Source organism: Streptopelia decaocto, assembly GCF_964273445.1.
Source record: "Streptopelia decaocto genome assembly, chromosome: 13".
Lineage (NCBI taxonomy): Eukaryota > Metazoa > Chordata > Aves > Columbiformes > Columbidae > Streptopelia > Streptopelia decaocto.
In genome coordinates this window covers 16,089,389-16,206,905 of record NC_138668.1, presented here as the reverse complement: position 1 = coordinate 16,206,905, position 117,517 = coordinate 16,089,389, and the positions used below count along the sequence as shown (strand labels likewise).

The 117,517-nt window shown below is 44.4% G+C and overlaps 3 protein-coding genes across 8 annotated transcripts; all 3 read left to right on the top strand.

Moving 5' to 3' along the window:
• Positions 1–14,257: 14,257 nt before the first annotated feature.
• ZC3H7A (zinc finger CCCH-type containing 7A) lies at positions 14,258–47,619 on the top strand. 4 transcript variants are annotated; one of them, XM_082064231.1, is made up of 24 exons: positions 15,173–15,325; positions 20,319–20,398; positions 22,293–22,396; positions 23,428–23,467; positions 24,296–24,493; positions 24,994–25,152; positions 27,326–27,406; positions 27,493–27,534; positions 28,335–28,365; positions 28,874–29,154; positions 30,072–30,279; positions 31,212–31,276; positions 32,543–32,735; positions 34,449–34,610; positions 35,999–36,195; positions 36,412–36,509; positions 37,532–37,713; positions 40,514–40,590; positions 41,137–41,270; positions 42,565–42,670; positions 43,161–43,269; positions 45,157–45,290; positions 45,640–45,803; positions 46,679–47,619. In XM_082064231.1, exons 3-24 carry the CDS (start codon positions 22,329–22,331, stop codon positions 46,866–46,868), a joined length of 2,919 nt encoding a protein of 972 aa, XP_081920357.1. In that variant the 5' UTR covers positions 15,173–15,325; positions 20,319–20,398; positions 22,293–22,328; the 3' UTR covers positions 46,869–47,619. The 4 variants fall into 4 exon arrangements, 3 of the variants coding, with proteins under 3 accessions (XP_081920357.1, XP_081920358.1, XP_081920356.1); XM_082064232.1 differs by lacking the exon at positions 20,319–20,398 and having other exon boundaries at positions 15,176–15,325; positions 30,075–30,279; XM_082064230.1 differs by lacking the exon at positions 20,319–20,398 and having other exon boundaries at positions 15,176–15,325.
• A 1,336-nt stretch (positions 47,620–48,955) lies between these two features.
• TXNDC11 (thioredoxin domain containing 11) lies at positions 48,956–81,812 on the top strand. Of its 3 annotated transcripts, none has more exons than XM_082065028.1 (13): positions 48,956–49,179; positions 52,734–52,808; positions 53,082–53,298; positions 54,154–54,251; positions 56,096–56,225; positions 64,147–64,240; positions 66,267–66,379; positions 67,547–67,747; positions 71,723–72,506; positions 75,834–75,979; positions 76,777–76,886; positions 78,002–78,082; positions 80,859–81,812. In XM_082065028.1, exons 1-13 carry the CDS (start codon positions 49,034–49,036, stop codon positions 81,484–81,486), a joined length of 2,823 nt encoding a protein of 940 aa, XP_081921154.1. In that variant the 5' UTR covers positions 48,956–49,033; the 3' UTR covers positions 81,487–81,812. The 3 variants fall into 3 exon arrangements, with proteins under 3 accessions (XP_081921154.1, XP_081921155.1, XP_081921156.1); XM_082065030.1 differs by lacking the exon at positions 48,956–49,179 and adding an exon at positions 50,232–50,285; XM_082065029.1 differs by lacking the exon at positions 52,734–52,808.
• Positions 81,813–89,220: 7,408 nt separating this feature from the next.
• On the top strand, positions 89,221–104,958 carry LOC309445707 (E3 ubiquitin-protein ligase RBBP6-like; the record flags this gene model as incomplete). The annotated part of the gene is made up of 13 exons (XM_082064711.1): positions 89,221–89,392; positions 91,771–91,870; positions 93,891–93,927; positions 95,180–95,268; positions 95,379–95,475; positions 96,279–96,418; positions 97,107–97,285; positions 97,949–98,052; positions 98,481–98,785; positions 99,778–99,854; positions 99,934–100,012; positions 100,673–102,445; positions 104,715–104,958. The coding sequence occupies 13 exons, from the start codon at positions 89,221–89,223 to the stop codon at positions 104,956–104,958; spliced, it is 3,396 nt and encodes a 1,131-aa protein (XP_081920837.1).
• Between the last annotated feature and the right edge of the window lie 12,559 nt (positions 104,959–117,517).

Here is a 117,517-nt window from a genome sequence, read left to right as displayed (position 1 = left end):
CAGTAAAATTCAAAGAGAACATCTATTGAAATTGTGTGTGTGTGGGGAAAAGCTGACAAATACTTCTGCTGAGGGGGCGTTAGTTGTCCAGTTCATTGCCATGGCATATGGCTGAGAAAATATACTAGTAACAGACTGGAAATTAATATGGACTACAGTGATTTATTTTTTATGAAATTTAAAGTTCCCTTTCAAGTTTTAAATAAAAACGGAGGTGGCAGAGCAAACCTGCATGCTTGCTTTTTGCAGTGTTGCTTTTCTTTTACCCGAAGCACGTGGTAGCTGCTCTAAGTCGGATGTGACAAATGGCACTTTCCTTCTTACTGATGAATCCTTTCTTTCCGTCAACGGGAGCTGTGCAGGGCCGGGGAAAAGCATTTGCTTTTGGAATATACTTTCTCAAACAAGATTGCATGTGCTCCGTGGTTGCTTTAACTAAGTTGTTTTTGAATCTGAGGAACAGAGTGATAGAATTGAGACACACAGTGGTACTGAGGAACATTCTCACAGGATGAAAATACGATGGGCAAACTTGTTAAGTTGGTTGTGAAAGCCTCGTTTCTCAGCACCTGTGGTGCTGTACATACAGGAAGATGATAAGAGTGTATGAACCCAAAATGTTACGATGGTGATGGAAAGTGATCAAATGGCCTAAAATATGACTAACCGAAGGGCAAGTTCTCCACTTCCCTGTGAGCAGGTGAACGCAGGGCTTTGGAGAGCCACCGAACAGGGTATTTACTGCTGACTGAACAGCTGCAAAACTATGTATTTTTCTAGTAACAGAAGAAGCTGGTTCCATTAACACGTTTATTTAGTAAGAGCAGTTATTTTTACTGAAAAATGAAAAAGCATTGACCACCTACCTTGGTCAAATTTATATCTTTTCTGCATTTAGCTCTTACGAAGATCTGTAGTAATGATGATGAGTATAGAAATACTAGAGTCTGTAGGTATCTAAGCCAAGATTAGGATCCTTCTGCATTAAGCATGAGATAATTACACTATATGACATATATGCTGCCCCACTGAATAAACGAAACAATAAAGAATGGTGAAGGAAATCGTTAGAGATGGGAATGGGAGCAGGTGACGTGGCGGCTGCGGCAGAGCCAGGAAAGCACGCCTTGGGTGTCCTGCAGCGCAGCCCAGGCCCCGAACCGGGCTCTTCTGGGGCGCTGACTCCTGCCGGAAAACAAGGAAAGCAAACACATGCCTCACTGCGAAGGTATCAGAATAATGAGAACTGAAGAGCCACTTCCCAGCTGTAAGTCAACTGACTGTATTTACTTGACTGCCACACTTGGCAAATGTCCCCAGGTTACCACACGTTTTCTTAAACGTTGGATCGAGAGACAGGTTTCTGCCTGGAGCACATCCCTTACAAGTGTTTGTTCCTTCGGACACAATCAACTTCTTTAGCATCATTGTCTTCATTAAAAAACCCCAGCCTTATGTATTCAAATATTTGTTCGGAAACATTCAGTGCCTTTGTTCCATTTTCAGAGGTTCGGCTGCCTTCTTCTCTTTCAGGTGTTTCCATCTTCTCTTGATTCCTTTTCCCCACCAACGTGTCCCATTCACCAATGTTTTCTTCAGCCTGTGTTGCTGGGGATGTTGTTCTAAAAAGGACAAGAGTTACAAAGCAGAGTCTGAAGAGACAAGCTCCATGTGGGACATCGGAACACATTCTGTTAAGCCATTTTATAGTATTTTCCAACGTGCTTGGTATTATCTCAAATCTATTTCTAGCATGCAGAACAAAATCTAACCTTGATTTAAGACTATACCAGCCTCCAGTAGAACTTGTAACGTCTTTGGTAATAGTAAGGCTATGAGTAGCATAATATGCTCTGAATTTTGGGAACCACGTTGGTAGCGTTGTCCTCTAGATGCCCTTTGCCAGCTACATTATTTTGTCCATTCTGCAAAAATATCGAGCTAGCCCGTAACAGCCAGCTGTGTGCTGGAAACGTTGTTATTACATAGATGTTCTGGAAACTGGTTTACAGTTATAATGTATGCAGGAGAACTAAATTACTCTTATGGTTTTCCTTTTTCTTCTGTCTCTTTATTTTTTCTGTTCCAGATTCTACCCTCTGCTCCATAATGCTAACAGCTACAAGCACAACGTCCGTCCTCTGCACACAGTCGCCCAGGCAAGTAACAACATGGCAAATATGTTCTCGGAGTACCACGTATATACTGACGCAACTGTCCATTTTTATGATATGGAAATGCATCATCTGTCTTTAAGCAAAGCCACAGACTGGAAGATTATGGGGAAGGCCTCTATAAATAATTTCTGGCTTGCTTAGCTCTGAAGTTTCAACACGCATCTCTGCCTTCCAGAAGTTTTCTTACGCTCGGTAAGTCAAGTCCTACATTTCAGCATTTCCACCCCAAAAAACCCCCAGATCCTGCTGCTTGTGGAACCTAGGGATATTTTAATTTTAATGTCTGCAGAAGAAGAGGCTTAGCAATGCAACTCTTGCATTTTTGTAAAACAAAATGTGAAATTTCTAGCGTATCTCTGGAAGGATGCTGGACTTGCTTTCTTTTCTGGAGGTTACACCAACCTGGCTTGTGGAAAGGGCTGAGGTAACGACCCGGATGGTGGGACAGAGTGACCTCTCAGCAAGCTTGTGGGTGATACCAAATTGGGGGGAGCGGCTGATTCACTGGAGGGCAGGGCTGCTGCTCAGATGGACCTGGTCAGACTGGAAAAATGAGCTGCTGGGGACTTGATGGCGCTGAGCAAAGGCAGAGGCGAAGCGCCGCGTGTGGGCTGGCGGAACCCTGGGCAGCAGGACAGGCTGGGACTGGCCGAGTAGAGCAGCTTTGCAGAAAAGGAGCTCGGGGTCCTGCCGGACACGCTGAACGTGAGACAACAACGTGCCCTTGCAGCAGCTGTGTCCAGCTGCACTGTGGGCTGAGTGTAACGGGCGGGTTTGCAGAAGAGTGATTCTTCCCTGCAACAAGACTGGGGAAGGGACTTGAACACAAGCCCTATGGGGAGAGGCTGAGGGAGCTGGGCTTGTTTAGGCTGGAGAAGAGGAGGCTTAGAGCTGAGCTCAGCACTCTCTAGAACTACCTGAAGGGCAGTTCTAGCCAGGGGGGGATTGGGCTCTTCTCCCAGGCATCAGCAATAGGACAAGGGGCCATGGGCTTCAACTCTGCCAGGGGAAATTGAGGCTGGAGATTAGAAAGCAATTCTGTGCAGAGAGTGGTCAGGCATTGGAATGGCTGCCCAGGGAGGTGCTGGACTCACCGGCCCTGGAGGTTTTTGAACTGAGACTGGACATGGCACTTAGTGCCATGATCTAGTGAATGGACTGGAGTTGGACCAAGGGCTGGACTGGATGATCTCTGAGGGCTTTTCCAACCCAGTCCATTCTGTGTGATTCTGTGATTCTCCTCTATTTGACAATTGTGAGACTATACCTGGAGCTCTGTCTCATTTTAAAAAGGCCAACGGCATACTGAAGTGAGGCTGGTGAAGGCACCAAATTGATCGGGGGGTGCAGCTCATGACAGGCAGATGAAGCTGAGAGAGCTGCATGTGTTCAGGTTTAAAGGAGATGATGGCAAGGGGAGGTCATACTGTCACGATGTCTATCACTTCCTCACGGAAACGTGTAGAAAAGGTGGAGCCAGATTCTTCCCAGAGGTGCACAAGTGTCAACAGGGGAAATTCAATATACAGAACTATTTATTATTATTATTTTTAATTTAAACAAAGGCTCATCAAGTAACTAAATAGGTTGCCCAGAGAGTCTCTATGGAAACTTCATCCTTAAAGGTAATTCATGACTCAACTGGGCATGGCCCAAAGCGACCTGCTCTAATGGGACCTGCCTTAAGCCGAGAGCTGGACGGCAGTCGCAGGAGCCCCTCACCACAGATGTGATCCCGCGATGCTGTGATGTGACAGCAGCTCCAGGCCAGCAGCCCCACCCTGCAGGGAAAGAGACTCCAGTTCCACTCTTCTCTTTGCCTGAAGGTTTCCATGAAGCTCTGCCCCGCAGGCAGGGAGGGCAGTAGGTCTGATCTGCTGCAATAAAAAATTCATCAATAGTTTTTTGCACAGGGCAAATCATCTGTACTGAACTCACAGCGAGCTGAGACTTTGTTTGCCTGATTTGATCATCTGGACAGCTTTGTCGCAAACAGAAGCTGTACCCTTTTCATAAAGAAGTACTTTCCTACCATTTTAACTCACAGTTCTGAAATTCCATTTCTATGCCTTTGTACTTGTTGGCCGTTCCTGAACCTTCTTCCAGCTCTGTTTTTCCTGAGATGGGAGGGAAGCTGCAGGATTGTGTGCAGTGTTCAAGGTGAAGATAGAACATGGATTTATGGAGACTGTGCAGACTACACTCTGCTAAGAGGGAAGAGACAGAAATGCACATATTATGATTTTGTGTAACTTCTCTTAGCATGTCTACTGGCTCTTTGTTGTCTCTAGATGTTTTAAATTGCTTTTAAAAAACGCAGATTCTTCTCAGCCTGTTTATTTGTTCACCTCTTGTTTGGTTCTTCATCCTGCCAACGGTGCAATGCCCTGCTGGTCTGGCCTGCTTGTATGACAGTTTGCTTTCCCCACCTTCCCGTTCGTCATGTCTGCTTCCCCAGCTGGGAAGAGTTCTATGGCAACTGGACACAAGGCAGAGGATAATACCCCCACGTTATGTGTCCATCAAATGAAAGGTAGGTAGAATGAAGCCCTTACCTGTTCCGGGCTAATCAGCACAGGAGCTAACTATCTTCAGACAGCTGAAACGCCATCCAGACTGCTTTGGGAACTGGGAAGCTGCTGAGTGTATTGTTGAGAGACAAAGAAACCCTGGAAGTACCGGGGGGGTGGGGAACGCTGGGATTAGCTAGAGAATGTATGAGTAGGAGAGAAGCGAATACCAGAAATCTGGCATCATGTGGGATCAGAAAGGAGCTGAAGAACTGAGCATGTGCCACTTGTCAAGCAGGCTCTGGGTATCTTTCCTGTTGGATTGTGTCCCACCTTTGCTCTTTGCCATTGCAGTGTGGTGGGGACGAGGAGTAACCGAACCAGAGAACTGTCAGCACTCACAGCACCATTTGCTATACCTGAAGGAAACCAGATACTTCCAAATCAGCCAGAGGATGTAACAGTCGTTTGCTGAGGAGGATGCAGAGTGTAAGTGCTCAACACACAGGTCAGTGTTCCGTAAAGTGTTTGTTGCTGTTCAGCCCCTAGCTGCTGGTGGCACTTCCAGTGAGAAGCCAGGACTCTCATCTCCAGGGAAGGTAAGAGTTTACATGCATTCGCAGATCTGGGACATCATGGCAAACACATTATTAAGTTTTCTATGTGGGCATATTTTCCACTGCATTTGGAAGGCAACAAATGTCACGGTACTATATAATATAAACAATTTAGAACAATTTATATATCCTGTAATTATAAAGACTGAAGCTTATGCTTCTCTGCAATATCAGTTACTAGCTTAGGAATACTTTTTCCTGAAACAAAAGAGTTTATGGTTCTATAGGCTTCAAAGTGATCAATGACAGACAAGAGAAGACATGTTCAGGACACTTAGGAGCACAAGACACCTGATCCAAATACATCGATTGCTTCCTTGGTTTAAAATAAAATCCTAATGGTGATACTGTGTTTACTGAATTTCATAGAGAGCCAGCTAGAAAAACTCTTGCCTACAGGTCCTGTAACTAATAAAGTTAATACCACCCTAAACACATAGAGGGGCTGTATGCTTTAAAACAACATGTATGAAGAATCTTGTTCCTATGTATAAAGGAGGAAAAGTTTTAACTGCATATGAGATGCCACCATAAAATTAAGATATCAAATGCCAGAAACTGCCCCATTGGTACTAACACTGGTGGAACTGTCATTCTCTTTGTATTTACTATACAGAATTATTAATACGCTGTGTGTAACAGGCCTTGCTAATGGCATCAGGATGTGCAAGACAGCAAGAAAAGATGGGAGCAAGGAGTTAGTCATAATAAAGCTTTAAAAATAACAGTTTTCTCTTCAGCTGTTAGAGGTGTGAATCTTGCTAGATGGATTTAAATTCTTTAAAGTACTTAACCTAAACTAAATAGAGCATCACCTCCCAGGTGAGCTCAAGAACCACCAGTCAAAAGGGGACTGGTAACAAAGTTGTTCGTTCCTCTGGGGCCTCCCGTGGTAACTTCCTACTTCCAAATTTGTGTTGTAGCCTTTGCTGATCACCCTTTCCAAGTTTGCAGAAATAAACACACCTATTCCCAAATAGCCATTTTACAATGACGCTCAGACTCTTTCAGATGGCAGCACTAAATACAGTTTTCCATTTTTATGGTGTAAAACTTGGCACATTCTAATGGTGTCTCAGTATTTTCACTTAATTTTGTCCAGCTTTGTTTTGTGACTATGGCACCCCAAAAAAATGGGAATAATGTGGTGCTGCGTACAAAAATTTATGCCAACCACATTGAGGTTATCTTTTAAAACAGCTTATGAATACTTGACATTCTTATTTCATAGAGCAAAACAGTACTGCATGCACAGAGTATTCTGAATTTTATGTGTGGTCTGCACGTACGATCTGCGTGCTTGAACGTAACGGTGATTTGATATTGCTGTGAGAGTCCTAACCTTTCCATTTCCTAATTCTGTTTGGAATTCTTTAATCCCATGTTAATGTTTTAATGTTGCTCTAGTTATTTCCTCTCTCAGAAAGAAGAAAAGATAAACCCTTATTAGTTTATGCACCATGTAATCCTAGGAAGGATTTGCCAGGAACAGATAATCTTTGCTTGTTTCCAAGTCTTATTTAGAATGGAGGGTCAAGGGGAGGCATACCCAAACTTAATTACACAAGCAACTCTAATTAATATTTATTCTGTAAAATACTATGCTGACTTTTTGTTTAAATTTGTTCTTTCCAATAGCCACCAAAGAAATCACCACCATAGTATTTAAAACCAAAAGTCAATACTGTACATCACTCTTTCAAACGTATGGATGTCCAAGGATAAGTGTGTGTTGAGATGCTGCTAAGAGTTCATTTGCTTCACTTCCAATCAAGTAGCATTTTTCATTAGTTAATTTCTGTTAAAGCACAAATATTTTGCCTATGGATGTGTGCATGCATGTCTTGCACATGCATGCAGTGAAGTAGAATTAAAATGTGAAGCGTAGTAGTTAATTCTCTGTCATGACTTCATCCCTGATCCCAGGGAAGGGACTGCATCTTCCTTTGGGCAGAAAGGAAGCACTGAATAATACAAGCACAAAACGACCACTTTCTTTCAGATAAAGAAAGATTTTGTACCGTAGCACATATATTGCATCCCCTGTCCAGTTTTCTGCAATCTGCATAATTACCTGATTGCCCCACAACTGGAAGGACTGGAATTAGGTGGGTCCTTTTATGATCATTATGACTGCAAGTGGAAGGAAGAGGAGGAGCTGCAGCAGTCCTCATTTTACCTGAAATACTGGATTTAGGAACCCACGTGAGAACACGAAGCAGCACAACCCCTTAGAGAAGGGCCGCCATCCAAACAAGAGTAACTGCTTACTGGTACGCTACTGCTTTCATTTTCCTTTAGTCTTGATTTTTGTTTTGATCTCTGCCCATCATCATTTCTTCTTTGTCTTCATTATTTATGCGTCATTCATTCAAAGAGTTGAAGGTCAGATCATCTCATCTGACTTGTATCCCATAGGCCCTGAAATTTCTAGTACCAGCCCAAGCAATTTACCTTTGAGCAAGGTATATTTTCTACGTGCTTAAAGCATATAATTAAGTTTGGAGTCACACGACTTTAGAGGATAAGGAACTTCCTGTTCTGATAACAGGGGAACATCTTGTAAGGGGCCTGTGGCTGGAAAAATGTTGAATCAAGAGTAGGCACCAGAAGTAGAGATGGGACAGCCTAGTTAGGGGAGGGTTTATTTAACACCGTAAGATGGGACTAGGTACATTTGAAGAGGGTCATAAAATTGAATAAAGATGACCTTTTCAGCAAGAAAAAAGGTAGTTTATTCATTAAAATCTTTGTTAATAATTTGGGAGAGCCTTTGAGAAAGGGAAGGAATAGCAGTAATTTCAATACTAAAATGTTTCAACTAACAGCTAGAGAAACTTTCGTCTTCAGAAAATATAAATAAAGTATCAAACAATATTTACTACAGATTAGGTTCCATCCCAAGTTAAACCAGTACATTCCTGCTGTCTCTAAAAGGTAACAAAGAAAACTGTATCTGAGATTCAGCACTTTACAGAAGAAATTAGATTTTAATGTGAACAAATTGTCATTGCAACAGCTGCATAGGTTTAAAAACTGAAAGCTCAGTTTTACAGGTTTAAATAAAGAGACCCAGGATAACTGAAGCTCTATACAAAGTCAGTGGCAAGGTGGAAGAGCCTAACTGCTTGTCTTATTTTCTGTGCTTTAAAGTGTGCTAGTGCGGCTTATCCTACCAACAATAATAATGCTGTAGTTTTAAAGAAAGGCTGCCATGCCCAAACCATATGTACACGGAAAAGCCTCAGAAGGCAGGCAACATTTCCTTTTAAAATAGCTTCTAACAATGACTTAGCATAATTATACGTGCTCCAGACCGAGGTTTGGAAGAATGTTCACTCTCCTGTCAATTTGAAACTCCTTTTGTATAGAGGCAATGGGTGGGGTGCCACGTTTTAGAGTACCGCATTCGAGTTAAAAACCGAACCATTGTAGGTTTGTTTTGGTTCTTACAGCACACACGCTGAAAACTGAGATTTTGTGGAAGCACAAATGGTTAGAAACACAAAAACGGCTTTACAAAACAGATTAAAAGAGCATGAAATACATGAAAAGTTGATTAGCACAAATGTACAAGAAGCAGCAGGACTCTGCCTGTTGGAGCAACTTCTCTGTTAATGGCCATGCAACGTAGTTGCAATTGCGATTGCTTCCTAAAATCATCTCTCCATTACTTCCTGTATCCGATATCCTGCCTTGTAACACCCATGTGGACCGAGATTGTTGTGAAAGGTCTTGCTGCTCCATCAGTGCTATTATTTGTCACGGCCGCTGTAAACCACCCACTGGTCTGGATTCTCTGCCACACTTCAGCGTTAGAACTCTGTGAAACGAAGTTTATTGTGTTAGTCCACCCCCATGGAACTCTGACCACTTCTGAAACTGCATGTGTTTATAGGAGTAATTCATATAGACCCAGATGCTTACAATACAGCTCACAGCAGAAGTCACGTCAGCACTACTCAATGAGGCAGCAGTAGCACCATAGTTTGCAGTTGCTTCTCCAAATTCTGGAGCAGTACACATAATAGCGAATGCCAGCACCTCCAGATACGAAGAAATGCACTAACCTTATTTTTCCAGATATAAATTAATGCAGAATAATTCCCCATGGAATCACTAACTTCCAATGACTGTGTTGTTTATATAGCAGCTTTAGTGGCAAATCAACTAAATCCCTGAGATTTTATAATTTTAAAGTTATACCGGCTTCAATACCAAGACGCTGTATGGAGTGATGCAATGTATGGTTCTTTAAAGAAAATACTTTCTTAGGGTGTCTATGGCAGCATTCACAGAATCATAGAATGGTTGGGTTGGAAGGGACCTTAAAGCTCATGTGGTTCTAAGTTCCTGCCATGGGCAGGGACACCTTCCACAGCCCAGGCTGCTCAGAGCCCATCCAAAGTATTCTTGTGCTTTTCTGCTCCACTTCCATGATTTCCTTAAATACTAATCCTTCTAGTATGACAAACAACAATATTCCTGATCTACACATTGCCACAATATTCCTGTACCCATTTAATTCTTAAGCAGCAGCAGCATTACTTATCAGTAATGTCTGCAGTTACAAAACAAAAATAAAGGATATACTTATTTATCCTTTTTGTATTTTAAGACAGTTTGTTGCTCAAGAAAAGTCAAGAATTGAAATGAAGATTGCCAGGAAGGACTAAAGGATTAATGATATGTGCAGATTTTACCTGGAAAAGCAAGGGGGCTAGAAGGGCTGGGAAGACCCCTATCTCTCCTGCCCTCTGAAAAAGTTGTATTTTGGATCCTGTATTTCAGAAGTGATTGTAAAGAAAATGGAAAAACCTCTCATGTGTTTGATGCTCAGCAACAAGCAGAAATAAGCTGGATCAAATGCATTGGCTAACTTAATTCTCCTTTGTTTTTCTGTCAGAAGTATTCTCTTTGAAAGAATCAGTCCAGTCTGGCCATGCCGCACCTAAAGTTGTATTTAAATTCAGTCAGAGTTTTTCAGTGTGTATGTAAAATTGTTAGTTTTGTAATATGGCTTTTTTCAGTATGTTTTAGGAGACATTCAAACGATTTTGTTTTTTCACTATGTTCTCCAACGTGAAGTAGAAAGATATGAATCAAAAAGCAAACACTACTGTTAAGGACTTGAAACTCCAGTTCCTTGGAATGTGTCAGAAGTAAACCTGACGAATTCTTTAAGTGTGTTTTGATAGTCAGTCGGCCTGAAAATTCTTTGCTGCTTTAGTACTTCTAAACCTGAGTTTTGGATGCCTGCTTGACCTTTAGCGTAAGGCTGACAGTTAAGATCAGCTGATGAATAACTGCTTATACAGTTTGCAGGAATTAACGTTTGGTCTAGAACCCTGCATTGCAATGGCTGGTTCTTGTGGGAATGGCAGGAGCTTCCTCCATGGTTTAAGATTTCCTAAGAGCCAATAGATCATTTGGGACTTTCTGTTTTAGCCACATGGATATGGTTAAGCAAGGCAGAGAGGCGCAACATTTACCCATTTTGACCTAAGCTGGCAGGGAAGCAGCCACAGTGCCAATATGTTAACAGCGTTCAGGATATGAGAGATACAGTTTAGAGGCTTTGAAGATATTTAACCTACTTAGCTCACCTCTGAAAAGGATAATCCAATTGGCAGCTTAAAGAGGTTTATAAGCAACTACTGACTCTTTTTGTTGAAATTGTGAAGAGAATTTGAGTGACTCCTACCTAGTGACAGAAAAAGAAACATAGACCAGCGACACTCGAGCTTGTGATTAGGATATCTGACTGCAAAAAGAGAAAATCTGGCTCCTGGTAAGAGCAATCCCATTGGCAAAGTGCATGTCCATGTTAGCATTCTAGTTTGGCTCAGAAGTGAGCCAAATTGATTGTCCACATGTACTGTGCTTTGGTTCATTTGATAGAGTTGTCTCAGCCCTGGATTCCTTTGGGGTACAACGAGACGGGAAGGTGTGCTCCAACCACTACATTCCACACGTGTTCAGACTAAAGCTATTCCAAAATAAACCCCTTGAAATGTGCATTGGTGCTGAGCGTTTGACATCCACACAACTTTTGCTCTACAAATGGGCTTCTGTCTTTTGGACCAGTCTGCTTGCTAAGTACATGCAAAGACAGCAGAGTCAGCATGCACCTTGCTCAGTAACTTCCCTGGTCTCTCTTGGACAAGTCCAACTAAATGTATGCTCCTAGAATTCACACTAATTTGGCTTTACATTAAGAGATTGAGAACTTCCAGATCTTGGCAAAGCTAAAAAAAAAAAAGACTTGTTTTTTGCTATTCTGGCAGGGAACCCTTCCTGGGTAGAGAGATATTCTTCCGTTCTGCCTGCGTTATTTACTAAAATAACCTGAGTTAGATTATAAACCACTGTTTCCCTCTCCCTCATCTTCTTTATGAGCAGATTTAAACCTCATATATAACCTGTAATAGAAAAGAAATCAACTCGCTTTACCCATATCCCATCTTTTCAGTTACATGAGAATTCTCTAGTATTTAATATCTGCATTAGTTAAGCTCTATAAATACAAAACCAAGCAAATAAGGACAGGACTAGAGGAGAAAAATCAAGATATTGAAGATAACAAAAACGTGTAGATCTAAAGTACAGCTACAACAAGCAGTACATGTTGAATAAAACACTTCCCAAGATTCACGCTAACAGTGGATGCACTGACCTTCTCTGTCTTCCAAAGGAAGTAACCAGACACACTTTACGTTGTTAAATTAACCAGTGCAGCCACAGTTACAGAAAAGAAAACAATAAAATTAAGACCTGATGTAAGCTGAAGCTCATGAGAATGGGTTAGCTAGTTACAAGAGAGATGCAAATACTGTATTAGTGAATAGGTCAGAAAATAGGTATAATTTTCCTCAGCTTCATCTCCAATGCCTGTTTATAACATACAAATGAGTAACACAAGAGTATAGAGAAAATGGAATAGAATAAAATAAGGCCATTCAGAGGCCTTAAGCTAATTTTCAGGATGGTGATTGGCATTAACAAATTTGAACTAGCCCTGCTTATACATGTATTTTCTGTGTATTAAAATATTGCACTGAAATAACTTGAGTTTTAATTCACTGAGTTCCTTCTAATTTTGAACCTTTCGACCTAAAATAATTGTTACCTTTCTAATTTTTGTTGGAGTCGGGTCAGACATAAACTTGTAGCGACCCCCTGGGATTCAGCTCCTCCGAACCGCGGACCCGGCCAGGCCGGCAGCCCAGGAAGCGCCGCTGGGACTTTTGCCCTCTGCTGGTCTATGGGATTGTGACTTTGCTGCTGTGGAAGCCAAGATCATCTTCCCTTTAGTAAAATAATCCACAAGTTACAGCGGGGCATTACAGAATGACTGCTTACTAGCTTTTAATTTTTGCTGCGGATTACAATTAAGACATTGAAATATAACAAAGATACTCTCTATTGTAGACTAATACTGAATTTTTATGTAAAGGATATAACTGATAGATTTCTACTGATAGATTTCTACTCCTTTGAAAAAAACCCAGGGGCGTTTCACTGGCTTGAACAGTTTCCAACAGTGTTTTAGCAAGCAAGAAATCCTGAATTAATTTAAAAAACGTTAAGTAGTTTCCTAAGGAAACTAAAAATGTTCATAGCTAACATCAGACTCGTATCATAACAGTTTAACTCGCCCTGTAGCTGTTCTCCAAATGCTCTGCTGCCCCCTGAGACAACAGACATCCCTTCCCTGCTGGGGCATCGCTACCTGCAAAAAGGAGATGAGCTATATCTGAATCATGGCCGTTGGAGAACCGAGTCAAAACACAACTTTGCAACCTGCCATCTGTGTAGGACGATATTGTGATGCTGCTTAGCTCAAGTCTAAGGTTAATTAAATAATAACACAGAGACGTTTAAGAAACTTCTCTTCCACTCATCTAAAACTATCATTCACATTTACGTAACTCTCCTGATCACTGAGCACATAATAAATATGGATTCCACAGCAATTTACTTTATAACATTTGAATTACAAAAACCAGACTGGTTCTGTTTTGTTTCCTCTCTGAATTTTTTTTCAGAGTTCAAGAGAAGTCCCTTTGCTTGTTTTGCTTTATAAGCTTTTTGTGGAAAAAGTTTAAAAAGCCGGCCATGTTTTTGAGAAACCTAGCAATATAAATGCCTTAATATCCATTTTTCTCTAAGTGCCAACTCTTCCTTAGCTCAAACTATCACTTAAACAAGGGAATTCACACGGGATTTTTAAAAATAAACCACTTGACCATAAATCTTAAGATATTATCATAACAACAAGGAACACATCTACTTGTAAGGCAATAGAAATGATGGAATATGTATTTTCTTCTGTCTTAATAAGCACTATTTAAAAAAAATCTACAATTGCATGTTTTGCAGGCTGTAGCTTGTCCCAATCAGAAAACAGACACAAACGCAACAAGACACAGTGAACCGGTGGCAGAGCAACAAGGATGTATTTGGGTGGTTTTGGAATGCAGGACTCAGTTTAAGCCCTTCCTTGAATAACAGAACACAGGTGAATGCAGATTCGCTTCACCAGGTCAGGGAATCTTCCACCAGCATAACTTGATAAACTGCTAGTCGAGTGTATTCCTTTCAGGATCAATTAATGGTAGTATAATTTATATATTACATTTGTAAAAATCTGGAAGGCTTTTCTTTATACAGTTCAAGCGTATAAGCTCCATCAAATGTTTTTATCACATTAATTGTGGGAATATCTGTACAAGACTGGTCAGCTGCACCACTGACATTGCCATCGCTAATGCTACCGGAAAAAACGAAATAGTATTATTAGAACACTATTTATGCCCAGTGTCAGGAAGGAAAAAGCCCAACCCCCCGCATTTAAAGCACATTCCGGGTCCGCGCAACCAGCAGCGCCCCGGGCAGGGCGTGCGGGACCCGGCTCAGCGTTCCTGCTCGGCCACGGCTGCTGCTGGAAAATAACCACAAAACAACGTCCTCCAGCCTCCAGCTTGCTCGCATTTTATTATCCGCCTGAAGAGTTTTCATAAACGCACTTCGCGAGTTCCAACATAAAGAGTGACAAGCTGCAACAAGCTCCCGGGTTCACAAACGCTCATCCCAGCCGAGCGGCGGGGACACCCCGGCTGAGGCGGGGCCCGGGGGGGGGGCCGCACTCCCGGGCTGCCGCTCCCAGGAGCGGGCGCGCTTCCGCCGCCCGGCTCCGCGCTCGTGTCACCGACCCTCGAGGTAACGCCCACTTACTGCCGCCCCTCCCGGTCCCGGCGGGGCTGAGGCCGCCAGCGCGCCCGGGGCTCCGTCCCGGGGCTCCGTCCGTCCCGCCGCCTCAGCCCCTCGTCCCCTCACCGGCGGCTGCCGCGCGGGGCGCACGCGCACCGGACTGGCGGGAGGCCCCGCGGCCGCTCAGAGCATGCGCAGTGCCCCCCGCGCCGGAGCGGACGGGGAGGGTGACGTCACTGGGCGCGAAGCCTCCCATGGGGCGCCGCGAGCAGGTTGCTCACGTCAGGCCGCTTCCGGGAGAGCCGATGGGAGGGTTGAAGGCCCGCGGCGCCGGGCAGCCCGGAGCGGCGTCCTGGGCGGCGGCAGCTGGCGGGCGCACCCGTGTCTGTCTGTTCACCCGTTCGTGTGCCGCCGCTCACACGGGGCGCCGGAAAGGCCTGGAGCGGGCTCTGCAGCCGGCTGAAAGGAAAAAAGGGGGCGGGCCGAGGCACTCAGCCAATCAGCAGCAAAGAGTTTCAGAGCCGACACCAATCAGAAGTGCCGCTTTCCAAAACAGGGGTGACGAGCCAAAACAGGAAGCCCGCACTGCCAGCGCTCCGGCCAATCGAGGCAGGCCGCCTGTAGGCTGTCCCGCGGCCTCCCGGCAGCAGGGGGCGCGCTCGCTGGGCGGGCGGCAGCGGCGGCGGTGCCGAGGGCGGAACGGGGGAGGCGCTGCCGTTGTCGCCGCCGTTGTCGCCGCCGCTGTCGCCTGCCCGGCTCGCTGGCTCCGCCTTCCGCGGCGCTGCGCTCCCGCGGGCCCGAGGGGCAGGTAGGGGTTGCGCGGCGGGGGGGAGGGGAGGAGCCCCGCGCCGATCTCCCGCGCTCGGCGGGGCGGTCCCGGCTGAGGAAGGGCCGCTCCCGGTCCGGCCCGAGCCGCTCCCGCCCCTCCCCGGCCGAGGGGGGGCCGCACCGTCCCGCCGCCGCGGGGCCGGCCGTCTCGCTCCCCCGGGAGCGCGGGGCGGCGCTCGCGCTGCCTGTGCCTCCCGACGCGGGGGGCGGCGGGCGCGGCTGGTTCGGGCCGCTGTCGGTTCCGCTGGAGAGGCCGGGCGGGTGCCCCCGGATGAGGCTTCTGCCGGCGATCGGGAGCCGGTTGGCGCGAACAAAGGCGGCGGCGGGCGGGCCCGGAGCGGGGCTGGCGGCGGCCCCGGGGCCCGCTCAGCCCGCCGGCTGGCAGCCGCCTCTCCCCGGGAAAACGGGCGCTCCCGGGGCTCGCCTGTTGCTCCGTGACCGGAGCAAAGCCGGCGCTTGACAGAAGCGGCGAGCGGGGCCGTGTGCGGGCCCGTCCCGTCCCGTCCCGCGCCGCACGGTGGGTTGTGCTCTCGTTCGTCCGCCTGAAGGAACCAGCAGCCCGTTTGCCGCTTGTTGAATGTGCCGAGCCGCTGCTCCCGGCTGGGCAGCGCTGTCGGTGTTTGGTTACAGAAGAGTCATCGCTGTGTTACAGGAAGTGAAAACGAAAAAAAACCCCAGAGGCTGTCAGTTGTTATCAAACTCGATTACCAGAGCTTATCTTGGTGCTGATTCTGTTGATAAACCTGGGCTTATTGACAAGATGCTCTCTCTTCAGCTTGTATTTCACATCTGTTCTTTCCTAAAGTGTCTTGGAGAACAATAAGGCAAAGTCTTCCAGCCCCACTCCTTAATTTCCTGGGGAAATGAAGTGACTTTACAAAGCATCTTTGTTCTCTCCTTTTTCTTTCATGGATTAAAAAAAAAGTAGGAAAGCTACAAAAATAGAAAACAAGCTCTGAACAATGTCTTATTTTGTGGGTAGGGAATGAGTGTGGGGAGATGGAGCTAAATACTTAAATAAAAAATGTGGAATGAGTAGATGTTGAACTGTTGCTGTAAGTTCCATTTCATTTGTTTTGTTTAGATATTTCATTTTGACAACAGTTAAGTTTGTTTCTCTTTACAGAAATAAAAACTGAAACTGAGTTATGTCTGTGTTATTAAGTGGCTTTTTGAGCTGACGTAACAGAATTGTGTGATTATAACCAGAAGTGTTAGATTAAGCAGAGGAATTAATTCAAAACTATTGACATGTGTGCCATGCATGCTGCATGTTTGAAATGTCTTACATAATTGCCCAGTGATGCATGAGCACGACTATTGAATCTTTCATGCTTTTGCTATCTGAGGAAGATAACTCTAAAAAGGCTTTATATTAAATTTTCTATTTTCCTTTCCTGATCTTGGTGCCACTCCAAGGCTGTTGAGCAGTTTACAATCTCTGTAAGCCATGCTTTAATTTGCACTGCAGTTTGTTATCTGTAATTATTCATTTAAACTGTCGGATGGTTAGGATGGGCAATAAAATTGCTTTGGGAAGTCTGCTTTGGGTCAGGCTTGTTCTGTTGGGCAGGTGCTCGGTGTCCAGTTTGTTTCTTGGCTGGGTTGGACCTGGGGCAACGGGACGGTTTGTGGGTGACATCCCTGGGGCGCGATCAGGGCACTTCCCCACCTCACATGTCTCTGCTTCCTCGTGCCCCTGGGGTGGGAGTTACACGGGTGCAGCTTTTTGGATGCAGGTACCTGAACATGTTGCACTTGCTGCTGCTGGTAGTGCGGGAGGCAGCACCAGAGAGGCGCTTCCGCTGCTTATAGGAGAAAGGGGTTTACACTGGCTGCCTTTTAACCATGTATTCACTCCTGCTGTTCTGTTTCAGGCTTCCCATTCTCTTTGCATTATTCTCTTTATTCTGGGACCCAGTGTGTAACTTCTCTCTTCTACACTTTTCCTATATGGAAACATTGGTGGACTGTTCACGTTTTGATTTTTTACGCAGACTTTTGGTTTCACAGCTTCTGATTGCTTTGAGAAGGTTTTGAAATATGATGGTCTAGATGATGATGGGTTAATTTTTGACTGAGTTGATTTAGTATTTTGAGTTTGTTACCCTCTCTCCTGCCTGTGTCATGAAGAGGGGGGTGGTAGGATCCAAAGGAAGGTCTCTTAGCTCAGTGTGATTTTCACTAGATGTGCATCCCAGTCAAGATTCGTAATTCAGCTGAAGCACTGAGACTGGTAGAGATCTATCAGCAGCAATCATGATAACATTTTCAATGTGCTTTGTACTGTACAAAGATCTAATTTGAGATTCCTGTAACCCAGTAATTGCATTAATAGTGAAGTCAGCGGTGCATGACAGGAGGACGTGCTTCTGTGCTTTAAAAGAACACGTCTATACACCACACTTAGTTTCTAAGTTCTAGCTGTGTGGAGAGGGCCGTGCAGTCAGGACCACTGACTTCCCGTTGTTGTCAGCAGTTAGGCCTGAAGGCGCAGAGAATGCTAATTAAAAGCATTTATTATAGCTGGAACCGTTAATGTCAATAACGAACAGTAACAGTGAGCTGAAGGTCATAATTCCCATTGGTAGTATTAATAGTTCTGCTCCCCAGGTAACGTTCTGCATTTTTCTTCTATTCTCCCTGCTCCTGTAAAGGAGCTGTCTGCACCAGCGTGTGCAGCAGGAGGGGGTAGTCCTGCCCGGTTCCTTCCCCTTCACCACTCAGTTTTCAACTGGGGGAACTCATGTGCATGACAAACTGTACATACTTGCTCCCTGGATTCGCAGTTTAGAAATAGAAAGGCTAGACTGTCCAAAGCAGTGTGACTTTCCTGCTGTATTCCTTCCACAGAAAACCTCAGTTGTCTGCGTTCTTGTGTGAGTTGGGTGACTTGCATTCCAGAGATCAGTTTTGCAGCATAGTCTAGCAGTCGTTTTCAAAGCCCTCGTGCCTGAAGAATTATCCCAGGCACATCCTAAATACTGTGAAGGTCCTTTAAAACTTCTCTTGAATGCCTCAGAAGTACCAAAATGTAGAAAACAGACTTTTCTGGAAGAAATGCAAATAACCAGTAAGAGGCATAAGTGGCTTTGTGTAAGAGAGAAGTGCAGGTGTTCCTGGGTGCCAGAAACGCAAACTTGTTTTCCTCCGCGTCTCCTGTTTGTGTGACCGGCCCAGCGTCTGTCAGAGAAGGTGACATTGGCTACTGGCAGTGTACTTTCTGCCACTTGGCTTCGGCTTTTGTGAAGCGTGATGGGTTGAAGCCTGTGATAAGGATAAACCAGTATAAATTGTTCTTTAACTTGTTTGGGTTTAGGCAGCTTTTTTTTTTCAGTTTTACTAGATTTAGTAGATTGAGCTCCAGTTGCTCATGTAGCAGTAGTTGTATTATAGAAATATAACATCTAATGCAACAGGCAGTTCTGCCTATGACCTTAATTACCGAGACATTGTTTGTTTTCCCAGATCCCGTACTATTTTTATTCCTTTCCTTTCGCTTGTCTCTTTCAGTGAATTGTACAGAGTAAAGCAACACTATAGGCTTTGCTTTTCTAGTAGAAGTTAAAAGCAACATTTAAACTTTTAAAACATATGTAAATATGTGTATTACGAAATCACAGAGTGGTTTGGGTTGGAAGGGACCTTAAAGCTCATCCGATCCCACCTCTGCCATGGGCAGGGACACCTTCCTTAATCCCTTAATCCACCCTTTTTCAGTTAAATGTATATATTTGTTTCAATTAAAATATATGTCCCAGCAGATAGAGGAGAAAAGCTGTTGCTAAATAGGTGGGGTTTTAAAAACTTTTAAAAGCAGATGTATGACATTACAAGCCAAGATTGTTCTTTGCCTTGCGTAAGTCTAACGTGTTTCTGATTGCTTGAGAGCATCTGAGAGTAATTTGGATGGGAGACGTGCTGGTAGAGGTGCTCTCTGAAACAATTTTCAGTCCTCTGCAGAATCATCAAATATTTGGCCAACGTGACTGTCAAAGTATGTTAAGGAAAGATAATTTTCGCCTGAACATCTTATTGATGCAGATGAGTAAGTAGGAAAAAAATAGAAGACTGCTTTGAATCATAAATGACACCACTCACATATGTTCAGCACTTGCTAGATATTCTTTTATCTGTGCTGCCAATTTGTAGCATTTCCATTTATTGTTATAGAGAAACTGGATCTGCACACCTTCAGGTTTCAATATATCTTTTATTCTTTAATATTTACACCAGAGGTGATAAATAGATGCAATTGTTACTGTGCTGGACTTTCTTCATCTCTTTGCAAGTTGTTGGTGTGGAGTATTGAGGTTGAAAAGGAGCAGAGTAAAGCTGATCTTAATACTTGCCCAGATCCTGACACATGCAAGACTCTTGCTTTGTTGGCAAGGTGGTACGTTGTCAGTTGTTAATTCAGGGGACTAAAATATGTTTTACGTAACATTTATTTTTATGGGAAAGCATATGCTGATGTTGCTGCTTTCTTTGGTTAGGATGAGCATTTCTTACTCTCACTAGCCCTCATTTGAGTTATAAAAGCTAACCTCCTGGCGTTTCTATTTAGATTTATTCATAGGGATGCTGTTGTTACTCACTTTATCTTATACTAAAAGTCTTTCATAGATACGCCAAAAGCACAGTTTGTATTACTAACTGGTGGAAGAAAAGATGGTGCTTAAAATAACATGAAAAACAACTGCAAAAAGTGTTCATGGCTATTTCCTCTCTGGAGAGTAGATTGAGCGCTATTTATATACCTAAACAAGCAATATCTGAACAGTCCAGGTCACTGAACTATTGTCGCGGTCCATGATATTTATCTACAGACCGGTTCTTATTTCTCTTGCTTTCGGAGCTTGCTGCTATGGGCGGTTGCGGTAGGAAGTGGGGAGAAACGGGCCCTTGGAGCGAGCCCAGCAGTTTGCTTAGTGACCTTAAGAAAACGACGCAGTTTCTTATGCTCATTTTAGGCGTGTGTCACACTAGGGCTGACTCTGAATGGCTTGGAACCGTGCAGACTTCATAGGTTTGCTCAAGACGCTTTGGCAAGGTTTGTAAACATTATTAGAGCCGAAAGCTCATCGGATTGTTTCATTATTCCAAGTAATTTGGAGAGAGCATCTTCTCCGGCTGCTTTCTGTTTTCTGTTGCTATTTTCTTGAGTTTGATGGGGGTTATTTAGTTTATTTTGCTCTGTTTTCATTTTTCCACTGGCTGTTTTAACCTTAGTTTCAAGACTAACAGAGATGTACTGCACACAGTGCCTTTTTTTTTTGTTTTTAAGCTATAAATTCCTACAAAAAGTCACTTTCTTCACAAAAATATGTATTTCTTCAAGAGACTTTCTTTAATTTCAGTATTTTCAGAGTACAACTTTGTCCTACTGATTTCTTTTTGTCAAAAATAAGTTGTGTTCGTAAGTTGCGTATGCAGCTGTGAAACCATACGTTAAATAGCCTTATCTTGAAGGTTATACAGATCATTTTATCCTATTTGACTTATTTGTAAATCCAGTAAATGAAAGACACGAAGGAAAAAAATCACTGATTCGGGCTACTTACATTGGATTTAAACATCAAGTTGGCGATGTGGAATTGCATTAAAGTAATTCAGTATTTCTAATGAAGTAGCTAGTCTTTGCTACTGGTAAAGTGGCCAAGATTCCCACCTTGGTCAACTGGTAGATATTATTAAAGCAGTAATATTTTGCTTCTAAGTACCCCGTAGCTGTTGAGTGATGATGAGGGACTCTAGAATTAGACTTAATGGTAGTTTTCTAATCAGTTTGGATACTATTAATAAATATACCTGGGTCTTGAGTTTATTCCTGCTTCAACAAACAACCACAAGCAGTCCAAGGCTGTGGAAGGGCAGTGGGGACCCTTGGCTGGGTTTAGCAGTGATGCATGAGAGCTGAGCTTGTGGTAGAAACAATTTGCAAATATAATAGGCTCAAGCAGGATCTCTCGGCAAACCATATTTTAATAACGATTTTGCAAGACCAGGTGTTCTACCTAAAGGCAGACACACCTAATAGGGCAAACCCCCTGCTTATATCCCCCCAAATCCTGGCTGCAGTTTCCCTCCCCTGTTCCCCATTGGTTGGTGCTTCAGGGTTCACAGACCACCCTGACGCACACAATACCCTGCCCCTTATCAATCTGTTTAAGATATGGATTCCTGGTGCTTTGGCTACGCTTCCCCCTAAATTAACTGGTAAATACAGGTATCAGTATGTATACAGGTAGCAGTACATATTCCGGGAAGAGACTGTGTTTTACATTAAGGATTCACAGTCTGATGTCTCTGAGTCCTTCCCCCTAAATTAACTTGTAAATACAGGTATCAGTATGTATACAGGTATCAGTACATATTCCAGGAAGAGACTGCGTTTTACATTAAGGATTCACAGTCCGACGTGTCTCGGTCCTTCCCCCCTGCTGGGGTCAGGCGCCAGGTCCTCAGTTATATAAAAACAACAGTTCTTCCTTAAACATTCCTTACAGTTTGGATTCTATTAATAAATGTACCGGGGTCTCGAGTTTATTCCTGCTTCAACAAAGAAACACAAGCAGTCCAAGGCTGTGGAAGGGCAGTGGGGACCCTTGGCTGGGTTTAGCAGTGATGCGTGAGAGCTGAGCTCATGGCTCCGTTTAGTTTCACAACCAAGGGTCTGCGTGGTGTGGAGTCAGCAGGAAACCAAAGGGAAAGGAGAAATTGGTAAGAAGGTTTTCTGTAGGTGGGCGCTGACAGCGGGGGTGTTTCCTGACCCAGGGCTTTAACCTGGGGCGCGTGGGCCCTGCGGTGTTTGTCTGGAGTTCCTTCAGCTGAGGAGCAGGATGATGTTTGTGTGATGGAATTAGTGTCGGTGTGAGATTGGATCCTTCCGGGCCAAACGCAACCTGCCGTGCACTAACAGCCCTTTATCTCTCTTCCTTTTTGAGGAGTGGCATATCCGAAAAGTGGATGTTCAGGATAACATGTCCAATGTGTCGGAAGAGAGAAGCGCTAGACAACAGAACATTAAGAAAGGACTCCAGTTTATAGAGTATGTATATGAGCTGGACAGCCCTGGGAAAGCCCTCGGGTAGAGCCCCAGCGGAGGAAGGACACGTGTTTCTCCTCAGAGTGTTTGCTAACGTGAACACGGAGATGGAGAACAGTCCTAAAGAAAATACAGACCCCCTCTTTGTTCTTAAACCGAGCAGATGGAGGGTGGGAGGGTATTCCTTTCTGCCTTTGAGAAAAATCAGCAGTGAGTTTTTTTGGGTGAGTGGAAAATGTCAGTACCCTGAAAATTCACCTGATGGACAGCTACACCTAAGAGTAGCTTGCTACTCAAGGGCTGGGTTTGCTTAGCACCGTGTGTTTCAACTCACTGGAGCTAAAATTTAACCTAATGAAACATCATCTTATGAATAGTAGTTAATTTTCATTTGCATCAATGCCAAATGCTTCTCTAGAAGATCCTGGCTAGCTTAAAATCATTGTGAAATTTCACACTGGTTCAAAAAACGGCCCTTTTAAAAGCTATTTAGAAACAGATTCTCAGATAACCCATACGGGAAGGGAAAGGGTTCCTATTTTTCTTCCTGAATAGTTAAAAGTAAATAGCTTTGTTCTGTGCTAGAGAAAATTCCTGTAGTATCATTGGTATGACTTAATTAAAAAGGATGTTTTCTTTTGGCAGATAATTTGTCATTATATAATGCTTACAAGAAGATTGCAGTTCTCTTTATGTGTAATCTGTTTCTGCACAGTGGAGGAGAGGAAAGAAATAGGTTTTAAACAAAGTTGAGGTTTTAAGCTCAAAGCATTCAAATCCTTAATGCATTTTGAGCAGAATTGAGCCTGGCTATGTAACTGGAAGTGAAAATGAGTCATTAGTAGTAAGAAAACGGAGTTGTTTAATCCAGACTAATCTCCAGCACTTCTGCCTTGTTCGGTGCAGGCAATGAACAACATCTAGAGATGTGCCTGTTGCAGCGAGGCTGGGTTTAGTTAGAACCAGTGTTCTCCAACGTGATCATCTTTTAAGCAATGTGAATAATACATAAATGTTGTAATTTCTTTTTCTAGATCTACTTTGCCCTATCCAGGGACGCAAGAACAATATGAGGTAATTAAATTACTTTTGCATTTCCAGACGGGTTTTTAACATGGGCCCGTCTTATTATATTTATTCTTTTCCTTTAAATCAACATTTCCATGGTGGTGTAGTATGAACGGTAATTTCCAATGGCTCAATGTTGGAACTGGGGACTACTTACATTGTGATACAGGTATTTGGGTGCCTGGAATTCACTCATTAGCAGCCCAGATTAGCTCTTTCTCCGATGTTTGGCATGAATTTGGAGCATTCATTGGATAAACCTGTGTGCTGTTCTGAGTAAAGCTGAGAGTGGCACAGCAAAAGTGAGACAGAAGGACCTCAGTCACATCAATCTTCATAACATTTTGTTTCTCTGCACGTTATTATTGTGCATAATTTTTGACTTATATTTTCAGACTCATCTTTTGAGCATTTTTATCCAATGGTAGGTGGTTTCATTGAATTTGAGATGATATTAGATAACAATGCAATCATTCACATTTAGATTAAAAAAGTATCTTATGCTCTGCAAAACCAGCCTTTGTGCACTGCTGCCTTACCCATTGCTGGGGCTGCTGCTTGCTAAAAGAATGTAGGGAAATGTAGATGTCTTTTTAACTTACATAAAGTAATTATTTGATCAGTAGTTTACCCTCTCTTTTATTTACATATTGCGGTGTTGAATGTTAGAGATCGTCTTGGGAAAATGCCAGAAGAAAAATATCAATACAGACGAAAGTTTTGCATTTCATTTTGATCCTGTGAAGTTACAAGTATAAGTTTTATATTTCAAAGGTATTTGGAAGATAAACAACTAATGCTGCTGTTGATGAATGTTTCTTTTCTTTGTTGCAGTTATTTATACGGGAGCTCGTTAGAAATCTTTTTAATGAAGGGAACGATGTATATCGAGAAGGCGATTGGAGAGGATCACTGAGTCACTATACAGAAGCTATAAACATAGCTGATTATGCTAATTCTGAAGAAATCCATGTTTCTGATGATATTTTAGAGAAGTTGCACGTGAACAGGATAGCGTGTTTTTCTAACCTGGTAAGCTGCTCTTCAGACTGGGATTTCTCAGTGCACTAACGCAGTGTGGAGACACCAAAAGGTTCCTAGTGAGCAAAAAGCTCTTTGCGTTGGTTTGAGAATTGGCGTTTCAAATCATCCATTTACTGTGCTCTTTAATATCTTATTTTTACAAGTATAATCATTGCAATATTTTGTTATTAATACAAGAATATTATCATTTAAGAAGTCATATTAGGCTTGGAAGTTGAGGGAACAGTATTTTTATCCATTTATACTGTTGAGTGCTGCTTTCTCTGTGGAATAAGAGCTAAATTATCTTCAAAACTGTTATTGGATTTCCCATAACTGGTGGCCCTGCTGCTTTTTAGTTGCATGAGCCGGTGACTTAGCAACACTCATAGTGCAGTGGCCTTGGGGAATGTTTTATAATGTTTCAACACCTTCATCTAATACAGTTTAAATTTGGTATTTGAATGCTAATAGTTCTGATTAGTGCCTTTTTTTCTTTTTTCTCATAGGGATTGCATGAAAAAGTTCTGGAAGACTGTGAGATAGCATTGAGATTGAACGAAAACAATTTCAGAGCTCTCTATCGGAAAGCAAAAGCTTTGAATGAACTGAGAAGTTATAAAAAGGCTTATGATGCTGTAGCAAAATGTTCTCTTGCTGTGCCACAGGTAGGTAAATTCTATATTGATGATGATTTTTAAAGATTTAATACAGAATACCTATATTTACACCAAGACCATTTAAGGTTTTTTGATAGGTTTGGAATTTTTAATGCAGAAAAGTATTTTTTTGATTCCTCCATGAATTATTTTGTGTTGTGGAAGTGAAGGCTGATAGGGATTTCAGGCCCCAAGCTCAGTTTGTTGTGCCAACTTTCAGCAAAAGAAACAGTGAACTCGCAGTGGGGGTCGAGTGCCATAAACCTTGGTAATACAAACTAAACCCACCAGTTGTGGTTTGAAATTCTCTACAGTTGTGGGGTTTTGTTTTGATTTTTTTTTTTTTAAGAACGCATCAGATGCAATCCTGCAGCATTTTCAATGTAGTGTCACCCCAAATTAATCTAATTTGGCTCCCTGAGACACTTCATAATGCCAACTAAAATGCCTCACCTCCATCCCTGGGAAACTGATGGAACGACTTCTCCTTGGTGCCATCTCAAGGCATATCAGGGATAAGAGGGTCTTGTATCTGGGCAGGAACAACCCCAGGTTCCAGTGTAAGTTGGGAAATGACCTGTTGGAGAGCAGTGTAGGGGAAAGGGACCTGGGGGTCCTGGGGACAGCAGGGTGACCATGAGCCAGCACTGGGCCCTTGTGGCCAGGAAGCCAATGGTACCTGGGGTGGGTTAGAAGGGGGTGGTCAGTAGGTCAGAGAGGTTCTCCTGCCCCTCTACTCTGCCCTGGGGAGACCACACCTGGAATCTTGTGTCCAGTTGTGGCCCCTCAGTTCCAGCAGCACAGGGAACTGCTGGAGAGAGTCCAGCGCAGCCACCAAGATGCTGCAGGGAGTGGAGCATCTCCCGTGTGAGGAAAGGCTGAGGGAGCTGGGGCTCTGGAGCTGGACAAGAGGACACTGAGGGGGGACTCATTCCTGGGGATCAATATGGAAAGGGGGAGTGTCAGGAGGATGGAGCCAGGCTCTTCTGGTCACAACCAGTGACAGGACAAGGGGCAATGGGTACAGACTGGAACACAGGAGGTTCCACTTAAATATGAGAAGAGACTTCTTCCCGGTGAGGGTGGCAGAGCCTGGCCCAGGCTGCCCAGGGGGGTTGTGGAGTCTCCTTCTGTGCAGACATTGCAACCCGCCTGGACACCTTCCTGTGTAACCTCATCTGGGTGTTCCTGCTCCATGGGGGGATTGCACTGGATGAGCTTTCCAGGGCCCTTCCAACCCCTGACACTCTGGGGTTCTGAGAGGATGATTAGGAGATTGAGACATGCATTCCTGATTGGAACTAAAATGCTGATGGAAACTTTATATGCTTTGCTAGAACAGAACTGGTCACAGGACAGAACAGTGAGCTGCATTTTTTTCACCTTTCTACATCAAAACGATGGTGAAATGGCTGGACAGCTCTGGAGCTCTTCATATAGAGAAGGTTTCAGTTGTGTTTCCAAAGACGCAGCAGTTTATCTGAATGTGTAACTGTGGACTTTGGATCCTCACTTTGAACCTCCAGATCTTAATGTTTTCGCTTCAGGTTTATATGCCTTTACATAAGTTCTATGAATGCTTTTTTAGCTGTAGGACCCATTCTGAAAATGAAATCTTCAAATAATTTAAATGGATAGTTAGTGTAACTATAGGACAGAGTGAAATACAAGCAGGTTTTTAACTCTGCTTTCTAGTTGTGTGGTGCTAAAATACAGAGTTCTCGTTAAATATTCAGCAGTGTTATGTAGAAGCTGACATGATGGGAACCAGAAATGTGGCCTTCAATTTGTGTCAAAACAAACTGATCCCATCGCCTCAAAAACCAAGCGCCTTCCCCAAATCAACAGGCAAAAATACCCACCCCAACCAAAACCAACCGACCAAACCCACTAAAACCAACCAAGCCAAACCAACCAACCAACCCAAACCAACACCGCACCACTTCTCTGAACTTCTCTAGTGTTGGAAAACTCTTTACATCATTTTAAATTCAAATGGGTGGAACAGAAGGACGCTGTCTGTTTTCTGAATATTTAAATATTCCACATATTGCATAAATTTTGCTTGAGGGTAGCTGTATTTTTCAGTGTTAGCTTACAGCCCCATCAGAATAGACTGAGATGTGAACAGATGTCTTGGCTAGAAGACAATACATGTAAATTATGAATTTTTGTCTTTTAGGATGAAAGTGTGATTAAGCTTACCCAGGAACTAGCTCAAAAACTAGGGTTAAAAATAAGGAAAGCATATGTAAGAGCAAAGGTAAGATTTTATTTTAACGTTTTACACCGAGGTTTCCCCCTCTTGATATCAATTTGGTACTTAATGAACGTATGTTTTCATTGCAGCCACCCTCCGCAAATGCAGTTTCTAGCGATGTGTCAGCTCAGGTACAGTTTTACATGTTCCAAGCGCAATCTGAACTTAAACTAAAGGGAATAATTGTTTCATAATTTGATGACATTGAAGTGTAAGTTGTGCAAGTGACATTTGATAGAAGGTGCTGTTATTTGGGGTGTCAGGGTGCTGTTATCTTTGTGTTCCGTTTTGCTGTGTATTTATGGCAGACTGGGACCTAAGATTATCACTCAAGTTATCTTTGTAGAATAAACGCTAGTTAAACAACTAAATCCAATGCAACGAATATATTTACTTTTAACGTATTGAGGCAAGGGCATAGTTATTGTGCTTGTTTATGTATTTATTTTATTTTGTAGACAGTTATCAAAGTGAAGGGTGCCCTTTAATTTATGCATTTGTCCAAATTCGACCTTCTTTAGAACCTGAACTTGCATTTATCTTGCTGTTTGTAATGTGTCTGAAGAGCAGTAATGAAGAGGTATTCATCTTTGTCTTACAGACTTTTTTCAGAGGAATATAGACAATTTAGCTGTAAATGAATAGGAACAGCTCACTTAAGATACTGTTTAGACTCTTTAATTCCCTAAAGTGTCGCTCTCACTTTGGCTGGTTGGCTGCAGGTTTTCAGTGATACTGTGGATTTCAGTGTGCAAATGGATGTTTTATCTAAGCACCTATTTGACCATTAAATTCCAATAGACTTCATAAATGTCAAATTTTATAAAACCTACATTTGAGGACTTAAATGCTCAGTCTGTAACTATGTATTTGAAAAATTTTAATGGCTCTTGTGCAAAGCGCTGAGAGGTGTTTCTTTTCTCACTTACAGAATTCTTCTTCTGTAGAAGATATTGAGTTAGGTGAGTCTTGTCGTGTTGCCATATTAATGCCAGGAAGCTAGATATGCCATGCAGATCTACTTGTATTTGTTACGGAATTTCCTACGAAAATTCTTGTTGTCAGTTGAAAGATCGATGGTAAAAAGTCTGATCTGCTTATCTCTAAAACTACGTATTTGAGTGATGAAGCAGATTTCCTTTTGGTCTCCTCAACTTGATATAATTGTAACTGCTCTATAGTGATTGTCTCTTTAACTTGGAAAAATAGTGAGGGGAGAATATGCCAAAGATGTAGTAAACTATGAGGTCTGGAACTTTTCCTGTCTTTTTTAGTCTGAGTAATAAATAAACAGAGATATAAGTGCATATGAATTGGAAGTTAGTGGAAGCTGGAAACATTTCATGTGGTTTTGCATAAACATTCATCATGTTTCTCTACTCCCTCACCCTCCCACACTGTCAGAATTACACAAGGTAGCTTTACATCTTTGGACAAAAGTTGCAGTGATTCCCGTCTTACCTCTTTCAGATTTATCTGACCAGAAGCAAGAGATGGCTTCTGCTGCTTCTCCATCCAACTTTGTTTCCGAAGCGTCTAAGGTGTCGTCAGTACCTGCAGCATCGTTATCTTCTGTTATGCCTCTTCAAGTGGAAAAGGTTTCTTTGCCTTCCGCAGTGTTGGCAAATGGCGGGAATGTTTCTTTCTCTATGCCAGAAGCATGTTTAGATTGTGGAGATGGAGATATAATTATTGGGGAAGAACTTGATGAATTACTTGATTCTGTGCCTGACCCAGATGAAAGTGTAATGGTAAGATTTTTTGGTTTTCTTTCTCAAAAGACTGTCCTTATGAGTGGACATTGTGGTGTTTTTATCAAGTGCTGAAATGTGAGTTCACTTTCCTAGTAACATTGAGCTGTTTCTCCACGGTTGGGTTGAATCTCAGGTGCAGCTTCTTGCAAATGTGTCTGTGAAGATACCAGGACCCAGCAGAGCTCCAGGGACAATTACATTGGGTTTATGTGTTGGAAAACCTGAGCAAGGTTGCTGGCGAGAGACACTACTTCAGAAATACTGCCGCACTACTACCGATACCACCATAGCGGGAGGGATACCACTGCCAGGAGGGACTGTGAAAAGTAGATGTATGAAGTCTGGGCTAATGTGTATTTATTAATGTTTTTGTGATGCAAACGAGCCCGCTCAGAACCTGAGAGCGTGTTGGAGTGCCCACCCTGTAACTGCACTAACTATGGCTAAACTTCTGCTAAAAGCTTTGCTGTGGTCTCCTAGTGCGTTCCCTCGTGTCTCTGCAGTCAGAGCTTCGTGCAGATCCACCTCCTGGGTAACAAGAAATAGTTAGACCATCACTAGTCTATCTTTTTATATTTTTTAGAAAAGATTATTAGAGAAATGGAGGCAGATGAATAATTGCTGTAAATGCCAGGGTTCAGAGCTAGAGCAGACAGTGAAGGCTATGGAGTTCCTCAGCTGTTAGTCAGAGTGAGAGCTCTGGTGGAGGAGCGGAAGTGGCTGAACTTTTGTTCCTTTAAAACTCAAGTTCAGCTTCTAGGGCTGGAACAGCAACACTTGGCAGCGATAGTAGGTATATAAAAACTTCGCAAAAACTTTACTGGAAGAAAGGCTATTGCACATTGTGTTCTTGGGTGGGTTTTTTGCTGTGTGTGAACATTCTTTTTGAATTCCTTTATTTTTTCTTCTCCCAGCAGACTCCAGGAGCCAGAGGACCTATTCCTGCAGGCAGCATAGCTCCCGCTGTACCCTTCTCTGCCTCTTTGTTGGGGACACTGCCAGTTAGCACAGGATTTGTTCCTTCACCTTTTCTTTCAGAAATCTTTCCGCAGCCTTTGGCTTCTTCACTGGAAAACTTTTGTTCACCATTAAGCACCTTTTCAATCAGTGACCCCAAAAGAGGTAAGAAATGAGTCTTAATATGGCGAGAGAGAGTTGTGCATGAGCCAACTGGTTGCTCTTTGTAACGTATGGATTTTCACAAGTCTTCAGTAATATTTAACATTTAACATTTGAGCTGTGCTCAGAATTCTTGAGAGTATTGATAATTTATACATAAAGCTTTTGTTTACTTGGGATCTGCATAAGCATGCTCACTCTGTTCAGTTTTGCTGCATTTGTTGTACAATTTATTTGGTTCAGGTGAATAAGTATAAAGAAGGAACCGCATTCCTTCAGACTTTTTTATATAAAATAAAGGTGTTCTTATGGTTTAAACCACTTCTGATGATTTGGCAATATCAAAAAGTTCTAACAGGCTGATATAACCGTGTACTCTGAAAAGACACCAGTATTGCATGTTTGCATTCAAACTCTAGGGACTATCATTATGTACTGAAATCAGGTCTGTGAAATAACAAGATACAAATAGCCAGTGAACTAAAGAAGGTTAAACTAAAGGTTTGTCTCTACTAACCAGTGTTACAGGAGCATGGTCTCCCTAGAACAAAGCCCAATTTACAAACTAAAATTTAAAATAAGAGAATCCTTTTAACCCTCTTTTATCTGCTAATTTTTGATAGTCAGGTGTTGCTTATCTGCCCTTTTTGTACTGCACACGTTCTTCATGTTGCTTCAGCATACGCCTGTGAAGCTACTGCTGCTGGTAATCGGATGGTTATATTGGAGATGATTTCCTAGTGATTTTTCAGCCCAGATGTTTACAAGGAGCTTCTACATCATTGAAAAAATAATTTGAGCAAACAAAAAGAACTTTGGTATTTGTCAAAAAAACCCCAAAGCTTTGATACTTCTGCTTCTCAGGCATGAGAAATAATTTTTTGCATAGCGTGTTTTGGGGAATGAAATAATTAAAAGTTCTTTTTATTCTTTAGACCTCTCAAATTCAGCTTCTAGAGATGGAACGCCAACACTTAGCAGCAATAATTCCCCATTGTTTGTAAGTATTTTTCACGTCTTCTTTCACATCAGTTCAAATGTTAATGCCTTGTTGGCTTAACACAGATCTTAATTTTTACTTAAAAAAGCATGTCTTGCTACATGCGCAGTCTGTGCTGCTGTCACAGAGGCCCCCCGAGGTTAGTTTAAGGACAGCAGGGTCCAAAACAACTTGTATTAAACCGGTGAGAAACAGGGTTTAGCACTCCAAAAGTGACTTGAATACAGGTTCGGATATCGGTTGAGGAAAATTATTAAGGGGCAGCAACTAATACAACAGGAGGTGCACAGAGTGCACGCACGTGGCTTCACCAGAACAATGCCGGAGCCGCCCTGAGTCCGGGCAGAGTCCACACGGCATGAACACGGTGTGGGGTTATTGTAAAGGGACACACGGACTCGTACTGAGTACGGAAAGTGTACACTCGCGATTCTGCGAGGGGAAATTTATAATACACTCGCAATCCTGCGAGGAGAAATACACGTGCAAATGTGCACGGAATATTACACGTGCTTATGTGAAAACACGGGAGGAAAATACACTCGCGATTCTGTGAGGATTAATTTATACACGTGCTCGTATTCAGCACGGAAAGTACGCGTGCAAATGTGCACGGAAAGTATAAATACACGTGCAAATGTGCACGGAAAGCAGATACACTCGCAATCCCGCGAGGGTTAATGTTACTCCCCCCGTGGCGCAAGGCAAGCGGAGTCTCCGTCCCGGGGGCCGTGGCTCCTGGCGGCAGCGGCTCAGCTCGTGCTCCAAGAGACCCGCGCAAGGGGCGGAGTCTCCACGGGAATCCCGTTTTTATAGCCTGATCAGATCTGACTGTGGGCATTCCAGAAGCTTCTCTGCACCCCCACCCTGGCTGTGGGTGCCCCTGGAGCCTCCAAACATCCCCCACACTGGCCGTGGGCGCCCAGCGGCTCCTGGCACCTCTGCGCTCCCTTCTCCTGACGGCCCTGGCCAGGGGCTCTGGGGCCAAACAAAAGCAGCTGTCAGGCTCCAGCAGCAGAGAGAGGGAGATGTGTCTGCTCCTTCCATAGCGAAGGAGGGAGGGGACAGAGGGAGGTTTGCATTCTGCCACAACTGTGTATACAGCTTTTGCATCTCCCCTTCTTAGACACGTGCTTAAGTTTGTATTATTGATTTTTTTTGTGTAGTCCTTTTTATGCTTTAAAAAAAACACGTTCAGTAGGTTAAATTTTGATTGTAAATAAATTAAATTATATGGATTGAGTAAAATGTACTTTCTTCCAACAGATAAATGGCCCTAGTAGTTTGTTTGGGTCTGAAAATTACATGGGAATTGCAGGCCAAACTAGAAATGACTTTTCAAATGTTTTTAGCAGTGCAACTGCTAATATACCAGTATCTTCAGCACTTGCGGGAAGAAACCCATTAGAAGGCACACACGAGCTAAGACAGGCCTGCCAGTTATGTTTTGTTAAAAAAGGTAAGGGGCTTTTTGGACTCTACTGGATTTTGTTTTATCTTTTTTTAAATTCAAAAGCATACGCTTCAAATTGTAGTGTTGATAAGTTAAAATACCGTTGGCTTCTAAACAGTGTTAACCGTGACTTGCTCTTTGCAGATGTAGTATGATCTTGTTATTAAGGAATCAGTAAAATGTTTCAACAGCTCTTTTATCTTCTTTCTTCTTGTCTTTATTTCCTATCCTATTAGATTCTCCATTCCTAAAACTGCCCCAAATGGCCACACGTTGCCCCAGCCCGTAGGTTCACTACGTAAGGTCGTTCACGTTCTGTATCCGCTTTCCTCCCAGCCCCCAGGGTCTTGTGAAGAATGACACCTTTGCTCAAGACTAAAAAACACTTGCAGTGCTCTCTCTGATTGGCCCCGGGGAATTGAACCGCAGTTCAAAGTACCTGGTAACCTTCACATCCCGTCTGTTTTATTGTTCTTTCAAACTAATTCTAAATCGTAATCCTGAGGCTTCCAAACCTGAGTAATTATTAACTCCACTGTATTGACACAAAGGATCTTAACCAGTATTGGGCTTTAACGTAACTAATCTTAGGCCTGAGCTGTTGCTGTTGAACAGAGCCATATTCTAGGGGCAATGGCTTTTATTAAATCTAATCTTAAAAATAAGCATTGTCTTCCAAGTCATAGGTATCGTTGATATTGATACATTATAAAGTGCAGCGTCATAATGGATCTTCTAAAGAATTATATCAAGACATTTGCAGGATGACTATTGTCGTTTTAAGAACCTTTATATTAAAGTTATTTTTACAAAAAAAATCCACAAATTGATGTTAGAAAAACTACAGAACACGTTCTGTTAAAAGCAGGAGCTATACATTTTTGGTAGAACTACTTGAGCATATTCCTATCTTGACTTTTTGTATCAAAGCATCTTTTTCTTCTGTTTCTTTGCACCTCTGTAAAAGCCTTCAAGCGTCTCCTGCTTTCACTATCTACGTTTGAAGTTGTTCTGTTCCATCAGCTGCTTCCCTGGGGAACTGGGTCACGCTCTTTTTGTAGTCCCTTAAATAGCAAAATCCCCTGAGCATTGCTCGTCTTCAGCCTCACTCCCTGGTTTCTCAACATTAGTGGTAATAAAATCTTCACTTTAGGGTCACTCTAAAGACACAGTTTAGACATATTTTTGCTGCCAAAATCACAAAGTTCTGGGATTGACATTCATATTTTTGGCACGTGTGTACTTCTTACCTAGCGTGTTTTGTCTCTGAACACAGTAACTGTTCTAATACAATAGAAGTTGAAGGTTAAGAGAACCATTTACCGATCCTTGGAATTCGTTTGCATTGACTTCTTATAAATAAACAATTTAAGCTTTAAATTAGAGTTAAGGAAACTTATACTTTGGGATTTGAAAAAAGGCAGCAACTTGTTGCTGTCGCGAAGTAATTTTAAGGTTGCAATGCAGCATCCTTCCCCAAATAACTTGTATTATTTTTCTTGCTGAGACTGGTCCTTTAGTAAGTATTCATTTCTTTCCTGTTCTGCTCAACATGGCTGTTAATGTCTTTTGCCTCTTCAGAGTTGCTGGTGCAAGTAGGAATTCTATATAGTGTGTTCGTGTACTTTGCTTTCGGGCTTATGTGCCAGGCTGTGTATGGAAATGTTCACGTATGCTGCAGTTTATGCGAATGTAAGCAATTTTCTGGGATTGTTTCAGGTCCCAAATTATTGGATTACGCTTACCATCCCAGTTTAGAACATAAATGTAAGAAGGATATTTTAATTGGCAGAATAAAAAACTCTGAAGATAAATCATGGAAAAAAATACGTCCAAGACCTACAAAGACACAGTATGTGGGACCATATTATATATGTAAAGGTAAGTGTTCTACACAGCCAAATGTTAATGCCTGCACTCAAAGTGCTAAACGCTTTGCCACAGTGAAGGATAGAATGAGTTTTGATTCTCACTCATGGGAGGTGGAGAAGGAGGTTCACCGGGTTGCTTATATTTTCAAAGGCTATAAGGAAAGCCGTATTTTGACTGTTAATGTAATTAATGCTCAGGACTTCATCAGGAATAACTTTGTTCTTCATCAGGAATAACTTTGCTTCCAAGTGCTGGTCTATTACTATTCAAAACAACAACAAAGCATTCTTGTTAGACTTCTGCCTCTTCTTACCATGTAAGCAAGTGTCAAGGTTTAAGGCAAGGCGGCAATAAACCGTGGCAGACACTGCCTGTTATCCCCTTTACCTCGCGCCACCCCTTCCTTTAGATCGGAAAGATGATAAGAAAGGTAAGAGGAAAGGAAGAGAGACTTCAAGTTGGAGAGTTTTAAGGGGTTTTACTAATGCTACTAATAAATAGAGAATATATGCAAAATGCACAAAGCCAGTCTCAGTGCTGGACGTGGCGCTGGCGTCGCTCAGCAGCAGAGCTGGGGCTGCGGGGCTGGCGGCTCCAGCAGCTGCAGCTCAGGCCCCGGCAGGCCCGGGCGGGACTGCACAGCAAACGGAACCTGGTGCGGGATGCAGGGCCTGAGGGCTGTGGGTCACAGACAGACAGACAGACGGGGCCTCTCTGGATGCGGCCGTGGGCGAAGAGAGACAGACCCTGTGATCACCCTCTGATATAGGGGTGTGACGATGATGGGATGGAATACTGCCGTTGGTCAGCTCTAGTCACCTGTTCATCCACCCCTCCTCAAACACGCCCCTCTCACAACGGAACGTGGGAAAACTTATCAGTCTTTCTTGGCTACCGTAGTAATAAATCTAAACACGAGCTTCTTCAGCATCCCGTTGGTCTCTTGTCAGCACCGAGTGCAGCATCCTGGGAAAAATATGCAGCTAAAACTCAGAAAAGTACAGCCAACGAGAAGAACTGAGCTGAAAGAAAAATCACTGAAGGAGAACCGGTCTGGTTTTTAACAAAACCAGGACAGGAAGATGCCTCGTGGATTAATTTACAGCTACATGTGACTGTATTTAAGCAAAGGGTATTCTGGGTTCTCAGCGTTGTTGCCTTCAACCAGACGGGGCAGTTGCGGGACGTGTTGCCTCAGCCTTTCTGAGCCGTCTCACATTTTCAGCAAGTCATTTAGCATAAGGTTTTGCTTCTGTCTGCCAGACTTCAGTGACCCATTTACAACAGGTGTAACTTCTTTATGAAAAACATTTGAAATGGAGATAGGGGAAGCTTTAAGATGAATTTCTAGTAGCAGCTGTGTAAAAGCAACGTCATATTCAATGTTACCGTTCCAGATGTTGCTGCTGAAGAGGAATGCAGATACCCAGGTCATTGCACGTTTGCCTATTGCCAAGAGGAGATCGATGTGTGGACGCTGGAGCGCAAAGGGGCTTTAAATCGAGAAGCTCTTTTTGGAGGAAATGGAAAGATCAACTTGACTGTGTCTCGACTTCTTCAAGAACATCACGGATTATTTATGTTTCTTTGTGAGGTGCTGCTTTATTTCTAATGACACAATAAAAATGATAACAGAGAATAAAATTGCCTGGGAAGAAATGCTTTGTTTTGTAAATTCTGCAATGCATGGTCAGTAATAATCTGGCTAGCTTTAGATTAGACACTCATTGAAGTCTGTGTTAAAACCTTTAAGGTATATTTTTAGATGTATGAAATACAGACTCTATAATTACCTGTTTTTGTATTCCAGAAATGTTTTGATCACAAACCCAGAATAATAAGCAAAAGGAACAAGGATAACTCATCTTCTTGTTCTCACCCTGCTATGCATGACTTTGAAGATAACAAGTATGTCTGAAACACCATCTCTTTAAGTTTCAAATGAAAAGCAAAGGTTTCAGGGAATTTTAAAACATTGATTTTTTACCTGTTGATAACTTCTCTCCTTGGCAACTGACTGTTATGTTTGGTGGTATCGATGAGACAAAGATACTGAGCAAGGATCGTCTCATGTAACTAAATGGAAAGTGAACTGTTTCTTCATCATGTATTCAAAATGAGTGGGATCCACCCTCATGTTTGAATCTGACTGGCTTTGGTGGCAGTTTGTTAATAGCTTATCTGCCTGGTGACCTGCTTTGAGGTAAATAAATGTGCGATGTTAAATTAATACAGGAATTCATAAGTTTGCTCATCCTTTTGTCTATTTTGCTTATTTTGCTGTAGCTTTAACTCAGGTAAGAACAGGTTTACCTTAATTACCGCATCTGAGAGAGACCATAGTCCTTACTAATCCATTTGATTAAAAAATAGTAAGAGGAAGGTGTCTTTTAATCATTATTCACAAGTTAACAAAGACTTCAGAGTGTGTAATAGTGTCAAGTAACTTTTGGAGAACTCATAAACTTACATTTTTATATGATGAGGGCATTTTAGTTGCTTGTTTTACATTCCACTCCCCTGCACCGAGGCAACACCAGAGCTGTAAGAGCTCAGCTGCTCCATTGTGCGTTTAACTCTTTCCTCAGTGATGCTCTATAAAAAAGCACTTGTGTTTGTAATGGGACCGGATAACGAAAGAGGACATGAAATGCTTTCCCTCCTGGAAACCAGTGATCCAGTTGGGTTGAATTCAGTCATGCTTTGCAAAGAGGGACCTCTGGGTTTCACAAGAGTACTGTTCCATGCCCTTGGTTTACTCAGCCTAGAAAAGATCATTAGCTGCTACTTCTTTCACTTTCTGATTTCAAGTAAAAAGTAATAAAAAGACATTTGAATAAGTTATGAGGAGGGATGGTTATTTTATGTGTTTTTCCACACAAGAACAAAGTAATTTTAAGGAGTATCTAACACTGACTGTTTTCAAACAGGTGCCTTGTCCACATTTTGCGAGAAACTATGGTGAAATATTCCAAAATCCGCCCTTTTCAAGTTCGATGTCAGCTTGACCTGTGCAGACACGAGGTGCACTACGGCTGCTTACGGGAGGATAAATGCTTTTATGCTCACAGTCTGGTAGAGCTTAAAGTCTGGATGATGCAAAAGGAAACAGGTATGTTTGGTAAAATGCTCTTCTTCCTCTTCATTGCAGTGCCGCTTCTTCCTTGTCCCAGCTCCCTTCTGAAAACAGCAACTCGGGATCAGAGCAATCACTTACAGTTTCCTGGAATCTTTCATACAGCTTATGCAATGAACAGTAATGTAAATATGATCAGAAGAATTGAGTATGCTACTAGCTTTTCAAAATCAGCAAGGTTTTTATAATAAAAACTGGCCAAACTGCTCATTATTATCAGATTTTCTTTTTTCTTGAAATAAAAATTCTGGGGGAAAAAAAAAGTCTTTTTAAAAAAGTCTTGAGCAGATATTAAACTCCAGTCAAACTAGATTTGCTTTTATTTTAAACCTGGAAAGTGTGGAAGATCTTAATCAGGTTTCTTTTTCACAGTGGACTGAAAGAAAAGCTTGAAATATTTTATTTTTATAATTGTTTCCCTCTATCCCCCAGTACAAGAATGAAGTCTTTCAGCAGTTAAACCTTTCTTTTAGCTTAGTGCTGTTCTGATATTCTTATATAGTGAGTCAGAAAATCACAGAATCCCAGAGTGTCAGGGACTGGAAGGGCCCTGGAAAGCTCATCCAGTGCAATCCCCCCATGGAGCAGGAACACCCAGATGAGGTTACACAGGAAGGTGTCCAGGCGGGTTGCAATGTCTGCACAGAAGGAGACTCCACAACCCCCTGGGCAGCCTGGGCCAGGCTCTGCCACCCTCACCGGGAACAAGTTTCTTCTCATCTTTCAGTGGAACCTCCTGTGTTCCAGTTTGCACCCATTGCCCCTTGTCCTGTCACTGGTTGTCACCCAGAAGAGCCTGGCTCCATCCTCCTGACACTCCCCCTTTCCATATTGATCCCCAGGAATGAGTCCCCCCTCAGTGTCCTCTTGTCCAGCTCCAGAGCCCCAGCTCCCTCAGCCTTTCCTCACACGGGAGATGCTCCACTCCCTTCAGCATCTTGGTGGCTGCGCTGGACTCTCTCCAGCAGTTCCCTGTCCTGCTGGAACTGAGGGGCCACAACTGGACACAATATTCCAGGTGTGGTCTCCCCAGGGCAGAGCAGAGGGGCAGGAGAACCTCTCTGACCTACTGACCACCCCCTTCTAACCCACCCCAGGTACCATTGGCTTCCTGGCCACAAGGGCCCAGTGCTGGCTCATGGTCACCCTGCTGTCCCCAGGACCCCCAGGTCCCTTTCCCCTACACTGCTCTCCAACAGGTCATTTCCCAACTTATACTGGAACCTGGGGTTGTTCCTGCCCAGATTCAAGACTACACTGGCCCTTGTTCTATTTCATTAAATGTTTCCCTGCCCAACTCTCCAGCCTGTCCAGGTCTCTGATGGCAGCACAGCTTCCAGTGTCAGCCACTCCTCCCAGCTTGGTGTCACCAGCAAACTTGCTGACAGTCACTCTATTCCCTCGTACAAATCATTGATGAATATATTGAATAACACCGGCCCCAGCACTGCCCCCTGAGGCACTGCACTGGATACAGGCCTCAACTGGACTCTGCCCCATTGACCACGACTCTCTGGCTTCTTCCCTTCAGCCAGTTCCCAGTCCACCTCACTACCCGATCGTCCAGACCGTACTCCCTCAGTTTAGCTGTGAGGATGCTGTGGGAGAATGTGTCAATGCCTTACTCAAGTCAAGGTAGACCGTGTCCACCGCTCTGCCATCATCCATCCATCTTGTTATGTCCTCTTAAAAGTCAATGAGGTTGGTCAAGCACGACTTCCCCTTGGTGAAGCCATGTTGACTGCCCCTAATGACCCTCTTATCCCTGATGTGCCTTGAGATGGCACCAAGGAGAAGTCGTTCCATCAGTTTCCCAGGGATGGAGGTGAGGCTGACCAGTCTATAGTTACCTGGATCTTCCTTGTTGCTCGTTTTGAAGACTGGAGTGACATTTGCTTTCCTCCAGTCCTCAGGCACCTCTCCTGTTTCCCAAGACTTGGCAAAGTTCACTACTCTTGCTCTCAGTAGCGTACGTCTTGATAAATCTTAGGTATTTTTCTGTTCTTGCCCGCACAGGACGTTCAGGCTGCTTTTTGTTGATCTTGCTTGTTTTTCTTGGCTTCTTTGAGGATAAGAAATTTTACTACTTCATTTTTACCTGATGCTGTTGAACACGATGTCTCTGTTCATTCCTTGGTCGTGAGTTCCAAGCTCTCTGTGACCCTCTTTTTTAAAAAATCACTAATTTATCAGGAAATAATTTGTACCACACAATGGTTGCTCCTTCTTCCTGCCTTGCTGTGTGTGCCAGCAGTACTTCCCGTATCAAGTGATCACATTGGGTTGGTGTGATGCACAGAGGAAAAAGGGAAATGTGCAATCCCAAAATAAAGGGATAAATGATAATAAATAATAAATCCCCAAAAGAAATTCTAATTAGCAAGATTTGTTTAAACCCTTGGTAAAGGAGGCAGGGACAATCTAGTGTGTCAGCTTGGATTTTGGGTCGTTTTTCTGTGGTCTATAACACAATGCAGCTTTTCGAATTAGACTGTCATTAGAGGTTTAGTACATTATGTTTAAATAAATACTCAAAGGTGCACCTTATTTGAGCAATTGATAATTAAAAAAAATTAAGTTTGCTTTCCAATGTGATGATATATACAATACTTCTGTTTTGGAGCCCCTCATGAGATTCTTTGTGTGTGTGTGTAAATGTATGTGTATGTATGCAATATATAAAAAGAAAAATAGGTAAAGTTTTGGGGCTTTAGTAGCATTCCAGTTTTGGGACAACAGTCAGAAGCGCTCAAGAACTTTTCCTCTTTCTTTACAGGTATTTCACATGACACCATTGTTCAAGAATCCAAGAAACACTGGCAGAACGTGGAGGCGAGTGCACATGGATCACAGGTATTTTCATTTTTTGATTGCACTAATTCTGCAGTGCCCTTGGTGATGATTCTTTTTCTATGTCCGTGTATAATGTCACTTATTTTAGAAATTACTTTCTTAGTGTTCTCTTCAAATCTGTTTCAGTGTAGGTTTTCTTTGGCTTGCTCCACTTACACTAAAACACCTGCTTTGCTTTTATGCAATTCCCTTTTGCTTTGCTTATTCTGTCATGGGTGGCACGTAAAACCTAAATATAATTTCAAAGTCAGCTTCCATAGGGGCAATTAATTATCTTTTCAATATGTAGGACTTTTATGTGTCTAGTTTGTGTATGTTTTCATGACTTCTTACATATACCTAAATCAGAAATAAGCTAAATAAACGCGTTTGTTAAGAAATGTCCAGTTTGAAGTTACAGGCTAAACTATTACAAGGCGTGCAGTGTAACATCTGCTTCTGGACGTGTTGTAAACTTCTATTGTAGGGCGTAATTCATAATTATGTATGGATTTCTTTGCAGATACAAAATACCTTTTATTGTTGTTGTTATTTTTTTGGCTTAAGATCCTTGGGAACCAAATGAAATCTGGAACACTTAATTTGAAGATGAAGTTTGTTTGTGGAGATTGCTGGAGAAATGGCCAAGTTAATGAACCGGACAGAAACAAAAAATATTGTAGTGCAAAGGCAAGACACCCGTAAGTAAGATCAAACAGGGACATTTTTACCATTTTGTCAGCCATTTAAAACCTCTGTTGCAAAACTTTAGTACTGCTTTAAAAGAGTCAGACAAGGAATCAAAAAACCATATTGAAGCAGAACACGGTCATCTCTTTGTAGTATGTTAAAAACTGGTGTCACAGAGGCACCGCGAGGTTAGTTTAAGGGACAACAGGGTCCAAAACAGCTTGTATTACATCGGTGAGAAACAGGGTTTAGCACTCCAAAAGTGATTTGAATACAGGTTCAGATATCGGTTGAGGAAAATTATTAAGGGTCAGCAACTAATACAACAGGAGGTGCACAGAGTGCACGCACGTGGCTTCACCAGAACAATGCCGGAGCCGCCCTGAGTCCGGGCAGAGTCCACACGGCATGAACACGGTGTGGGGTTATTGTAAAGGGACACACGGACTCGAACTGAGTACGGAAAGTGTACACTCGCGATTCTGCGAGGGGAAATTTATAGTACACTCGCAATCCTGTGAGGAGAAATGTGCACGGAATATTACACGTGCTTATGTGGAAGCACGGGAGGAAAATACACTCGCGATTCTGCGAGGATTAATTTATACACGTGCTCATATTGAGCACGGAAAGTACGTGTGCAAATGTGCACGGAATGTATAAATACACGTGCAAATGTGCACGGAAAGCAGATACACTCGCAATCCCGCGAGGGTTAATTTTACTCACACATGTGGCGGCAAGGCAAGCGGAGTCTCCGTCCCGGGGGGGGGGGCAGTGGAATCTCGACGAGAATCCCGTTTTTATAGCCTGATCAGATCTGACTGTGGGCATTCCAGAAGCTTCTCTGCACCCCCACCCTGGCTGTGGGTGCCCCTGGAGCCTCCAAACATCCCCCACACTGGCCGTGGGCGCCCAGCGGCTCCTGGCACCTCTGCGCTCCCTTCTCCTGACGGCCCTGGCCAGGGGCTCTGGGGCCAAACAAAAGCAGCTGTCAGGCTCCAGCAGCAGAGAGAGGGAGATGTGTCTGCTCCTTCCATAGCGAAGGAGGGAGGGGAGAGAGGGGGGTTTGCGTTCTGCCACAACTGGTAATGAGAAACACTTCAGGGTCTGGTTTTCTGTTTTTTGGTTTTGTTTTTTTTTTAATTTGCAGTTACGGTCAAGGCTTGATAGAATTTAATTAAATCTCAAATATATGATGAAAGCTTTATAAAGAACCTTTCAGGGCTTTCCTGGTTCTGTTTCTGTTCACACAGTGTGTCTTTTTTTAATAGTATTTTCTTTCGTTGAATGCTTATTTTCTAGATGGACCAAAGATCGCCGTGTGGTGCTCGTCATGTCTAATGAACGTAAGAAGTGGATGAACATTCGTCCCCTCCCTGCAAAGAAACAAGTGCCTCTGCAATTTGATGTATGTTAACCCCAAACTAATATTTTAGTTATAAAAAAATAGACTAACTGGAAAATACTGGTAATGGGGCTGGTTTCATCAGTTCTGCAGAAATTCCCCTGGAGCTGGTGAGATGTTCATAGTGGTTGTACAAGGTCCAGCCTTAGAAAAGCAACAACTCGCATGTTACTACTGAAATGCTTTCTGATCAGTGGAAGTTACTTTTTTAGTTATTTAACTATGTTCTTACTATTTCCAGTGACTATTTCAGAAATACGTTGAATATATCTGTGGTCTGGTAATCTGGAGACAAAAACCAGTCCCAGTACTTGCTTCCAGGAGTTTGCTTTTTTGAACTACAATATATGATTTTTTAAAATAAAATAAACATGATTTTTCAGGTGCTATAAGTGTCTGATTGGGAGGAGAAACACTAGTGAAGACTGAAAACAATTTTCTAGTATCATTCATTTTACTTTATCTTGATTTTTGTTTTGAATTCCCATTGCAGTTGTGCAATCATATTGCTTCAGGCAAGAAATGTCAGTATGATGGAAACTGCTCCTTTGCTCACAGTCCTGAGGAAAGAGAGATGTGGACCTATATGAAGGAGAACAGCAGTAAGTAGAAGAGTAAATCTAGCACGTTGTAAATCTCACTGTTCTGCTTTTCATTCTTGTTCCTCAATTTCTTTTTAATCGTTTCTTTCACCGTCTTTTGTAGTAAACCTTGCAGGTGCCTTTTTCTTTAAATTTGGATAAGCCCAGACTGGGTATTCAAAACCAATATTAAATAAAGATAGCCATGTGATGTATTTGTTGCTTGATGTGTTTTTTAACAATGAAGTGGCTTGTATCAAAATTTTTTAGATGTCTTTGAAATAGTATATTCAAGCATTCAGCTGGTGTTGATGCTCTCTGTTGCCATGTGCACGCAGTGGGATGCTGTTGATATCAAATAAGCTATTCACGGAAGAATTCTGCCCCCCAGGGGATTTGCTGGAAATTACTGTTCACTTTCTGACATTGATTTGTTATCTCATTGGAGTGTTGCAGGCGAGAAATAATTGAAAATTGGAAGTGCTGAATGACGTAAATTATAATAGCTTAAATTTAATAATAGATTAAATAATAATAGATTAAATTTACCAAGGACTTTAGATTAGTGCTTCGAAATTCAGGTACTGATACACAGTGGCACAGTTGTTATCTGTACTTGGGGTGCCTGTTAGAAATGTGTAACATCTGCATAAATAGGCAGAAATGGGTCTTGGTAAGTAGCCAGAGATTCTGGATGACCAGGTAGTGAGGTGACTGTGAACTGGCTGAAGGGAAGAAGCCAGAGAGTCGTGGTCAATGGGGCAGAGTCCAGTTGGGGCCTGTATCCAGTGCAGTGCCTCAGGGGGCAGTGCTGGGGCCGGTATTATTCAATATATTCATCAGTGATTTGGAGGAGGGAATAGAGTGACTGTCAGCAAGTTTGCTGGTGACACCAAGCTGGGAGGAGTGGCTGACACTGGAAGCTGTGCTGCCATCAGAGACCTGGACAGGCTGGAGAGCTGGGCAGGGAAACTTTCAATGAAATAGAACAAGGGCAAGTGTAGAGTCTTGAATCTGGGCAGGAACAACCCCAGGTTCCAGTATAAATTGGGAAACGAGCTGTTGGAGAGCAGTGTAGGGGAAAGGGACCTGGGGGTCCTGATGAACAGCAGGATGAGCATGAGCCAGCACTGGGCCCTTGTGGCCAGGAAGCCGATGGTACCTGGGGTGGGTTAGAAGGGGGGTGGTCAGTAGGTCAGAGAGGTTCTCCCGCCCCTCTGCTCTGCCCTGGGGAGACCACACCTGGAATATTGTGTCCAGTTGTGGCCCCTCAGTTCCAGCAGGACAGGGAACTGCTGGAGAGAGTCCAGCGCAGCCACCAAGATGCTGAAGGGAGTGGAGCATCTCCCGTGTGAGGAAAGGCTGAGGGAGCTGGGGCTTTGGAGCTGGACAAGAGGAGACTGAGGGGGGACTCATTCCTGGGGATCAATATGGAAAGGGGGAGTGTCAGGAGGATGGAGCCAGGCTCTTCTGGGTGACAACCAGTGATAGGACAAGGGGCAATGGGTGCAAACTGGAACACAGGAGGTTCCACTGAAAGATGAGAAGAAACTTGTTCCCGGTGGGGGTGGCAGAGCCTGGCCCAGGCTGCCCAGGGAGGTTGTGGAGTCTCCTTCTGTGCAGACATTCCAACCCGCCTGGACACCTTCCTGTGTAACCTCATCTGGGTGTTCCTGCTCCATGGGGGATTGCACTGGATGAGCTTTCCAGGGCCCTTCCAACCCCTGACACTCTGGGATTCTGGGATTCCTCTAGGCTCCTGTCTCCAAACTCTGCAACTGTCTACATGGTCTTTCCTTTTCTCTTCTTGCAGTAGGTGGGGACTGAATTATACTCAGTCATTTATCTAGTATTCTCAAACTCTTGCCTTAATTGCTAATTACTTATTTTAGCTTCTGCTCTCATTAGTTCAAGACTTGGAGAAATTGTATGACATATGGCTAAAAAGTCAAAAACCAGAAAAAGGAGATGATACAGCTGCACAGGCGAACAAAGAAAATGGGAAGCAAATTCACATGCCAACTGACTATGCTGAAGTGACAGTAAGTAATGGTATAAATTCACACATGTGGGGCTTGGGGTGTTTGTTTCCTGCTCCAGCCCCCCAGTTGGTAACATACGTCATCGTCCTTATTTTCTTGGTGCTTCCTCAGATCATTTCTAGCTACACTAAATGCAAACTTTAACTGATGCTGTAAGGCGGTTCTTCTGAATCCTCTACAGCCAATGGAGGTCATAAACTTCAGGTGATTGCTTAAATAACTATAGCTGTTTAGATAAACAACAATTGACAGGGCAACGTGAAGAAAACACTCAAAATGTATTAGGAGCAATTCTGTGCTTACGGTATTGAATTCTTAATATTTTGTTTTCAAATTCCCTGTGAAACAGGTGGATTTTCACTGCTGGATGTGTGGGAAGAACTGTAATAGTGAGAAGCAATGGCAGGGTCACATTTCTTCTGAAAAGCATAAAGAGAAGGTTTTCCACACTGAGGACGATCAAAACTGCTGGCAGTATCGCTTTCCAACCGGATATTTTAGCATTTGTGATAGGTATGTGGCTTTTAAGATGTCAACAATGCTGAAAAATGACAGTTCATAGCAGAAATAATTAAGGTGATAACTAGTTTTGACAGACGATGTTTCTAATGTTTCTTGCTCTGCATACATCTTTCAACAAGAAACTAATAGTGACAATATTTTAACACGTACTGTTAGAACTCAGGGAGTGACAAGGTGAGTTGTGGCATCAAATTAATTACCTGCGTGATGTTAATAAAGGGTTGCAAGCTTATTGCAGCTGTGTGAAAGATTGTTGGTATTATTACAAGTTTACTGAGGCATCTGCATATTAATTACCTGTGCAATGCAAGAAAAATACCCAGCTGGACATGGATATGGGAGCTTTAAGGCAAGTAGAAATGTTGGTAGCATCAAAACTACTTTGCTAAAATTGAGTATTTCTTACTGGAAATCGTTGGAGTGTGTGGAAGGGCACGTGCAAGATCTGTTGTTTTTCCCAGCACTGCTGGGAAAATTTAGATAACAGAGGGTGATTAGTGAGTCAAACATTTTAACAATAGTACTTATATAGCTGAGTTATATGATAAGAATTTACCTGATAATTTGACCTGATGAAATTAAAGGTTTGAAGCATTGAATTACTCAGTAAAGCAGCAGTCTGAAGAACAGAAAAAAAAGAGCCATCTCTTGTCTTCTATAAATATTTGACAGCTGGGAAAGAAAAATACAATCAAATGCTAAACAGAGTTAGTATTGTCTTACTTAAAAACTAAATGCTCCTCCGCTTATTTTTTTGGTGCGTAATATTGTAGTGTATTTGAAAAACACAGCCAGATAAAAATACTTCGATGCAATAGTGATGACGATAATTCTGTGGAAACGCTATTTGAAATCTGTCTTCACAGATATATGGCTGGTACTTGCACTGAAGGCAACAACTGTAAATTTGCCCATGGAAATGCTGAACTCCGTGAGTGGGAAGAACGAAGACAAGTTTTAAGAATGAAGCTCAGCAAAGCAAGGAAAGATCACTTGATTGCTCCCAGCGATAATGACTTTGGAAAATATAGTTTTTTGTTTAAAGATTTAAACTAATACTGAGATGACACATACATGTTATCAGCTGGAAGCATAAACCAGAAAATTTGACAATAATCAAAAGCATGTGACAGAAAAGCTGCAGGTTTTCTGCTTTTATTGGCATATATTGTTCCTCCTGAACAGCAAAATATAGTAGATTTAGGGGGATTGGGCAGACCTGTCTATGCTCTCGTGAAACAGAGTGGTGGTTAAAAAAATCTGAAGTATTATGTGCTTACTCACCTTCTGTTGGACAGACAGTTAGGAAATAGAAGGGGAGGAAGAGAGGTTATAATATCTAGGAAGCCCCCTAGTATCAGTCCTTCAGTTGAAAAACTTCAAGGTATCAAGGTATTACAAAACAGAGTGTTCTGGGCTGAGGAGACAATGACGGATGCAAATTCTTCAGATCTTTTAATGGAGAGGATTTGTTTAAAACAAAGTTTGCTACTTATCTATATGTAGGTTGCTAAAAAGGATTTTCTTATTAAAGATTTTAAACAAAACAACCATTTAACTGCAATATATGTTGAATGGGTATTTTTTTTCTCTATTTGTATGTTTCAATATAATTTACTGGAAAAGGATCTTGGGAGGAAAAAAAGTATTAATTTTTGAAAACGAAGTAGTTAAAATTCTGTTTCTTGGTCTTTGCTGTTTAAATGATGATTTTGAAAGATTACACTTGTATGTCAGTATCGTGTATTACTGTATGGACTAATGTTGCCTGTAATAAAGAGACCTTTACACAAAGCTGTTTTCTGCATGTATCCTCTCAGGATTGAGATTTTGTAAAAAAAACCAACCCAGTGATTTGCTTATTAGGAAAAGCTTGAGCACCCGTAGTTTAAAATGGAATCAGTTGGTATTTGTGTCTCCAGCTGCTTGTTTGCAGTTTTCTGTATTGTCTTTAGCTCATCACAGTCACTAACATAACAAAACCAGCCACCTAACCTGGGAGGTAGGCGAGCGTTTTGGAGCTGCTGGGACGTGTTTTCAGCCTTTTGGTTTAGGGCATGAACCGACCCTCAGGGTGGGACTTTGATTCCCCTCCACGGGCTGAGGTGACTTGTGACTGAGGAGCCTTTGGGCTTTGCAGTTCTGGAGCTTCTCCTGCATTCTGGCTTCTCTGCAGGTCAGGTTTTCCGATGGCTTTGTGTGGGTTTTTTTCCTCCTTTTTTTTTACAAAGCTTCTTTCAATCATTCATTAAAACTAGCTAAAGCTAGGATTCTTCTTTTCCCTCGTGCCTCCCTTCTCCCTGGAGAGTATTCTTCTGTTGCTGGCTGACCTTATATTATTAGAAGAGCTTTAAGAATTACTTCAGTAGTTTGAATGTAGTCACTGGCCATATATTGTGTGTATAAAAGGTGTTGAACCAAAGTTCAGTGATACACGTGACCAGCCTGGCTGCTGTGCCCCTTTCACAGCACAAAATAAAAGCACAAGGAGTATTAAAACATCACCCTCTGCTTCAGCCAGGGAATTGCAGTGGCTGTTCCTTTTGTGCCGGGCTGAGGTTCATTGGGACGGGGTGTGCAGATCAATCGCTTGGTGCTTGGAACAGCACCTGCTGCAGCGCTCACTTTTTACCTTGTTTGTAATTATCTGCTTGAAATAGAGTACGATGGACACTGTTATTTCTGTGACAAAACCTGGTTGTATCGTGTGCCTTTCTGAATTGTTTTCTAAATTTTATGCTTTCATTGTTTAATGTAAGTGCTCTGTAAATTACTGGAAGTAATTCTCGACGAAACTAAACATGAAATCCTTGTTCTGTATGGACGGTGTGAAGTGTTTAATGATTCCGGGGGGGTCGGTGCTGCCAGAAACGGCGTTACCGGGGGATTTGTTCCCGCTGGTCCCGGGCAGGGGCGTTTGACAACGTCCTGACGAGCAGCCGGGGCGAGCTCAGGAATTCCTGACGGGTTTCTCCTCAGGCCGAGGGCGGCTCCACAGAGACCAGCTGCCCCCTCGCCTGCCTTCCCTTCGCCTTCCCCGGGCTCCCGGCTGCCCCAGCCGGGCCGGGCCCAGCCCCTGTGCGCCTGCTCGGGCGGCGCGACGTGTCGGCGGCGGGTTGGCGGGCGGCAGGGGCCGCCCCGGCGCGGCTGACAGGCGGGCGGTGGAGACGTGTGCGAGCGGGAGCGGCCGGGCGGCCCCGCACCCCGCCCGGGCCGGGGTGATGTCGTTATGCGGCGGCTCCGGCCCCTCGGCTGCCCCTCGGCTGCGGCCCCGCGCAGCGCAGATGGCGCGGCGGCCCGAGCTGCTGTGCGGCGCTGCCATCGTGCTGGGCTGCGCCTTCCTCGTCGCCCTCAAAGTCACCTGCAGGTAATGGCGGGGGGCGGGCGGGCCTGGGGAACGCGGGGCCCGGCCGACGGACACGGCCGTCCGGCGCCCTTCCTGGAGGCGGTGGAGCCCGGCGGGCTGGGGCAGAGCCGCCCGCGGGGTCCCGCCCCGGGCCTGCGGGTGCCGAGGCGGCTTGGGCCGGGGCGGCCGGGCCGGGGGTTCCCGCTCCCGCCGCCCGTCTCCTCGCGCTGTGCTCGGGCCCTGTCAGGAGCAGCCGTCCCTGGGGCGGGGGACAGACAGACAGACAGACCGACCTTCCTCCCCAGCCCACCACACGCGATCCCCGTGGCAACGGCGGCCGCCTCGTGTGGTGGAACAGCGTCCCAGCCCGCGGGGCGGCGGGACCCGGGGGCCGCGGCGGGCAGGGCTGGCGGGGCAGGGGCGGCGGCCCCGGTCCCCGCACTGGTGTGTGGGTGGCAGAGAAGCGGCGGTGTTTTTAGGACACGTATGTACGTCTGCCCTGGAGGGTGTCGGGGTGTGGCGGCGGTACGGGGCGCACACACACCCGAGAGGCAGGCGCTGTGTTGAGAAAGCTGTTCGTGTGTCTCCGGAGGACAACTCGCACCTCACGCTGTCACAGAGGGCTGAGGGGCCCGGGGCTGAGCCCCTTTCCTCAGCGTGCCCAGCCGGCTGTCTTGGCATGAGGGCACAAGGGGGACACAACAGGTCTCTTCTGGCTCATGTGTTAATGCTGACACCCCCATTACCTGCACCTGCTTCAGTCAGAAGGGTGCTTTGCTTTTTAAAAATCTTTCATTTTATTTTCCCAATGTGGTGGTGCTGCTCTTGGGAGCTGGAACTTTGTTGGTCGCAAGTGTGTCTTTGGTTCCCGACTGCCGGGAGCCCGGTGTCCGTGGCTCCTGGGGGCACATAAACGTTTCTGGAGCCCCGAGTGGGCTCTGAGTGTTCTGGACGGGTTTTAGGTCAAGGTGACTGTTACGTGCTTCAGGGTGTGCTGTGTTAATTTAAGAACATCTGCTGCAATTGAGGTTTCATTTTGGGAGTGGCAAAAGTCTACAAGGATTTGATTACTTCCGTGCTCTGCAGGATCTGACAATTTTTTATTCCAAGAAACACTCAGCACACAGGTAATGCTTCTGGAAAACGCTAAGGCCTTATTTTCTCACCTGTGCGCAGAGGATATATTGTTTGAGTTGGGGTGAATGGTCGGTCTGTCGGTGAGTTGCTGTGCAGCAGCAGTGCCTCTGTTCCAGCAGCCTCTGCCTCGCAGTGACCAGATCATTTACATGGAAGTGTAAAGCTCTTGCTGTATTCCTGAATGTATGGTGGAGGATTTCTGAATTTATCATCTCTCTGTTTTCCTGCTCTGCTTTATTTAAAACCTGCACGTTCCTTTCATTTTACTGTTAGCTGTGTTTGAAAGCTCACAAATGGAATGTGCTTGGAATGTGCTTCTTGCCTCCCTGTACTATACAGGAAGTTTGATTAAAGGGTTTTGGCTTTTCAGATGTTAGTTAAATGGACAAACTGGTGTCGGAAAAGTATTTCCCTGTTCTGTTGCTGTCAGAAATATAGGAAATTCAGGTGTAAAAATTCCGTGTGCAGTTTGGAGGGCAGTTAATTGCACATGTTAACTGTGACTACAGTACATAGTGTCTCATCACACGTCGGTACAGTTGGCAAGCAAGTCTCAGCACCACAGTGCAGCTCCTGTGCTGACCACGTGTGACTCCCGAGGCCAGTGGATAAAAACCATGGGAAGGGAAAATTCCTTTACTACAAGGCAATCCGTTAGTGGGATCTGAGGTATCGCAGGATTATAATAGTGGCTCAAGGAATAGCCAAATGAAGCCCGACCTAACATGCGTTATTATGGAAAGCCTGTGGTTTAGAACCCGAGTTATTTCTGGCGCTATGCAAATGTCTTTTGAGACAACCTCAGTCTGAGGACCTTCCGCTCAAAGGGACTGATGATACACACACTTGCACGTCCTTTCCTTTATTACCACATTGTTCTCTTGAAATGAGTTTAAATTTTTATAGGCTCTGTGCAGCAGGTAAAAAACACAATCAGTGTTTTAGTAAACAGCAAATGATATTATGTTTGTATAATCATTTATTACGCAATCCTCAGTTTATACTTCTGCAATTTTTAGTGTTTTACACCACTATTCCCTTTGTAAACCTGGAAATTATCTAAAAGTACTCTGTTATTCATTTGGTATTGCAGAGGGAGACACTACTGACCAAATAGTTTTAAGCAGCTGGTAGTGGTTGATTTATTGTGCTTTATTTTGTAATAATTACTAGAGTTTTGTTCATGTTTGAGGGTAGCCGTGTGGTTCCTGACTTATTCACGTCATGGGACTTCCACTGATCTGTTTTACTTTCTTGCAATTTGGAGCCAATTTCGTGTCTCATTTGCGAGGCTTATGCTGTTACGTTCTGTGTTCATCCGACTCGCCGTAACTCTTGACCCAGTTGTCCACTTTAATTTGGTGGAGGTCACTGACTGGGAGAAAGGGAGGGACAAAGGTGGAAGTCCATGGAAGGAACTGTGCGAAAACATAATTTTGTTAATTGTATTAACAATCAATGAACTGTAATCATGAGGGACCAGCTAATATTTTTAAAATTCTGGGCTTTGAAGCAAATATCATCTCTTACATACAAATGAAGAATTTCCATAGCCTTTAGAAAACAACCTGGGAGTGATTCTTAAAGCTTGAGCTTTAAGTGTGTGCTTAGTAACCTGGAAATGAGAGAAGATTTGTGGCTTTTGTGGGTCTGTGTTGTGAAGACAAAGGTTCTTCTTACAAACCAGAATAACTGTAAAGTTTGGAAATGTGGCCACGTTGTTAGGAGCTTACGGAATGTATGAGTTTGACAGTGTTCAGGAATCAATAATTTTATCACTATTACTAAAATTGTAACCTGAGAAGGATCAAATATCAGGTAAAAATTTGTTTGTACTGTATTATTTTGCATTTTACCTTGTGATACAAGGTTCCTAAAACTTTCTATCACATAAGGAACCAGGTAAAATTGAGCATTACAATGGTGCAGCCCAGTTTTTCATCTGATTTGCTCTAGTATAAATACAGCTAGTGGACAATTTTGGAATTAAGAAAATATAAAAAAGGCAATATGATCATTTACTTGCATTGAAGACAATTTATACCATAACAGCTTCTGAGCACCTTGGAAATGCTGAGTCTGCATTGTTTCCTTGCTGATTTGATAGAAAATGGTTGCCTGAGTATTTGGTTTATGTTATTAGTATTACTGGTCAAACTAATTTCTCTTAAGAAACTTAGTCTATCATAATATCTTTAAATTGAGACTCTCTGTTTGTTGATATGGTCCATATATTGAAGACAAAACATGCCCTGAACAGTTTACAGTCCCTGATCTAATGAGTAAAATAAACTAACACACATTTAGGTATTTTTTCCTAATACAATATAAAAGACTAGAAGTGTAGAATAAAGCCAAGTGTAAGGCAGGGTAATAGTTTCTGTTTGTATAAATGTCACATCACAAGACTTTATGACCAGTGTCTCTTCTCTTATCAGGGTGCTGTCACCTAGAGTACAAGTGTTAAAAGAGGATGAGGCCAGGGAAGAAATCCAAAGAAATCACTCTTCCTGGTAATGTTATTGTCTACAGCAACCAGCAATGAGTGTGAGCTAACATACCCGTAAACGTAGTGCATGATATCAGAGCGTGGTAAGGGTGATCTTCAGGCTTGTACGGTATCTCATGACACTAACTCAGATAATGTAAGTTGTAGGTGTTTGCATCAGTTTCTAAATTTTGACATTGCACGACCTTTGCTAAGATTGAAAAATGAGGGCTTTGAGCCCACTTTCTGAACTACTGCTGCCCAGTTTCCACAACCACTTTTCATTTCCTTCCTGCAGCCGAGCGAAAGATGTAACCATGCCAGCGAAGCTTCCAGTGAATTTCTTCTCCACGACATCTCCAGTCATTGATCTTTTTCGGGGACAATTGGACTATGCAGATCACCTTCGTCAGGATGCAGAAGTTGTGCTGTATTTCTTCTATGCGCCGTGGTGCGGCCAGTCCATTGCGGCAAGAGAAGAAATAGAACACGTGGCCAGCAGGTTGTCAGACCAGGTAACTCCAGAGAATATATGAATCTTAAACATGACCTGATAGGTTTTTAATCTCTAAGCCAACGCTGGTTTCTGTCATCCCATGGGAACCAGTAGGACTTGAATGCTCACATTAGGATAACTCAGCCAGTCATCTTAATTTTAATTTCACATACAGAGTGTTAGAATAAATGGAGAAACCCATGATTCCTGCTTAGTTGTCTGTTATTTCTGCTCCTGAATGGGAAACTCTGCAAGTTTCTTCTTGTAAAATGTTCTCGGATTTATTCACCTCCTTTCAAACTGAAATTTAAGGGAGTTGCCTGAGTATTTGGTTTATGTTATTGGTATTACTGGCCAAACTAATTTCTCTTAAGAAACTTAGTCTATCATAATATCTTTAAATTGAGACTCTCTGTTTGTTGATATGGTCCATATATTGAAGATGAAACAGTTCCAGGATCCTTGGAGACACTGGTAATCAGATAAGCTAATGAGACAGCAGCTCTAGCACTGCTTTCCAGCAGTTGGTTACCTGGGAAAACTTCACAAGTCCTAAACCTCTGCTCACTGAGCTCCACTCTGCAGAAAAAGTAGTTACGATGGGTCATAACTAAGTTAGTAAATTTGAAAGATTTCGATTAGGAAGCTTAAAAACTAGAAAGAAAAGTGACCAAAAGGATTTCTGTTTAAAAATTTTTTTGGTCATTTTGCAAGTCTTTTGTGATAGAATTCAGAGAGGCAGAAATTGAATACTGAGTTGAAAAAAACACTGCAAGTAGCAGATAGAACCGCTTAGGAAAAGCACAAGTTAGAGAAGGTCACAGTAATGTACTTTGTTTACTTTGTTAGCTGTGAATTTTCACCCGCTCTGCAGGTGCTGTTTGTGGCTGTAAATTGCTGGTGGAACCAGGGGAAATGCAGGAAGCAGAAGCATTTCTTTTATTTTCCTGTGATACACTTATACCATCGGAGGTAGGATTTCACACCTGCAGTCTGCGGGTTTTGTTGTTGTTTTGGGAAACAAAGAGATTGTATAAAATGTTGAATTTTGAAAACGTTATATTTATGGCTATAGTAAATAGTCATAGATGAGGAGATTCCAGGTGAAGTTCATCCCTGCGCTATTGAATGTCAAGGAAGGCTGTAAATGTCACTTAAATGACATGCTGCTCAATTCTTTGTCCTTATGGAAATTTTCTTTTGCCCGTGCATCTCCTGGAAGTTCTGCCTCTAATGAGAAGCAAGGAATTCAGATTTCTGTATTAATTGCAGTTGTCTGCTTGCTCTGTGGATGGATTATATCAGCTGGTCCTTATTTGAGGCAGCAACAATGTGTTTATGGATTATTGAATTCAGTGGAATTTAAGTGCATATTTAAATGGCACTATGTGCTGAAGACTTTTTTCTAAATTTGAACTTTACACTCACTTGTTTATGCTCCAAATGTTGAGATGCCATTGTATAACATTTTATATAATCTCACTTTTGTTTTTTAGTATTTGTGTTTATTATCCTTTTTTTTTTTCTCTTTGTGTGGAGCAGAAGGTAAGAAAACACACCATAGAGCTGGATGCTGTGTAGTATATCACTTGCATTTTACTTGTATACCCTAATTTTGAACTGCAGCTCTTCCATTACAGAGGCTGATTCTGGTTTTTGGGAGGGATTTATGTATTGAGGAGGAAGAATCCCTATCTTTGTCAGCTGAACTTGGAACAGACACAGATGACACTAGCGTAATTCAAACTGTAATAAAAACAACAATCCCACTTGGGTGTACATTGCATTAAACTTATTTACACATTAGATGGATACACTTTGATATTATCAGTAACCTTAAACAGAGTTGCAACGAGATGAGATGTGAATTCATATAGATATTTGATAAAACCCCGAAGGGCAATCCGCCCCTCATGCCTGAGATATTAAACCTCAGGCGTCATGTACTGGGCACGTGCCATGTTGAAGCAGAGCATGTAGACACAGGTTTGTAAAAGCCAGCATAGAATTTAAAATCATCTACTGGGCACTAGAAGACCACTTCCAAGCATCTGAATATAGGTGTATCCGTGTGAGTTTGATACTTTTCAGAGTGTCTGTAAGTATAAAGTATATTAAAAGATATATCGCTTTAAATTATTCAGTGGGAATGGACTAATTCCTCATGATTTTTGTGCTTGATTTCATTTGGACTGTGACGCTTCGTCCAACCTAATGATGAGAAATCAGATACAGGATTTCAAGGGGACGAAGGAGAATCGCATTCTCAAGGCCCAGCCTGCCTTCTGTTTTAGCACCGCTTAATGTGGTGTGAACTGTTGGATCAGCTGGATCCGTGGACTGAATGTTCATCAGTGGCCTGACGGGAAAGTCCCTGCTTTATTGGGTGCTACTTATAAAAGTCTTCTGTAAAAGTACTGCACCTTTTCAGGTTGATACTGTTTGAACTTTGTAAAGATTTTAAAAAATCAAGTGAAAACAGTGGCATTTTTCAGATCTCTATTTTCAGGTCACTTCCGACAAAGCAGAAAGATACATGTATACGATACATCTTATAATCCATACCCGCATTTTACCAGCTGCTCTAATGGGACTGGGAGGAGGTCTCTGTCCCTTCGTCCCCAGCAACGCGCTGCATCTGCCCATAGGTGCTGCCTGGGAGTCGCTGCAATTTCAGTCACAGAAAGCCACTGCTAATTAACCCAGGGAGCAGTTCCCTGGAGGCTGAGTCTGTGTAATTCCCTCCCGGGGGTGGCAGAGATAGGACTCTACTGCTAATTTAAGTCTTAATGTTTTATTATTTTTTTTGGTACTAGTTTTGGACCAATTGAATACAAAGGCCCTATGAGTGCTGTTTATATTGAAAAGTTTGTTCGCCGGGTGATGACACCACTACTCTACATCTCGTCTCGATCAAAATTACTAGATTTCCTCTCAAATTATGAGGTACTTGTCTCTCTTCTCTAGCTTTACCACTGTGGTTCAGAAAGAGTTTGACTTGTTTCACAATTAAAATTGATCTGCTCCAAAATACCAGTTTTATTTTCAGGATCCTGAAGTCAGTGCCCTGTAAATTTGTTAAAATCATAAAAATATGAAATGACAAATTCATAATGTTGGTTCCCTGTATAGTGACTCTTATGATTTAGCGATGCTTTTAATTTACAGTGCTTTCGTATGTAGAGACAACAATCAAAGTTGTTACCTCAGCAAAAAGTTACAGAAGAACAAGAAATAAGGGAGAAATCTGTTCACAGAAATCCCGCAGTGTAAGTTGGGAAAGCATTTGAGAAATATATAACCATTACTTTAGTTTTTAAAGGAATATTAAACCTTCCTGATAAGTAAAAACAAATGTGAAATCAGTTGAAATAACAGCTCCTAACCAGTTTGATTACTGTAACTTCATAATTTCAGTCATTGTGGTTTATTAATTTCCAGTCTGTTGTGTTCAGAGGTGCAAGGATTGGTGGCAATACTAGTGGATTAATGTCTTCCAGTTAGACAAAGTGCACTTACCACAGAACCATTTATAATCCCTTTGTTACTGTTCGTTTCTGTAGTGCACAATGGAGAAATGCCGTAATATTGCTAAACCTCGGGCTATTAGAGCAGAACAGAAAACCTGATTAACAAATGGATGCAGGTGGTGCTAGTAGGGGCCAAAACACAGGAGGGGCTTTAAGCAGAGTTCTCTTGGAACTGGTGCGTGTTCCGAGGGCTGGTGCAGGATGGAGCCGTTTGGTGGGAGCCGAAGGGGCCGCACTCCGGCTGTCCCCACGCGCAGGTGCTGCTCACGCTCCGGTTTATCCCCCAGTTTAGTTTTAGTGTTTTAAGCGGGGACTGGGAGTCAGGAGTGGTGAGTTGTGTGTCTGTCTCTGATGCTGTGATCACAAACAACTGTGTTGTCCTTTTCATTGCTTCAGTTTTCCCATTCTAAACCTCTTTTTTTTTTTTTTTTGCCTCCTATAAAGATTTGAAAACAGCTGTGCTTGTTTCTTTGTCTGTGATAGACGAATTATTTCTTGATAGTCTGCAAAAGGTAACTGATAAGGGTAGTGTCATTGAGCATAAATTTGCTTTACAGTAGGAGGTGCACTTCCATTGGGAAAGGACTAAGAGAAAAGACAAATTGAGGGGGCGAACCAGAAAATATTTTTTAAAATACTGCTTAGCAAATGAACAGATATTTTTAATTCTGCGTTCAAACTTCCCCCCTTCCTGTTTTTCAAATTCTGTGGCTCTAAATGCCCAATCTCTGTTTACGTTTAGCATTTTTTGGTTCTTTTTCCTGAAATGGACTAAGAATAGAATCATGGAACCACAGAATGTCAGGGGTTGGAAGGGCCCTGGAAAGCTCATCCAGTGCAATCCCCCCATGGAGCAGGAACACCCAGATGAGGTTACACAGGAAGGTGTCCAGGCGGGTTGCAATGTCTGCACAGAAGGAGACTCCACAACCCCCCTGGGCAGCCTGGGCCAGGCTCTGCCACCCTCACCATGAAGAAGTTTCTTCTCATGTTTAAGTGGAACCTCCTGTGTTCCAGTTTGCACCCATTGCCCCTTGTCCTATCACTGGTTGTCACCCAGAAGAGCCTGGCTCCATCCTCCTGACACTCCCCCTTTCCATATTGATCCCCAGGAATGAGTCCCCCCTCGGTCTCCTCTTGTCCAGCTCCAGAGCCCCAGCTCCCTCAGCCTTTCCTCACACGGGAGATGCTCCACTCCCTTCAGCATCTTGGTGGCTGCGCTGGACTCTCTGCAGCAGTTCCCTGTCCTGCTGGAACTGAGGGGCCACAACTGGACACAATATTCCAGGTGTGGTCTCCCCAGGGCAGAGCAGAGGGGCAGGAGAACCTCTCTGACCTACTGACCACCCCCTTCTGATCCACCCCAGGTACCATTGGCCTTCCTGGCCACAAGGGCCCAGTGCTGGCTCATGGTCATAATAGGGTCTGGTCTGTCCTGCTGCCCCACAGTTGTTTAAGGCTGAGGTTGTTTCCCATGCTGTGGCACTGGGTGCTCAGTGTCTCGCCTCTGTAAAGCTGAACAAGAGAGGGAGAAGGGGATACAAAAATAGCAGCCAGCTCATGCAGCGAGATGTGTTCAGAGAACATGGCCTTGGCCAGTGCATGTCCAGGTGAGTGCGAAAAGAAAAGCAACTGCTGAGTGATTAGGAGCTGGGATGCAGAGAAGACCTAAGAAAAGAATTGGATATGAAGAGGGAAACAGATACAGGCACAAAGGAGAAGTCAGTTTTAAACCAGAAAGAAACACAGTGTTTCATCATTTTAAGCAGTTAGAAATGTGAACATTTTCTAATGTTTGCCATGCAAGTTGATGAACTTTATACTATTTGTAGGAGAAGTTACAACCGAGGGAGCGACCTCTTTATTTAAGTTGGAAAGTTTGAGGAGTGGAGCAGGTTACAGGGGTGTGTGCATGGCACACACTAATTGCTATTGTGAGAGCCTTGGCTAGTGTCTCCCTGGAATTCTTGATCTTTTATATGTTAAAAATGTTAATTTTTAGCAGAAGGGAAAGGAGAAAAGCCTGTAAAGGATAGAACATTATGCATATTGACCACTGGCTGCTGCTTGATCAGGTTTTTCTGATTTTCTTCATTGAAAAAATAATTCATTTGAAGCTCAGAATATTTTCTGAAAGATTTGTCACCTTCAGTGTGTCATTTTCAGTCCTGTGTTCTGCTAAGAAATGGGTTCTGCAAACTTCTGTTAGGGGTATTTACTTTTGACGGAAAATGTCAGTAGGAAGGAACCCCTTTGCAGCTGATCCGTTCTGTTCCTTCACCACTTCGTTCCACTCTGCCAGGGCCTCCCGTATTGAGGAAGCAGTAGGTGGCAGAGGAGTTGCCTGTCACTCACTTTTTGTCGTCATTGTTTTGTTTCGCTGTCCAAGGACGGCACTATGCGTAATCTGGAGCATGCAATATGTTTGTAAGTAGGTGAGTGGTTCCTTTGCAGGGCATCATGTAGAGCTGAAGTTTACTCAGCACATTTTTCCACGCTTAAAAGAGCTCCTGCGCCCTCCTTCTCTTGTTTCCAGGGTATTTTGTTGTTGCCTGTCAGTTTACTGATTGCCAGGACTTCAAGCCCATAGTTACCCTTTTCCGTCTAGTCTGTGAAGCTTTTGGTGCTTTAATCTTCTGTTCGAATTCCCATTGGCATCTTTTGGCAGAAAAAGCATCTAGCAAAGAAAACCAGGAGCTCTGCTCACGCTTAGTGGGATATTGAAATCCATTATAACGCGTTAGCATGCGCGAAATAAGGAGTGCTGTAAAAGTACCGAGATAAACAGTCAAAGCTTGGTTTTTTTAGTTGAACCGCACAAAGAGTTGCTGAAATCTAGCAGCATGATCTCTTGTGTTCAAATGAAATACTGATGAACAGAATCCAGCTAAATGTGAGAGCACTTGGTTTTAGTTACGTGCTGGTATGTCCCTTTTTCAGCCAAATCACGGCTGTCCTGAGGTGCTGTATTGTGCTGTATTGTGCTCACAAGAGGGCGCTCAAACCCCATGAAAAAAATTCTTGAAGACCTGAAAGCTGAGAACTCAAGATTCAGCTTCTGCATTTTTTTACGTGTGAGTTTTGTAGTTTGGATATTTTTTGTGGTTTGGGTTTTTTTTGTGCCTTTTATTTTTTTTGTGGAAGGATACTAGTGCAAAACTAGAACTGGATAAGAATTAGAACTGAAGTTTTGAGAGCAAGGGGAAAAATCCCCTTTGGAAAGCAGTTAAAATATTGGAATGTATAGAAAGATTTAAATGACATCAAGAGAAAGTTATGAAGTTCCTGCCATAACTCCAGGTGCCTGGAAGTACCTATAATCATACTTCTTTTATGTTCGTAACTGCAGAGATGTAATAGCTCCATTTTAATCCACACTGGCGTGTCTCATGTCTCATCTGACTAGCCCGGCTACTAGAAATGGCCTCATCCTTCTGAGGCGCAGAGAAGGAAAACGTGCGGCTTCTCTAGTTAGAGAAAAAGTTTCATTCACTTACAAAAACATGGGATGTGCCCGGGGACCTCATAATTTCCTGGCCTGAGGAGAGGGGGCACCGTCAGGTACCACGGGTGCATTGGACTTCACCGTTGCTCTTGTGTGGGCGCTCTGGTGCGTGTGTTAACCGGGGACGAGAGGGTTTGCATTCGGTTCTGGATGCACGATGTTTATAACATTGTCAGAAAATGAACAGACTCGTAAATTTAAGTAATGTAATATCAATTAACAGTTTCTTCTCTGCATTTCTGTGGTATAGAATTCGTGGTGTGTAATACTGGTTCTTCTGGTCCCCAGAGATAACCTGTTCCTTTCCTCTTGCTGTTTTCTTTCCTGTGTTCACAGATGAAGTGAGGCAGGAGTTGCCTGCCAGCACACACCTGATAAGTAATAAAGTAATAAAAATCTCCCTTATCTCAATGCAATATAGCCAAAACATAAATATAAATAAATACAAATCGGGATAGAAATAACGGCGTAGTAAAAGCATTTATCTATTTGTAAAAGCTATTCAGTAGCTGTGGGGCTTTTTCAGTTCTCTGTCCCCATTACTTCACATTTGTTGGCTTTGAAATTTCAGAGCTCTTTCATCACATAGTCATTTAATAGTGTCTTCCTAGTCATCTGTAGTTTCAATGATTCCCAATAACCTTTGCACATGTTGTTCCTCACCTTTCTCTCCCTTCTCTAAAGCGTTCATAGAAATGTTGAACTACATGAGCAGCAGTACACATCCCGGCTGGCTGTCTTTGTGGAGAACCAATGATTTCTACCCATAGTTTTCACTTTTCTGCTAATCTTGAAAAGAACCTTCCGTGTTATTCCTTATCACCTTAGTTTCTTGCAGTGTGTTTGTTAACTTCTTGTGGGCTTTTGGGGAATTCCAGTATGCTGCATTGAGTAGATCAGTCGTCTGCACACTTGCTCCTTCCTTCAAAGATAGTAATAAAACCTTGATAGTAATAAAACCATTGCTGGCTCTTCTCCAATTAAAATTACTCACCTGAAGATCTCTATTCATTCTTAAAGTTTCTGTGAACCTGCTGATCTGTAATTGTTGAGACTCTTGTCAAGTCTGTTATTTGATTTAATTGGCATCACACATCACTTTCCATTCCTCTGATGTAGACACGAAGCAAGAAATAGGCTACACTACAATTAAAGATTTTTGTATTTTGATCTATGAGTTTCATTAGGAGAAGGTGCTAATGACCGTTCACTACTGACATCACTAGGTTTGTTCACTTGCTTTGAGACAGATCCTGAAAATCGTTTTATGGAAAGAACAACTCCAGTCTAGCAACACCAACACTCCTAATGTGGTGTCTTTAAACTATCCCTGTGTCACATTCCAATATTTTATCCTCCCACTTTATACATTAGCAAGGTAAATCCTGTTCAAGTGATTATTCCTAACTGCCTGTGTGAAGGTAATTAACCATAATCCCGTACAGATGGTTGCATGGAAGCAGCTGTTGGTCCTTTACAGCTTGGATGTAGGTGCCACATCAGCCGAACGCAGGTGCTACAGTTACTGGTGGTTTGGAGGTTCTTACGTGCAAGGGAGTGGGAGTTGCTGCCATCGAGCTCCTCTCAGCGCACTTGTGTTCAGAACTAGGAACTGTTTACACGGAGAGATCTCTTCTGTAAGACTTGAATATCGCTTGCTGGAGCAAGATTCCTTGTGAATTTTATGGCACCTGGAAGTGTTCAGTTTTGTTAAAATGAGCAGAGTGGTTTGTATTAGCAAATGGATCTCTTCTGATGGAAGAACAGGAAAATTTGTATGGTACTTTAGAAAAGAAACACAGCATTTTAGACATTCTTCTCATGTATAATTGCAGCCTGTAACAGGGAGGAAATTTTAATTATAATCATTAAAAGGACATTAATTAACCAGGTTAATGATCAGGCATATAGCATTATGTATTCTTTCCACTACATTTTTCTCTTATTGAAAAAGCATTTTCCAAAAATGTTTCATGGAAACATCTTGTTCTTCATGATCTGGAAGTCTCAGGCTGCTGTGAGTGTACAACAGGACTGGCAGAATCACAACATCACCTTTGGGAATCAACTTCATAAAGGTTTCTAGATCTCACTTTTTCTTGTCACATTTTACTGGCACTTTTGACTCTTCTTCCATTCAGTATTTGGTGCCACGAGTTTGCTTTGTACAGTAACAGGATTCAACAATGGTCCTAGGAAATGGGGAACTAAAGTCTTGGTCGTCTTATCTGTCTCCTTACTTTGGTTCACTTGAATGCTTTGCAAGTTTTTACCAGAGATTGTTTCTCTTTATTGTCTTAATGTGGCACTCGGGGAAAAACATGAACACTGATTACTAACCTGTTTATTGTTGAAAAAAGAATGAGTGCCGTGATTTTGCTGTATTATTTCAGTTTTATTTAGATTTTTATTTCCTTCTTTACAATTGTTACTGCAGAAGTTTCACTAATTGCTTGTGTCTCATTTTTATCCTTGAAAATTGTCTTGGAGTACCTCATAAGGAGTGCTTGTGAACAAGGATCTTGTGTTTAGCATTCATTCATGACGAATAATTCCTTCCTAGAAATAATAGGTCATTAGTTGGAATGGATAATGTTATAAGTTAACATCTTGAGATTGCTAATCAGCTGAAGTAGCTCAATTCATCTGGCTGGTATGAATAACTGAGTTCATACCACTGATGACAGTACCGGGCAAAATATGTGTTCATTTTTTAAAAAATCAGTTAAAAATGTTATATGTAAATCTCAGCAAAAAAATAAAGCGGAATGCCAAATGAAAATACCTGCGTGGGAATATATTTGCCACACAAATGGATGATGGGTTAGTCTGAAATCTTCTGTTCCGCAGCAGTCCCTGAGTGCTCTTGTTTTGTGTGGAACTGGGAAACAAAGAACAGAAAATAACCAAATTCCATCACTTATTCTGCCCTCAAAGTTTATTAAACCAATATGAGCCACGTATTAAAAAACATTATTAATAATATTTTTAAATGGATTATATTTTCCAAAATTTAAACCTGAAACTTAATTGAGATTTTGGAACAAGAGGAGTCTCAAGACTGTACACCTCTCTGTTCCAAGTCAGCTTCTCCCAGATTTTCTTCTGGAATTTGATGTGAAGCCATTCCGGCTCCATACTTGGTAAAGTCAATAGGCCTGTATAGGGACGAGTCCTTTAAATTGGGCAATTTGAAGAACTTCCTGGGTATGCAGGTGGGATATGGGGCTCTTTCAGGATTTTTGTGCAGCTGGTCTCTGACTCCTGCAGGATATACTGCACAAATTGACAATGAGCAATAGCTCAATGGTGGGATGATCTTGACAATTCAAGTATTTACACACAAAATATGTGAGTTCACATGTAGTTGCTAATTCTGTGCAACATAGCGAACAATTGAAGTGCTACAGTTTAAGTTGCTCATACTCTGAAAAATTATATTTGATATTCCAGTTCTAAAAGACGTGTTTATGATGCTTATGGTTCTTATGTTGGTGCTGGAACTGTCTCTGAAATATTTGCAAAGGAAATATTAATTGTTTGTAGTGAACTTTAATATGGGGAATATGCGGTTTGAAACTTACACATCTTCGGCCATAAAATCCCTTTCTCATATGTAGCTTTTGAATGACAACTTCAGAACTGATTTCTATTCAGTCTTTCAATAAAGTTTTTCTTGCAGCATAAGGTACCTGTTCTTCAGTAAACATTGTCTTCTTAAAATCTGTTGTGTTTTACTGTAGACAAATAATTTTTTTATATATATATACTTGAGAAGTATATATATTTATACTTGAGAAGAACTAATTAACCCTAATTCTTATTATTTCAGCCTGGAGTTCTTGGCTATTTTGAGTTCAATGCTTCGCCTCAACCCCCTGGTTATTTGACATTCTTCACATCAGCACTACATTCATTAAAGAAAGGTAAAAGCTCCATTTTCATGATTTAAGTAATCTGTGAATGAGTTCTATACAGGGTCTTAAGTAGGTTTTTTTGCAATATTTTGTAACTCGGGAATTATTCCCTTTTGAGTGTTCCTTGATGTTGATGTAGTTATGAGACTGTTATTACAGTCAGGTTCAGGGGCATTGGGATGAACTTGACTTTGTTGACCGCAGTCACTAAATATTGACCAAGTGCCTTCCCGGATGGAGTTACAGAGCTGGTACAAGGTGGTATGATAGAAAGGGCTTTGTGCCCCTGTTGTTTTGCATTAATAATCTAAAATACAAAACCTCTTCCATTTACACATGCAAACTTTGTATATCTTTAATACCTTTTTTCCCAGGTCGTAAATTCTGGATAGAATGTGTGTAAAGTTAAGATTAGCACATTTTATGGATATTTCTTCTTGTCAGCAAGTGAAGGACATTGATGGCATTATCCTGATTTTTACTGTGCCACTGACTTGGTATATGATACAGAGCCTGTTCTCTTACATTTTGTTCTGTAGTTTCCCTGTTTATACATTGGGGTAGTTCTTTGCAACATAAAGATGAGAAGCATCCTATTGTTGTGTGTACATCTTTATAAATATAGAACTACTATAATATGTATTTGCATAGTATATATTTACTGTAAATGTTAATCATCTAAACCGTCAATGTTCATACCTTTTCCTTATATCTATATCTTATCTCGGGTTTTGAGATGTCATAGCACATAGCGAGGTGCATCTGTGATACCAGATTCTATATTTAATAAGCAAATCAAGAAATTAGACAGTTTAGGTTAACATGCCCTATACATTGTGTGCTGAAGGAGAACATGTTTGTTCTTCTTGCCTGCTCTTGTCACCTTCCTTCTGCCTCAGTCACCAATGTTGGCAGATGCTGATCAGTAAGATTCTGTGCCTTTACAGAATCACAGAATGCACTGGGTTGGAAAAGACCTCAGAGATCATCCAGTCCAACCCTCGGTCCAACTCCAGTCCATTCACTAGATCATGGCACTAAGTGCCATGTCCAGTCTCAGTTTAAAAACCTCCAGGGCCGGTGAGTCCAGCACCTCCCTGGGCGGCCATTCCAATGCCTGACCACTCTCTCTGCACAGAATTGCTTTCTAATCTCCAGCCTCAATTTCCCCTGGCAGAGTTGAAGCCCATGGCCCCTTGTCCTATTGCTGATGCCTGGGAGAAGAGCCCAATCCTCACCTGGCTAGAACTGCCCTTCAGGTAGTTCTAGAGAGTGCTGAGCTCACCTCTGAGCCTCCTCTTCTCCAGACTAAACAAGCCCAGCTCCCTCAGCCTCTCCCCATAGGGCTTGTGTTCCAGTCCCTTCCCCAGTCTTGTTGCTCTTCTCTGGACCTGCTCCAGCACTTCAGTCTCTTTCCTGAACTGAGGGCCCAGAACTGAACACAATACTCCAGGTGTGGCCTCCCCAATGCAGAGCACAGGGGAAGGATCACTGCCCTTGTCCTGCTGACCACGCTGGTTTGGATACAGGACAGGACACCATTGGCCTTCTTGGCCACCTGGGCACACTGTTGGCTCATGTTGAGTTTCCTGTCCATTAGTCCCCCCAGGTCCCTTTCTGCCTGACTGCTCTCCAGCCACTCTGTGCCCAGCCTGGAGCGCTGCAGGGGGTTGTTGTGGCCAAAGTCCAGGACCCAGCACTTGGCCTTGTTGAACTTCAGCCTGTTGGAATCAGCCCATTTTTCCAGTCCATCCAGATCCCTCTGCAGAGCCCTCCTGCCTTCCAGCAGGTCAACTCTCCCTCCCAACTTGGTGTCAGCAGCAAATTTGCTGATGATGGTCTCAATCCCTTCATCTGAATCATCAATCAAGATGTTAAACAGGACTGGACCCAACACTGACCCCGGGGGACACCACTAGTGACTGGCCACCAGCTAGCAGTGTTCTGTGTTTTGGTTTGAAGGTGTTCTAAGGCTTTCAGGAGAGAAGTCCAGTGTGTATAACTGCATTTAAAAACTGAAAATTTGCCCTTTCAGATTACCTTGGGACAATACGCTTTGGAGTGATCACAGATAAACGCGTTGCAGAGGAGATCTCGCTGGTGCGTTCAGGCAGCGTGTATTTGCACAGACACGTCAACACATCTCTCGTGAGTATTGAATTTACGTTGTGGTGACTCTGAGACAGCACATGGAGATTGAAGCTCTGTCCTTGTAGTCCATGAATAAGTGTCTCATGAAGCTTATGATACATGATATTTAAGCACAGTATTTTTGTGCAGTAACGTACGTGTTCATTCTACCAGTCAGCGGCTGTTCTAAACAATAGCTTAGACCCAGCTTGATTGTTTCTATCAAAACAAACCACAAAAAACCCGAGCACCTCAGACATGACTGCACAAAGCCTTTTTCCCGAAGTTTCTACCTCTTTCATGGGTCAGAATTAGAAGGCTATGGACAAAAAGATTTTGTGTTGAGCTGGTAGGAATAGTGAAAACTTGCATTTTGGTTTAAAAGTATGACATTACACTGATTAGGAAAATCATGCAAATTGAATTAATTAAAAATTTGTAATATGTGTTAATCCATGTGCCTCGGTTTTGTAACACTAAGACTGAAAATAACAACTTTCAGATTGGCTATTTGGCGTGGAGACCTTATCTGTCCACACTAGTACCATGAGTGGAAGCTCTGTGAGGATGAAATAACATGTATTTTGTTCAGTTGAGACTAGGAAAAACATGGATTTCCCAGGTTCAGTTACTGGTAAATACATAAAACTACTTTTGTCTGTGTAAATGAATTAAGATAAACTTAATTTATTAAAATTACCATAGAAGCTGTGAGCACTTTATATCATGCATTTCTTTTCCCTGCATTCAGTAATAAGAAATATCAGTTTTAAATGCGGTTTCTAGATGTTGGGGTCTTAAAAGACTAATTTAAAATGAGTTAATATTGAGTGGTGGGAAAAAGTTTTCTAATATGCCATTAAACAAGATACGTGATGGTACCAACTTAGAGACTGAGCTCTTACAAGGAAAATTTATACTAGCAAGAAAAGTAAAGATTGTAAAGATGTAGTAAAAGAAAGGGGAGTTTCCCTGGTAGAATACTTTTTGCATGAAAGATTGTGTGTTAGTACGATCCGATGAACATTTCGAAAGACTTCCCGAAAGGAAAGGGTCTATGTAATGCTGAAGTTTGCTGAATAGTGTCATTAAATGTAGGAAGAGAGTTCCAAGCATGCCATATTTGAGAACTTCAGGCGTTACTAAGCCTAGTGAGGACAAATAATTCTTTTTTCCCCCTTGAAGATCTATCCGAATGACATCATGAACTACACTGCTGAGAACATTTGCAAGTGGGCGCTAGAAAACCGAGAGATGCTCATACGCTGGCTGAGACCACATGGTGGAAAAAGCCTTCTTTTGAACAATGAGCTGAAGAAAGGACCAGCACTTCTCATATTTCTACCTTACAATCCCTTAGCAGAAATTCATCCTCTTTTAGATGAAGTAAGTGAAATAATTATTCTTTTACTTCACAACTACTAGAACTTGAGAGCTCTAGTCTGGGTTTTGAGCTCTGTTGTGACAGGTACCTCATTTTATTTCACTATTCCAAGTATTCAGTTTTGTTTAAAAACATTTTCTCAAGCCATATTACCACAACTCCCTTAAGGGATTTGCACCCCACACAATGTGCCTTTGTCTCATGTCAGCAGTTGTTTAGGACAAGCACCCAGCTCCGTTCCTTGGGTTCCCTGTGTGGTGAGTGCTGTGTGAGAGAGAGTGATCTCTGGTCTTCTGTCCCAGCTGACATGGCTCAAATGAAAGAGCAAGAATGAGGCCTGTATCTAGTGCAGGGCTTCAGGGGTCAGTACTGGGACCTGTATTATTCAATATATTCATCAATGATTTGGACGAGGGAATAGAGTGACTGTCAGCAAGTTTGCTGGTGACACCAAGCTGGGAGGAGTGGCTGTGCTGCCATCCAGAGACCTGGACAGGCTGGAGAGTTGGACAGGGAAACATTTAATGAAATAGAACAAGGGCAAGTGTAGAGTCTTGAATCTGGGCTGGAACAATCCCAGGTTCCAGTATAAGTTGGGGAATGACCTATTAGAGAGCAGTGTAGGGGAAAGGGACCTGGGGGTCCTGGGGACAGCAGGGTGACCATGAGCCAGCACTGGGCCCTTGTGGCCAGGAAGCCAATGGTACCTGGGGTGGGTTAGAAGGGGGTGGTCAGTAGGTCAGAGAGGTTCTCCTGCCCCTCTGCTCTGCCCTGGGGAGACCACACCTGGAATATTGTGTCCAGTTGTGGCCCCTCAGTTCCAGCAGGACAGGGAACTGCTGGAGAGAGTCCAGCGCAGCCACCAAGATGCTGGAGGGAGTGGAGCATCTCCCGTGTGAGGAAAGGCTGAGGGAGCTGGGGCTCTGGAGCTGGACAAGAGGACACTGAGGGGTGACTCATTCCTGGGGATCAATATGGAAAGGGGCAGTGTCAGGAGGATGGAGCCAGGCTCTTCTGGTGACAACCAGTGACAGGACAAGGGGCAATGGGTGCAAACTGGAACACAGGAGGTTCCACTGAAAGATGAGAAGAGACTTCTTCCCGGTGAGGGTGTCAGAGCCTGGCCCAGGCTGCCCAGGGAGGTTGTGGAGTCTCCTTCTGTGCAGACATTGCAACCCGCCTGGACACCTTCCTGTGTAACCTCATCTGGGTGTTCCTGCTCCATGGGGGGATTGCACTGGATGAGCTTTCCAGGGCCCTTCCAACCCCTGACACTCTGGGATTCTGTGAGTCTGTGAATGTAGTTGAGTATTGTAGAACTTGCATTTTGTCCACCCTGTTCTATTAATACTTCTCCCATCTTTCCAGAGGTGATTACACAAGAAACAACTTTTCAGTAAACCAGACACCCTTATTTGCAATATAACCCAACTGAAAAACTACTTAGAACTAATCTGACTTTTACATCCTGTGCATTCCTTAGGCACCTTCCAGTTTTCTCTTCCTCTGTTTTCGTTCCTGAACTGCTTAGGGGAAACAAATGTAGCTGTTTTATTTATTTATTTTCCCCTGGGCTGTTTTTCGCCTGGACCCCATTGTTCCATTGAATATCGCAGCAGCTGCAGGTCGCGGTGGTGATCACATAGCACTGCGGACAGTGTGGAACAAGAAACCAGCAGCTGTGGCAGACGAACAGCAGGACTCAGTTCTGAGGCCTAATTAATATTGCAGTGTCTGAAGCAATGAGGAAAAAAAATGAAAGTAACTTATGATACAACATTTAGCCAAGCTAGAAATAGACACAACAAAAGCTACACTGCTACAGGGTAGGTTTGGTGAAAGCTTTGTGGAAAGACTGGAAAAGAACTGTAGTTATTCTTGTACTAACCTGTCCTGGTTTTGGCAGACTTAATTCAGAGACGCTTGTCACAGATCCAGCGTTCTAATAACAGGTACCACTTACTTAGATCAAATCAGTGCAACAGAAAATGTTCAGTTTCAGATTTCGTTCTACTAAATGAGAGTGTTTATCTGTATCACAATGTGAAGCGAGATACTAAATATTCCAGTCGGTCTTCACTCTGATAGAGAGATATTACGCAGCTTGTTTACCCTGGAGATGTTTGCTGCAGCCCTCCTGTGGGTTTCAGCGAGCAATGAAACCACTGGACTGTGAGGCACTTGCAAAGAACGAGACTGTCAAGAGCAGAATTTATTTTCTGATTGTAGCTCGCTGAAATGAGATTTATCACATTTTCTGTTCATAATTTCTTCATGTGTTTCTCTATGCACATAGTCAAAATCTTTAGATTAGGTTATAATATGAGGGGTCAAGTTTCTTTTAAGTGTTTATGTGAGCATTTTCAGGTTGAAAACATCTAACAATGAATTCTTAAAGATTGTTACTATAGACCACATCTTAATGCAGCGCACCTCCTGGATGCTTCAGCATCCCTTTGATAATTACAATGATTCATATAAAAATGTTCCTGTGTAAGCAATGTGTGTATGTTCTGTATTTTGATGATGTTTCATGTGGTAGGTGAGGATAAAGGAAAACTGCCTCTTTCATTTTCCTTTCTTCTGTGTTCTGTTATTTATCTCCAAGATAAGGAATTCCTTCTATGGTTGCTACACGTGCCCTTTGCTGCTTGTTTCCCCATGGTTATCAAAAGCAAACTGGTGATGCAGCACGGGGGTGTTTGCACTGAGAGGCAGGCCTTTTTCTTTTTTCTCCCAATAAGTCACGCATTACTATACGCAAACAACACCTGCAGCTTTACAACTTTATGCAAATATTAACATCGCTGTGATTGTTACTAAATTTGTGCACCACCTATACCAGGAAAAAAATCTCTATTCCCTTTTCATGTTGAGATGCTTCTATTTATTTTCTCCTTGTATTGGATAATAATGGAAATTCAGGAACCTGTACTGATTAATACTTCATGTAGTGGCTGGAGAGCAGTCAGGCAGAAAGGGACCTGGGGGGACTAATGGACAGGAAACTCAACATGAGCCAGCAGTGTGCCCAGGTGGCCAAGAAGGCCAATGGTGTCCTGTCCTGTATCCAAACCAGCATGGTCAGCAGGCCAAGGGCAGTGATCCTTCCCCTGTGCTCTGCATTGGGGAGGCCACACCTGGAGTGTTGTGTTCAGTTCTGGGCCCCTCAGCTCAGGAAAGAGATTGAGGTGCTGGAGCGGGTCCAGAGAAGAGCAACAAGACTGGGGAAGGGACCTGAGCACAAGCCCTATGGGGAGAGGCTGAGGGAGCTGGGCTTGTTTAGTCTGGAGAAGAGGAGGCTTAGAGCTGAGCTCAGCACTCTCTAGAACTACCTGAAGGGCAGTTCTAGCCAGGTGGGGATTGGGCTCTTCTCCCAGGCATCAGCAATAGGACAAGGGGCCATGGGCTTCAACTCTGCCAGGGGAAATTGAGGCTGGCGATTAGAAAGCAATTCTGTGCAGAGAGTGGTCAGGCATTGGAATGGCTGCCCAGGGAGGTGCTGGACTCACCGGCCCTGGAGGTTTTTAAACTGAGATTGGACATGGCACTTAGTGCCATGATCTAGTGAATGGACTGGAGTTGGACCAAGGGTTGGACTGGATGATCTCTGAGGTCTTTTCCAACCCAGTTGATTCTGTGATTCTGTGATTTAACCTTAAAATGTAGTGTTATTGCACTAGGGTAAATATGATGCAAAGAGGACCTTGAGATCAGTGGAGTGGACTGAAAAAAATTTAAGTGGCTTTTTGTTGTTCTCTGTATTTAATTCTTACATGCTGAAATAGCTGAAAATTTAACTTTGTTATCAATTCAGAGCCTCCTATAATTTTTTCTAAGTATGAAGGAGAGGAGTATTCAACTTAATGCCTCTGAAATTCCATCTCTTATTGCATATATGTTGTGAATCCTGGAACAGATAACTGCATTTGAGTGAATTATGTACAGTTAATCTTGATTTTATTTTTTTCCTGTAGATTACTAAAGTGGCCTTGGAATACCACAACTGTAATAAAAGCCAGGCAGCTGAGCCAGATCTTCAGCACTTAGGAGACACCGATTCACCAGCTTTTGATTCCTCTGTACCAGATGCACATATGGAATTACCAGAAACGCTTTCAATTACCAAGTACCCATGCTGTAACACAGTGGTGCTTCCGCAGTGGCATTCGATCTCCAGAACTCACAATGTCTGTGAGCTTTGCATTAACCAGACACTCGGTGTCAAACCAAATAAAGTCCACGTGCCACACTGCAACTTTTTAGAGATAGAAGCAGCTTTGGACTCTTTCTACCTCCAGGAACACACCTTTTTTCAAGTTATATCAAATACCATAGAATGCAGCAATTTCTTAAGTTTCTATAGTCCCTTTAGCTATTACACTGCATGTTGCAGGACAGTAAACAGGCATTTTTTAAGTTTCATAAGTTCTGAGAAGACCATCTTTCAGACCCCCAAAGTAGCATTTTCTTCCCATGGGAAGAAAGGTAACACCCAACATTCTATTCCTCACATTGAGGACAGGAATTGCTTTATTCCTGACTTTAACATTAGTGGCACTAACATTAGTGGTCTGAGCTGCAGGACCAACAAAACCTTGAATCTCTATCTACTGGATTCCAATCTTTTTTGGATATATGCAGAGAGACTAGGAGCCTCAAGATCTGCTCACCTTAAGGAATTTGCTGCCATTGTTGACCTGAAAGAAGAAGTGCACTATGTCCTGGATCAAAATCAGTCACTTGTTGGATCTACACTGGGTATGGTATCCACTATACAAATGCTTGAAATAGGAAAATGAAATTTCCAAGTAAGCTTATGAATGAAAAATGTAATGCCATTTTGAAAATGACTGCTTTTAAAGTGAGGCTGTAGTCAACTGTCTCCCATAATATACTCCTGCAAAAGCTGGGAGCCCATGGCTTGGACAAGTGCACTCTCTGCTGGGTTAAGAACTGGCTGGAGGGCCGGGCCCAGAGAGTGCTGGGGAATGGGGCTGCATCCAGCTGGCGGCCAGTCACTGGTGGTGTCCCCAGGGGTCAGTGTTGGGTCCAGTCCTGTTGAACATCTTCATTGATGATTTAGATGAAGGGATTGAGACCATTATCAGCAAATTTGCTGATGACACCAAGTTGGGAGGGAGTGTCGAGCTGCTGGAAGGCAGGAGGGCTCTGCAGAGGGATCTGGATAAACTGGAAAAATGGGCCAATTGCAATGGACTGAAGTTCAATAAGGCCAAGTGCCGGGTCCTGCACTTTGGCCACAACAACACCCCTGCAGCGCTCCAGGCTGGCACAGAGTAGCTGGAGAGCAGCCAGGCAGAAAGGGACCTGGGGGGACTAATGGACAGGAAGCTCAACATGAGCCACCAGTGTGCCCAGGTGGCCAAGAAGGCCAATGGTGTCCTGTCCTGTATCCAAACCAGCGTGGTCAGCAGGACAAGGGCAGTGACCCTTCCCCTGTGCTCTGCATTGGGGAGGCCACACCTGGAGTGTTGTGTTCAGTTCTGGGCCCCTCAGGTCAGGAAAGAGATTGAAGTGCTGGAGCGGGTCCAGAGAAGAGCAACGAGACTGGGGAAGGGACTGGAACACAAGCCCTATGGGGAGAGGCTGAGGGAGCTGGGCTTGTTTAGTCTGGAGAAGAGGAGGCTCAGAGCTGAGCTCAGCACTCTCTAGAACTACCTGAAGGGCAGTTCTAGCCAGGTGGGGATTGGGCTCTTCTCCCAGGCATCAGCAATAGGACAAGGGGCCATGGGCTTCAACTCTGCCAGGGGAAATTGAGGCTGGAGATTAGAAAGCAATTCTGTGCAGAGAGAGTGGTCAGGATTGGAATGGCTGCCCAGGGAGGTGCTGGACTCACCGGCCCTGGAGGTTTTTAAACTGAGACTGGACATGGCACTTAGTGCCATGATCTAGTGAATGGACTGGAGTTGGACCAAGGGTTGGACTGGATGATGTCGAAGGTCTTTTCCAACCCAGTCCATTCTATGATTCTGAGAATCGTAATGTATTGTTATTTATTTAGTAGATAACCAAGCAGTAGAATCATGTTTTGGATGATATTAGAACTAATTTTCATACATCAAATGTCATAGAAAAAAGAAAGTTACATTGCATCTAACATATTTGATATTGTGGAAGACATCTGTATGTTGGTGTTGGTGTTCACTCACCTGTTCTGTATACTAAACTATCAGCAGAGCCCAGCCCTTCTCCTTGGCTTCTGAAGCCAACCTATTCATTGTTTTACATTTATTTTGAGAAATCTGTGTGTTTTAATGGTAGAGCTCTGAAGTGGATTTAGCCAAATCTGTCAAAACTCAATTTCCTGGCTGAATTGGAGCAGGAAAAACAAACAAATAAACAAAAACCAACACAACAATCACAGTTTCACTTTATTTGTTATTAAAGAAGACACAGTGTACCTAACCACATAGAACCTGTCCTGAGGATGTGCAAAAGTGAGTCTACCTGCAGCAAATGCATAGTTTTCTAACATTAGCAGTATAAGTAAATGTGGAAGCAAATTCAGGTGAACATAGTATTTTTTTGTTCAAGAAGGTATATCAATATAATTCTTTTAGCATTAATTACATTTCCATTTTGCCCTAGCTCCGTAAGTACAAAGGTATATACAATGTAAGGACAGACAGCTGTGTTTGTATCAAGGATCCCATCCAGCCCGGTGCCCCCCACATAGACACTCTGGGGAAAATAAGAATCCCCAGTGACCAGAAAAGATGCTCAGCAAAAATTAAGATCAGAGTGAGGAGATAACAGTTTCCTTCCCCTTTCTGTGCCGGGTACATTCTGTCTCACACTGTTTTCAGGTCACAGGATTTCCTGCACGTGATATGCGGGTTTCTGCTGAGTAACACTGAGTTTGGGTTTTGTGGCTTTTTTACCATTTCATTTTACTTCCTCAAGCCTCCTCCTGATATCTGAAAATAACAAAACAGCTTTGTGTTTAATACCTTTAACAGTTTTTACAGATAGTTTCTAAAAATTCAGGAGTGTGTATTTTAATTAGCCCCCTCCTTCCCGTCATTACTTTACCATGTATAGATATTCTGAATATGGAGATCTAGGAATATGGAGGGATCTAGGAATATGGAGATCTGGTTTATTCTGATGTGAGAATTTAATGAAATGCTGGATAGTAGCTATAAAATTCAATGTACTACTGTTTGCATTTCAGAGATAAACTTGATTACCTGGTGTTTTGCTTATATGTATGTACAAAAGTGCCAGTTTTACTTGGGCCTAGTTTTTAGGTTGGAAATATCAGCACGAGATGCTTCTGTTTGATCAAATAATTATTTGTAGTGTGCTTGATATTGTATCTTTTATCTTGACTATTGAAAACTCTTATTTTGTAATGCTTAGAGTAATATTTCTCTGTCTAAATTGGAAATAAAAGATACTGTTGATGTCTCACAGCAGTTTAGAGAACATGGTCCAGGCTCTGGACTGTAGCTGAAGGTAGTTGGGGGTTTTGAAGCTTTTTTACTACTGGTTAAGCTACCTGTTACATATTTTAAAACTAAGGAGAAAGTTAAATGAAGAGGTCACTGGTAAGCAAAAGGTGACCAGTCGTATTGGCCATGGGTATAGCACAGTCTGAAGCAAAAGGAGAATTACAGGGAAAGTAATGAAAAATAAAGGAATAAATGCAAATAAATGTGAAATTAAGTGGAGCCTTGAAGAGAAGGGCCAAATACTTGAGTGCTTTGTAGAAAGTGAAAGATCGTGAGGAGATAGTGTTTACAATTTACCATGCGTGTGGTTAGATGAGGAGGGAAGAGAATTGCAATTGTAGTATGTTGAGTAGGAACAGGAGCAAGATGAGAGAGTAGTGTGGGATGTGAAAAGACTGTAACGAGCCAAACAAAGAAACAGGCAAGTTCTGTCTTTGTTTCAGTGGTGGTTACTCAAGAGTTAATGCGAAACGCTCAAAAATCAATTCCATTTAACCAGGTTTGAATTAGTATTTTCTCTGTGAATTCTTCTGAATTCCAAAGTAAAACCTGCCAAAATAATGTATTTGTGAGACTGAAATAACTTTGTTACGTATCGATTTCATTTCAGAGAACTTCATAAAGAATTTCAGTGCTCTCTACAGTCCCTTGGAAAGGCATCTTGTTGATGAGCCCTGGGTCCGTGTTCCCGGCCAGCGTGTCATCACTGAGGTGACGACCAACACCTTTCGCCACACCGTGGTTTTGAGTGAAAAGGTACCTCTCGTTACTCAAAAAGCTTCTCTTTTTTCTATATGTAACCTTTTTAAAAAGTTGGAAATTATTTCAAAGTGAACATAATGGGAAGAAAAAAAAGGAAAAAACAAAAAGAAAAACAAACCAAACAAAAAACCCCCAAACCCACCACCCCCCCACCCCAAACATTTGAAACCTAAATCATTATTTGAAAGCACACAGCAAAACTCTTAGAGGTAAAAGCTTTCGAATTGCACGCCATGCAATTGCTTTACGTAAAATGTCATCCTGAACAGTAGTTAAATTACTTTAATTTCTTAAAGATGTGATAATGAAGATTAATATCCGTTGTCTTTGAGGGCCGCAGTGAGTGTGTGAATCCCCAGCATTTGGTTTCCAGCAGCTCCAGCTCCTGCTTTGCTTGTTAAAGGCAAAAAGTAGGAGTCTCCACATCTTTATTTCTCTCCCCCCATAAGAAGTACACAGTCACTGTTAGATACATATGGATTTAAGATTACAAAAGAATCTTGAGAGGTGTACTAAGGTTTAGTGCATTTTCACTTAAATTTCCTAAACTGAATAATCTAAATAATCCTCTTTGTTTTGTCGTTCTCTTAATGGAAAGAGAATTCCCAAAGAGTTTTTGTGTGTTTACTCAGTAGACAAACAGCATCAGGAAATATAATAAAGTTGATTAACATTAGGATATTGTTTCCTTTCACGTTCTAAAGGTTCCATGTTGTAGTTGTGTTGAAGACTAGTCCTCCTTTACTGCAAATTAACTACAATAGATAACCAAACTCTATTTCATTTTCCAGAATGTCTTGCTGCTCTATTACGCACAGTGGTGTGGATTCTGTGCTTCTCTTAATCACATCTTTATTCAACTGGCTCGGCTTTTGCCTCCAGACAATTTCACTGTGGCAAGGTAAAAGAGATTCTAATTTTGTCTCTCTAGACTAATGTAAGTTCATTGAGGTCATCTGCCTGGAAAATATATATATATATATATTTTTTTTTTTCTCTACAGTCTTGCAATAGTAGATGCAAATGTCCTCTTCATTTTTCTTTGAATGCATTATTTTGTTTTTCTCTGTATAAATTTGGTGGTTTTCAACCTCACTGCAGTAGTTACACAGTTTAATTAAAACTAATTTTTAAACAGTGCAATTAACCTTGAAGCTTCCTAATTTCAGGAAGTGAATCAATATAACAGCGGCAGGAAATCATTTTTCCCCGTGTTTCTGATAATTTGTAGTGAATAATTACATCCTGTAGTGTGGTATTTGAGAAGCTGTTGGAGGTGGGCAGAACAGGTGGGTTAACCTGGGGGACAGTTGAGCCCCACGCAGCACAGGGACAAACATATATATTTATATAAAAATATATATAAAAATGTATAAAAATATCTAAGTCATGTTTTTGTTTGGCATGTCCAGGGTTTTTAAGGTTTCACCTATGCTTTCTTATTCATGTATTTTACAACATCTGCTGTGATTGCATCCTTGTTTCATTCTGACCGAAGTTACTCCAGGAGGCAGCATGAGGTGCATAGGAGAAAAAATCAGTTAAAATCTGGAGTTTTCACCCGCTTATAATAGTGCCGCTATTCCCACAGATGTGACACTGCTCTCCAATCTAAACCCATTCTCTTTCCTGACTTTGAACTTCTCTCATTTGCTCCCTTATTTTTCCTGCAGTGTTGCTGATGTGCTTCTCTGTGTTTTTTTCTCTGTAATAAAATTGTTGCAATTAATAAGAATCTTATTCGTAATCGAAGAAAACCTAACAATGAAGAGGAAAACACAAGAAGCGATTGAACGGGTCTTTCATTCAGAAAATCTTGTGTTCCTTTTTATGTAGAGCTTTAGAAAAAACGGGGCCTTTAAGAATGTGCTTGTCCTTGGAAGAAGCAAAATAATTTACTTCCAAAACTACTTAAGGGGAAAATACTCATAGAGTTGTACTTGAGAAACAAATTAATGAATAGAAAAAACTTCAGTATCTGCCTGTTCTCTTCATCAATGTGTCTTTTCTTAACAGAATTGATGTCACTCGAAACGACCTCCCATGGGAATTTATGACAGACCGTCTCCCAACCATTTTATTTTTTCCTCATCAGAGGTAATGTAATTATTTTTTGCAGTGGGTTTTTAACTTTCATTTTACTAAGTTATAATAATTATCTGCTTACATGTCTTGGTAGAGAGAAAAGCCAAACTAATTAATTTCCATAGATACTTTATGCATATTCTAATTAAAAGCCAAACAAAATAACAAACCAACAACAAACAGACCCAACAGACATGGATAGCTGATGGTATGTGGATAGTGAATGTTCTCTCCAAAGTTCATTATTTAATTGTTTGTAACTCCTCCTTTATTAACAGCAGCATTACCAGCTTTATTCTTTAGTTAATTTTCCTTATTATTTGGTTGTATTTAAAATTATTATTTTGGTGTGATCTAAATAAATTAATGAGGGGGACTTCAGGAGAGGGAGAAGGGAGGGAAATGATGTAGGTGGTGGTACAACGTGCATCTAGTGCAACTTGTATCTAATCACTTCTCATAGGGTAAGCTAAGAGAGATCTCAATATTATAGTGGAGAATAAGTAACCCAACCCAAGCTTAGTCTCATTTATAAAACGAAACCAATCCTGACATTAGATACGTGTAGCTGGCCCTGTATTTTTGGATATCAGATTCTTTGGCAATCTGCAGAAACAATGGAAGTTGTTCTGCCAGCTGAGAATGAGTCTAATAGCTGCAGAGAGAATTACTTGGAATGCTTCTGGTCTTTATAAGCTTTCTAAAGGAGATGCTAATATCTAAAGCAAAATCTCCGCTTTTACACAGTATAGGAATACATAGAGAGTTATACCTAGAGAGAGAGCTCATATCTTGTCTTGATTTAATAAAATAAAAGTTAAATTTTCCTCTTTTGTATTTCATTTATATGTCAGTTATGTTCCCTTTTGTATTGAAAGAAGTTTCACATTAAAAGAAATTTCAATTTATAAAATATACATGAAAGGAGAGGTGCTTTCATTCCTGATAGATCAGAATATAGCGTTACTTTCTTTTTCTTGCTTTCGTGATGCCATTAGTCTTGCTCGGTGACATCGTGTTGCCATGAAAGAATATGAAGGAAAAAAACCCAACCCAAAGAATTGTTGTGAATGTTATGATACAGTAGGAAGAGAATATGGGATGGAGTGAAAAAAGGTGGTTGAGGAAGCAGAAATATGAGACAGGAAGAAAATGTACTGGAAATGGAAACTTTCTGAAAATTGTTTGGAAATTGTATAAAAGTTATTGGAAGATTGTCATGTTGCCTGGCTGGAAGATCCGTTGCAGATACCTCAGGGGCTTTATTGAGCTGTTGGACTGCAGCGTTTCTTAAACATAAGGGTGTGGGGTTTTTAAATCTATTAATATTTCATAAGGTGTGATCCGGCCTTCAAGTGAAAGCCATGCTTTAAAGTGATTTCATGTAAGAACTTCCTGTGTGAACTAACACTGTGGTTATTGAAATATCTTTTTTTCTTTCTTAAAACATCACTTATTACTTCAGTATTTCACTTGGGCATAAATACACTTTTTTTAAAGATTTTTCTTGTTGTTGAAGTAGCGCAGATTCTTTAGTTGTCATTAGTTTCCTTAATGTTATTGATGCTTTTTAGCAGCAATTACAAAAAACTGCAGAGCGTTGCTTTTACAGCTACTACAGAATTACATCACGAGGATTTGTGTACATTGTCAGAACGTTTTGGTTTTCACTTTGACTCAGTAGCAAGTGCTGCAGAACAGCAGCACATTGGGCGTTCTGGAAGCCTTGCATTGTCTCTTTAAAACAGATGAAGTTTCTGTCGCAGTTTTAACACCTTCAGAGGAGAATATCCAGAGGGAGATGAGCAGTGAAACAAGGTGTGACATGCTGCTGAAGTGAAACTGGATATAGCAAGCAAATCTTGGAGGAACAGCCAAGAAATAAGAGTGTAGGACAGGCAAGTGGAGTTTCAAGGAGGCAGCTGGGACTGGGAATAATTTCTTGGGATGATGAAGGAAAGCTGAGCTGGAGGAAGGGAATTGATTAATGAATGGGTGAACAAAAACAAAGGTAGAGGAATGCACAAAGGGTGCCTCTGGAGAATAAGGAACTGTAAAGTTAGGGATGGAAAAGAGCAGGAGAGCATTAATATATGTAGGACTGGGATGGGACCTGGAATGGCACATCCAAGGGTCCTGAACCTGCTCTCTGCAGCGGGGAAAATCGGAATTCAGTGTCAGGCCTGCGTGTCACCTCTGCTTGGTGCCAGGACACAGTGCAGGTGCATCCAGCCTTTCGCAGGCCAAGGAATGAGAAAGATGTTGGCACTCATTAAGCTGTTTCTTCCAGGGTAACATATATAGGCTCAAAATAGTCATTCCCCATCAGCTTTATACATCTGGATTCAACTTCTAATAATGTATGTAGAATTAGGAACACCTGAATGCTTTGCTTCAGCTTTTAATGTTTAACATCAGTATGCTCTGATCACACCTGCCCAACAGTGATGCTACAGTATGTATTTCAAGCTCCTAACCCATAATTAAGATACTTAGTAAAATCTGTTTCTTGAAATTTGACAGAAAACTTTGCTCTCAAATACCAGTCCAGTGCAGAGATGCTTACAGCAGCCAGACTGAAATACAGGGTAAAGGGTTCACCAAGACAAAATACTGTGTCCTTTGTCTTTATTGTGTGAGTTCACGTTTCTCTTAGCTGCTATATTAACCATTATGATAAAAAAAACTCACAAGGTATCAAGTTGGAATTGAACAGTAGATGTTCAGATAAAATTATCATTGCTTACCTATCTGAATGTTTTAATAGTAACTTGTTGTGTCTTTCTAGGAAGGAACAAAGTGTGAAGTTCCCTGAAGACTTTTCAATTAACCTTCCTAATCTCCTTAAGTTTATTTTGCATCACTCAAGTTTCTCTTCATCGGAGCCCTGTACCAAAGAATGCCTGCAGAAAGAGACAGTTCTACAGCAAGGACGCATCTCCCACTTAGAGAGGGAAATCCAGAAGCTGAGATCGGAAATCGGTGCCCTTCATCAGGCCCAGGAGCAGCTGGAAGCACAGCTTTCTGAAGCCAGGAGAGAGGAGCAGAGGCTACAGCAGCAAAAACACGCACTGGAAAAGCAGCACAAGACTCTGCAGCTCCACAGCGAGCAGCTCCAGGCCACCCACGACCGCAAGAATCGGGAGTTGCTAGAAATGGCTGAAAAGCTTCAAGAATTAGCTGATGCATCAGAAAACCTCCTCAAAGAGAATGCTCTACTGAGAATCCTGGTGGCATCGAGGGAAGGGAAGCTACAGAGCAAAGATGAAATTAAAGAATCCCTTCAGTCAGAGCAAACACTTTCTGAAGATAATGCTGTATCAGTTTCAACAGCTACTGCCACATTAGAGGAAAAAAGGATTGATAATATCAGTACCACAGAGACAGAGCACAGTATTGGAAACAGGACAGAATGATTGCTTACACAAAGTCAAATGATGCAGTGTTGGGTAGGTATTTATGCAAATTTTATTGAAATCAATTGTAAATAAAGACTTCTTCCCCCACATGATTTAGAAAAAGAAAAATCAAATGGAATATTTTTGTATACTTGAACAACTTATGAGATACCCACATCTAAAGAGAAGAGGAATATGGAAAACACTTTCTGCACTTTACTATTGCACTAACTTGCAAACACTTATCCATTTAAATAAAAGATGCTGATTTTTAGGGGCAGCACCTCTGACTAAGGACCAGTTCTTTTTCACTGGACGGCTGCTAGAAGAGCAATCAGACCTTTGATTTATACTTTTCCATAATTTCAGAAGTTTGCCCTTTACACTGCGTTTTCTTTGCTGAATTTATTTTAAAATAGAGATATTTCATCCATGTAATCAGTAAACTTGAATGGACAAAGTCATCTTGCCAAAACTGTTCTGTTCCAGACCTTCAGCACTTTGTATCACTTTTGTATACAAGTTATGACTGTCTTGAAACCTGCAAGAGCCATGTGTGAACTGTTCTCCACTGAAAACTAAAGAAAGTCTTACTGAAATAATCCTGTTCTCTTTGCTTTGTAAGAGGCCTAGAATACAGCAGCTTAAGTGTGTGGGTCTGGCTGTCCATGCAGGTCTCAGGGGACTAGTGCCGGGGAAGAACAGCCCTCGATCAGCTCTACCCATAGTGTACTTGAGAGGCAACAGCAGGAGCTTTTTGCTACTGGCAGCGCTCATTTTTGCGTCAAATTATATAGTCTTCAATTTAAAAGACCAATGTAGCACTAAAAGTGCAAGTAAACATCTTACTGTAGAAGAAAGGGACAGGACTTCACTGGCTAGGCCATTGTTGTCTTGCATATAGTTAAAATTCTCAAGCAAGCTTGCTAGGCCTATGTTACTCAGTAATTCCATATGTACAGGGACAAGAAGCAAGTCTAATGCTTCCTGTAGAGCTGAAGAACTTGGACTCCATCCATTATTTGTCACTTATTTCAGGGAGCAGATCTACAGTAGCTTCTTTTTATTTTATTTTTTTTTTTCTATTAGGCAATTAAGTGTTTAAACATTTCAGTAGGCAAGAAGGAGCTGTGGCTAAAGTCACAGAAAACAGGTGAGTGGCCTCAGAGTGTGTGTGCCTTCCCTAAGAGTTTTAGAATATGTAAGCTGCCATGGGTGGCTCAGTCTTCTTGTTCCTCCTCGCCCCAAACCTTTGAGATCCCAAACATTTAATACATCTTTGTACAGTTCCCATAGCAGGAAATGAAGCGATGTGTGCATCTGGAAGGCCTTTGCTATCTTGCATCAGTCCAATGAACTGTTAAGACGAGGAGCTGTGACTTTTCTATGGCTGTGCACTCGAGTTAGTGGCAGAAGCAAGCTTTCACTGCACATTTGGTTTTGAGGGTCTGGAATCCCACCTATAGTTGTGCTGCAGGAGACCCCTTGTGTGTTATGTACAGTTGCATCATATTATTCCCATATGCTCTGGAACACAAAGCAAAAAGCTTCTGACAGCCTATTTACAGTTCACAGTGGTAAAGTAGTTCACATTACAGTAGAAGCTCCATCAAAATAGGCTCAGCTAAACAGTCAAGTAACAAAAAAATAGTCTCCTCACACCAATATAACCCTTTGTCCATTGCCGGCAATGGACATTATGCCAGGTGAATCAGATCCTGACACAGAGGAATTAGGCTACACAGTTGATGCAAAGTGCAACTTCTCGGTTTCTGCAGTTGCAAACAAAGCTAATTTAAGATTCATCGGGGCATTTTCTGGTGAGTAGTGTGCATGTGACCAGGTTTTTACAGAGCCTGACAAGCACCCTCAATAAGTTTGGAGATGACACCAGGTTGGGTGGAGTGTTGATGTGCTGGAGGGTGGGAAGGCAACACAGAGGGATCTGGATCGGCTGGGTCTATGGGCTGAGACAGTTGTCTGAGGTTCAACAAGGCCAAGGGCCGGGTCCTGCACTTGGGTCACAACAGCCCCATGAACGCTGCAGGCTGGGGAAGAGCGGCTGGAAAGTGCCTGGAGGAAAAGGAGCTGGGGGTGTTGGTGACAGCGGCTGAACATGAGCCAGCGTGTGCATGGGGCAGGGACAGGGGTGGGTTGTGGTTGGGGGACCTGGGGGAGGAGGCTGAACATGGCTGTACAAACCCTGGGGTCAGGGCCAGGACCCGTCCCGGAGCACCTGGGTGGGTCCGGGGTCCAGCCAGGGTCACCCAGCACAACCCCCGGTCCCTGTCCCCTCCAGCTCTTCCCGCTCCGTCCTGTGCCGGCTCCTCACCAGGATTTTCCTTCGCCCCTCCCGGCCCAGCTCCCCCTGTTGTTCAGGGAGTGGAGCATCTCCAGTGTGAGGAAAGGCTGAGGGAGCTGGGGCTCTGGAGCTGGACAAGAGGAGACTGAGGGGGGACTCATTCCTGGGGATCAATATGGAAAGGGGAGTGTCAGGAGGATGGAGCCAGGCTCTTCTGGTGACAGCCAGTGACAGGACAAGGGGCAATGGCTGCAAACTGGAACACAGGAGCTTCCACTGAAAGATGAGAAGAAACTTGTTCCCGGTGCGGGTGGCAGAGCCTGGCCCAGGCTGCCCAGGGGGTTGTGGAGTCTCCTTCTGTGCAGACATTGCAACCCGCCTGGACACCTTCCTGTGTCACCTCATCTGGGTGTTCCTGCTCCATGGGGGTTGCACTGGATGAGCTTTCCAGGGCCCTTCAGCCCCTGACACTCTGGATTCTCCTCGTCCCTCTGTCCCTCTCCCCACCCCTCCCCTGCCCCGCCGCTCCCTCCCGCTCTGTCCCGCTCGGCTCCTGCTCGTCCCGGCTCCCCGGGGCTCTGGGAGCGGGGCAGCCCCGGCAGGGCCATGAGGGGCCGGGCCGGTGTCCCCCAGGGTCAGACAGCAGAGGGGCCCCGGGCCGTGCTGGCAGCTCCAGTCCCGGGCACGGGGCTGCCGGCGCCATTTGCTGCTGGACACGCAGTTTGTGCTGCAGCCGCTCCCGGGTGAGGTGGGGCCGGGCCCAGCCCCGGGGGTCACAGGCACCGGCACCCGATCCCAGAGCTCCGGAGCCGCCCCAGCCCACCCCCTGCAGCTGTCCCGGCCCAGCACGGCCCTGCCCGGTCCCGCAGCCACAGCGCGGCCTGTCCCGGCAGCAGAGCCGGGCTGGGGCTGCTCCAGCCGCCGTTCCCGCAGGTGCCGCACACCCGTGTGTTCTCTCGGGTGCAGGACGGGCAAGCGACTGGAGCTACAGAACAGGGAGGGAGGAAAGGAAAGGACAGAGCAGCAGATGGAGCAGTGCCCGAGCAGGAACATTTGCCCGGCAGTGCAGAGTCAGAGCTGCAGTGAGTCCCGGGCCCTGGGGCCGTGTCGCCCCTCTTGTCCCTCTCACTGCTCACCCGCCCCTTCCCCCCCGGCCTTTCCCTCTGTGTATTTTCTCATTCCCTGTACCTCTCTTCCTCTCCATCATTGTGCTCTGCTGGCTGTCCCTCCTTTCTCTTGTCTCCAAGTCCCTGTCTCTCTTTGTCATCCAACCTTTCGTCATTGCCCCTGTTTCCTGCTCCCTGTGCCTCTTTTTTTCTGTCTTTCTCTGTCCTTCAGCCCATCGCGGTTTTTCCTTCTCTGTCTCTTTGTCCTGATCTACAGCCCTCTCTGTTTATCACAGTCTGTCTGGCCTGTTCCTTGTTCTTTGTCACTCTCTGCCTGGTACGTCTCCCTCCCTGTGCTTCTCCTCTCCTCTCCTCTCCTCTCCTCTCCTCTCCTCTCCTCTCCTCTCCTCTCCTCTCCTCTCCTCTCCTCTCCTCTCCTCTCCTCTCCTCTCCTCTCCTCTCCTCTCCTCTCCTCTCCTCTCCTCTCCTCTCCTCTCCTCTCCTCTCCTCTCCTCTCCTCTCCTCTCCTCTCCTCTCCTCTCCTCTCCTCTCCTCTCCTCTCCTCTCCTCTCCTCTCCTCTCCTCTCCTCTCCTCTCTCTCCTCTCCTCTCCTCTCCTCTCCTCTCCTCTCCTCTCCTCTCCTCTCCTCTCCTCTCCTCTCCTCTCTCACTATGTTTTTACATTCTGCGTCCCACCATCCCTGTTCTTCCTCCTGTTCATCTCCTCTCTCCCTGTCCCTCAAAGCTGCTCCCAGACTGGTTTGCCCATCTCTTCCTCCTGACACCTCTCTCTCTGTCTCCATCCCTCTGTTCTGCTCACCTTCCCTGGTTTTCTTTCTCGTTGTTATTTTTGTCTGTCTTGTTCCCTGCCCCGTCATTTCTTGCTATATCCTCTATCCTGCCCCCTGCCCCTATCCCCACCTCTCTTCTTTTTACTCCTCCTCTGCCTCGCTGCCCACCCCAGACTTTTTTCCCATCTTGTTCCTGGTCTCAACCCTTATTTTTCTTTCTCTCTCCTGCTCCCTCTCACTCTTTCTGCATCTCTTCCTCTTTCCCTGCTGCTTCTTTCTCCATGTCCAGATCCTTGCTTGCCTCTTGCTTTCTGTCCTTTTTTTCTTTTCTGTCTTTCTGTCCTCTTATAGGTCTTATCCTTTTTCACTATATCCCCCTGTCCAGCTGCTGCCCCTTCTTTCCTCTCTCTCTCTTGCTCTGTTTTTCCTTTCTCCATCTCTGTCCCACCACAGTTGTGTTTTATCCTTCAGTTCTGTCCTGCCCACTGTTCTTTGCTCTTTCTCTGTCACTCTGTCCTGCTCCCTGTGGCTTTTTTTGAATTCCTCCATCTCAGTCCTGCAGCCCATGACTGTTCTTCTCTTCTTCCATCCCTTGGTCCTGCTTCCTGCCCGTCTTTGTTTCTCCTTCCATTTGTTCTGCTGCCCATCTCTTTTCCCTTCTTGCTCCAGCTCTGCTGCTCCCTGCCCCTCTCATTCCCTCTCTGTTTCTCTGTCCTTCTCCCTGTCTCTCCCCCATCCTTCCTACTCTTCTCTCCTGCTCCCACTCAGTTGTTCCGCTCTCTCTGTCACTCTGTCCTGCTCCCTGTCACTGTCATTTCTCTCATCTTTGTCCTGCAGCCCAGTGCTGGGATTTTGCTCGTCTCTGTCCTGCTGCCCAGCCCAGGCTTTTCTGCCTCCATCTGTGTCCTGCTCCCTGTCTCTTGTTGTTTCCTCTTTCCCTTTGTCCTGCCTACCTGACCCTTTTTCTCGTTCTGTGTCACCCTGTCCTTCTCCCTTTGTGTTTCTCTGACAATGTGTGTCCTGCTCTTTTTCCTTGTCTTTCTCTCTCCCGTGTCCTTCTTCCTCTATTGTACTTTTCTATCCATCCCTCTGTTCCTACTGCTTATTCGCCTCCTCTGCTGTACTTTGGACTGTGGCTTATAAGCAAGGCTACGAAATTAAAATCTTTGCTTCCAAATCACTATTAACAGGAGAAACAAACTGACACAAATAGCAAAAATAACTATCCCCTAGATATAGAGGACCGAAAACCCAAAAGGCATTTGAAGATCTAAACCAAGAAGTCGTGGAAGATCCCTTGTTAGCCCTGATAGACTGTAGCAAACCCTTTCTATTATATTCACATGAACAGGAAGGAATAGCCAGTTAGCCCAGAAATGTCTGTGAGCCATGGCATATTACTCAGCAGCACTAGACCTCATAACTCAAGGCCTGATCTCATGCACTAGGGCAGTGGCAGCAGCAACTGTGATGATTGAGAAAACAGGAAATATTGTCCTGGGCACCTCCTAATGCCAGCGGTTCATTCCTCAGTTTTCATTGCTCCTCTCCAGAGCTCAAGCAACTGTGAATGTGCTACCCTTGGGCAGCACATAGGTTTATGGCAATAAACGCAAATGGTCATTGGCTTCTTGGACTGAACTTTCTATACATGCAACAAGATGCACTCAGACCCCTGAGATGTCCCCTCCCTTTGGTGGCCCAGTGGCACGGGCAGCAGAGCCCTGCGAGGGCGAGAATCACGGACTCCACACAATCCAATGTGAACTCAAGCGAAGCCGTTTATTGCTTGTTACAATTCTCCTTAAGTATCTTTTTGACCTGTCCACGCACTTACAGACTGCACGTAACTGGACAAGAGCTGCTGTTCACGCGCCGCAAACTCACGAGTGACTGGATGTTACAAATCTGCACGAGCTCTAGTGCTGAGCAAAACGTATCGACAAAATTGGTGACTTGCTGACTCTTCTTCACTTGCTCAAGGCTGCACGAGGTCACGTAAGACGCGGAGGCGGTTTTGCTCTCTTCTGGGTCACATAGGCCTCACAGTTCCATACAATGCCTGTTCTACTCAAGAAAGTGCCTCAAATCTCCCACAGAGCCCCACACGGCAAAGCCCGCCACATCTCCCCCAGGCTGTCCTGCCCTGGCTGGTGCTGACAGGAGGGGAGACCGGGTGGTGACAGGCCTGGGGGGTGACAGGAGGGACATGGAGCAGTGAGGCATTTGACACAGTCTCCCACAGCATCCTCACAGCTAAACTGGGGGAGTGTGGTCTGGACGATCGGGTAGTGAGGTGGACTGGGAACTGGCTGAAGGGAAGAAGCCAGAGAGTCGTGGTCAATGGGGCAGAGTCCAGTTGGGGCCTGTATCCAGTGCAGTGCCTCAGGGGGCAGTGCTGGGGCCGGTGTTATTCAATATATTAATCAACGATTTGGACGAGGGAACAGAGTGACTGTCAGCAAGTTTGCTGGTGACACCAAGCTGGGAGGAGTGGTGACACTGGAAGCTGTGCTGCCATCAGAGACCTGGACAGGCTGGAGAGTTGGGCAGGGAAACATTTAAAGAAATAGAACAAGGGCAAGTGTAGAGTCTTGAATCTGGGCAGGAACAACCCCAGGTTCCAGTATCAGCTGGGGAATGACCTGTTGGAGAGCAGTGTAGGGGAAAGGGACCTGGGGGTCCTGATGAACAGCAGGATGAGCATGAGCCAGCACTGGGCCCTTGTGGCCAGGAAGGCCAATGGTACCTGGGGTGGGTTAGAAGGGGGTGGTCAGTAGGTCAGAGAGGTTCTCCTGCCCCTCTGCTCTGCCCTGGGGAGACCACACCTGGAATCTTGTGTCCAGTTGTGGCCCCTCAGTTCCAGCAGGACAGGGAACTGCTGGAGAGAGTCCAGCGCAGGGCAACAAAGATGCTGAAGGGAGTGGAGCATCTCCCGTGTGAGGAAAGGCTGAGGGAGCTGGGGCTCTTTAGCTTGGAGAAGAGGGGTGACCTTATTGATGTTGACAAATATATGAAGGGTGAGTGTCAGGAGGATGGAGCCAGGCTCTTCTCTGTGACAACCGCTGATAGGACAAGGGGCAGTGGGTTCAAACTGGGACTCAGGAGGTCTCTTCCAATCCCTAATATTCTGTGATTCTGTGTGATTCTGTGAGACTCCTGGGGGGTGACAGGACATGGCCCTTTTGTCACAGCACACCGGACTGTGGAATGCGCGGGGGGTGCGCGGTGCCACTGTGACTGCAGGTGAGGTGCTGCTGGTGACCCCTGCAGTTGGTGTCCCGGGAAACCCCCAAACAGAACCCTGAGACAGGGGCGCCTGAGCCGGGCCTGGGAGCGCTGCGGGACAGAGAGGGAGCAGAGACCGAGCCGAGGCCGCAGGAGCCTTTCCCTCCTGTGCGCCTGCCCGGGCTGTGAGCTCGGGCTCAGCCCGCAGCGCTCGCCCCAAAGCCCTCGGTGGACCTTCCTGCTGTCGCCGTGGTGGCAAACCCAGCGTGGGGGCCAGGGCGCCGTTTGCCACAGCAGACGCTGTCGCGGAGCAGCAGCACCCGGCCATGGGCACGTCACGTGTCTACTACAAGTTCTCCGCTCTCCTGGACTACGAAGCAGTCACCTTCAACGGCTTCCATATCTCCCTGTGTGAGCTCAAGTGCAAGATCAGGGCTCGCAGGAAGTTGAAGGCGACCAAGTGTGACCTGCTGGTCACCAACGCACAGACCAAAGAAGGTACTCGGGGGCGGTGGGCACGGGGTGGGAAGCAATAATGTGATGTGGCCATGGCTGGTCGCTGTGGCTTGTGCTGGGGCCTGGCAGAGCTGTTCTTTTGTAGTTGCTCTTCTGGCAACTGCCTTCTGACCTGTGTTAGACACACAACTTGGCATGGAAGGATGCGCAGCTGTTGTGCGATGCGTAGTGCTTGCAAAAGTTTTGGTTTCCAGGGATTCTTCTGGGTAAAATGATAATGAAATGTGAGAGGATATCATATAATAGCAAACTTGCCAGATTTCTTTGAAATCTGGAGGAAAAAGCTGAAAGTGATGGAAATAGAACAGATGGCTTGGGTTTGGTGACTTAATTTTGCCTTTGACTTGTTTTAATCCACCGCATTGGAAAACTGGTTTTCTGGCTGTTGCTGAAACCGCTCACCAGCAACATCTGGATCAAGAGTTTATCTGTGAGTTTTAATCTAAGCAGCGCCTTTAAAGCCATCTTGCACATGAGTGTTCCCTGTATCTAAATTATACTTTGGAATGTCTTGTTAATAGAACTTCTTTTCTACACCGACGATATTGTCATTCAGATGCACTTGAGCATCCTTTCATCATTCATTTCTACCGTTTTTTTCCTGGCACTGCGTGTTAACCGTATCAGGACAGTACTGAAGCCTTATGGCAGGACATTTATGGTGAATACATGTCATAAATGTTCTTAGAGAAGTCATAAAAGCTTTTAAATCTCAGAAACTGTGCTTGATTCTCAGAGATGATAATGGTTTCATGTTACTTAGTATGATAGTTCAGTCTGGTAAGTTGCCATCTTGGTAGTTTGTATGTGATTAGAGTCTTGGAGGCTTTGGGATGGGACTTCTCAGAAATAAACTAACTGTAAAGTGTTTTCATTCCATAAACATTAATCATTTTTTCCCTGTGGTTCTGTGGCACTCTTACAACAATCTTTTCTTTAAAATGAGCACTACTGGTTTGCCTTTTTTCCTCTTCCTGTTTCATGTATCAAAACTGAAACAGAATAGAATGTTCACTGCAGAACCTGTAGCTTCAGCCTTAGAAGGGTTGGTTGCTGTTTCTCTACAGATACTTAAAATATTTTCAGGAGCGTGTCTGTGAAGAGACTTCACAGCACAATGTTGGGGTGTTAGGGATGCCCTTGGGTTGCGTTACATACGTAGGCAGAGATACATTACAGAAATAGAAGTAAAATGATCATTTTATTGTTGAAATAATGTCTTCTGGCAGGTGTGTTTTGGTCTAAGTGAACTTGCTGCCCATAGGAATAATATACTGAAAAATGGAGCATACCTTGTGGAATATTTCTATTTTGTTTGTGATCGCTGATCCAAACCACCCTGACAGAGTGCGACTGGATCCGCAGTATCTTTGGTTCCCAGATCATTGTTCTGATGAGGTCTGCAAAGTTACGGGCTTTCACCATTTGAACCTGTGGGCAGATTACAGGGAACGGCTGCTGATAGAGCTTTAAAATACGTACTCATATTCAGCTTGTGTAAGTACAGTATAAAAACCATTCTTATGGGGAGATGTTTGCATTTAGGCTTAGTTCAAGTGTCCCAAGTAGGTGGTTTTTGTTGTTGTTGTTGTTGTTGTGTTTGGGCCTTGTGTAAAGGTCAGAAGACTTTTCTCCTTGTCAGAAGACTAATGAGGTGGAAGCAAAGGTAACGCATTGGTTGCTTCAGGCACAAACTTTTCGAAGGACTTTTCAAGGCTGTCTGCATAAGGAATTTCATCCGAGTCCCTCTGCTCTGCAAAAAGTGAATCAAAAGAATTCACATCCCTTTGGTTAATTTGAATTAGCTGAAGAGGAAAGATGCCGCTTTAGTTTGAGCCAATTCTGCCCTGCTTGTGCAAGGAAGCTCAAAAAAACCCCCAGATTTCTGTTCTCACACTTCAGCTGCGTGCCGGGTTGGTTGCCGGGCAGACTCCAGAATCTGGTTGATGCAGGTGAGACTTTGCTGTGGTTTGTTTTTCTCCAAAGATGTATTGGCTTTGTAGCCTAACAGAGCAAAAGGAATTTAAGCTACATCAGGAAAGAACCCCATGCATTAGCAGACTCTCCTTTAGTGACGTTTGAGACCATTTTGCTGCTGATATTCAAACAATTTAAAAAACTGAAAAAGATTTTGCTGCTTGTGTTTGATTATCAAATCTGACGCTTACTTGAAATGTACCGTTAGTGTGTTGAGATAATAAAAGTGTGATATTACATCTAAAATTTTGCTTTTGTATCCATAAAGCATATCCATTCTTTGAAGTGCTACTTAATAGTTCTATTTAATATCTATTATAACATATTGATATATATTCTTACTAACCGCCTGATGTCTTTTTCTATATTTATGTTGTTTTCAGAATACACAGAAGATAATGCCCTGATTCCAAAGAACTCATCAGTGATTGTTAGAAGAGTCCCTGCTGGAGGAGTTAAAGCCACCAGCAAAACACATGATGTGTGAGTACCCATGAAGCATTGATTCCTTGTTAGGGGTTCACTGTGTTCACTTTTTGTGTTGATATCAGTTTACAGAGGCATTCAGATTGTATCTTGCTTGCTAAAGCTGCTGTGAATTGTTGTTTTAATGGGTCGATTTGAGGGAGGGATATAGCAGGAGTTCTTACGCCCCAAATCTGTTTGCTTTGCATACCAGCAATAGAGGGAAGACCAAGGGTTGCCAGCTGGCAAACCACCCAAACAAGAAGTTTCATTCATAAATGATTCCTGTTAGTTTCCCAAAGACAGTGTCTGTGTAAGGCAAGAGAAAAAGGACAATATCTTGAAGTGTATTGCGTTTTGTGCAAGTACGATGAACGAATAATGAATCGTGTCCAAACTTGAAACTCAGTAAGCACTTTAGCATGTTACCAAAGGTTACCAGTTATCTTTTCATGTCTGTTCTTACCTTGAGCTGATATCTGTGCTCCAGGTTTTCATTCTGTATGACAGAGAATCAGGTGTGTTAATCAAAATTAGAGCTATTCAAACGCAATCCTGACTACAGGGTTATTGCTGCCATTTCTGTATTCATACCAGTTCTATATCAGCTACATTAGCATTGTTTGCATAGTTGGGTTTTCCAGCTTTCCACATAAGACAGACATTGTAAAACCACGATTAGTAGATATTACTGGCTTGTGGTTTTGCCATGTCTTTCTTATCTTGGTTCTCAATAAATAAAGTAGACTGGTGAGTTACAGGGTGTCTCAAACAAACAGTGCAGCAGCATCCTGGTACCCATGAAGCATTTGCTGTGCACGTAAACTTTGGGCTTATGAGTTGCAGTGTTTGTGGGCACTACCTAGTAATTCTGGGCACCATAGCGTTGTGCTTATACACATGGTGTTGTTTTGGGGGTTAACTGAAACACGTGTGCTTCGTGCTGTCTTGTCGTGCATCCTCCATTTCTGCTTGGTGATAATCTGGAGTATTTGTTTGTGCTGGGTCATCCTCAGGTGTCTGTGGCTGTGAGTGGGAGCCTGGGGCTGTTGTAGCAGCGGCAGGAAGCCTGAGCCTTTCTGTTTGTACCTGAACTCCCCAGCAGACCTGAACGGCCTCTGCTCATGGGATGCTTGGGTGAATGATTTGTGAACTCTGTCGATGGTTGCGTGTCTGGTTCATGATGAGTAGCATGCAGATACAGCTCAATGAGTCTCTGGAATCTCAGCAGGTTTCCCAATGTAATCAATATTTCCTAAAAGAGTGTAGTCATTTAATGGGATCTTAAATAAAATTCTGACAATTAAGACCTTTTTTTTTTTTTTTGTCACAGGGTTCCTGAGTCACAGAAAATCCTCCAAAGTGCTTCCAGGTGACATTTCTAGTGCTATTTTTAGTCAACGCAGTCTATGTAACATATTTAGTATTTGGGCACTTTCATGGGTAATATAGTAGATATCTGAACACGGTGCTTGGGCTTCCACACACAAACACTGTTCTGAACACTGTGCTGCTGATATTTTGTTATTTCTTTGCGATATGACTGATGTATTTCACTACAGTAAACTGGCACTATGAGGTTTCTCTCACTGCTCTTTCTTAGAAACTGAAGTACTGTGTCTGGTACCTGTTTGTTATACTCGGGATATACAGATTGGCAACAGTTCCTTTCATATTTTGATGGTTGATTATGTAAAAATACAACACTGTAGTACAGACTTCATATTTCTGATACTTATATAGCAGAGAGAAAATATCTGAGGACTTCCTCTGGCACTGCTGTGTTCTGTATCTGTCAGTCTTAGAGTAAGTTGTGACAAAGCAGATATGGGATTTTGGGTTTGGTTTGGTTTGGTGTTTTTAGTGGCACTGCATGTACTGAGGGAGAACAGTGTATGTGTGTGAATACATTTCTACATTCCCTAGACTATCAGAACCTGATGTTCTGATGTTGAGGTTTTGTAATCTCTTTCCACTGGCTCATGCTGGGTACAAGAGCTTTATTTTAAGTTCTGATCACCTTTATTTCTTCTTCTAGAAGCCGAATGGAGCCACCGAGTGGAACATCAAAAGCCGTATGTAAAACCACAATTTTTCTACACACTGTACGGAATTCTAAACAATGTAGCCTTGTTTCAATTTTCCAAACATTGACTTAATGTATTTCACAGTAAATCATAGTACATGTTGTGAACACGATGTATTTGATTCAACACAGCAAACAGCACAGTGTGTTTAGCCTGGAGAAAAGGAGGCTGAGTGACACCTGATCACTCGCTACAACTGCCTGAAAGGAGGTTGTAGCGTGAAAGGTGTTGGTCTCTTCTCCCAAGTCACAAGTGGTAGGACGAGATGAAATGGCTTCACGTTGTGCCAGGGGAGGTTTAGACTGGGTATGAGGAGAAACTTCTCCTCTGAGAGGCTTGTGGGGCATTGGAACAGGGAAGTGGTGGAATTGCCGTCCCTGGAAGTGTTCAAAAGATGTACAGATGATGTTCTTAGGGACGTGGTTTAGAGGTGGACTTGACAGCGTTGGGTGAATGGTTGGACTCGGTGATCTTAAAGGTCTCTTCCAACCAAAATGATTCTGTGACTCTGGTTCTGTGAATACGCCAGCATGTTTGTAACACACTGAACAGAACATGAATTCTCTATTTCCTGTGAGTAGAAAGAAGTGCTATCACCTTTAAGAAATCCGACTTTGGCCTGCAGGCCATAGAACTGCTTTCCAAACAGGCGGGTTTTGAATGTCTCCAGAGTTTTAATCCTTTTTAGCTGAAAATCAACAGCTTCCTTACCCCTGTGACTTTGCAGCAGTTGTGAGCGTTTGACAAGGGCCACTCTCTGACATATCCTGGAGCACTAAGTTGATCTCGAGCGAGTTTGGTTCTTGTCATTTCTTCTCTCTATCCACACGGGCACTCTCAGGCTGGGGTTTGGACTTTGTTTTGAGCAAATACAAATTTCCCTGGATTGGAAATGCCTCTTGCAGTGACACTCAGGGGCTATAGTGCAGACTGTCAGACTACAGTAGAGGTGAACTATTGCTGTGTTCTGATTGTAAAACAAATGTGTTTAATTTTTTGTGAACAGATTGATGACTCTTCTGCACGTGTGGCCCAGCTTGTTAAGGTATATGTACATTCTTGTTAAATGCTTTTAAGAAAAAGGTATTTGCTTAGTATTTTTCTATCTTGTACTTTGATCTATAGCTGGATAACTCTAGTAGTTGTGCTGCGCTTGACAGGATGGGCTGATCGGTGCTGTCCGGCTGTGTGGGCTTAAATGTGTTTCTGGTGTGTGTGTCAATAAGGACTTGTTTAACAGGCTGCCAATCTGGCTGAAGCCGACGGTTCCGAAGAAGAGAAAATAAAAGCCATGATGATACAGTCCTGCCAGGCGTACAATCCAGTCAAGTAAGTGTTGGTAATCTGTTCTCTGACGATTAGGGAAAAATTGTAGAGATGGTTGTTTTAACATGAGAGACACATGCATCCCTTTTTCTTTTTTCCCCAAATCCTTTTAGTTTCGTGAAGACAAACTCGGGCCCGCCTCCACCATCATACACTTGCTTTCGTTGTGGACAGCCTGGCCACTATATAAGGAACTGCCCAACTCACAGGGTAAGATTGTGTGGGACTTGTGGTGCCACTTAGCTTGTAATTTTTTCACCTTGGCAGGTAGGTAACAAATGCATGAATACTCATAGTAAAAAATGTTTCTCTTGGGGTAAAATACGGCGGTTATATGACATTGTTGCAAAGCCCTTCAAAATTCAAGGACAATCTGGAATTATAAATGTAAAATTTTCTAGGTCATGGACATTAAATGTGTCCAAAGATCTTTCTCTGTGAACACTGATGCTTATTTTTATACATTTCAATACTATTGGACATTTTTGTGGTTTTAAGTCTTTTTAATGGCAGTTCACACTTTATAGTGTAAAACCAAGATGTTTCTGTTGAACCTGTCTGTTCAATATGGGCATGGTTTAATGACACAGGTCTCTGGTTCAGTGTTCGTGTCATTTAATGTTTAGCCACTGAGTGTATGTGCGTGAGGTACCAATTCAGCCTTCATGTACAGACGGTGAATATGAGTTTCTGCAGTGACTGGTTCGAGCACTGAATTAAGCTCTCGCTCTGAATCGCGCTTTGGTGGAGATGCAGGTTTGTGTCTTTTCTGAGTGGCTGGTGAGCTTAAGGGATATTTCACCCTTAAAGACCCTGAAGTTAAGCCAAAGAATGTCGATTGAGTTCAAGCACGGCTTGAGCCTTTGGGACAGCCTGCCTGCAAGGGTTTAGTCAGCCCTTATTCTTGATAATAGAAGAGGATGAGAGACTTTTGCTGCTTCAAGTAATCACTGAAATGTCATTTTGAGTGTGGGACTTCAGACAAGACATGGCTGCGTTTCTTTTCTTAACAGGACAAAAATTTTCAGCCTGTTCCCAGAGTTAGAAGGAGCACAGGAATTCCAAGGAGTTTCCTGACGGAAGTGAAAGATCCCAATACCAAGGGTGCTATGCTGACAAACACTGGAAAATATGTAATACCAGCTATCAATGCGTAAGTATGGAATAAATCAGACTGACCCAAAGGGGAACAAGAGAAATCACGCCTGAGTGCTTCTTTTCCTTCTGTTTTATATTTTGAAGACTTCTCAAAAAATTTATCAGAGAGCTGTTGGGCTGAGGTTTCCTCCCCATCTCATCGGTTCCCAATCTCATGTGTGAAACAGACACGTTCTGTTGCTACAATCTAAGAAAATACCACTGTGTGCTGCTGAGAGTGGCTGTTTTAAAATGCACTTGGTAGCACTTCTGGTTTTTCTGTCATGTTTCTCCTTTTGCAGAAGCTGTGACAGAGACTTATTTCATTTATGAAATGTAATTACTTGGCGACTAATGTGATCCTGAGCCTGCAATTTACATTTACCCTCTGGCAAAGGGAGGTGGGATTGATTTCACCTGATTTCTAGCCATCAAAAAATTATTTTTGTAGTCTGAGCAGATTTCTTAGTTGATCCATTGAATGAGAGAATTCTGCAGAAGGAAAACAGGTACCCTATCCCTCTTCTAGACTTGTGGCTATAGAAAAGTCTTTTAAACGTTTAAATGCTTACATTTAGAAGGGTAATGTGGAGCAAGCAGAATTCCGCCTACTGTCTTCATTTCATAAAATCCAAAGCTTGGGAAAGAAGTTTTCCTTTAACCATCTTTAACTTTGTTCGTTTTCCTTCCCCACTCCCCTCCAGGGAAGCTTATGCAAGAGGAAAGAAGGAAAAGCCTCCCTTCCTACCAGCGGAGCCGCCCTCCTCCTCCTCCTGCTCAGAGGAGGATCTTGTTCCAGCTGAGTTGTTATGTCCCATTTGTAAAGATGTCATGGCTGATGCAGCTGTTATTCCCTGCTGTGGAAACAGTTTTTGTGACGAATGTAAGTGTTACTCCCATGTTTGTTAATTCAAATCCTCACATCTGATCTTCTGAAAGCATGAATAGGAGATAATGAGATGACTTTGTTACCTGTTCTACTTAAGGATACCTGGAACAGGAAAGGACTCTTCCGGTATAAAGGATAAAAAAGGCAGAAGGCTTATTTTCCTTTTTACACATCTATTGAAACCGTCTTTCCATGTGGAAGGACGGGTGTGAGAAGAGCACAGAACTGTGCAGGTCATTACAGTGTTGGATATTGAATGCGCTTAGTCTGTCCACAGCCCTTTCTCTGATACAGAATCACGCAGCCAGCTCTGGTGACTTACTGTGCTCTGCAACAAACACTCGGCATTTAATCCACATTCCTCACCACAGGAGAGTTGGTTAAAACCTCCAGAACTTGAAGCTGCTCGTGTTTTTTTGAGATGTGGTATATTTGTTAACCTTGAGGTTGGTAACTTCTCACTGTACTGGATGGTGGGAAAAAGACTAATTAAAACACCAGGACACATCCTACTCTAAATCTTCAGCTGTTGCAATAGTGAAATATCAAAACTGTATTTGCTGCATGCTATACATTTTTTACACTATTCGATATTTATCATACTGTCAATTCAAGACCACATTCAGCCATTAATCATATACGTCTTATTATTCACAGGTATTAGAACAGCATTGCTAGAATCTGAGGAACACACATGTCCAGTGTGTCATCAAACAGACGTTTCTCCTGATAGTTTAGTTGCCAACAAGATCCTGCGCCAGGTAACATGACGACTTTTATGTAAATGGTTTGTAAGAAAAGTCTTTTCCAAAAAGAAAATATTAATTTACGTCTCCTTAAGCAAGGCCACATTGAGAAAGGCTAAATTTGTATCTTAAACACATTCTCTGTTGTTAAGAAGCTTACAACTTTTTAGATACACTCTGTCAAATTCAGGTCACACTTCTGTTCAATACGATCGCCTCACTTTGAGAATCGGTATCAACACTGAAGTTCTTTACAGACACTCCGAGTCACCAGCCATTAATATCAGTGTTTGATGTGATGTGTTCATGTATCCATATGTTGATTTCTTTTAGGATTGACAGCATTTAGAGGAATACACGTGTAATTTTACTCTCTGGAGGCTTTTGCTCATACATCTCCTGAATTTTCATAGTACATTTTCTAAATATTTTTGTGCCCCCAGGCTGTGAACAACTTCAAGAATGGAACTGGCTACAGTAAACAGATTCAGCAGCAGCAGCAGCTGCCACCACCACCAGTGAGACAACCAGTGACACGCAACCCGCAACCTCTACTCCGGCCGACAATTTCCAAACAGAAGGATCCACTAATTCCTCCATCAGCTTCTGTGTCTTCTCATTCTGCTGCTTTGCCATCGTTTGGCCCTACTCAGGCATCTGGGGCAGCTCAGCCGCCAGGAATCCTGCCTTCTGTCACTGTCCCTGGTGTCCCACCAGCAGTGTCCCTGCCCTTCCCTGGACCTTTTCGGTGAGTACATCTGTAGCTTAACCAAAGCTTTTACATGCAGGTGTAATTTTACAGTGAATGTAAAAGACACCAAAACACTGAAGTTAGATTCTGCTGCTTCTTGAGCTTGTCCACTAGTGATTTCTGTACCAACAGTGGCAGTTCCAGATGGCTGTGGAAGCTCTGGTGTTTCATTTACTTTGAATGAGGACCCTTTGATCAGTTGGAAGCTGCCTCATGCAAGAGTTTCCTCAGAAGTACTTCTTGTCATTCACTCCGGGTTTACCCCAAAGGAGGAACCTTTTTTCACCAGGAGCCCTTTGATTTTGAGTGCTTAGCAATTCCTAGAATAACCATTTAGTTATGTCAAACCTGCTTGAGCGCATTAATTTCTCTTTAGTGAGTCATACTCAGTTACGGACCATTTAGGATAATAAACAATGAAACACTATAAATTTGAAGCATTGACAAACATGACAGTCTAAGTTTGCGATCCAGTGAAGTCACATGAAAACACCTGAAAAATCTGCACTGTTGTTTAGGGCTCATATCCCTTCACCTTTACACCTGGCATGCAGACAGGCGCTCTGCCCAGAAGCCGCTCAGGCTCAGCTGAACCACTGAATGTGCAAGATCACAATCCAAAAGAACCTCTAGGGCAGGCTCTGAATCAGCACATCAACATTTTGTAATAGAATTTGAGTTCTTGCATGTTCCAAAGCTGAGATTCAGCAGGTGGGTTATACCTACTCTCGGCCTTTCATGTGCAGCAAGCTTAATAAAACGTTTTGCAGTGAGCTTTCTCTTTAACTCCCACTAATCCAGACACACACCTGCTCAGCGCTTCATTTGGAATCAACCAAATTCACATTTGTAAATGTGGTGCAGATTCTTTTTCGTTTTACAGTAGCCAGCATTTCTTACTTTGGACTTTATATTTCAAGCAGCACTTCAGAACACTGTTTGAATGATATAAATTTGGGTTTTTTGCAGCGAGGCTGATGTGGTTACAGCTCCTGCTGCTCTGGTGAGCGCCGCTGGACTTTCTCAACCCTCCTCTCTGACCAGCAGCGGTTTGTCGGAAGAGCAGGTAAATTTTATTTCAAAATATGCAGTGATTCTTGTATTTTAGCAGAGCTTGTTTTCCAACAGTCTGTGTTTATTCAAAGGGCTGTCAGGTTCCTGTACTAAGACAACCAGCGCTGACAAGTCTCCTGGGCCCGCAAGGACAATCAATACCCACCAATGGTAACTAACTACAACTTTAGAATTTAGTTTTTAAAGTTATCTTCAGATAAACTGAATGGGGTTTTTCTGTCTCCTCTCTCCACTGAAAAAGCTCAGGCAGTGAGAGCCAGTACAGTCTGCTCAGCCAGCGGGAGACCAGGCTGGGAACTGTAAGTATTCTACAGAAATTCAATAGATCACTATTGTAACCTCTTAAAAGAGGCCACGACACGTAAAGTAGGCAAAAGCTGGTTTATAAAGAAATAATAATGCACAAATAGTTGTGGAGAATGCAAGTGGTAATTAATTTTTAAATGGCTTCATTTCAATTGTCTTGAACAAAGGAGACCTGTGCCTGCAGTGATTATTTGCTCTTTTTGCCTCTTACTGCAACAAAAATGATTTGCATTGCATGTAGTTGCTGAGTAGTTAGAAATGTGCACATTCGTGTACCAGCAGAGGCCAGCACACACCGCCTTAAATCAGCCCCCAGTGACGGTGGTTCCTGCGATAGGAGTGCAAATAGATTTTCCCTTCCTGTATGTTTTTAGACGAACGAAGCAGCAGCTGTTGTGTCCTTTAAGCAGAAACTGTTGTCAGGTTCTTAAATTTGCAGTGGCATTAAGTCAACAGCTGTTCTGATCAACTTCATTTGTGTGTGTGTGTTGTGTTTTATTGAAGGTCCAGGTCTCCCCATGATGCTCCATCTCACTCCAGAAGTTCGTACACCTGCTCCAGGTCAAGACCAGGCTCTTCCCACTCTCGCACCAACTCTGGATCTTTTAGTCATTCCCGGTCTCGTTCCCACTCCCGATCACCGTGTCAAAGAAGAGGCAGAGCGAACAGTCGTGACCGTCGTTCTAGTCCAAGGTCACGTCGTCATTACCGGTCAAGGTCTCGCTCATACAGAAGATGCCGCTCACGGTCAAGGTCTCGCTCATACAGAAGATGCCATTCACGGTCACGGTCTCCGGTGTTTAGAGGCCAGTCTCACACTAAAAGGACTGTGCCTCAAGGGGAAAGAGAGAGGGAGTATTTTAACAGGCACTCGAAAGGTCCAGCATCTTCTATGAAAGGTTACTATGGCAGACCTGTTGACGTCAGAGATCCATTTGAAAAGGAAAGACGCAGAGAATGGGAAAGGAACTATAGAGAATGGTATGGCAAGGTTTCCAAGGGCTGTGCTGTTGCTGCTCAACCTCTACCGGCAGTAAACAGAGAGAACTTTTCTCCTGAGAGGTTTGGTCCACCTGGGAGCAGACAAGAGAACTCACCGTGTGCTTGGGGAAACAGGGAGGATTATCCTGGTGGGCAGAGCCACAGAAGTCATAATATAACTGGACATTACAGTGAAGAACCTTCTGGAAGAGAGAGGCCTGGCATCAGTGATCCTAGAAAATCAAAAGAGAAAGAGGTGGAATATCCATGGGGAGATGACAAAGGAAATGAACAGAAAAGACACCAGAAGAGAAGAAAATGCAATGAGAATGAAGGATTTCGCAGTGCTGAGTGGCTGGAAGGTGCAAGAACACCAAGAGAGCCAGTTCCAGCAGGAGACGATAAAACAGACTCTCTGTTCGTGCTCCCGAGCAGAGGTGATGCCACCCCTGTAAGAGATGAGCCTATGGAAGCAGATTTGATTGCTTTCAAACCAGGGTCTGAAAAGGAGAGAACAGAGAAGGACGAGCCAAAAGAAAAGAATGACCAGACAAAGTCGAAAGTAGAAGTGGCTGCTCCTTCTAAGAAAGACGACACAATAATAGCAGCTGAAACTTCCCAGGAGATGGTGGACACCGATTGTGAAAATTCTTCTCAAATGGAACCTCCTGTGAAAAAAGCGAAGAAGGAGTTGTCAAAGACAGACGGTGCTGTAATATCTTCCTGCCAAAAGGATGAGAAGGCTCCTGGTGCTCCATGGAAATATCACCCAAAAGTGACAAAAGGTCACCCAGGAACCAGAACAGCCAAGGATGAAAAGGTGAAGAAAGACCATCCAAAAGAAACCAAATCAGAGAAGCCCTCCAGAGAGGACAAGTCAGAAAAACCTGCGGAAAAAAGCAAAACTTCTGATGCAAAACCTGAAAAAGGCAAAGGAAACGCAGATGAAAAGGTGGATGAGGAGCATGAAGCCACTTGCACAGACGCCTCAAATCCAGAAGCTGCTGAATGGAAACCATCGGCAAAGGGGAAGAGTGAGCCCGGTGCTGGAGAAGGAGAGCGAACTCCAGAAACAGCTACATCTGCGTTTCTCAACCGCCCCGCAAAAGAGATTGAACTGAACCAAGAAACTGGCGAAAATCTTGTGAGAGGAGCAAATGTGTCTCCTGCAGAAGATCCTGCGGGGAAACCCAAGGCAAGCAGTAGTAAAGTTAAACAGGATAAAGCTGAGGGGAAAGTACGAATAAGAGTAACAGCAGCTGATGGATCTAGTTCAGTTCTTGTAGGTTACACCAGGTACCTCATCATTTCTTTCCCTGTTCTTTCTTTCTTTCCTCCTCCCCTCCACCTCCAAAAATGTAAAATGCTTTATGGTGACTAATGAAGGGAACAGCTAAATCTAATGCAAAATAACGGAATAACCTGCGATCTTTCCTGCCAAACTGTTCCTGAGTCACAAACACATTTTGTTAAAGAAAGCAAGTAGTGTGTACTGCACAGAAAGCTGACAGGGTTCATTCACTGATGACGTGTTTGACCCTCACACCTGGGACTCTTTTTTCTCCCCTCTTATTCACTGCTTGTTGACTCTTAGAGGGGTCCCCTCAATGTCTTCCTTCAAATGCAGCTTCAGCACCTGAAGAAGCAGGAGAAAGCCAACTTCTCACATTTAGGACATTGCTGGAGACTTAAGATAGTGTCTTGATATTCTAAAAAGTTTTTTAAATGTATGTTTTTCTAAAGAAGAACACGGGGGCATGAGGGTAAAACTTCTGCTGTGTATACCTCTTCATAATTGTTTGATGTTGAAATAAGAATGTATATCTACTTTATTTACCATTGCTAGACATCATAGGACATGAAGGAATTACCAGATGAGATGAGTCTACAATCTGATTATCTTGTGTCTTTGTTAATTAAATGTAGAATAGAATCACAGAATCATAAAATCACAGAACAGTTTGGGTTGAAGGACCTTCCCAGCTCCCAGTGCCCCCCCTGCCATGACAGGGACATCTTCACCAGCTCAGGTTGCTCAGAGCCCCGTCCAGCCTGGCCTGGGATGTCTCCAGGGATGGTTCATCCACCACCTCTCTGGCCAACCTGGGCCAGGCTCTCACCACCCTCAGGGCCAACAATTCCTTCCTCATGTCCGGCCTGAACCTCCCTCCTTTAGTTTAAACCATCACCCCTTGTCCTGTCACAACAGGCCCTCCTAAAAGTCCGTCCCCATCTTTCTGACTGGCCCCTTTTCACAGTTTCACAGTATGTTTGGGATTGGAAGGGTCCTCAAAAGCTCATCCAGTCCAATCCCCCTGCTGGAGCAGGAACGCCCAAGTGAGGTGACACAGGAACATGTCCAGGCAGGTTGGAATGTCTCCAGAGAAGGAGACTCCACAACCCCCCTGGGCAGCCTGGGCCAGGCTCTGCCACCCTTACTGAGAAGAAGTTTTTTCTCAAATTTAAGTGGAACCTCTTGCGTTCCAGCTTGATCCCATTACCCCTTGTCCTATCATTGTTTGCCACCGAGAAGAGCCTGGCTCCATCCTTGTGGCACTCACCCTTTATATATTTATAAATATTAATAAGGTCACCCCTCAGTCTCCTCTTCTCTAAACTAAAGAGCCCCAGCTCCCTCAGCCTTTCCTCACATGGGAGATGCTCCACTCCCTTAATCATCTTCGTTGCCCTGCGCTGGACCCTCTCCAGCAGTTCCCTGTCCTTCTTGAACTGAGGGGCCCAGAACTGGACACAATATTCCAGATGTGGTCTCACCAGGGCAGAGCAGAGGGGAAGGAGAACCTCTCTCGATCTACTGACCACCCCCCTTCTAATACACCCCAGGATGCCATTGGCCTTCCTGGCCACAAGGGCCCAGTGCTGGCTCACGGTCATCCTGTTCCAGAAAGGTGCACTAAGGTCTCCCCGGAGCTTCTCTTCTGCAGCTGAACACCCCAACTCTCTCAGCCTGTCCCCCAGCAGAGCTGTTCCAGCCTCGGGTCATTCCTGGGGCTCCTCTGGCCCCTCTCCAGCAGGTCCATGTGTGTCCTGTGCTGAGGACCCAGAGCTGGCCCAGCACTGCAGGGGGTCTCAGCAGAGCGGGGCACAGGGGCAGGATCCCTCCCTTGACCGGCTGCCCACGCTCTTTTTGATGCAGCTCAAGATGTGTTTGGCCGTCTGGGCTGCAGGTGCTCATGGCCAACTCATGTCCAGTCCTTCGTCCACCAGCGCCCCAAGTCCATCCCTGGGGCTGCTCTCCATCCATCCCTCCATCCCCAGCCCGTATTGATACCAGGGGTTGCCCCGACCCAGGTGCAGGACCTTGCGCTTGGCCTTGTTGAACCTCATGGGGATACTAAATTAATTGATTAGGAAGATACTAAATTAATTGATTGTTCATAATCTTAGCTAGTGGGCTCATCCTTTCTCGTCTGTTCCCTTAATTGATCATCTGAAAAGAAAAAAAAAGTTTCAGAACTGAAGCAAAAGCCATTTTATAAACTATTACAAAAGATGGTGGTGTGTGTATCTCACCTGTTATTAATGTACATTTATTTCCTCTGAGCAGCAGTTCTACTGAGGGAAGGCCCAGGACAAAGACTGAAGAAAAGCCAGATACAAACCAAACTGTCATTAAGAGCATGGAGGAGTATAATAATGATCTAACAGCCCCTGCAGAAGATGTCATCCTTACCATCCAAGTCTCTCAGTCAAAGTGGGATAAAGATGAGTTTGAGGCTGGAGAGGAACACAGTGAATCTACACAGGTGCCCACAAACAGAATTGGGATTTGTGAGCATGGAACATGAGAGGCTTTTCTTAGCATGTTATTTTTAACCGCCATTCATTACTCTTTGTGTAGTAAAAATGTTGAGTTGAATTATTTTTAATTGACTGGCAGAAGCAGCTTGTATCAGTTATAAAACATCGGCAGAATGACTTGCAGAATACATTGCAGCTCTGTTATGTCACTTTTTGCTTGCAATAAAAGGTTTTCAATAAATGGTGCGATGTGATGAGGTTTCAGTGGTAGCTGAACATCAGCAGAGAAAAGACGAGTTACAGAAAACGGCCGCCAGTAACAGCAGCCGGCAGCTCACTGGAATGAGAAATAACATACCAACCAGTTTAAGTTTGAAAAAACCGGTAGGACTTTAAATGTTTTGAGCTGATGCCGCGTGGGGAGGTCCTGCCAAGAGGTGCTTTCATTTCATGTGCCAGGGACTTGTTTTTAGCTTGTTAAAGGCAGCATATGGACCCAAACATACAGCCAGTATTATTTTAAAATAACATCATATGTGGACCTGTCACATTTCAACATTGTTCCAGTGTGTTTAGAAAGCTATGGTCATTTGCCAGCCAACATTCACACCTCTCTTTACGATGCCCTGTCATGTGTATTTCCTCTCATGACTGTGCTGAACACCACAGTGTCTGTGGTTTTTAAACAGAAGCTTCATTAGTTTCATTTTCTTACGGGGGTGCCACGATAAAGAACCAACCCTCCCTTTACAAGTGGGGTTCAGCAGGTGAGTTCAGCAGCAGAAAAAAACCCACTACAAAGGCAGGCTTCTGCTTTAAACTGCCTTGAACAACGGTAGAAAATGTAGAAAATGTAAGTTTAATTAGCTTACCAGTACCTGGAGGGATACTGTTCATCAGATGATGACTTTGTGGAGTAATTAACAAGTCTCTTTTGGTCCAAAGCAGTGAGTCCTTGGCTGTTTAGGCCGTTTGAGCCGGGGTATCAGGCACAGAGCCGGGAGCAGGGCTGGGTCTGTGAGAGAAGCTGTCAGACCTGCACTCGGGGAGGGACCCCTTTGTCCCAGCATCAGCCTGGTTTCCCAGCGGGGGCTGTCAACAAGGCTTTCATGCACCAGGATGGGGACGTGCTGGCCACACGTCAGGTGCGGAGGGTTGTCCTTGAGCTTGCTTGGGATGGGTCAGTAGGCCACACAGAGGGATCTGGACCGGCTGGGTCGAGGCGCTGAGACAATTGTCTGAGGATCAACAAGGCCAAGGGCCGGGTCCTGCACTTGGGTCCCAACAGCCCCATGAACGCTGCAGGCTGGGGAGGAGCGGCTGGAGAGTGCCTGGAGGAAAAGGAGCTGGGGGTGTTGGTGACAGCGGCTGAACATGATCCAGCGTGTGCCCAGGTGGCCAAAAAGGCCCCCAGCATCCTGGCTTGTATCAGGAATAGCGTGGCCAGCAGGACAGAGCAGTGACCGTCCCTGTGCTGGGACCTGGGGAGGCCAAACCTTGAATCCTGGGGTCAGTTTTGTGCCCCTCACTCCAGGAAAGGCCTTGAGGTGCTGGAGCGAGTGGAGAGAAGGGAACGGAGCTGGTGAGGGGCTGGAGCACAAGTGTGATGGAGCGGCTGAGGGACCTGGGGGGTTCAGCTGGAGAACAGGAGCTGAGGGGAGACCTTCTGATCTCTGAACTGCCTGAAAGGAGCTTGGAGCCAGGGGGGTCGGGCTCTGCTCCCCAGGAACAAGCGCCAGGAGCAGAGGAAACGGCCTCAAGTTGCGCCAGGGGAGGTTGAGGTTGGATCTGGGAACAATTTCTTCCCCAAAGGGCTGTGGGGCACTGGAACAGGCTGCCCAGGGCAGTGCTGGAGTCACCATCCCTGGAGGGCTGGACAGACGGACATGAGGTTCTCAGGACATGGGGCAGGGACAGGGGTGGGTTGTGGTTGGGGGACCTGGGGGAGGAGGCTGAACATGGCTGTACAAACCCTGGGGTCAGGGCCAGGACCCGTCCCGGAGCACCTGGGTGGGTCCGGGGTCCAGCCAGGGTCACCCAGCACAACCCCCGGTCCCCGTCCCCTCCAGCTCTTCCCGCTCCGTCCTGTGCCGGCTCCTCACCAGGATTTTCCTTCGTCCCCTCCCGGCCCAGCTCCCCCTGTTGTTCAGGGAGTGGAGCATCTCCCGTGTGAGGAAAGGCTGAGGGAGCTGGGGCTCTGGAGCTGGACAAGAGGAGACTGAGGGGGGACTCATTCCTGGGGATCAATATGGAAAGGGGAGTGTCAGGAGGATGGAGCCAGGCTCTTCTGGTGACAACCAGTGACAGGACAAGGGGCAATGGCTGCAAACTGGAACACTCCCATTAAAAGTGGGGTTCAGCAGGTGTGTTTAGCAGGAGAAGAAACGCACTAGATGTGGCGATGGGGAACGGCGCACACCGGGACGCGGACAAAGATGCACCCAGAGGCAGAGTGCGTGCTCAGGAAGGAGCGCAGAGCCGGGCAGAGAGCTGAGCCAGGCCGAGCTTTTATTAACAGTTCTTGGTTTACAGGTTTACAGATTATGGGCATGGACTAAGAGGCTAGACAGGATGTTTTTTCAACAATTGTTGTTTCAAACACACCACACTCGTGTCTGTTTTCAATTACGTTCCCATGCAGACCTTGTGGGCCGCGTTCGACCCACTCACTCACACACCCAGGCCCAACATTCACACATCACACATACGGGGGCGGTTTTCCGACCCAAGATATCGCTCTCACTGGCCTGGGCTATCACCCCTTACATTCATAAAAACATATTTACAACCTGTCCAAGGCCCTTCAGCTGGAACTGAACATCCTGCCATTCCCACATCTCCCCCTTTTTTGCTATTGAACATCAAGGTCACAGTGAGCGCAGCAAGGGCCCTGGCTTCATTCTTCTTTACATTCTGTATCATTCTCCAGATGATTTGGAGAACTACCAGGAAAAATATTACACAAGCACATCCAATTCCCACAAAAACCCATATATGCAGATGGAGGCCTGAAAACCATGGCTTTGAGTCTAACCACTTTACACTCTTAGAAAATGTCGTCCATTATGTCTTGCAGTGTTAATGCTTGCAAATCATGCCATTGTTTTTGCAGGGCACTGGCTAAATCCTGAAACAGGCCTTGCACATTAGCTGAAAATGTTCTCTGGAGATGTTATTTCACTTGATTTCACTCATAAACTCTACAATTCCATTTCAAGGGTGTTACACATAAATCCTTTTGAGTATATTCCAAATCACGATGCAGTTGTGATTCTGGTAGCCAAAGTGTTCTGTCCATCTCCTATCCACAACAGAGCTGCTTCACATATATTTATTGCAGAGGTGTGAATAGTTGTCAATTTTATTCTCTCCCTTAGATGACTGCTCTCCAGTCCCAGCAGAAACTGTCTTTACAGAACGAAGTTTGACTCCTTTATCTGTGTCACGGAGGCACCTGGAAGTCAGTTTTAGGCAGACAACAAGTTCCAAAACAGACTTCATTATAGCTGGAAGAGTGTAGCAAATAAACTGACTAGAAATGGAGTTTATACAATTATTTAGCACTCCAACAACATAAAATACAGGTTTGGATATCAGTTAAGGGGATTATTGGAGTACAATAACATAAGAATAATGAGGATCCACAACGTGCATGTCGTCACTCACAAGAAACAAAACTAGAGGCCTCTCACTTCAGGGTACTTAAAATAATCACTTGCCTAGATTAGGCAAGGGCTCACTCAAGGATATATCTAGTAAATAACCACTCACTCAAATGAGGAGGGGAGGTGTTCTCAATCCCAAGAAGTCTCCTTAGACGGTGTCCCTGTCTGAGAAAGGGCTCCAGTTCACAGACCCGCAGCTCCGAGAAGGCCACTCAAAGGGTGTCTTCGGCGGGAACCCCGTTTTAAAGGCTGGTCGGATGTGGCTGTGGGCATTACAACATGGTCCAGAAGCTTCGCAGCTACTCTGGGCACCTTCTTTGTTGAGGACCCTGCCAACTGACCGAGGGTCCCACCCCTCCTGTCCCCCCAGCTGGTGGAGGTGAAGTCACCCTGCTCCGAGGACGTGACTGTCAGCACCTTGGCACCACCCTGGTGTGCGCTGGGGACAGGCACAGTGGGGCACAGAAGGTGCTAAAGAGCCATCAACAGCCCCACTGAAGGCTCAAGATCTCAGGGGAATGTGCAACTGCCACACAATCCACCCTGTGACCACAGTCATGATCTGACAGGCTACTTTGGAGTGGTGCTGCAGCCACCTCTTGCCTCCAAAGTCAAAAGGGGGCATTCTGTCGGTGAGTCTGAATGCCCACTGTGGATCATCATACCTTATGTGTCATTTTCCTGTTATACATTATCATTACAAATCAACCTACAATAGAATAGAATAGTACAAATTACAACAATTATAGTTATTGGCAAATATTGGGGGAGGCTGGTTAGCCATCCTGATAAGGAAAACAAATGCACTGAAAGATTTTTTGATTTTGTTTTTTGCTTTGTTTTGTTGTTGTTTTGGGGGGGGGGTTGTGTGTGTTTTTTTTTTTACATCAATTAGTAATCTATATAATTCTGATATGCTAGTGCCTCTAATTTACAGGAGGCCGAGTACAAACTCAAAATATCTTCTGTGGTTATTTTATGTACCTTACATGATAAGACCCAGAATGAAAACAAAGGCCAGATTGCTCTGAACCACTACTGCATCCCCCCATCACTGGTAAAACAAGTGAAACTTCTCTGAAAAACAACTGTTAATCAGCTTCTTAGAAATACACACAGGAGGTGTCTCAACAAAATACTGTTGCTTTTGATTAAATTTAATCCCATCCTTGTTTACCAGCAACTGATCTCCTGGTGGTGTCCATGCACCACCTACCCAGGTGTGTCATTGTTACTGCTCCTTGCAGGAGATGAAAGCCAAATAGGCTAAGAAGTTGTTAACTGCAGTGAGGGGCCTGCTGCTGCCATCGTAGTACTTGCGTTTTGTTGTAACTTCTGCTGCTGCCCCCAGGTAACATCACTGGCCTCTTCCTTCGGTCTCTTACGTTTCTTCATTGCCCTCTGCTGCAGGGATGGACGCTGCATCTCTGGCGTTGGGTTGTGTGTCGCGTTTCTCCAACTGAATACGTCTCAGGTTCAACGTATTTTGCAGGAAGCCACTTCAGTCCTGTTGGAAGAACACACGCATACCCGCTTCCCCAAGTGATGAACTCTACAGGCCCTTGCCTTTGACTGTTGCGCAGGAGATCCTGATACAAAACCTTTGGTCTCTGGGACAGTGCATCTGGAACATGAAAGTGTTTTTCCACTGCTGTGATAGAAGAGGAAGGCACAGCATGATTCAAAAAAATTAAAGGCTACCCTGCATTGTCTAATTGTTCTTGAGGCATCATATTCCCTCTTTTTTGTTTTAATAACTTTTGTCTCAGTGTGGAATGCATCTGTTCAATAACAGCCTGTCCAGTGGGAGAATGTGGCATACCTGTGACATGCAAAACACCCCACTGCTGTAAAAAATACTGCGTGGATCTGACAGTGTAGGCAGGACCATTGCTGTGGCACACCCAGCATGGCAAACCAGTGGGTCCCGTGGGGCTGAACATCTCTGCTTTTCTCACTAGTATAAGCAGATGCACAAAGCATACCAGAAAAAGTCTCTATAGAGACGTGTAGATATATCAAATGACCAAAAGATGAGACATATGTAACATGTGTCTGCTAAATGGCATTAGTTGTGAGCCCGCGAGGGTTAACTCCAAAGGAGCGTAAATTTGTAATAAGGCCTTGACGTTCCGGGCAAGAGAGAACTATGTATTTCACTTGTTTGAGTGTCAGATCAAACATCTTTTTTAAAGCAGCAGCATTTTGATGGAAGAAAGCGTGTGAAGCACTGGCAGACTGGAAGCGGACTGTGACTACAGTATAGGAGTCTGCAACTGCATTTCCTTCTGTTATAGAAGCTGCTAAAGTGGCATGAGAGTGTCTACAAGTAACAAACAGTGGGTGTCTGCAATGCTGTAATGCAGTTTGCAATGACACAAACATTTCAAAGAGCTGCTGTTGTGAGATTTCTTTAAGGAAGGTGGAGGGGATGCACTGTAGGACCGTGACTGTGTAGAGCAGAGCTGAGCCAGGCTGAGCTGACTTTTATTAACAGTTCTCAATTTATAGGTTTAGCGATACGGATCTGGAGCAAGAGGCCAGACAGGATGTTTTTTTCAATAATTGTTATTTCAAACACACCACATTCGTGCTGTGTCTGTTTTCAGTCATGTTCCCATGCATAACTTCTGGGTGGCACTCGACCCACTCATTCACATGCCCAGGCCCAATATTCACACATAATACAAGGTATGGCACTGGCAGTGCTTAGAGCTGCCCAGCTGGATCCTGGTTATGAGCCTTGGGGGCATCCCAGAGCTAAGTTGCCAATGTCTGTCTGCTTGATGGAATAAACACTTCTGTTTTAATAGGTTATTCATGTGCAATTTTACCAAATATCCTATTAAGAACTTCTGAGACCTTTTTGTGCCTCGGGGCTGTTGCACAGTTGATGCGCTCAGTGCCGGACAGCCCTCCATCCCAGCGCCTCCCCTGCTCTCTGTCCAGTCCGTCCTGATCTGGGGCAGAATCCCAAGCAAGCTCAAGGACAACCCCCCGCACCTGACGTGTGGCCAGCACGTCCCCATCCTGGTGCATGACAGCCTTGTTGACAGCCCCAGCTGGGAAACCAGGCTGATGCTGGGACAAAGGGGTCCCTCCCCGAGTGCAGGTCTGACAGCTTCTCTCACAGACCCAGCCCTGCTCCCGGCTCTGTGCCTGATACCCCGGCTCAAACGGCCTAAACAGCCAAGGACTCACTGCCTTGGACCAAAAGAGACTTGTTATTTACTCTACAAAGTCATCATCTGATGAACAGTATCCCTCCAGGTACTGGTAACAGGGACACCAGAAGGGCTGAGACTCAAGTGAGTCCAGGGAAATCCAGGTGTCCGGTGAGGAGGCCCCACGAGGGAGAGAGCAGCTGGGAACGGGCAGAGCTGAGGTGTCTGCACTCATGTTCCTGTACAGCTGGGCGAGCTCCGCCGCAAAGATCCACGAGGATGGGCTGGAGCTGTTGCAGAAAAGCTCGCTTTCCTGAGCAATCTCTCCCTTTGGTGTTTCTTCTCCTGACTCTGCTTGGCCTTGATCTTTAGTTTGATCTTCCCTTTTCCAGGTAGAGGCAGCGTTGACTTGTTCTGGTGCTTCTTCGTCTCCCTGGGTCCTCCTGTAGGAATGAGTTTCAGGAAAAGACTACTCATTGACAGGAATTAGAGGCCACTTAACCGTCTCAGAGCAGAAATCTCAGCAGAGTCCGGCCAGCAGCTGCCTGGGCACTCCAGCACGCTCTGACTGCAAACAGTTCATTGCCAAGTGCAGCAATGCACAGCTCTGGGGAAAAGCAACTCACGGGGCTCTCTTCCTCAGCCGTGAGATGACGATGCAAGCCGCCACTACAGCAACCAGCGGCACAGCCAGGGCTGCTGCAGCCACGGGGATATAGTGCTCGCGCAGACCCTCCTGACCGGCAGCCTCAGCCTTTTTCCCAGCGCCCACCCCTGCGGGAGAGGAGACAATGCCTCACGTTACTGTGCTCTGCGCTGCGGGTAATCAGCTCACCCCGTGCCTCACATGCCCAAGAGAGGCTTTGTTCAGCGGTTGGTGCCACCCGATGCCCACGCTGGGGGAAGGCTGCCCCGGGACAGCGCACGGGCTGCAGCCCTGGGACGGGTAAGGCTGTAGCCCTCAGATGTCCTCATGCCCCAAGAGGCAAAGTTCCTAAATTCCTGGCCACGGGCAGTGGTGGTAGGTGAGCAACCTCGGCCCACGTCCAGAGACATCTACGAACATCTCTCTGGCACGCTGCTGGCAATAACCTCCACACACCAGAGCTGACCCTTGTCCTCACAGAGCCGCTCCTGCCTTCTTTGACAGCCCTTCTCTGCACCAACACTCCCAGGTTTGGCTGCTGCTAAGATGTGCAAGAGCTGGGGTAGAGCCCGCAGGCACACAGTCATTGCGACTGGTGACACCAGGTGACCACGGGACAGCAATTACCTGGCGTGCCAGTGGCTGCCATTGTCTCCGTTTCTTCATCTGACACTGGCACTGAGTGACTGCTTCCCCTCGGAAAGGTCTTCTGCTCAGTCTTGTGGTCCATCTCTTTAGAAAGAAAGCAGGACGGTTTCATGAGAAGTAACATCCTCACCAGGAACACTGTACTTCAGGAGCCAGTACTCTCCAAACACGGTCATAAAGCTTAGAAACAAAGCCTGGGCTTTTGGGATTGCATCTAGTCCAATCCATGTGTCATTCAGAGCCCCCCGGGCACAGCAGTGAGCCGGACCCACACACTGCTCTGCTGCGGGCCCCAGCATCGGCCAACAAAGGAGCAAGCTAAATTGCACAGGAACGGAAAACTAACGTGGAAGTGCTCATTCCTTCAGGGGACATACCCGTGGGATCCTCCTGAGGCTCATGGACCGGCTCCAGCTGAGAAGTCAGGTAGCTGCTGCCTACAGGGACAGCTGCAATCAAGCAGAAATGAAAAGCGTTTCCATTGCACGTTGTGATCGGCCTCTTCCTCAGTGACCTGCAGTGACTGGAAGGGCATCAGGAAACAACATGGGAGCCAGAAGCAGGCTGAGATGTCCAAAACTGCACGGGGCCTGGGGACCTCTTGGCTGGGACCTGACAGCTTCCAAACCACTGTCTCCAGGCCATGAGCAACACCCCTCAGGGTGCAGATGGACAAACATGGGGCCTCTCTGGGCCTTCTGGCCAGGAGACCCCTCACACACACTCAAGGAAGCCCACACAGAAGTGGGAGCACGGAGCACCAGAAGGAAACATGATGATGCACGATGCTTGAGGAGAAGAGCCTGCTGGCTATTGCAAGGCGCAATTATCCCAACAAAATGTTAACAAATAGCAAATCACATATTAACAAATGCAAAAGGCCACGAACCAATGAAGACTGAACACTTATTCCCGGGATGTCCCCCAGGCTCAGATTCCACCAAGTGGCTTCATCAGCACCAACTGCAGGAACCAAACAGGGAATCCAACACAGGGAAGGAGTTTCCAGGGTGCGTTGTGATCTACTTCTTAGCCACCTGCGCTGATTGGAAGGGGCTGCGGTAATTACACGGGACACATAGAAAGGGGTAGGTGCCCTCAGCTAATAGGAAACACGGGTGACCTTTTTGCTGAGACCTGGCAGCTCCTGCGGTCAAGAAATATTCATTACTTAGCTGTGCAACAGCCCCAAGGCACAAAAAGGTCTTGCAAGTCCTTAAGAGGAGGTTTGGTAAAATTGCACATGAATAACCTCTTAAAACAGAAGTGTTATTCCCTCAGGCAGACAGACATTGGCAAATTACACCTGGGACACCCCCAAGGCTCATAACCAGAGTCCAGCTGAGCAGCTCGATAAGCGCCGCCAGCGCCATAGCCTGGAATCAAGCACAGATCAGAGAAGTTTCCACACTCCCGGAGGAAGGGCTAAATGGGAGGCAAAAGCGACTGTCCGTGCTTCTGCTGGACAAGACCCTGCAAAAAGCTGCACCAGTGCTACCCCTGCATGTTCCTGCAGGCTGGGGACCTGCGGCTCATGCGAGGGGAGCAGGGCTGCAGGACGAGAGCACGAACATCCCTGTTCTCCCAAGCGCACATTTCCTGAGCACGCCCCTCCAGACCAGGGGCTGAAAGCCGAGGTGCAGCCGGGGAGCGGCAGAGCCTCAGCCCTGGGCACGGCTGCAAGCAGCCCGGGGACAAACGCTGCCAGGGGCTGCCACCCGGCTCCTGTGGCACCGTTCCCTCACCAGCCCAGCCCAGCGTCCATGCTGGGGACAGACTGCCCTGGGACAGGGCACTGTGGCACGGGGCTGGGCGGCAGGGGGAACCCCAGGGGGACCCAGTGCCCACTTGCTCACCCTGCACCAGCATTGCCAGCCCCTTGCTTGCCCAGAAAATGCCGCTGAAGCAGCCGCAGCCCCTCTACACGGCCCCGTGGGGTATCTGCCCCCCTGCCCGGCCCGTGGTGCTGCTCACATTGCCCTGCCCGGCTGCTCAACCGGCCTCAGCCCCGGCCCCACTGCTGCCCTGCTGAGCTGCTCAGGGCTGGGTGCTGGTCTCTGCCTGCCCACCTGCTCTCTGTGCTCCTCTCAGAACAGCCTGGGCGTCCCGGGCTTGCAGGGACACCAGAAGCAGGAGGAGGAGGAGGCGCGTGAGGACCTTGGCCCACCACGATCCCACCATGATGCTGCTGCTGCTGCTGCTGCTGCTGCTGCTGCCGCCGCTTACTGAGACGTCGCCTGCAGCTGGTGTGGGACAGCACGTCACAGCACATCACAGCTTGTCACATCACGTCACAGCACGTCACAGCGTGTCACCACGGGGCTGTGACCTCACCACCCTGTCGAGTCACACCCTCCACCAGGCTCCCCAACCTGCACCCCTTGCCAGGGAATTACCAAATCTGCACACAATTGCACGTCCTTGTTCTACACGAGCGTGGAAGGAGCAGAAGGGGAGGAGCGTGGACCTATTCTGGGAGGCAGCGCTGCCTTGGAAGTGCACAGACACTCAGATCTTGCTTCCCAGAAATCAACCTCCAAAAGCTAGGTATGAAGACTGAATAAAAAAGCCAATTTCAAGTGCCTTTACTTGCTACCACTTTTGTCAGGCAGCATTCTAGGAAGAAAACAGCTTTGCCCACTAGTTTTGCCACAGCTTTGTTACCTTAAAAGAAACCTCTTCTTGCTCTGCTGCTCCAATGCAGCCTCACAGACCAGAAAATCAATCCTACTGCAGGCAGGAAACCTTCACCACATGAAGACAGGCATGCTGTGGGAACATGTTACTCGCAAAAACAGACTCTGACAACAACTTGCTTTCCAAAGCTCAGGCAGTGGTAGAAAACAACAACAACAAAGCCAGGTTCTTATTCATATTTTATGGAGCCCATTGTATCAGATAATCTACATTAAGTCCAACTCCAGGCTGAACCTCAGAAGAAAAAAATGCCGTCTTCAAACTTCCAGGAAAAGCAGGAACTTTGAAGTGGCAAGATCAGAAAGCACCGCCATGCCCGTCCACACCCCTGATCACAGACCACCCGCCCTGTTCCCTGAGGGAGCAAAGTTCTCAGGTAATTCACAGCCACTGATGTTTGGAAAAGAGCACCCGGTCTCTTGTTCTTTAGCACCCAGCATGTATGTTGGAATTGGAGCTGGGAAGAAAGGCACACACAGTCAGCCTGGTTTCATTTCAAGGACACCAGGACATGGTCACTTCCCATTTACAAGGAATCACAACAGGTCCCACCAGTCCCTGCAGGCCCCAACATGGCTCTGGTGCAGGGTCCCGAGGAGCAGTAAGCGCACAACAAGAGACCTTCCTTCAAAAGGAGGCCCCCAGCCGGCTCTTCCAACAAGCTGCACAGAGCAGCAGCCGAGAACAACCTCTGCTGTAGCTGCACCCGGCTCCGCCGTCTGCACAAGGAGACCAGCTCTAAACGATCCCCAGACCGGAAGACACAGAGCTCAGCGACACCTGCTCATTCCATTCAAGCTGCTGAGGAGAAGGACAGAGGACTAGAAAGAGATAAATCAGACAATAGGAGCCGAGTGAGAAAGAGACATACGGGGAAAAGGCTGGAGAGGCTTTTTTCAGCGTTGGTGCCTCTGGCTCTGCTGTCTTAGCACCAGAGGACAAGAAGGATCTCTTCAGCTTCTCGTGGAGAAGAGCCCGTGTGCCAGCGAGCAGCTGCACCAGCGCTACCCCTGTCTGTTCCTCTGGGCTGCACACCGGGTTTGTGTGCTGGGGACCCGCGGTGCAGCCAAGGAGAGCACTGCAGGGACGGAGCAGAAACGCTCCCGCTTTCCCCAGTCGGCGTCTCCCGAGCGCTCCCTGCCCGGACGGCCCCTTTGCCGAAAGATGGGATGCAGCCTGTGGGCTGTTGCCCGGCTCCTGCAGAGCCACTTGCTCGCCCCCCCAGCCCCGCTGCCCACGCTGGGGGAAGGCTGTCCCGGGACAGCGCACTGGCTGCAGCCCTCAGATGGGCAGGGCTGTAGCCCTCACATGTCCTCCTTCCCCAAGAGGCAAAGTTCCTAAATTCCGGGCCACGGGCTGTGGTGCTAGGTGACCAAGCTCTACCCGTGTCCAGAGACATCTCAGAGTGTCTCTCCGGCACGCTGCTGGCAATAACCTCCACACACCAGAGCTGACCCTTGTCCTCAGAGAGCCGCTCCTGCCTTCTTTGACAGCCCTTCTCTGCACCAACACTCACGTCTGGCCAGCACGTCCCCATCCTGGTGCATGACAGCCTTGTTGACAGCCCCCGCTGGGAAACCAGGCTGATGCTGGGACAAAGGGGTCCCTCCCCGAGTGCAGGTCTGACAGCTTCTCTCACAGACCCAGCCCTGCTCCCGGCTCTGTGCCTGATACCCCGGCTCAAACGGCCTAAACAGCCAAGGACTCACTGCTTTGGACCAAGAGACTTGTTAATTACTCTACAAAGTCATCATCTGATGAACAGTATCCCTGCTGGTACTGGTAA

Bases quoted from the DNA above. Each gene is read 5' to 3' on its own strand.
- ZC3H7A (XM_082064231.1), top strand. From the start codon at position 22,329: ATGTCCAATGTGTCGGAAGAGAGAAGCGCTAGACAACAGAACATTAAG. The intron at 28,366-28,873 runs GTGAGTCTTGTC...TACCTCTTTCAG, and splicing joins TGTAGAAGATATTGAGTTAG to ATTTATCTGACCAGAAGCAA. The intron at 41,271-42,564 runs GTAAGTAAGATC...CTTATTTTCTAG, and splicing joins AGTGCAAAGGCAAGACACCC to ATGGACCAAAGATCGCCGTG.
- TXNDC11 (XM_082065028.1), top strand. From the start codon at position 49,034: ATGTCGTTATGCGGCGGCTCCGGCCCCTCGGCTGCCCCTCGGCTGCGG. The intron at 49,180-52,733 runs GTAATGGCGGGG...TTCTCTTATCAG, and splicing joins GCCCTCAAAGTCACCTGCAG to GGTGCTGTCACCTAGAGTAC. The intron at 67,748-71,722 runs GTAAGTGAAATA...TTTTTCCTGTAG, and splicing joins TTCATCCTCTTTTAGATGAA to ATTACTAAAGTGGCCTTGGA.